We start from the raw sequence: 144,179 nt of genomic DNA, 5'->3' as shown, positions 1-144,179 counted from the left end.
GTTCTTTATTTTCTGTAATGCAATTAAAAAAACAAAAATGTCATACATTCTGGATTCATTACAAATCAACTGAAATATTGCAAGCCTTTTATTATTTTAATATTGCTGATTATGGCTTAAAGTTTAAGATTAAGATTCCCAGAATATTCTAATTTTTGAGATAGGATATTTATAATAAAGGGCTTGCAATATTTCAGTTGATTTGTAACGAATCCAGAATGTATGACATTTTTGTTTTTGTAATTGCATTACAGAAAATCACAATATTCTAATTTTCTCAGACAGTCCTGTATACAGGACTGTCTCAGAAAATTAGAATATTGTGATAAAGTCCTTTATTTTCTGTAATGCAAAAATGTCATACATTCTGGATTCATTACAAATCAACTGAAATATTGCAAGCCTTTTATTATTTTAATATTGCTGATCATGGTTTACAGCTTAAGAAAACTCAAATATCCTATCTCAAAAAATTAGAATATTCTGGGAATCTTAATCTTAAACTGTAAGCCATAATCAGCAATATTAAAATAATAAAAGGCTTGCAATATTTCAGTGGATTTGTAATGAATCCAGAATGTATGACATTTTTGTTTTTTTAATTGCATTACAGAAAATAAAGAACTTTATCACAATATTCTAATTTTCTGAGACAGTCCTGTATATTTACATGTCCTTACGATCAGGGTTGTCGTTATTTTACTCCCGTACAAAAAGTGATGGGGACTTGTTTTATGTCGTTATATCGTACCAGTGACGCTGAAGTCATGACCTCAGTTTCTTTTTGGTAATCTAAATTCATTCATGTGTTTTTTTAAGACTCAAAGTCTTTGTATTGTTTACATGAAATGCAATTATCTTCAGTAGGTAATGGAAACGTCTGTCCTAAATAAGAACAATGACTCTTGAATGTGCCACGTTTTTGTTCTAAGTGTGAAAGTGTCGTCTGCAGACCACCGGCTTTCCAGACTCTCTCTCTCCGAGGAGCTGCCCCTGGTCAGCCTGACGGTGGACAACGTCCACCTGGAGCACGGCGTGGTGTACGAGTACGTCAACACGGCCGGCATCAAGAGCCACGTCCTGGAGAAGATCGTGGAGCCCAAAGGCTGCTTCAGCCTCACTGCCAAGGTAAAAAAATGTAAACAAAGCTTTGGGTTGGCTAGAACACTAACTAGAAAATTTCAGGAAATTTAGATATGGGCAGGCCCTACCGCCCATTCGTTCATTTCTGGCATTTATCCCGATAACGATAAAAATGACGATAAAAGAAAATACCAATTCAACTCCACCTTTGTAACTATAAATCTATCACCACATTCAGTCTTTGGAGCCAAAACACTGCTCTAAAAGAATACTAAGTGATACTAAACGTCATGAATGGGAATTTATTGTTCTTTCTTTCTTTCTTTCTTTCTTTCTTTCTCATTTCTTTATTTCTGGCTCATTTCTTTCTTTCTTTCTTTCTTTCTTTCTTTCTTTCTTTCTTTCTTTCTTTCTTTCTTTCTTTCTTTCTTTCTTTCTTTCTTTCTTTCTTTCTTTCTTTCTTTCTTTCTGGCTCATTTCTTTCTTTCTTTCTGGCTCATTTCTTTCTTTCTTTCTTTCTTTCTTTCTTTCTTTCTTTCTTTCTTTCTGGCTCATTTCTTTCTTTCTTTCTGGCTCATTTCTTTCTTTCTTTCTGGCTCATTTCTTTCTTTCTTTCTGGCTCATTTCTTTCTTTCTTTCTTTCTTTCTCTTTCAGGCTCATTTCTTTCTTTCTGGCTCATTTCCTTCCTTCCTTCCTTCCTTCCTTCCTTCCTTCCTTCCTTCCTTCCTTCCTTCCTTCCTTCCTTCCTTCCTTCCTTCCTTCCTTCCTTCCTTCCTTCCTTCATTCCTTCCTTCCTTCACTCCTTCACTCCTTCCTTCCTTCACGCACAGCGTCACAAAAACATAATCAACGGGAATTTATCATTTTTACCGCGAGATGACAAATTCTTACCGTGGGGAATTTTTTTGACGGTTTATTGTGAACGGTAAAATATCACCCATTCCTACTCCCCACAGGGGGTGTGGTTTAGGATTGTTAATAAACCACACCCCCTGCTTCGGGGTTGTGTGGTTTAGGGTGATTAATAATGGCCAAGAAGTAGTTTAGGGTTGTTAGTAAACCGTTAAAGATTGTTGATAAACCTTTGGGGATGGGGCCATTAGGCAGACATTTTGACTTAAAATATATGTAAATCACAGCTTCATGAAATTTGAATATGTTGTAGCCCACAGCGAGGCGAGTTTTGAAACATTTGAATCAAGTCCCTACGATAACCTGTTGCCTAGCAACAAGCGTCCAAAGTCAAACGGAAATAATAAAAAAAATGAAAGGTCAATGTCGCAAAAACTGTAATAATTGGAAGAATGAGGTTGTACGGTCCGTTAGTGCCAATCGGGCCGAGTGATTGAAAGTTTGAACGATGTCTCTACGACAAAGTTCGGCCGAGCAATAAGCGTCCGAATTTTCGCCTTTTTTTTGCTTTTTGGCAACTAGCGTTGCCACGGTAACCCCTATTACGGAGAAAAGTAATGCCCATCGAGGCACGATGGAGACGCATCCAACGATGTATGGCATGCATGGGAGCACGTTGCGGTTCGGGCCGTATTAACGGACGAAAAAAAGTGCGGAATAATAATAAGAAAAGGGAAACCTTTTTTAGATACTAATATATCGCCTTCATTTTCATGTTTTTCCTCGTTTTTCCGGCCGTGTTTTATTTTTTCGGGATTTTTTTTTTCCCCACATCAGAGCGGGGTCATGCTGTACACCCGCTGGTGTGACGTGGGACTTTTGCGACTTTAGCTTGTTAGCAAAATGCTAGCAACATTGCCCTTTGGGCCATTCTGGACGATTGCAATATGGTCATGCCACCACTTGGCATGCCCATAATTATGGCACACAGTCTGCGTATCTGGCATATCATGGAAGATCTGAGCGGAGGACGGGGAGTTTGCTCCACTGCCGGTCAGCCATTCACACAAGAAACCTCAACGCTTATCGAGGCAGACAACACGGTTGCTTTCTGTTTAAATGTCATTTCTCGAGTGGATCGAATCACCAGAATCAGATTTCTAAACTCCTATTGTCGGTAAGAATCCATCCTTATCGGAGGTTCTTGTCTCTACAGATCCTGGAGGCGTTTTCCGCTGACGACAGCCTCTTCGTACGCAACTGCAGCCAGCTCATCTCCCAGAGCGACCGGGTCGTTACCATGCCACAGTACGAGTTCAGACAAATCTGTGACACCAAGCTGGAGAGTATCAGACGGCGCATCAGCAGCTATCAGCAGGTACCCAGACACACTCCTGTTTTTGTCCTGATAGAAGACAGAAATGCCCGCCGTGCAGCTGAGCGATTTAAAATCATCCGTCATATCACTGCACCCTCATCTCGTTTGGTAAAATCCTTGTCTGGAATGTGAAAGTTTTGTTTCTCACAAAGTTTTTAGACAGAATAAGAACTGATTCTTACGTACGTAAGTACGATGTGAAAAAAATGACGATTGTCTTAACGCCGAAGAATGAAAACCTCATGAATTTTTGACAGTGATCATTTTATATTCTACCAAACTAAGGCCCTGTCCCAATACTCCCCCTAGCCCTTGTTTTCATCACTACCCCTCCATTTTGCGCGTTCCCGTGAGGGTAGTGGTGTCCCAATTCCTCTTTTCACCTAGGGGGAGTGGAGAAAACGAGGGGTAGTGGCTATGAATTGTCCCTACGGAACATTTCTTATTTTTTAGTGAATAAAATCAATATTTTGAGTTAGTTTCTGCATAAAAATTAGTTTTGATTACATTTCTAGCGAGAAATATATATTTTACTTTCATAATATTCACTCAGTGAATTTACATAATCGCTTTTTTGTCCGTTGTTCGCGAAGATCGCGCCGGAATAAAGGCTGTTAGGTTACGCCGTAGACTACGTAACCTACACCGTAGACTACGTAACCTACGCCGTAGACTACGTAGCCTACGCCGTAGGCTCTGCGTCGGTTTGACTCGCCGACGAGGGCAAACATCATTTGCAGACTCGTCTCAGATTGTGACCGAGGGAGCAAGCATTTTTTTTGTGAGAAATAGAGAGAAATAATCCTGTGACTCGTCAGATTTGTTTTGGATGTTTCTGATATAATAGTTTTCAGAAACCACAAAGTAATCCAGCTGTTATCTGGGTAATTTACACACTTTCTGATAAAGCTGAAGTGAAGATAGCGGAGCTGTTTTACGGTTCCGCGTTAAATCGACGCAGAGCCTACGGCGCAGGTTACGCGGCGCCGTACCCTACGCCGTACCCTACGCCGTAGGCTCTGCGTCGATTTAACGCGGAACCATAAATCAGCTCCCGAGCCGGCAGGCTGTTCTCATCTCGAAAACTTCGGATCAAATTTCTTAACAGGCGTTATTTGGATAAACTGAGCCCAGGTTGGGGATCTTAACGGTTACTTTTACGCCCGAAAAAATATTAAAACTTAATAAAGTGCCATATTATCAGCGCTACAGCAGAAATTAAAACAGCTTTTGGCTCTCAGCTTCCTGATCAGGGTAGGGATGAAAACGAGGGGTAGGGGGAGAATTGGGACAGGCACCTGGGAAGATTTCAAGTGCCCTAAAATCTGTCCCTTCTTTTTTAGGGGTAGTGAAGAAAAGAAGGGTGAGTGAAAGAAAGTAGGGGTAGTGAAGAAAAGTAGGGGGTGTATTGGGATTGGGCTTATTAATTGGGCTTATTCTTGTCCTGCAGTTGCAGCAACACAAAGTGGTTTGTAGTTCACTCAGCCTTCACCTCCATCCCTTTTTCTCCCATTGTTTCCCACAGTTTGCCCAGGAGCTGAGGACCAAGGTGTTTCCCTCCTTCAGGCAGGCGGGGGTTCGGCCTCACTCTCTGGGCTGCATGGACTTCGTTCCCACAAACTGTCACGTCAACTTGATGCAGGTCTCCTTCCCCAAGAGCACCACGTCTGCCGGCAGGACCTTCAGCATCCGCTTCGGACGCAAGAACTCCATCTTTGGTCTGGACCCGGACCAAGGTAGGACGATAAACACACATCTGAACCAAAGTGCTGTTCTACAGTCAGAAGTTCTACACATAAACAAAGCTTTGTTGAGGTCATTTCCTTTTAACGATAACGCTGATTAATGCGCCAGCCCAACACCCAGCTCAATTTTACAGCTTTACCATCAGTCCCTTTAGTTCCAGCAGCAGAGGTGTCAAGTAACAAAGTACAAATACTTCGTTACCTTACTTAAGTAGAAATTTTGGTTATCTATACTTCACTGGAGTAATTATTTTTCAGACGACTTTTTACTTTTTACTCCTTACGTTTTAAAAACAGCCTTGTTACTCTATTTAATTTCGGCCTTTAATAAAAACTATCCAGTTAAATTGCTCCATCCGGATAGAGTGAATTTGGTTGTGGTTGTTTCAGATGTTCTTGTCCAGTTTTGTTCTTACATCCGTTCCCTCAGATTCCTGCAACTAAACTTGGATGTACATTCCAATAAAGGTTAGGATAAATGATAACATGAACATGAAGTTTGACTTTTTGCACCATTACAATACTTATAGGCAACTAGTCATCATATCTCCTGCTCTCTGAAACACTTGTTAATGCTCAATAGTACACATATATGGTTCTTTAATATATTTGCATTATACTAAGATGCATTCATTTTCAATGGCTTTTGTCCTTAATGGCTTTTTTCCCCCTTACATTACTTTTACTTTTATACTTTAAGTAGTTTTGAAACCACTACTTTTATACTTTTACTTGAGTAAAAAACTTGAGTTGATACTTCAACTTCTACAGGAGTATTTTTAAACTCTAGTATCTATACTACAGCTATAAGCTCTCCAGCAGAATTCTTATTGTACATGGGAAGCATGTCATGTATTCAGTGCTACGAGAAAGCAACCAAATCTGTCTCCATGGTTCCGTGTCGTCCATCTCTGTTATGACACGGCTCGCTATTGAGTACGGATCTTGAGCTTGAACCGCTGAACTTGGTTTGCTCTCAGAGAAGATGAAAATGGAACACAGCTGTCTAGACTGCAGACGGCGCTTGCATCACTCTCGTCTTTATCTCCCCCGTGAGCGAGCTGCCAGTCACACATCTGCTCGGCAGTTGTTTCTACGAGATGTGAAGCGTCGGTGCCACAAAGAGGGCCGTTTTACAGTCGGAGCAGAGCCCTGAAAATCAAATTCTCTCTGTTTTTGGGTTTAAAACACGTGTGTGGAATATCCATGAAAAAGCACGGTTCACTGCTAAAACAGCACCTCCAGAAATAAGCCTTATCGTCCTAAATCTAGTCAAAATCTCCTATATTAAGCAAAAATATGACTAGAATTCATAAAACCAGCGAAATAGTCTTGCATTAGACCAAAAATAAGGCTTCTTTTTTTATTTACTCTTGTGTAATTCATATTGATTTATCTGTGCAGTTTCAGGATGTGTCAGCTTTTTGCAGCTCTCGTAAACAGTGGGACGTCCTGCTGCAGCGCCGCGTATCAGCTGCTCGCAACGCGCCCTTTAAGAAGTTGTTTTTCTTCCAGAGCAAATGCAGAACAGACAACAGCGTGACTTCAGAGCTTTTTACCATCTGGGTTAGATATGATTGTCAGAGAGTGAAGTATTTATTCACTCACTATTTGAACATGTTGTAAGGCCCCGTCCCAATTCTCCCCCTCGCCCTCGTTTTCTTCACTTCCCCTAAATTTTGCGCGTTCCCGTGAAGGTAGTGGTGTCCCAATTCCTCTTTTCACCAAGGGGGAGGGGGCATAACGAGGGCGAGGGGCTGAGAATAGCCCCTTCACAGCGAGGGATTCCACATGCTGACTTCGCGAGCGAGGGGGTATAAAAATTTCCCAGAATGCTTTTCGTCGTCATTTGCGGACTGAATAAAAAAAAAAAACATGGCGGACATTTTTTTATTTTTTTAGTGAATAAAATCAATATTTTGAGTAAAAATGCGTTTTGATAACATTTCTAGCGAGAAATATATATTTTACTTTCATAATATTCACTCAGTGAATGTATATAATCACTTTTTTGTCCGTTGTTCGCGAAGATCGCGCTGGAATAAAGGCTGTTAGGTTACGCCGTAGGCTACGTAAGCTACGCCGTAGGCTACGTAACCTACGCCGTAGGCTACGTAAGCTACGCCGTAGGCTACGTAACCTACGCCGTAGGCGTTGATTTGACTCGCCGACCGAAGGCAAACATCATTTGCAGACTCGTCTCAGACTGTGACCGAGGGAGCAAGCATTTTTTTGTGGAAAATAGAGAGAAATAATCCTGTGACTCGTCAGATTTGTTTTGGATGTTTCTGATATAATAGTTTTCAGAAACCACAAAGCTGTTATCTGGGTAATTTACACACTTTCAGATAAAGCTGAAGTGAAGATAGCGGAGCTGTTTTACGGTTCCGCGTTAAATCGACGCAGAGCCTACGGCGTAGGTTACGCGGCGCCGTACGCCGTACGCCGTACCCTACGCCGTAACCTACGCCGTAGGCTCTGCGTCGATTTAACGCGGAACCATAAATCAGCTCCGGAGCCGGCAGGCAGAAATCCCGAAATCTTCGGAGCAAATTTCCGTTATTTGGATAAACTGAGCCCAGGTTGGGGATCTTAACGGTTACTTTTACGCCTGAAAAAATATTAAAACTTAATAAAGTGCCATATTAACAGCACTACAGCTGAAATTAAAACAGCTTTTGGCTCTCAGCTTCCTGATCAGGGTGGGGATGAAAACGAGGGGTAGGAGAATTGGGACAGGCACCTGGGCCAAGTGCCCTAGATCTCAAGTGCCCTAAAATATCCCCCTTCTTTTTTAGGGGGTAGGGAAGAAAAGAAGGGTGAGTGAAGAAAAGTAGGGGGAGTATTGAGATTGGGCCTAAGTCTCTGCTTTCCTCTCTGTCCCCCCCCCAAACCCCCCTCTCCCTCCGTAGCTCAACTGAACCCCATGTCCCACACCCAGCACTGCATGACCAGCATGGGCGCTCCGTCCTGGAGCTGCACCGGCCTGGAGGGCGACGAGCCCGACGCCGCCGACGAGGTGACTCTGGACGGAGGCGAGCCGGACGCTCGGCGGGGGATTCACGGCGAAGGCGGTCTCAGTTTCTTGCTCAAACAGGAAGACACAGAAACACAGGATGCCTACATCCTCCTGTACAGCCGCTTGGACGTCGCCGTGAGGGAAATGAGGCAATACGTTGCTCAAATAGACGTGTAAGTATCCCAGCTCATATCTAGGGTTGGGGATGGATTCAAATATCAAGAATCGATTCGATTCCGATTCTTAAGATTCAGAATCGATTATCACGCTTTGATCCGATCCGATTCAATCCGATATTGATTTGGGTTAGTGTTATTAAAACTGTTTTTTGAGTTCTGCAACATATTACTACTAGTATTATATTGAGATTCAACAGCAAGTATTGCAGCTAATGATGCTGTAAGGACCAATCAGCTCCCAGAATGCTGATAGAACTGCCTTCAGAAACGTCATGTGGGGCAGAATTACCAAACAGATCCAGGGAGGAAACGGAGACGGATGAAATTGCTTTTATTTTTTCCGCATTTATGAGAATTTGGTTTTTAACATTTATGCAAATGTAACCCCAAGACAGTATATAAAGCAAAGAAATATAGACAATTTATGCAATTATAACTGAAAACTTTAATGTTTTCATACCTTTAAACATATTTAAAGGCAAAAACATGGCACCAGTTATTCTCCTGTCCAACAAAATATTCCTTTTTTGGGCATAAACAAAAAAGTATCAACAGTTGTAATGTAATGATGAAAAAAAAAAAACGAAAAAAAAAAAACTTTTTTTTTTTTTTTTTTAATCGATCTTTAGACATATGAATCGATTTTTAGGAATTAATATGAGAATCGATTTAGAATCAGATAATCGATCTTATTCTTATTCTTATCTTATTCTCGTGTCCAACAAAATGTTCCTTTTTTGGGCATAAACAAAAAAGTATCAAAAGTTGTAATGTAATGATGAAAAAAAAAAACGAAAAAAAAAACAGAAAAAAAAAATCTTTTTTTTTTTTTTTTAATCGATCTTTAGACATATGAATCGATTTTTAGGAATTAATATGAGAATCGATTTAAAATCGGAGAATCGATCTTTTCAACACAGGCCTACTCATATCGCTCCTCCGCGCCTCCACCGCAGGTCTAATCACTCAGAAAATCGTCCCGGCTCTAACCTCCAAGTCCTTTTTATCAAATATTGTCATTCCGCAGGTGTTTATATACCAGCGGTGTATTTTCGTAGCCTTCACAGGGACGTTTGGAAATAAAAAGCCGGGAGCTGTGATCCCACGCACCCCCTTCCTTCCCAAGGCTGCTCGTCAGCCTCTCTTTGTCTGCCTGCCCTTTTGCCTTGTTTTAAAGCTGAAGATTTACAAAAGGAACATTCTTTGGGCCCAAAATATTTCTGGGCCAGGCCCCGAGCAGGAACAGGAAGGAGGGCCAGGAGAGCATGAAGGGAGAGATGCATACCGCGTGGCGGGTGTGACCAGTACTCGAGTTGTAAAAAAAAATCAGGGGAGATGGTGGATTTTATCATATGGGGACAGATAATTTGTGCTGATTACAAATAATATAATATATTACAAATAATAGCAGTGACCAAAACACCTGCAGAAATACTGCAGGAATGACATAGCAGCAGTTAAATGCAGCCTTCTGTAAGCTTTAAATATCCACTGGGCTTACATCAAATACATCAAAACACAACAATAAAAAACACTTTTCTGAACTTATCAATATGACTCTGTCCTTCACAGGATAAGGAAAATGGATCACTGCAAAAACTCAAAATCTTAACAAGAATGTTTGTCTTATTTCTAGTTAAAATGTCTCATTTAAGTAAAAAAAAATCCATTACACTTAAAACAAGACTCATCACTGGAAAAAACAACAATTTTCACCTGTTTCAAGTAGATTTTCACTTAAAATAAGTAGAAAAATGGCAAAAACTCAAAATTATAACAAGAATATTTGTCTTATTTCTAGTTAAAATCTCATTTTAGTAAAAAATCTCATCACTGGCAAAAAAACAAACAATTTTCACCTGTTTCAAGTAGATTTTCACTTGAAATAAGTAGAAAAATCTGCCAGTGGAACAAGATTTTTTTTGCTTGTAATAAGAAGATAAATCTTTTCCCACTGGCAGATTTTTCTACTTATTTCAAGTGAAAATTTACTTGAAACAGGTGAAAATTGTCAAATAAGTTATTTTTCTGGTGATGACTCTAAATGTTGAAATAGCAGTAAAACCACATTCATTGATGAAATGACATAAGGGATGGAAAGGGGGGATGATTTGGACCGTTTTTATTTCAGGGGGGATGCCATCCCCCCTCAACTCCAGTACTGGGTGTGACAGCGTGAACAAATGTGGACACTTTAATAGTGTTTTGGCCTTAATGTGCATAATATAATTGCCTCTAAGCCTGTATGAAATACAAGATGAAATGAATGATTTTAAAAGAGGAAAACTCCTTATTTCCCTCCAGACTGCTGTCGTCCATCACGGAGCCCACGCAGCTCCAGGGAGAAGGTGGAGAGCCTTTGGCCTACGAACCCAGCCAGCCCATCTCCATGGCTCCCTGCGAGGACGGCGGTGAGCAGGACAAGACGGAGCCGGGAGGAATCAAGAGAGTCTGCTTCAAGGTGAACGAGGAGGACCAGGAGGACTCGGGCCACGACACCATGAGCTACAGGGACTCCTACAGGTGACTTCTTATACACGACACCATGAGCTACAGGGACTCCTACAGGTGACTCTTTAACACGACACCATGAGCTACAGGGACTCCTACAGGTGACTTCTTATACACGACACCATGAGCTACAGGGACTCCTACAGGTGACTTCTTATACACGACACCATGAGCTACAGGGACTCCTACAGGTGACTCTTAACACGACACCATGAGCTACAGGGACTTCTACAGGTGACTTTTTAACACGACAGCATGAGCTACAGGGACTTCTACAGGTGACTCTTAACACGGCACCATGAGCTACAGGGACTCCTACAGGTGACTTCTTAACACCATGAGCTACAGGGACTCCTACAGGTGACTCTTAACACGACACCATGAGCTACAGGGACTCCTACAGGTGACTCTTAACACGGCACCATGAGCTACAGGGACTCCTACAGGTGACTTCTTAACACCATGAGCTACAGGGACTCCTACAGGTGACTCTTAACACGACACCATGAGCTACAGGGACTCCTACAGGTGACTTCTTAACACCATGAGCTACAGGGACTCCTACAGGTGACTCTTAACACGACACCATGAGCTACAGGGACTCCTACAGGTGACTTGTTAACACGACACCATGAGCTACAGGGACTCCTACAGGTGACTCTTAACACCTCACGGCTTTGGTTTTTTTTTGCTTTGCACCTTGATTAGGTATTGCTTTGATTGATTTGATTTGATTGAAATTCTTTATTCAGTCACTTCACTCAACAAACGTTGAACACAAACAATATCAAAAAATAGTGAGTGAAAAGGCACAGGCAGAAGCAAATTGCTTATATTAATACAAACAAACAAACAATAGCAAAACTAATCCAGAAAAAAACAGAAAAGGACCAATAAGGGTTACATATATAATAGTAAAGACTTTTTTTCTTTTCAAGATGGTTTCTGACGAACAAGCTTTCCTTGAATATAAATAAATCAAATTATATTATTTTTAGAAACAAAAACAAATTTTTCCCTGAGCAGGATTTAAAGCTCCAAATTAATAATATTGAAATCCAACAAGTTTCATGTGTAAAATTTCTTGGTGTACTAGTGGATGAAAGATTGACCTGGGGAAAACATATTGAGTATGTATGCAAAAAAAATATGAAATCCTATGGTATTATTAGAAGAGTTTCTTTCTTAGTTAATCAGTCCTGTCTCATGATATTATATTATAGTCTAATTTATCCATACTTGACGTATTGCAACATTGTTTGGGGCGCTTCTTATTCTTCGTACCTTAACCAATTATTTTTAATTCAGAAAAGATTCTTGAGAATGATTTCATATTCTACTCATCAAGTATGGAGGATTTTTTGTGCCAAAATTAAATAAATAAATACATCATTAATTAATTAAATTGAGAATGAAATATATCATTAATTAATTAAATGTGTCATTAATTAATTAAAATTAGAATGAAATATGTCATTAATTAATTAAAATACAATTCATTTTAAGTAAAAATATATATTTATTGTTTCAGCATTTAATTAATTAATGACACATTTAATTAATGATTGCGTGTTGCGTGTGAATCATGAAATGTAAAACTGCATTTAATTAATTAATGACACATTTAATTAATGATTTCGTGTTGCTGAATCATGAAATGTAAATGTAAAACTGTCAGTTTCACTCGTCAAACTCAGTGGGCGGAGCTAACGCAAATCTAGTGGAATCCACTGCTTTGGTCTGTACGGAGCCCTGGAGGAGACATGGAAATTATTATTGTTATCTCGTGCGCACGACTTTTTATCTCATGCCATTCACTTCAACATATACAGCTATTGATGCCAAGCATTTATCTAGTCGTCGAAGTCCGATCTTGGGAAACTGGCTTCACAAACGACGTTTTAAAAGTGGAACTATTTCCAGAGGCGGAGTTGACACAAAGTGCTTCGACATTGTCACGTGAGCGTGCTGGACCAATCAGAGTGGCCGCTGGTCCAAGATCGCTGCCTACAGTGCTGATTTTATTTGTAGAAATAAGCTTTAAATTGCACTAAAATGACTACAAACAATGTTATATGTAAACGAAAATTAATCTGAATTATAAAACTAAGAGACCTGCTGAAACAGTGATAATTCTGTCATTAGATAGAACATTAGACAGTGATGATTCTGTCATAGGGGTTCTCCCTAATGATGGAAATATAATACCCATATGCTCAAAACCTATGTTAAACCTGCAATAATAACATGTTTTCTATTTTCTATTTTAATAGAGTTGTATTATAGTTATTATATATATATATATATATATATATATATATATATATATATATATATATATATATATATATATATATATATATATATTATATAGTTATTATATATTATTATAGTTGTAATATTTCTGGTTCGTTTTGTTAACTCTGAGCTTTGTTGGTTGGTTTGTTAGTTTGCTGGTGGTTTTGTTCTGAACACTTTTCTCTGTTTCTCATTTTGCTGGGACGCCGGGTCCCTCCGCCGAGACACAACTTTTGCGGTATGCGTTCATTTTTATGTCTAAAAATGATGCGCAGTGCCGACCCAATCAGAAACGGTACAGATATTTTGGGATTTTTTTATATATATATAAAAGAAATACATGACTTCACACAATACACGCGCTGGGTGACGCCTCCGCTCCGACGTCGTTGCTACGGCAACCCGTCAGATCAGTCAATGATGTGGCCCAGTCTGAACAGAGCCAGATCCGATTTGGACAATTGCTAAAAACAGTGTGGACAGTCAGCCCTGAAAATCGGATATGAGAAGGAATCAGATATGAATCAGATTTGCCTGCAGTCTGAACGTGGCCCTAGTTTATCGGAATGTGTCCCGAAGCCCTGCAACAATCCATTATGTGGATTCGATTAGCCTTGACTTGATGTGCAGGGGAACCAATCAGGTGTTTGGAATCCGCCCACTGAGTTTGACGAGTGAAACTGACAGTTTTACATTTACATTTCATGATTCAGCAACACGAAATCATTAATTAAATGTGTCATTAATTAATTAAATGCAGTTTTACATTTCATGATTCACACGCAACACGAAATCATTAATTAAATGTGTCATTAATTAATTAAATGCTGAAACAATAAATATATATTTTTACTTAAAATGAATTGTATTTTAATTAATTAATGACATATTTCATTCTAATTTTAATTAATTAATGACACATTTAATTAATTAATGATATATTTCATTCCCAATTTAATTAATTAATGATGTATTTATTTATTTAATTTTGGCACAAAAAATCCTCCATAATCAAGCACCTTCTGCACCCTTATTTAGCTAATTTAAATTATTATCAATTTTTTCTATTAATATGTTTCAAACATGACTGTTTATGTTTAAGTTCATTCAGTTCAAACAAGACATTCCAGGCACTTTTCATAATTTTTTTTCTGTTATCATCAGATATTCATTCTTATTCAGTAAGAGGTGGAAGAACTTTCATTTACCTCTTTGTCGTACCTGCAGTCACCAATCCTTTATCAAATTTCATGGCCCTCAACTCTGGAACTCTTTAGATAGGTCTCTTAAGTTTGCATCATCCTTAAAAATGTTTAGGACCAGCTTGGTGGGGAATCTCTTATCTAGGCAAAATTAACAGGCTATTCTTACGGAAATGAAATTGCCATTTCATGGATATTTTTATTTGTGTGTTTATTGTGTTTTTCTTTGTTTCTTTTACCTTTTCTTTTTTCCTTTCTATTCTTTTTCTATTGATTGATTTGTTTTGGTGATTTTGTATTGAGGGGGAGGATTTTTTTATAAGCCCTTCGGGCTTCTTTTCCTCTCCTGCACAATTTATTTGTCCTTGTATGTTAAAATAATTACTGTTATCATTTTGCATATATATAAATAAATAAATAAATAAATAAATAAATAAATAAATAAATAAATAAATAAATAAATAAATAAAAATAAATAAATATATACACATATACATACATACATACACATATATGTATACATATAAACATCAAAGAACAGCAGCAAATGAAAACAAATATTAACCTTTGTATCTTTGAAAGATTGCTCTACAAATCTTTTTTTTGTAAACTGAAAATGAGCTGCACATTTGTAAATCTATATTAGCGTCATTCCATAATTGAACTCCCACAACAGATATATCTCCTTTTAGTCTCTTTTCTAGCTTTTTGTATTACAAATTTACAAACAAAACAAAAGCAAATTATATTTTGACTCATATACTGAGAAAAAACGTTGTACACAGACAGACGCTTTCTTTCAGTGTCCCTATAAAAAGCAATAAATGAGGTAAAACAGGTAATAAAAACATCCTGGATTTTCTAACTGTGAACTCTATAAACAGAAAAACAAAGTTTAAAGTCTCTGGTGGAAATGAAAGCCGTCACGCTTCTCCTCCTCCTCCTCCTCCTCCTGCTTTGGAGTCTACAACTCATTCCAGATGTTGTCACTCTGACTGAGCTCTGGTGCTAAATATGACTTCAAAATGTTTGGGTTCGGAACCGGTTATGTCATTTTCTCGTTGTGAATGAAATCAGATGTTTGTGGAAGTGTGTGCGTCCCGGGTTCACTGGGTCGGGCTCCAGCGGGCCCCACCTTCCACCACCCACCAAGACCTAGTTATTGGTCGTCGCTGTGGTCGGGCTGCCGTGTCATTGAGCCAAGCGTTTCGGGGCGGGGCCTCCCCACACTCTGTCATTAGGGCCGAGGCCACGCCACGTGTAACGCTGCAACCTCATCGTGATGAAATGTAGAAGAAAATGTTTAGCGCTTCGCACGAGCACAGTGTGTTTACCCCGGGATCGGAAAACCAGTTTAAAGCAAAGCTCCGTTTTTTGATGTAGCTAAAGCTACGCCAGGGCCTGGATGAGTTATGACCACTTGTAAAAGTTTGGACTTTTGTAGTGATTACAGTATTTTAGAAGTGGGCAGTGAATCAGACATGAAAGCGCAGAGCTCGGCATCTGGAGGTCACCGGACCGTCAGGGCCGTCACAGGGAACACATGAGCTTTTTACTGGCAGGGAGAAGCTCAAGTGTTTGATACGAGCGTGGCTCATGAAAGGAGAGCAGTGTTTCTCCCGACACGGCCAGCTTTGTCGTGTTTGTGCGGCTATCGTTAGGCCTTTTTGTTTTGTTTAGAGAGGGATTACATTTCACCCCGTCAGTGTCTCTCAAGTGATTGATTGTCTTTAAACACTTAAAATGTCTGAACATCCTCATGTCTGTTTCCGGGACTGATTCCAGTCCCAGTTTGTCCAGTAATCAGAAAGATCTGATAAAATATAACAACTGCCGTTTAACAATAAGCTCAAATATATTATATCGCAGGCAGTGGGTTGCCTCCCTCATACTTCTCCCCTCACATAGACATATACACACTCACGTACACGTATACATATTCATACATTCATGCATGCACACATGCACACACACACAATCATTAATATGTGTGCAGACAAGGTAAAAAAAAAAATGAAAATAAAAATAACAACAAGCTAAGAAAAGCATGGATTGCAGCAGGGGTTGGAGCGACGAGGCTGCAGGAACCGCGTTGAGGACTTTTCTGCCCTGAAAGTGTCTGGGAAGAGCAAAGAAAAAAAACTGATGCATCTTACAGATTCCTCACCTTTTAATCGATGCGCTAAGATATTTTATTTTCCCCAAATTTACAAAACCATATGGTCTACAGGACGTTTTTCCCCCCTCCTTATTCATTGAAACCACCTGAGTTAACCATTTAAAGTATTTGAAAAGATCCAGTCTGGTTGGACAGCAGATGCAAACGCAGGTATCCAGGTCACGTTTGATTTATTTCTGCACGCGGTATAAATTACACAGATCACACTGGTCATAACGGATCCGTGCCACACGAGAGGGTTTACAAAAGCTCGGCTGCTTGAACCCTCTTTGATCTCACTCCTTTCACAACAAAGTGCAGCTGATGCATCAACAATGCACGAACCAAGAGTTGGCCATGTTTCCGTAGGGTGCGAGTAGCTGCAAGCTTCTAGTCCATGTAGATGTTGCAAAGCAACGACGCAGAGCATCTGCAGAACCTTGTTTGAGATGTTTGTCTCGCTGTCCGCATGTCCATATGCCTATTTGTGGAAAAAATATGTAGTATTATAGTTACATAAAAGCTTGTTATTTGTTTTCTTCCTAATTGTCCTTGTGGTCAAGAACCCCCAACACAAAAATGGTTTGGCCGCTGATCAAAATTTGATGTTATCATTTAATTCGACAATTAGAATGGTCAAAATGTCCGGTCAGCACAAGTCTGGTGCTCAGAAAAGAAGAGAAAAGAGAAGAAGAGAAGAAGAAAATAGAGGCCTCATAGATTCTCTACACAAATACTTTTAAAAGGTGGTGACGGTGAAGCTGGAATTAATAAAGTCAGCGTAGAGCAAGGTAAGAAACAGCAGCCAACGTTTACCAACCTTGTAACTTAACCTAACTGGCTAGCTCTAATGTTAACGTCCATTAGCTTGTATAAAAACCTGAAGAGCAGAGGGAGAGCAGAGGGAGAGGGAGAAGGAGAGATCCGGGCGCAGGGGGGCCCATCTTAGATTATTTTGTCCGGGGCCCAGGCAAGACTGTCAGCTGGCCTGCTACAGGCTACAAGAAGCCACATCGGAGGGCGATGTAAATGAGTTGTTAGAAGGCCAAATGTGTTCTCGGCGTGCATGAATGTGTTGCGTTTTGTCCCGTATTTCGAGCTGTGAAAATTCACTCTGCATATGATTTAATAAAACTGCGAGCTCAACCTCTGCGGCTTTTGTCTTTTGGTTTAGCTCGCTGCCAAATCGTTGTTGTAGGGAGTGTAATTATCTCTCACCATGCTGTGGTGCTCACACTTCTGGCAGCGGAGGTGTGAAGCTAAACTTGGAACTCACCGCACGCGCGTGTGTGTCCGTGTGTGAGTGTGCGTGTGTGTGTGTGCAAGTGAGTCACATGCATGTGTGCGTCACTGATTTCACCCCAAAAATACTGCCAGTGCAGAAGCACGTGCCCAGATGCGGAGCAGCACATAAAGGATAGTTCCCAAGAACGTGTGTAAAAGGGATAAAGCTGTTACTGCCGTGCTGAGAGCACAAGTAAACATTCACACATAAATAGAAACATGTTAGACACCACAGATTAACGGCGCGGGTGATGTGTAACGCCTGTTTTATAGTACAAGAAGACGAAGCCACTGTTGTTGCTTGGCAGCTCGTAGTCCAACGTCGCACATTTGTGATGGTAATTCAACATTTGAATAATCCAGATTCCTCAAAGGGGATTGCAAACCTGCAGACTTGAAGCCAAGTATAATTTGAGCCACATAAATCCTCCCCTTGCACCTGATCATCATGTTGAATCCTGTAGTTTTATGGCTATAAACGCCTGCGTAAGTCATCCTCCAAACATTTCTCTGGAAGCGGTTTATCTGTGCGTATCGGTATGAAGGGAATACGTAAGAGTGATCCCTCTGGCAGCTCCACAGAAGATGTGTTTGTCAAAGTATCTGTAAATCAAGAGCTCTCCTTTTCTCTTTAAGTGTAATGCACAAACATATTATTAGTTTAGGGGCTTTACAACAGCCACATTTACTGAATGCTCCTCTGTCTAAAACCAACCGCCGTCATCATCCCAATAATCATTTAATTGCTTTGGGTATATTGTAAATCAGAAAAAGGCATTTCAAATTGAAAGGATTATTTGGCAGCTTAATTACAAGATGCTGCGTTCCAGTCTGTGTGGTTTGAAGGGCTGAATGAAACCCTCTGCTTTACGCAGCGCCCTAAACTCTGTGCATTTGTGTTTTATGTGCATATTTGCAGCGAATGCAACAGCAACAGAGATTCGGTCCTGTCCTACACCAGCGTGCGAAGTAACAGCTCCTACCTGGGCAGTGACGAGATGGGATCAGGTAATGGCTGACTCTTTTTCTTTTCTTGTCCCAAGTCTGTAAGAAAGTGGTGTTTTGAGGGGAAGGCTTGAAAGGCCCGGAGAGAAACGGGAAAGGAACGGGAGCAGGGTTGTCAAGAAAAAGGGTGATGTCCACAGCCACAACTGTTGATGATGATGTTTGCAGACGATGTTGTGATCTGTAGTGAGAGTAGAGTGGAGGTAGGGAGTTTAAATGCTCAGGGTCAACTATTCAATTCAATTCAATTTTATTTATATAGCGTCTGATACAACAAAAGTTGTCTCTAGACGCTTTCCAGAGACCCAGAACATAAACCCCCCGAGCAATTATTACATAAAAAATGGCAGGTAAAAATTCCCCTAGTGGGAGAAAAACCTTAAGCCAAACAGTGGCAAGAAAAACTCCCCTTTAGGAGGGAAGAAACCTTGAGCAGGACCAGGCTCGTAAGGGGGGGGACCCTCCTGCCGAAGGCCAGACTGGGGGTCAGGGACGGCAACAGCACAGCAGGCAGGTGGAAGCAGCAACGGGATGACCAGGGGTGGGGACCGCAGGCCAGCACGCAGCTCCCGAAGGGCGAGGGAGAGGAGTCTTGACGGACAAACCTCTCCCCCGCCTGACCGGGCCGTTACCCTGCCCCTCTCACTCTCACGCTGCAGGTTCCGGTGTTTTGCATTCAGAGATGCTCTTCGCCACCAGCAGAGGATGCTGCACCATGTACAAAAGAGAAAAAAGGGAGGAGAAGGGGGGGCCAGCACAAGAAACTACAGGAGCGACTCTAACACACTAGAGTTTACACTACCTAGAGATTTACCAACACTAGCTAGAAGATTACTAAACACTAACTATTGGCTTTACTAAACAGAAAGGTTTTAAGTTTAGTTTTAAAGGTGGAGGTGGTGTCAGCCTCCTTAACCCAGATTGGAAGTTGGTTCCAAAGTAATGGTGCCTGATAGCAGAACGCCCGCCCTCCAAATCTACATTTGGATACTCTAGGAACTACGAGTAAACCTGCACTCTGAGAACGGAGAGCTCTGCCAAGAACATAAGGCACTATCAGGTCTTGCAAATAATGCGGAGCTAAGCCGTTTTGGGCTTTATACGCAAGTAATAACATTTTTAATTGGATTCTGAATTTTAAGGGTAACCAATGGATTGAATGGACCAATTCAGAGCAAAGCAGAGTGTGGCAAAGAGGTGAAGAGGAGGGTGGAGTGGGTGTGAAATGATCTGTGATGGGAGAGTAGCTGGAGGAGTTTTTAAAGATTAGACCTCCTTTCCTTACCTGGATGAAGAGCTTCTGTTTAACCCCCCCCCAGGCCGTGTAAATGCCGAGGGCGTCAATGTGAGAAAGTGACCAGTAGTAACCGGCTGCATGTCACGGCTTCCATAACGTGATGATTTATGGGGTCCTCATCCCCGCGGACCCCTTGTCTTTTTATCAATACATCCCTCCCACGTCCCGCCATCCGTCATTGTGTTTCCATCAGGCCCGACGTGTGTACCCTTGGATGGGGGTTATTGAGGGGACGGGCTTGACACTCGACACTGTGTCGGTTAATGTAAACAGGACAGGCGACACACTGAATTGGGGTAATAAACCTGGGGTGTCCGGTGTGTGAGAGGGACGAGTTCAGGGGGAGACTGCTTGTTCTCTCAGGCTTGGAGACGGGAAGCAGAGCTGGAGGTGGCAGAAATGTAAACGTCAGGAACTGGAAGGAATAGATCCGTATTTGTTAAGTCGGGAAAGTTCTACAGGACTGTCTCAGAAAATCAGAATATTGTGATTTTCTGTAATGCTGTAATGCAAAAACAAAAATGTCATACATTCTGGATTCATTACAAATCAACTGAAATATTGCAAGCCTTTTATTATTTTAATACTGCTGATCATGGCTTAAAGCTTAAGAAAACTCAAATATCCTATCTCAAAAAATTAGAATATTCTGGGAATCTTAATCTTAAACTGTAAACCATAATCAGCAATATTAAAATAATAACAGGCTTGCAATATTTCAGTTGATTTGTAATGAATCCAGAATGTATGACATTTTTGTTTTTTTTAAATTGCATTACAGAAAATAAAGAACTTTTTCACAATATTCTAATTTTCTGAGACAGTCCTGTATAGGCTATGTTGTAATAAAATATTTTGTAATCCGTGCTTCTCAAAAGTAGAGAAATACTGTGGATTTTTTTACGAGGTGACTGTGGCCAGATGTTTTAGAAACATTTCATAACCCGACTTCGACATGTTTGTGTGTTGAGTTAAGTGTTATCTGTTCACAGCCTTTCATTTCCTTGTGTTTTAAATTAACATTAACATATTGTCTTGATTGAAATTTGCACAAAATGTCACAAAATTATGATCATCAAAGAGGGAAAACATCAAAAACACAACTGTTGGGATGGTTTTTGGTTGCTAGGCGACGAGCTGCCGTGTGACATGAGGATTCCCTCGGACAAGCAGGACAAGCTGCACGGCTGCCTGGAGCACCTGTTCAATCAGGTGAGCCCTCCTCTTCATTTTTGCACTTAAAGCAGCACAATGTAACTTTCAGCTTTTGTTGAGTTTGGCGGCTCCTTTGGACAAAAGCGGTAGTGCTTTACCAGAAACAACACTACGTTTCCCATGAGCACCAGCGCGTACTGCCGGAAAACTCCTGTCCCGTCGCTGCATTTGTTTTGATAGCGAATGAAGACGGGACGCTTTTCTGTTTCACCAAGTGAATAGACGGAACGCAAAAAAAAAAGATGTTAAACTGCTGGAAAGGAACTGGAATTTACTGGGATACCTTAAACAAGGAAGCCAGGGAGCGGTATATGGAGAAAATAATGATTATTAACGGTCTGGATCCATATGAAATCCCTATCAAAGAGTGAAACTCCGATGAGGATTTACTGCCGCAGTTCTGCACATAGCACGTCTTACTACCTTGTTTAGGAGTGTTTGGCAGCTGCTTTGGTAAATCTTTGACTCGCCATGTGTTTCAATAAATTTGTATAACAGTACAACATAGAGTACATGTTTTGTATCCCTCTTACTTCTCTTTTCTTTTTTTTTACTGCTATATTATGCTGAAGAGGCTCCGAGGCGTGAGCAATATTTTTGTTTTCCTCGTGAGATTATTTTTTTCCTCTGCAGCTACAAATAGAGTTCATATTTTTTCCTCAACAAACTAGTTTTATCTGAAGATTGGGGTTAATCTCACCGCAGAGAGCTGGCCAGCAACTGCGTTTAGCTGGAGAAGAATCGGAAATAAAACCCGATCCGACCCCGGTCTGTGAGTGTTTGTTTGTGATCATGTGTGGAAGGTTATGTTTGGTCGTTACAGCCGCGATCCAAGCGAGCCGACGACTCTTTTACTCTTTTAATTTGTTATCTCAGATACTTGGCCTCCGTGGTTCTGCCTCCGAGCAGGAAAGCGGTGAAAAGTGAAACCGTTAGCGATCTTTTCCCCACGTCTGGGTTCCTACCATGCTCCTCAAAGTTACATAGTGCCAGTGAAGGCGATACAGACCCCTCAGACCAGGAAGTTGATGTACCATCACAATGACTCTGGAAATATTAGATTAAGGTGGAAAAGTTACATTGTGCTGCTTTAAGTGTGTTTCTCTGTCTTCCTGGTTATGTTTACTGCTGTAAAACACGCCGTTGACTTTCCCCCGAGTGGCTTCTCCAAGTCCCGGTCCAGTCTTAAAAGAGTCGTCCAAGAGATGTGGAGCTGCAATACGGAGAAACAAGAAGCACACGTGTCACGTCATTCAGCGTTTGGGACGGATCACGGGAGAACAGCTGGCCGACATCTGGGCTGAGTTAAATCATGTGACTCGGTGTCTTTTAGGCCGGATCTCTTACACAAACCCGCAACAGAAAGACAAAAGAAACAAAACACAGAGGCCAACTTTTACTGATTCACGTCCTAATTCCAAAACATCCATCCGTCTTTTCCTCTGCTCTCGCCGGCGTCGGTTTTGCAGCTGCCGCTCCTTCAGCGTGTACAGTAAACAGCAGCTTAGTCACTGTCACAGTGACCATGCTGAAAGAGAGACCCATGCCAGGAGTTATTTCAGAGTTGTTGGCAGGAATGGGTGATATTTTAACGTTCACGATATACCGTCAAAAAAATTCCCCACGGTAAGAATTTGTCATCTCGCGGTAAAAACGATAAATTCCCGTTGGTGACGTTTTTGTGTAAAACTGATTTATGGTTCAGAAATGAGCCAGAAAAGAAAGAAGGATAAATTCCCGTTGATACGTGTTTGTGTAACAAACATGGCGGATCTGAGTCATTCCAGTTTTGCAGTACAGGTGTAACTCATTTAATTGGTTTTTATCAATTCAATTGAATTGGTGTAGTTTAGTAGTATTTATTATTCTTTTACATCAGTGTTTTGGCTCCAAAGACTGAATGTGGTGATAGATTTCTAGTTAAAAAGATGGAGTTGAATTGGTATTTTTTTTCTCGTCATTTTTCTCGTTATCGGGATAAATGCCAGAAATGATGGTGATACATATTTTAGTCCATACCGCCCATCCCTAGTTTTTGGACTGTGTGCACGTGAATCCTGCAGAAATAAAGCCTGGCAGAGGATTATTGCTCAAGCTTGTGCTTTTCTCAGGTGGACTCGATCAACAGCCTCCTGAAAGGAATCATCATGACCAAGGCCTGTGAGGAAACCAGGCACTTCTACTCGGACCACAGCCAGCCAGGTACACGTGTGTGTCTGTGTCTGCCGCCTGCAAGGTGGGGGAAGGGGCTCATGCTTCTCTCAGACAGTAGGCAGACAAACTGAAACTATTTTTCTATTTCCATGTGAACAGAGTTTCGCCAAACTGAAGACTGGACTTCCCGCTGCCGTTACATCATCCATAAAAATATCCAGGAGGACCCTTGGAACCTGCCCAGCTCCATCAAGACGCTGGTGGAGAGCCTGCAGAGGTTTGTGGACGGTGAGTGGAACGCTCGTGCACGTGCACGCACTCCTGTCACATAATCATATACGGTTAAAATCAGTCGCTCCATCTTGTTTCTGTTCTGCCTCTACAGACGGAAGGAACCAGCTTCTCCTGGCTCTGCTCAAGTGCACAGGTCAGTGTTCAAACCAACGTAATCCAGGTTTCAGATGCAGCTGCAGATGATCAAACTAGCAGTTTCGCTGAGCAGTCCCAGACGACATATACAGTATAGCTGAACTGTATAAGGGGGTGCAAAGATTTAAGGCTTTTTGTTTTTGTTCATTCATGTATATGAACTCATTCAGCACAGACTCTTTTGTAATGAATACAGTATGTGGTTTAGTACCATCTCACCACAAGATGCAACTAATACATACACACAGTACTGGAGTTGAGGGGGATGAGGGGGGATGGCATCCCCCCCTGAAATAAAAACGGTCCAAATCATCCCCCCTGTAAAACTGCCATCCCCCCTTTCCATCCCTTATGTCATTTCATCAAAGAATGTGGTTTTACTGCTATTTCAACATTTAGAGTCATCACCAGAAAAATAACACCAGAAAAATAACTTATTTGACAATTTTCACCTATTTCAAGTCAATTTTCATTTGAAATAAGTAGGAAAATCTGCCAGTGGGACAAGATTGTTCCACTGGCAGATTTTTCTACTTGAAACAGGTGAAAATTGTTGTTTTTTCCAGTGATGAGTCTTGTTTTAATGGTAATGGGATTTTTTTACTAAAATGAGACATTTTAACTAGAAATAAGACAAATATTCTTGTTAAGATTTTGAGTTTTTGCAGTGATCCATTTTACTTATCCTGTGAAGGACAGAGTCATATTGATACGTTCAGAAAAGTGTTTTTTATTGTTGTGTTTTGATGTATTTGATGTAAGCCCAGTGGATATTTAAAACTTACAGAAGGCTGCATTTAACCATCCCCACTGATTTTTTTTTTTTACAACTCGAGTACTGCATACACACATATAAATTATAGATATATATACACATATATATACATATATATATATATATATATATATATATATATATATATATATATATATATATGTATATGTATATGTGTGTGTATGCATCTTCTGGTGAGATGGTTCTAAACCACATTCTGTATTCGTTACAAAAGAGTTTGTGCTGAACGAGTTCAAACCTTGAAAAGCTGAAACATCGAGTACAAAAAAAATACAAAAGCAAAAAGTCAAGGATTGATGAGCCGCTCAAATCCCAGAGCAGTTTACATGTTGCATGCGCCGTTCCTCAGTTTACATATTTGATGGTGAACTGTGAATAAAATATTGGATTATGATATTTGGAAACGATTGCATTCTCTCTTTAGTTAGTTTGCACTCTGTGTCCCAAACTGGGCTGTAAAAATGCTGTTTGATAGTTGATATCCTCTCAATCTGAGGGGATTGTTAACTGAGTATATTCCAGATCCTGACACCCTGGTGTTTGTCTTCTTCTCCTCTCCTTTCCTCCACACCTTCTGTTCCTCCTTCCATCGCCCCCTGACCCCATCATGTTCCTGCCCCCCGACCATCAGACACGTCTCTGCAGCTGCGCCGGGACGTGATCTTCTCCCAGGCGGTGACGGGTGCCCTGGTCACGCTGGCCGAGCAGCTGCTGACGGCCTTACGGCTACGCTTCAACAACTCGGGCGAGTACCAGGAGGACAGCAAGGAGACGAGCCGCAAGTGGCTGGAGCAGATCTCCGCCATCGGCGTGCTGCTGCACTTTCAGTCCACGCTCGGGCCACACCTGGTGAGGACAGATCTGCTGTTTTCATTTCCTTCAGCCTGGCTTAAAGCATCTTGTTTTTTCCCAAATGAGTGTAATTTCATCATGAGACCACTAGATGGCGCAGTCGGGGGTCCCGGATGAGGACGATGGGTCAATGTTCGTACAAATGAAGTATCATGGCGCAGAACAGCAGAAATGTAATGTCCTCATTAGGGATGGGCGGTATGGACTAAAAAATGTATCACGATAATTTCTGGCATTTATCCAGATAACGATAAAAATGATGATAAAAAAATACCAATTCAACTCCACCTTTTTAACTATAAATCTATCTCGCTCTCAGATCCGCCATGTTTGTTACACAAAAACCTCATCAACGGGAATTTATCTTTCTTTCTTTCTTTCTTTCTTTCTTTCTTTCTTTCTTTCTTTCTTTCTTTCTTTCTTTCTTTCTTTCTTTCTTTCTTTCTTTCTTTCTTTCTTTCTTTCTTTCTTTCTTTCTTTCTGGCTCATTTCATTCTTTTTTTCTGGCTCATTTCTTTCTTTCTTTCTTTCTTTCTTTCTTTCTTTCTTTCTTTCTTTCTTTCTTTCTTTCTGGCTCATTTCATTCTTTTTTTCTGGCTCATTTCTTTCTTTCTTTCTTTCTTTCTGGCTCATTTCATTCTTTTTTTCTGGCTCATTTCTTTCTTTCTTTCTTTCTTTCTTTCTTTCTTTCTTTCTTTCTTTCTTTCTTTCTTTCTTTCTTTCTTTCTTTCTTTCTTTCTTTCTTTCTTTCTTTCTTTCTTTCTTTCTTTCTTTCTTTCTTTCTTTCTTCCTTCCTTCCTTCCTTCCTTCCTTCCTTCCTTCCTTCCTTCCTTAAATCAGTTTTACACAAAAACCTCACCAACAGGAATTTATCATTTTTATCGTGAGATACAAATTCTTACCGTGGGGAATTTTTTTGACGGTTTATCGTCATATGAGGACGCATAAATAATAATTCATCCTTACGATTCTGATAAACAGATCAGTGTAAAGTCAGAGCCAATCTTTTAGGAACAAATTGCAAACAACTGTCTTGTTGACATAGTCTCTTTCCAGACAAAAGTGAAAACTTCAAGCAGAAAATCCCTTATGCAACCCAAATCATGACGTTTGGTTCTCAAATCATGCCCCTCACTCTGGGTCTCTGGAAAGCGCTTAGAGACAACTTGTGTTGTAATAGACCAGGGGTCGGCAACCCAAAATGTTGAAAGAGCCATATTGGACCAAAAACACAAAAAACAAATATGTTTGTAGCCGCAAAAAATGAAAAGTCTTGTATAAGCCTTAGAATGAAGTTAACACATGCTGCATGTAGCTATATTAGTTATAACTGGGGTAAGATTTTTTTTTTCATTATGCACTTAGAGAAAAAAGTCGAAATGTCGAGAAAAAAGTCGAAATTTCGAGATTAATGTTGAAGTACAATCTTGAGAAAAAAGTCGAAATGTTGAGAAAAAAGTCGAAATGTCGAGATTAAAAAGGAAAGGAAAAGGGAAGAAAACAAGGAAAAAAGAATAAAAAAAGAAAAAGAGAAAAAAGGAAAAAAAGAAGAAAAAAGAAAAAAGGATGAGAAAAAAGTCAAAATTTAGAGAAAAAAGTCAAAATGTCGAGATTAAAAAGGAAAGGAAAAAGGAAGAAAAAAAGGAAAAAAGAATAAAAAAAGAAAAAGAGAAAAAAAGGAAAAAAAGAAGAAAAAAGAAAATAAAGCATGAGAAAAAAGTCGAAATGTCAAGAAAAAAGTCAAAATTTAGAGAAAAAAGTTGAAATGTCGAGATTAAAAAGGAAAGGAAAAAGGAAAAAAAAATGAAAAAAGAATTAAAAAAAAGAGAAAAAAAGGAAAAAAAGAGGAAAAAAAAGGAAAAAAAAGGTCAAACATTTTTGAAAAAGCTCCAGGAGCCACCAGGGCGGCGCTAAAGAGCCGCATGTAGCTCTAGAGCCGCGGGTTGCCGACCCCTGTAATAGACGCTATACATAAAATTTAATTGAAAATTGTGAAAGGCACATTTATGTTTTGAGCAACTGCGTTTCTGCAACTGCCTCGTGTTGATTCAAGTAACCAAACTGCCAAAACTGTCCATGCATCTGTCTGCAGAACTATCCACACTGTCTTTCTGGGGCCTTTTCTGAGCTTTCTTTCTTTCTCTGCTCCTGGCAGAAGGAGGAGCGGACCACGCTGGAGGACACCAAGGCCGCCCTGTTGGACCTGGACAAAGTCACTGTGTTCTTCAGGCAACTGGAGGACGAGTATCTCGTTGCAAGTAAGACCCTCCGTCAACAAAGGCCGGCTTTACTCCCCCAAACCACGCAGATACTAATTAGCAGCTGTGGTTTGATCAGCTCTGAATCAGCTTTCTGTGATGAGGACGTCTGTAAGCTGCTGCCATTCAAAACGCACTTTTACTGGCCCATATTTTATCCTCAGCGGCGTCACTGAGTGGAGTGCTTAAACAATATTATACAAGCTTCATAAACCATCTTTAACGAGAGAAAACCGTGTCATTAAATCTTATTGTCTTCAAAGGCTAACTACTGATCTGGGGCCTCATCTTTAAAGGTTTCTTGCGCACAAAAAGGGCTTGAAAGATGCGGAAGCCACCTTCTACGCAAAGGCTGGGATCTAAAAAGAAAAAAGTAACCGAAAAATCTGCTTATCTTTACGGCAACCCGGACCCTCCCGTAAGAATTTACTTAAGACACGGGGAACTGGCGACACAGGCGGTGAGGTGGTGAAATGAAGCCAGATTCATGTCATACTCTTAATAATGTCATCACATATCACAACATATGTCAGACTTATAAAAAAATAGCGCTGATCGTGTCTCTCTGTGTTTGAAACACAGCGTCAGTCAGGACTCTGCTGCTGCTGCAGCCGCGGTGACACGCCGGGAACCTCCTTCACCCACCGCTTTAGGACAGAACAAATGAGGGGCTTCGTAGAGCGTTTAGGGGCTCCACGGAGCCCCTCATTTCTTCCCTAAAGGGACACAGATTTTTTTATATATATAATTAGTTTTACGCGCGCGTGAAACCTTTACGTGCGGGTGTAAGCCTAAATTATGGTACCACGTTAAAACGACGCCGAGCCTACGGCGTACAGTAGGGTACGCGGTGACCCGCACCTACGCCGTAGGCTCTGCGTTGGTGTGACGCGGAACCATAAATCAGCCCTGAGCAGCTCTAAGGGGAGATGGGAGGGGGGAAGGGGGAGCAGGGGGTGAAGCGGGGCTGCTGGGCCGTTCTCGTATCATCTTCGCACAGGGCGTGTTGATTATTTGTATTGATTAATGGCTGATCCTACCGTTAGTTTTTAAACTGTAAAAAGTGGGGGGGACAAAAACATGATTTTTTGCATGTACCCCCTGTTGCGCCCGGGGAACTCACGGCGTTCCGCGCAGCAACGGCGTGCTGCCACTCACTCGCTGTATTTTATACTATTTATTTTTCTACTTTTACTGTGACCACAAAATAATGTGGTTTTCCTGTCCTCCACCTCATCAACAACATCTCGATCTCAGATCTCAGTGAAATTCAGTGGCACGGTGGCTGGACACCCTCATTCATTCTGAAGCCAAACAGGCTGCAGGAAGCCACTGCGCATGCTCAGCAGGCTCATTCATATGCAAAAACATAAAATTTTTCTGTATGAAGTGGGCGTGTAGAGGGCGGGATATGAGGCGGATTCAGCTGAGCAACCTTCCAGCTGGACTGTGATTTATAAAGCGAACATTGCGTGTAAGTGTGCTGCACATGGTTTTATTGATCCGGATTTTTTTTTGCGCCCGGCATTTTCGGCTTTTGGGTGTACGTGCACTTTTAGTATGAATCCTACGCACTCTTTTATAAATGAGGCCCCTGAGCTGTAGAGTGTAGAAAAAAGTGTAGAAAAAAAAGCCCATTCAACTACTTAAAACACGTGCAGTATTCTACTACGGGCAGTTTGTGCAACAGTAAACAAAGGCTTTCTGCAGCACGACGGCATTAAATGGATTATGCACTTTACATTGTTGTTGTGTTGCCGAGCAGCTCAAGGTCAGAGCGTTTGTTTGAGTGTTTGTATCAGACGATCAACTCAAGCCCTGAAAGCACCAAGGTGGTTTAAATTAGCCTCCATGTGCATCTTCACAGGACTGCGTTAGTAAGATTTAAGACCTGGCTGTGTGTGTGTGTGTGTGGCTTTTAGAAACTTCAGCATCTGCATTCATTAAAAGGTACCTGGGTCACTGGAAATGTGAGAACCAGCAGACAAAAGACCGGAGCGGTCTCTCTGTTCAGCAGACTCAATGTGGCCGGCAGCGATCGCTGCTCAAAGGAAAAGCTCTACAAGCACTTTCAGCCCAACAGGAAAGCTGTGGATGAGGCAGAAATGGTCTGTTCTTGATTCATGCTCAGCTGCAGACTGAACAAAAGTAGAACAGAAAAAAAACTGTATACTGACACGTATTGCTGTACCGCACCTATATTATATTGATCAGTAATGACAGGCATGCATGGATTTACATTTCAGTACAGGCCTGTTGTCACATGCTTAAAAAGGAAAGGTTTTGCCGGAGCTTCCTCGCCGCAGCTGCACGTCTGTGCAGACTGCTGCAGTGCAGGTCGGAGGTTTGTGGCGTCAGAGATCGGTGGACTGTATTGATTTGCTAATAGCATCTACGGCAGGGGTCGGCAACCCAAAATGTTTAAGAGCCATATTGGACCAAAAACACAAAAAACAAATATGTCTGGAGCTGTGAAAAGTCTTGTATCAGCCTTAGATGAAGACAACATATGCTGCATGTATCTATATTAGTTATAACTGGGGGAAGATTTTTTTTTTTCATTATGCACTTTGAGAAAAAATTCGAAATGTCGAGAAAAAAGTCGAAATGTCGAGAGAAAAAAGTCGAAATGTCGAGGAAAAAGTCGAAATGTCGAGAAAAAAGTCGAAATGTCGAGATTAATGTTGAAGTACAATCTCGAGAAAAAAGTCGAAATATTGAGAAAAAAGTCGAAATGCTGAGAAAAAAGTCGAAATATTGAGAAAAAAGTCGAAATGTTGAGAAAAAAGTCGAAATGTCGAGGAAAAAGTCGAAATGTTGAGAAAAAAGTTGAAATGTCGAGAAAAAAGTCAAGAAAAAAGTTGAAATGTCAAGACTAATGATGAAGTACAATCTCGAGAAAAAAGTCGAAATGTTAAGAAAAAAGTCGAAATATCGAGATTAAAAAGGAAAGGAAAAAGGAAGAAAAAAAGTTAAAAAAAAGGTCAAAAAATTTTCAAAAAGCTCCTGGAGCCACTAAGGCGGCGCTAAAGAGCCACATGCGGCTCTAGAGCCGCGGGTTGCCGACCCCTGATCTACGGTGAGCTGGCGGCTAAGCACTACCCATCATGCATCTGCGGAGGTCCGGCCTCGATGGGTTTCCTAGCAAACGGCGCTGACCCCAGAGGGGCCGCAGGAAAGGTCGTGTTTCTCCGCTGCTTGAAAACGTTTGCACATACAAATCCCCCTCGATCCATAAATTATCACGAGGTACATATTGTTTTACCAGTTAGAGAAACATAATACTGCTTATAAGTTGTGTAACACAACTACTTTTCATCTACAGTTATTAAAATCCATTGAAAACAACATACATGGCCACATATGGTGATATGAAGCAGTGGCTAAATGATGCGGACAGGATATACAATCACGACTTATAAAAGCACTAATCCTCATTTTAAAACAGTGTTTGCATAGATCTGGAAAACAGAACTTAACCACATCCATGTTAGTGTTTCATATCCTCAAGTCAGGAGACATCTTCACCCATCTTTCACCGTACGACCATAAAACGCATCGGATCTTCCTTCTTCTTTTCATAATTCTTTTTGTGTTAATTCCGATATTCTTTCTTATGCCACGAGGCACAAAGATGATTTTAATTTACCGTTTTGTAGAACATGTAAACATCAATCCTTCATCACTTTCAGACGCCCCCACTTGTGGAATTCACTCAATAAATCTCTTAAATCATCACCATCCTTGCCAATATTCAAAACACATTTAAAGAACTTTCTTATTGTTTCATCTTTCGTAGTGTTTATTATTTAATCTGAGTTACATTTTCTTTTGCGTTTTTTTACTCCCCCTTGTGTAGCTTTTGTTTTGTTTTTTATTCATATAAGGAAAGGATTCTATATAACCCACCAGGCTTCTTCCTTTCCTTGCATGTTATTTCAATGTTTTTACATTTATTGTTCAATTTGTCTTATATTGCTAAATAAACTAAACTAAACTCTGCCGTCCATGCACGCTGAGCATTCACGCACAAGTGGAAACAGGTTGAAAACTCCCCTGGAAATAACTTTAGTTCCTGGTTTCCTCCTGCACATGTTGGTCGTGGTTTTATTAAACACAGACTCTGATACAGAGGAGTAAAGTCAGCCGGGCTCAGCGTCTCCACGCTGTCGTTTACGCCATCGTGTGTGCGTGTGTGTGTTATCTTCAGTACTTGAGTTGTAAAAAAACAATCAGGGGGGATGGTGGATTTTATCATATGGGGACAGATAATTTGTGCTGATTACAAATAATATAATATATTACAAATAATAGCAGTGACCAAAACACCTGCAGAAATACTGCAGGAATGACATAGCAGCAGTTAAATGCAGCCTTCTGTAAGCTTTAAATATCCACTGGGCTTACATCAAATACATCAAAACACAACAATAAAAAACACTTTTCTGAACTTATCAATATGACTCTGTCCTTCACAGGATAAGTAAAATGGATCACTGCAAAAACTCAAAATCTTAACAAGAATATTTGTCTTATTTCTAGTTAAAATGTCTCATTTTAGTAAAAAAAATCTCATTACACTTAAAACAAGACTCATCACTGGAAAAAACAACAATTTTCACCATTGGAACAAAATTTTATTGCTTGTAATAAGAAGATAAATCTTTTCCCACTGGCAGATTTTTCTACTTATTTCAAGTGAAAATTTACTTGAAACAGGTGAAAATTGTCAAATAAGTTATTTTTCTGGTGATGACTCTAAATGTTGAAATAGCAGTAAAACCACATTCATTGATGAAATGACATAAGGGATGAAAGGGGGGATGATTTTGACTGTTTTTATTTCAGGGGGGATGCCGTCCCCCCTCATCCCCCCTCAACTCCAGTACTGGTTATCTTCCACCGATGACCATATAATATGAGCTCGGTGAGTCAGGGGAAGATATGTAGTGACCCAGAGGAACAAACCTTGAAGTGAATCTGTGCTTTACCAAGTTGTTTTCAAATGCTTTCGCTTCTCGTTCATCCACATTGGACCGCAGCGGTGGTGCTTAGAAACCGACAGGCTCTGCAGAGTAGGGCTGGGGATCCATTCAAATGTCAAGAATCGATTCGATTCTTAAGATTCAGAATCGATTATCAAGATTTGATTTGATTCCGATATTGATTTGGGTTAGTGTTATTAAAACTGTTTTTTGAGCTGTTGCATGAATTATATGACTGTAGTTATGCAACATATTAATACTAGTATTATATTGAGATTCAACAGCAAGTATTGCAGCTAATGATGCTGTAAGGACCAATCAGCTCCCAGAATGCTGATAGAACTGCTTTCAGAAACATCGTGGGTCAGAATTACCAAACAGATCCAGGGAGAAAACAGAGACGGATGAAATCGGTTTTATTTTTTCCCACATTCTGTTTTTATTTGTTCCATTTTCGGTCTATTTTGGTTTTTAATTTTTAAGCATTTGGTTTTTAGCATTTTTTGCAAATGTAACCCCAAGACGGTATATAAAGTAATGAAATATAGACAATTTATGCAATAATAACCTAACACTTTAATGTTTTCATACCTTTAAACATATTTAAAGGCAAAAACATGGGACCAGTTATTCTCGTGTCCAACAAAATATTCCTTTTTGGGGATAAACAAAAAAATAACCAAAAATCGTAATGTAATGATGAAAAAAAAGACATACAGTAAATAAATAAAAGAAAAAAAAAAAGAAAAAAAAGTCGATCTTTAGACATATGAATCGATTTTTAGGAATGAATATGAGAATCGATTTAGAATTGGGAAATCGATTTTTTTCAACACAGGCCTAGTGCAGAGTGGTGTCGGTGCCGAGCACATTCATGTTTTAAAAAGACAACATTAATATCAACCGAGGATTGCTCTCACAAAATAGATTGTCTTGAACTGGCTTTTAGTATAACTGGACACTTTCTTCCTCATTTCTTTGAATGGGGCCTATTCATGCTTTAATCTGGCCCCGCCCACCGATCTCTGCCACGAGCCGCTGACACCGACCTGACCTCTCCCCTCACGTACGGCTTCTCCCCGGCTCCAAACATGTGCAGGTGCTGGGACGCTGCAGCAGCTACTTTAAGAAACGCTTTTCTTTTCCATAAACACGGAGCCACGTCATTAAGTCATTATGTCTCCGAGTGCCGCCTGAACCCTCTCTAGCTTCTCTGAACTTCCCTGGACGACCACGGTTCACTGACACACAGACCGGTGTTTGGTTTTGAGGGAAAACATAATAAGGTCTTAATATTTCCAATGTCTTTCTCTTGTAAACAACAGTTGGTGTTTGATCCTGCGCTTCGCTGTGCTGGCGTTTAGAGTCGTAGGTGCAGTTTTGAGGGATAGATGAACACCGGGAGGTGTTACTGAAATATCTAGTGCAAGGGTCGGCAACTCAAAATGTAGAAAGAGCCATATTGGACCAAAAACACACTCTGCCAGTGGGAGATAAATCTTCTCCCACTGGCAGATTTTCCTACTTATTTCAAGTGAAAATTTACTTGAAACAGGTGAAAATGGTCAAATAACAAGTTATTTTTCTGGTAATGACTCTTGTTTTAAGTGTAATGAGATTTTTTTGACTAAAAATGAGACATTTTAACTAGAAATAAGACAAATATTCTTTTTGAAATTTTGCAGTGTACCCACTGTGCCACCGAGCGGCTCCATAAAGCTTTTTCACAGCTGTTTTCACCGAGTGCTTGTGACAGCCGGATTTGTCCCCGTCACTGATGTGTCTGTTGTGTTTGTGCCGCAGACACGCCGGTGTGCTACCAGGTGGAGGGCAGCAGACACGCCCTGAGGGTCACCATGTACCTGGACAGCTGCCACTTCAGCGAGCTGCCCAGCCGGCTGCAGAACGGCGGCAGCCTGAAGCTGCACACCGTCCTCTTCACCCGGGGTAAGACCTGACTCTCAGGGAGGGAGGGGAGGGAGCTTTGGGAGGGTGTCAAAACAGAGGTGTCTTCAGTATTCACGTTCATTACTCAGGTAGAAGTATAGATACTAGAGTTTAAAAATACTCCTGTAGAAGTTGAAGTATCAACTCAAGTTTTTTACTCAAGTAAAAGTATAAAAGTACTAGTTTCAAAACGACTTAAAGTATAAAAGTAAAAGTAATGTAAGGGGGAAAAAAGCCATTAAGGACAAAAGCCATTGAAAATGAATGAATCTTAGTATAATGCAAATATATTAAAGAAGCATATATGTGTACTATTGAGCATTAACATGTGTTTCAGAGAGCAGGAGATATGATGACTAGTTGCCTATAAGTATTGTAATGGTGCAAAAAGTCAAACTTCATGTTCATGTTATCATTTATCCTAACCTTTATTGGAATGAACATCCAAGTTTAGTTGCAGGAATCTGAGGGAACGGATGTAAGAACAAAACTGGACAAGAACATCTGAAACAACCACAACCAAATTCACTCTATCCTGATGGAGCAATTTAACTGGATAGTTTTTATTTAAAGGCCTAAATGAAATAGAGTAACGAGGCTGTTTTTAAAATGTAAGGAGTAAAAAGTACAGATAATTGCATGAAAATGTAAGGAGTAAAAGTAAAAAGTCGTCTGAAAAATAATTACTCCAGTGAAGTATAGATAACCAAGATTTCTACTTACCGTAAGTAAGGTAACAAAGTATTTGTGCTTCGTTACTTGACACCTCTGTATATATATATACATACATCTCAATTATAAAATCGTCCCTGGCAGAAGCAGTTGCACTACGGAAGAGTATTAGGGCCAAGCAGGAGAAAAAATATTTGTGAGGGGAAGATTTTTTTTTATTATGCACTTTGAGAAAAAAGTCGAAATGTCGAGAATAATGTTAAAATACAATTTCAAGAAAAAAGTTTTAAAAAAAAGACATTAATGTTGAAATACAATTTCGAAAAAAAAGTCAAAATGTCGAGATTAATGTTGAAATACAATTTCAAGAATAAAGTCGAAATTTCGCCTTTTTTTTCAACATTTCAACTTTATTCACGAAATTTAAACTTTTTTCTCGACATTTCGACTTTTTTCTCGAAATTGTATTTCAACATTAATCTCAACATTTCAACTTTTTTCTTGACATTTCGACTTTTTTCTCGACATTTCGACTTTTTTCTCGAATAATAAAAAAAAAATCTTCCTCCTCTAAAATATTATTTTAATTTTTCTCCTGCCTGGCCCTAATACTCTTCCGTAGTTGCACCAAACATCATTTCAAAGAAACCCAATCCCTCATATGCATCACACATAGACTGGAATCACTTGAAAACACCCTGCACCCCCCCATCCTCCCTGTTTCACACATCCACATCTGCTGATAGCTTTAGTGCTCTTATTAAGTTAGGCTGGAGCCTTTTATTGGCCATTTGCACCTTTGCACTCTCATCGTCTCCTCTTAGTTGTCCATCAGTCTCCTCTGGTTTGGTGTGAAGGGAAGGTATCAGGCCAGCCGGCCAAGCAACCACTCATTCTCCAGCCCTAAGTGCTAGTTGAAGCATTAATGCCAATGAGAGAGCTGGCAGTGTTTACAGCTCTTAGAGCCTTGGAGCGGCTCTGTGGGGGGACATCGCCCTCTTTTGGAGAAGTGGGGAAGTGCAGGGCCTCCTGTGATGATGCAGGTTTAGAAGTTTGTTTCTGCCCTCATCTGTGAAAACCACACAGACTCATCCGAGAGTGAGAGCATTCACATTAAATCACATTACCTTGCATTTAGCAGGCACAGTGCAGTTTCAAAAGGAAAAAAGGCAATTACAAAGTTCAAACCATCATAAAAAGAGTAGCAGAAAGTAGGCTGAAGTAGATTTAAACAGGGAAGGCTTTACATTTCTATAAAAGTGCTCCTTCTTGTGTCGTTTAAACCCCCTGGTCTTTGTTTTGCAGCGCTGGAGCGTCCCGAGGGAGCGTCCCCGCAGGACTACATGCACATGGAGGAGTTCCAGCAGCGCATCAATGCCGTCTCCTTCGAGAAGGTCAAGGCGCATTACCGCAGACTCAGGTACGCGGCTCCGCGGGGCTTCACAGCGTCTCAGTACCAGCACCAGTCGGGGTTTAGTTCCCCACATTAAAGCTGCAGAGATTCTTGGGTATTTACGCCAACCAGAACATTTCCTGAAGGAATTTTGAAGGGAGTTTCTGTCCTTTCGCTCTGATGTCGTAGCTCCAAACCCAACCAGCTCTGGAGGGAAGAGCAGGCTTTGACTTGTCTGTCACACCGTGCACGTTCACGTTCTCCCTCCACCATCATGAATGTGGCCTTTAAAAACAGGAACTCCTCGCCTCATATCACCTAAAAAGCAGAAAATGCATATTTGCTTGTTTTGTTTTACATTTTAAAATGGTGTATAAAGTTCTCCAAGATCAGATTAAAGGAGTTTGGTGAATTGTTTAGCAAAGCTAGATTCACGTTTCAGTCCAGGAGCGGTTGAGGATTTCAGTGGAGAGCAGGACAAATAAATGATTTAAGCCGATATCTGATCAGTAAAACCGATTCACACATTTGATTTGTATCTGACTTAAACCTTTGTTTGGGAGCCTTTTCAAAGGTGGGGTAAGAGATTTCTGGAGTAAGTCACATATTTTGTCATTTTTAGGGCCCGAGCACTTACAGTGCGAAGGCCCTATTGTATCTGTAGGAATTTTTTTTTTCTTTCTTTCTTCTGACAAAAGAAGGGCCTTTTTTCCCCCTAAACGTGCCCCAAAAGTCACCAAATTTTGCATGCAAGCCAGGCTTGGCGAAAAATTTGATATTTAATGGTTTGCATTAATGGGCGTGGCAAAATGGCTCAACAGCGCCCCCTAGAAAATTTTGTGCCTCAAGCCCCACAATACGGTTTGACGTACATGCACGAAAATCGGTACACACCTGTATCAGTACACAACTTAAAGAAAAGTCTCTTGGCGCCATGGCCGAGACCGAACAGGAAGTCGGCCATTTTGAACATTTTGAATTAATCGTGTAATTTTGGCGCAATTTATGCCATTCCTTCGGCCGTTAATACGGCCCGAACCGTAACGTGCACCCAGGTGTGTTATACATCAAAATATGCGTCTCCATCCTGCGACCACACGCATTACTTTTCTCTTTCAAAAGCTTTACCGTGGCGACGCTAGACGCCAAAAAGCGCGCCCTCCCTTCATCTGATTGGTCCATATATGATAGTTCTCCAAAAGTCACCAAATTTTGCATGCAAGCCAGGCCTGACGATAAATTTAAGATTTAATGGTTTGCATTAATGGGCGTGGCCTAACGGCTCAACAGCGCCCCCTAGAAAACTTTTCTCTGCCATAACTTTTGAATGGTTTGACATAGAGAGTTGTGGGTCCTTGACCTTCGTTGGCCTGAATTAGCCCCGCCCCTTCTTCTGATTAGTTGTGCCTATTTTCTGCTATAACTTTTGAATGGTTTGACATAAAGAGTCGTGGGTGGTGTCATCGGACTTAGTTTTGAGTCCTTGACCTTAATTAGTGCAAATTGCGCGAGGGCCCGTTCATCGCTGCTTGCAGCTTTAATTCTTTTTTACTTTTTGTCATTTGAAACAAATCGCGACACACTAGCCCTTCCCTCCAGTGTTCCAAGATAAACTATGTCCAGTCATGCTTGTATATGTTTATTTATTTAGTTGCTTACCCTACTTCTAAGTGTAGTTTGATAAACGAGCCCTGCGATATCGGCCGACCCCCCGTGACATGAAGATCTGAGCTTGAAGTGCAAAACCTTCTAGCGTTCTTTAATGTCTGAGTGTGTTCCAGCCTCTCTGGACTAACCTTGGTTTCTGATACAGTTTAAGTTTATTCATTCCCAGAACATGACTCATCAATGCAGCACCAGCCAAAGATGATCTATGTTCTGCTACAGCCGCCGTTTATATATCAGTTCTGCTGGAAGCTGCACAGCAAAGTGCCGGTCGGGGATAATAAAGTCGTCCTTGGATCTTTGATTCTCCTCCTGCCGTCTGACTCGGCTCACGAACAAACGCGTTACAGAACACAAAGTTAAAAATGTTCAAACGCAGCAAATAACCAGTACAGGTCATGAAATTCATCTGCTTTTTCTCTGCACAGAGCTTTCTATTTGGAGAAGTCCAATCTGCCCACGGACTCCAACTCTGCAGCCATGAAGATAGACCAGGTAAATATACACGGATGCACCGGCTGCTCGTGCTGCAATCTCTGAGCTTTATCACGTTACCTGTGTCTTGTTCTTGTAACAAAAGTCATTTTTGATATATAATGTTGTGACTGGATATAAATGCAAGCACAGATACTGGGCCTTGAAGTTAGAGACCTTCAACCAAGCATTTCCAAAGTAAGATGAACTGGTTTCCCCTGGAAACCCCCGTGTCTTTGCAGAGACCTCCCCATTAACTCCAACTAACCCCAACACGTCCACGTCGTACAACCCCCAGTCAGAAACCGCCGGGACAGCTGGGAAAATGCAGCACAAAAAAGAAAAGTGCAGTGATCCTGAAATTTGCTTCACTTCTGCTTCTTTTGAATCTCAAATTTGTAATATACGACGGAGTATTAGGGCCAAACTAAGACAAAAAAAAAGGAAATTACGAGAATAAAGTCGTAAAATTATGAGAATAAAGTCGTAAAATTACGAGAATAAAGTCGTAATATTTTGAGAATAAAGTCGTAAAATTATATATATTATAAATATATAAATATAACTTCAGAAGATGCTCAATATTCCTCATTTTTACACACGGAAAAGAGTTGTCATAAATTATATTCTCATAATATTACGACTTTATTCTCGTAATATTACAACTTTGTTCTCGTAAATTACGACTTAATTCTCGTAATATTACGAATTTATTCTCGTAATGTTACGACTTAATTCTCGTAATATTACGAATTTATTCTCGTAATGTTACGACCTTATTCTCGTAATATTACGACTTTAATCTCATAATATAACGACTTTATTCTCGTAATGTTACAACTTTATGCTCGTAATATTACGACTTTATTCTCGTAATATTACAACTTTATTCTCGTAAATTACGACTTAATTCTCGTAATATTACGAATTTATTCTCGTAATGTTACGACTTTATTCTCGTAATGTTACGACCTTATTCTCGTAATATTACGACTTTAATCTCATAATATTACGACTTTATTCTCGTAATGTTACGACTTTATTCTATTACGACTTTATTCTCGTAATGTTACGACTTTGTTCTCGTAATATTACGACTTTAATCTCATAATATAACAACTTTATTCTCGTAATGTTACGACTTTATGCTCGTAAATTACGAATTTATTCTCGTAATATTACAACTTTATTCTCGTAATGTTACGACTTTATTCTCGTAATGTTACGACTTTATTCTCGTAATGTTACGACTTTATTCTCGTAATGTTACGACTTTATTCTCGTAATGTTACGACTTTATTCTCGTAATGTTACGACTTTATTCTCGTAATGTTACGACTTTATTCTCATAATACGACTTTATTCTATTACAACTTTATTCTCGCAACATTATAACTTTATTTTCGTAATTTTACGACTTTATTCTCATTATATTATGACTTTATTCTCGTAATTTCCAATTTTTTTTTTTCGTCTTAGTTTGGCCCTAATACTCCGTCGTAGTAATAGACCCCCCCCTAAAAAAAAAGGGTGAAAAAGAAGGTTAAAGAAAAAGAAATGGAAACATTTCAAACAGATGACTGTAGGGAACAAAAGCAGCATTTGTTAAGCAGCACAATAAAACAAGCAAATGAATCAGAGGTCATTTCAGGGCAGGAAGGACGAGGTTGGGATTTCCCTCAGTGGGCAGCGATGCATGCCCACTGAGGGAAGTGTCTGGGCTCAGATTAATCAGTATTCCAGCTCTGTTTTCAGTAGAAGTAGGAACCACGTTACGCTGCCTATAACTTTCCCAAGGACAGTCCTGTTTTCTTTCCAGTTATGTAATCCACAACCATTCTGCAGGAAAAGAGTTTACATGGGCTGGACTGACCTGAATGGTCCCCATCAGAGATTATTGGACAATTTTGAATTGAATAAATGTAATAAAGGAGATCTTCCTGGAAATGGAAAGAATTTGCAGGAAGAAGGGGGACAGATATGGAGGATTTTTTGTGCCAAAATTAAATAAATAAATACATCATTAATTAATTAAAATGGGAATGAAATATATCATGAATTAATCAAATGTGTTATTAATTAATTAATTAAAATTAGAATTAAATATGTCATTAATTAATTAAAATACAATTAATTTTAAATAAAAAATATATTTATTATTTCAGCATTTAATTCACACGCAGTAACACGAAATCATTAATTAAATGTGTCATTAATTAATTTAATGCAGTTTTACATTTCATGATTCACACACAACACGAAATCATAAATTAAATTTGTCATTAATTAATTAAATGCTGAAATAATAAATATATTTTTTTACTTAAAATGAATTGTATTTTAATTAATGAATGATATATTTAATTCTAATTTTAATTAATTAATGACACATTTAATTCATTCATGATATATTTAATTCCCATTTTAATTGATTAATGATGTATTTATTTATTTAATTTTGGCACAAAAAATCCTCCATAGACAGAAGAACTCACGTTGTTGCAGGTCTGAAATGCAAAAATGGATGACTGCTAACAAAAGAGATGAAGTTACGACAAAGCATGAAATATCTGGGGTTCATATAGTTTGCATAGAAATAAACATCAGAGCAAATTTCAGAATTGCTGTTTTTTTAAATATATATTTTTTTTAATATTTATTTTCCAAGTTGTCCCAACTTTTTCTGATTTGGGGTTGTAAACTGCTCTCATATGAACTTGAGTTCTAGTTCCCCGAACTGACCGTAGCCACGATAGATTCCCAGTAATTAAAACTGACTAGAACATAGTGCAGACGTAGATGTTGTCATTTTCAGGTTTTCATCATCTTTCTAAGGACAAACATTTGTGTGTCTGCTGGTCCCCCATCTTACAAGTCAGTTAGACTCCTTCCCCAAGTAGTTTAACAAACTTTCTTCGTGTTTTTTTTTCCAATTTCATTTCAGTTTCATTTCTATACTGTACTTGTCTTGATATATTTGTAAAAAGTGAAGAATCTATATAAGTAAAAAATTACCTGCACTGCAAAAACTCAAAATCTTACCAGGAATATTTGTCTTATTTCTAGTTAAAATGTCTAATTTTTAGTCAAAAAATCTCATTACACTTAAAACAAGAGTCATTACCAGAAAAATAACTTATTTGAAAATTTTCACCTGTTTCAAGTAAATGTTCACTTGAAATAAGTAGAAAAATCTGCCAGGACAAGATTTATCTTCTTACTACAAGCAAAAAAATCTTTTCTACTTATTTTAAGTGAAAATCTACTTGAAACAGGTGAAAATTGTTGTTTTTTCCAGTGATGAGTCTTGTTTTAAGTGTAATGAGATTTTTTTGGACTAAAAATTTGACATTTTAACTAGAATTAGGACAAATATTCTTGTTAAGATTTTGAGTTTTTGCAGTGTGATGAGTCCACTTCAGGAACTCTTAGTAGTTTACATGACTTGCCAAGACGGCCTGTTATGGGATGTGATTATGTTGTGAGCAGTGGTCTTGCCCGCTCTTCACCCTCTGCCTCTCCATCCTCGCAGCTGCTGCGACCCCTCAACACCCTGGACGACCTCTGTCGGCTGATGCAGTCGTACCTGAACGCGCGGCCGAGCGCCCAGGGCCACCCGTCGGGCGTCAGCGTGCTCTGCGTGTCGTCGGAGCTGTGTAACCGCCTGGGGGCCTGCCACATCACCATGTGTGGAACCGGCATGCAGAGGTCAGCCCGGCACCACCACGTCATTATCAAACTGCTAGTGTGGACTGTTAGTCCAGGGGCCAGAGCCCAAAATTTCACTTGTCAGTACCACTCAAGGTGACCAAACTTACTTATAATTTTTGAAAAGATCCATGTCTGTAGATTATTTTGGTATAATAACCTTCCTGAGTGGCAGTTGTATCATAGTTATCAGCTCATGAAGTTAAAACCCCCTTCAGAAAATTACATTTTAGATGCTGCTGCATATCCTGGTTTAGACTCATGTACAGGATATCTGTCAATGTGTCACAATATTGTCTTTGGTATCATTTTAAAGGGGACCTTTAAAGTGGAAATGAAGCAGTCAGTCAAGTATACATTATTTGCTAAATGGATATCCACTCTATTCACCAATTATGTAATAAACATGAAAAACGTAATACAATAAAAAATAAAAAGAACTCCCGTTATAGCTTTCATAGCACGGACGCCGCCATCTTGGCCGTGACGTCACGGGGTTGGTTAGCTTCACGGGAGTCCACAGACAGAGGTAGAGGTAGAGGTAGTGAGAGACAGAGACAGAGACAGAGGAAGATAGAGACAGAAAAAGATCCAGATAGAGAAAGATAGACATTTATAGATAGAGATAGTGACATATAAAGACCGTTATACAGTGGCGTAGGGATAGTCAGTGCAGCACGTGCAACCGCACTGGGGCCCGGGACGCACAGGGGCCCGTGCGACCTGCCGTATTACTCCTATAGATATCATGAAACCAACCGTTGGTAAAGTCCCAAGTGGTGGTTTTTCACAAACGACGAGCTCTGTCAGGAATGTGCCAAACACTAATTGCCAACACAGCCTATCAAAACTGCAGCGCCGAAAGCAGAAAGTTGGGAGTAATTTGAGAAATACGTCCTCGTTGAAACGATTTAAAGGCTGATTTATGGTTCCGCATTACACCAACGCAGAGCCTACGGCGTAGGGTACACGGCGATGCGCAACGTACCGTGTAGCCTACGGCGTAGGCTACGCGTCGATTTAACGCAGAACCATAATTCAGGCTTTAAAGCCAAACGAGGACGCACGACGTCGTTTCGTCGCTTTAACAAACCCCGACTTCTGCAGAACAACAAGCGGGCGCCGCAGTGGACTTGTGCAGCAGCCTGCAACCTGCAGCAGCACACCGTCCGCTTCAACTGGTGTCTGTTTGGCACTCAAGGACGGGACTGAATGTACTTTTTGCATATGGGCGGCAGTCACCACCGTAAATACGCGTTCTGGTTGCAAAGGAGGCGCGCAAAAAAAAGCCCCCCGATCTGCGCTCCTCTTGTTTTTAACATTGCCGGTGACAGTGGCGTCAGCTGAGAGATCATTCTCAAAGTTAAAAATGATTTAGGCCTACCTGAGGAGCTCCATGGGGCAGGAGCGGCTGAGTGGCTTAGCTATCCTCTCCATTGAAAATTTAAGAGCCAGGGAGTTGGACATTTGGGGATGTAATCCAGGATTTTGCCCAGCGCAAGGCTCGCAAGATGCCGTTTCACTGAACTTATAAATTAATCTTTTGTTTAGTAGGCTACACCCTGTGTTAAACCTCAGGTTCATATTCTAAGAACCTTTTCTTAGATTTTTTTTCTTTTCAAGGAATTAGTCTAATATAGCCTACAGCAGAGGTCTGTTTTTCACGTTACGCACTGTTGCGGTTTGGTCGGAAGATCTTAAAATAAAGTGTAAAAAAACAAAAACAATAATCTCTCTTCTGTCTTGTCATGCTATTGTTGACTTAATGTTTATTATCTCCTCTTGCCTTAAGCTTTATCATGTAGCGATGCACTCTTGACTTTGTAAGAAAAATGATTTTGTGGTCATTTCAGCACCGCATGTATTAGACAGCTCCTCCCGTGCTGTCTGATGCGATGGTCAGGTTTGTTCACCTGCAGACTGTTGGCAGGTGAGTCAAAGCTGGGCTGTTACATTTAGAATCTTGACCTCTTAAAAAGTTTATAATAGGCTACAATAACCCAAGTCATTTATTTGATTGTAAAATTTAACAAACTGTTGGTAAAATCTATATAGACCTCATAGTGGGGGTGAGCGCATGCATGCAGGTGCGTGATTGCGCGGGTACGGCTAATTAGTAACATGCACTTAGGGCCCGTCAATATATCTTGCACTGGGGCCCGTGCTGAGGTTGCTGCTGCGGTTATATATAAAGACAGTGATCTATATTAGTGATCAATAGAGTAAAAGAGGTAGCCTAGATAATTTGACAGACAGTCAAAGACGGAGACAGTTTTCACAGACAGACAAGATGGAGACTGAGGAAGAGCCACGACAGGACAGAAGAAGACAAGTCGGAGGTCATTATTGCATTGCTCCTGGGTGTAATAATGAATTTTACCGGGTTAAGGGCAGGGACAAAGCAGTCCATTTCCATAAACTGCCACTACCAATAAGTATTTCAAAAATCTTTTTTCCTCAAACAAAACTTTGCAGTGACAAATTGGATAACGTGCGCACGGCGCACTCCAGATATGGTGACATTATTATGCGCACCTCCACACAGATGCAAACATAAACATTAAGGTGTCAACGCATCAGAAACAGATGAAAACACAGCTAAACAGGTGGCGGCGCAACAGAAACCCAGATGAAAATGCAGCTAAAAACATTAAGGTGACGGCGCACCTACAAAAAAGTTAAAAAAAAAAAAAAAAAAAAAAGATCAAAGTCGTGCGCATATTACCAGTGCATTAAACTGTATAATGCAGCGGCGCAGCCAGCCGGAATCCCGTACGCACTGTGCATTCCCTTTTTTTGAAGGATTTATTTTTACGTGCTGGGTTTGATGACAGACCAGAGGCTGAGGGGACTGGCCCGGGACTTTGACGAAACGGGAGGCGCAGACTCAAATAGGCAAGAACATCTTTATTTAATTTAATGACGCCAGATCTGGCTGGGGTTTATATTGTAGCATCGGCTATCTGCTAGTTGAAACGTGTGGTCGGTGAGTCTATCTGAGTTTTATGGTGTTTTTATAGTTCATGCTTTATGGTGCTGTACTTTTTTTTTTTTTTTTTTTTTACTTTTTTGTAGGTGCGCCGTCACCTTAATGTTTTTAGCTGCACTTTCATCTGGGTTTCTGTTGCGTCGCCAACTGTTTAGCTGTGTTTTCATCTGTTTCTGGGTGCGCCGTCAGCTTTAATATTTAGTTGTGTTTTCATCTGTTTCTGATGCGTTGACATCATTGACAGCAGATACACTCCGGCACGGTGGGCATCACCGTGCATAAACCACACCTACACCAGGTAGTGTTGCTCACCCAAAACACCCGGCTCCTCCACGACTTCTTCCTCCCTAACCATCACCACTCGGTTCCCTCGTCTTATAGGCTCAAAAGCATAAGCCATAGGGTTGCTGACCTCCACAGTCCTCTCAATCTCGTCCTCATCCATGATCTTTCGCAAAAACCACTTGCTGTCCTGTCTTGCCAATAGAGCGTTCAAAGCACCAACCAACCCCGTGACGTAAGCACCGACGTCACTTCAAGATGGCGGCTCGCTAGCCAGAGAACTAGGTAGAAACTACGAAAATAAATGTGTTATTTCTATGGGTTTCACAATTTAAAAAAAATCAGATTTTAGACAAAGTCGTTTTTTAAATATATTTGACCACTACCAGTGCCAAAACATGCACGTTTCATTTCCACTTTAAAGCTGTGATTCCCAACCTGTGGGCTGTGGCCCCCTGGTGGGCCGTGAAGGTATTGCAAGTGGGCCGCCAAATCATTTCCAAAAAAGTATGATTTTTGCGGGGGGGGGGGTATAATTATATAAAAATATACATTTAAATTTAAATGTTAAAACTCAGTTATGTTTAAAATGATATTGAAAATGTTTAAATATTATTTTCATTATTTTGTTTTGTTTTCCTTCAAGTGTTAGACATGTGACAAGCAAATGAGCAATAGGAACTTTTGTTGTTATCGGTCGGACCTCTTTGCAGCGGGACTGCATTGCACTTGACTTATTTACGTTTGATGCTGATACCTGAAACTGGAGTATAAAGATGGATAGCTGGCTAGCAACAGGGGGAATTAAAAAGTTCGGAGATGGGCCGCGAACATTTTTGAGACATAAAAGTGGAGCCCTGAGTTGGAAAAGGTTGGGAACCACTGCTTTAAAGGTATTGTGACATGAAAAACAAATTTTTCTAGATTTTTTGTGTTTAGTTGGGTGTCTTGACATCAATTACACCCAAAAAAAACGAACTTTTAACATTCAGTGTATTGTGTGCTTTCTGGGAATTTCCGCATAACTATGCAAAAACGGCGCATCTGGTTGGGTGGCGGACCGTTACGTATAGACCCGCTAAATCACCGCCCCCCTCCACCCAGCTCCCTGCCCATCAGCACTGAGCCGCGGGCTGGAGGGAGAGAGACGTCTCTCCTCTCCACCCGCGCTCTGCTTTTTTTTCTCCTTCTGATCGAGGCTCAGCCCGTGGACGGTGTGCAAGACAAAATCACATACCATTGATCCACTGTTTGCTGTTAGCGGGGCGTTTGGGGGAGAGGAGGAGTGGAGGATGGGGGGGGGCTGGGCAATGATTGACAGGAAAGGGGGAAAAGGAAGCGTTTTTCACAGGCAAAAAAAACCGTCATAAAAAAAGCCAGGCATGGAGTACTGGAGTGAAGTTTTTCTTGTTACACCTTTTTAGACACATTTGAGGGATGTTGGCCAAGACTTTTAATAGTGTTAAAAGCATGTTAAAAATTATGTCACAATACCTTTAAAGCATTCATTCAAGCTAAGATGTGATACATTTCCTGAATCCTTATGGTCCTGTGAGTATTCCAGTTTTTGTATTTTGTGTCTCTGTTGTTCCTAGATGACACAGGGATAAAAGATAGTATATCATTTATGTGAAAATTGTGTATATTTGTTGTTTATAGTTTAAAGAGCTGCAGTGACCTCTATGTTGGTCAGAAAGATTCACATCTTAGCTTGAATGAATGCTTCAATGGCCCCCTTTAAAATGATACCAAAGACAATATTGTGAAACATTGACAGATTTCCTGTACATGAGTCTAAACCAGGATATGCAGCAGCATCTAAAATGTAATTTTCTGAACTTCATGAGCTGATAACTATGATCCAGCTGCCACTCAGGAAGTTTATCATACCAGAATATCATCTACAGACATGGATATTTTCAAAAATCATAAGTAAGTTTTGTCACCTTGAGTGGTGCTGATATCTGGCCTGGAACATGGACTATGTCGGGGGGCGTCACCGTTAACGAGTCCACGGCCTACATCGAGCGCCGGTCGGGCGGCGTTTATTCCACGGTGCTCAAACTGGTCCCGTCTTGTCGTTTTCAGGTGCACTCTCGGCGTTACGCTGGAACAAACGATGATCCTCGCCAGGAACCACGGGCTCATGCCGCGCTGCATCATGCAGACCATGGACATCATGAGGAAACAGGTACAACTCCCATGCAGTGGATTCAAAGAGGAGGGATTGTGGGGAAATAACACTTTTTTTTCTGTGCTTCAAACCATTTATTTGGGTATAAGAAGTCACTTCCAACCAAAAGCACCTGCTCTGACCAGAGCATCACAAACATGGCTGATGGGAAAGACTGTACTCAGACTACCTCAGAAAAAAGTCTAAATGTAATAAATAAATAAATAAATAAATAAATGTCTCCTTCAAGTCTAAGAACAGCAAATACGAGACAATGAGATTTGACCCAAAATGGAAGATGCGATTTTTAGAAAAATGTACTTTCATGGTTTTTATTACAAATATTTGGTAGATTATTTCCACCAAACATCTTCATCCCAAATCCTAAGTGACATTTACGTTCTCTCCAAAGCCATGTGGCAGAGCTCTTCTGTCAACATGGGGGCAGCGTGTCACAAGATAGTTCAAGTGTCAGGGGTGTAAGAAACGTGAAAAAATTCACCCCCAGAGGTACAGAGTGGTATTACAAGACATAGAGAGGATAGTTTCAACAGAGCAGATCTACATGTTCCCATGTGGTTAGAAATGTTATTGCCTCCATAGAAAGGGTTTAAAATTGACATTTTATGAAAAAAACAGTACATTTCTGTACTTTAGAGCACATATTTGCTCAGAAGTTGGTAGTGTAAAGCTTCAACACTGATTTCAAAAGAGGCATCGAGTGTCGGACGCCACCTCCTAAAACTGTAAATAGAGCTGTGAAAACGTGGCTGAAGACGCTACTTTATCAAGTTCCTACCAATATTAAATCACCAGGGGCCTCATTTATAAAAGAGTGTGTAGGATTCATACTAAAAGTGCACGTAAACGCCGGAAATGGCGGGCGCAAAAAAAAATCCGGATTTATAAAACCGTGTGAACGCACACTTGCACGTAATGTTCTCTTTATAAATCACAGTCCAGCTGGAAGGTTGCGCAGGTGAATTCCCCTCTTATCCCGCCCTCTACACGCCCACTTTATACCATAAATGGGCAATACAAAGTAGTCCATGACTTTATTTGCATATGAATGAGCCTGCTGAGCATGTGCAGCGCCACCTGCAGTCTGTTTCTGCTGCATCAGGATGAATGAGAAGTATCGAGCCACCGTGCCACTAAATTTCACGGAGACTGAGATGGAGATGTTGTGGATGAGGTGGAGGCAGGAAAACCACATTATTTGGTGGTCACAGTAAAAGTATAAATAGTATATAAATGGTAGGCTATAAAATAAAGCGAGTGAGTGGCAGCACACCGTTGCTGCGCTAAACGCCGTGAGTGCCACGGCGCAATTTCCACTGGGGACAGGGGGGACATGTCCCCCCCACTTTTCAAAATCATGTTTTTGTCCCCCCCACTTTTTACAGTTTAAAAACTAACGGTAGGCTCAGCCTGTAATTGCAAATCATCAAGACGCTCAGTGCGAAGGCGGGACGGCATCCAGATAAATGTACCTGTATTTCAATAATGTCATATCAACATATAGCAAATATTTAGGACATATTGTAATGTATGTATAAGAGTCATTCTATAATTAGGGGTACATTTCATATCAACCAAAAGTGACAAAATCAGTTTTCTTTTTTGATAAAAAATCTAGTTGTTTCCATAATATACACCCTAAATGTGCTAAATTCGATAATTGCCAAGCTTAAACTCTAATTACAGTTACAGTGTTACAGTGTTACAGTTGGTGGGTAACACAGTTGACATTTCGGCCATTTTAGTGCATTTTGTGCTAACTGCAGACCTTGGACCTGTCACTACATGGCCTTGATCAACTCATGTTTTTATACAGTTTCTCTGTATTTTTGTAAAAATAACATGTAAAGCAAGTTCACAAGAACATGTTGATAACACAGTTGACGATCAATTAACCCACTCTATGTACACACAATAATATTGATGAAATATTGAAGAGGAGGAGTAGAAATTTACCACACTGTCTTCAAATCTCCCTCCCTGAAGGAAGGGACATCATATCATTTTGGACATGTGGCTTTGGAGCAAACCATTGCTGATTTATAGGGGTTTTTTCAATGCGTAACACAGTTGACAGAGATTTCTCGGACACACACAAAGTGGATGATTTAATGTACATGCATGAACCAAATAGTTTTTAAAACACCTTTCTAATATTTTAATGATTATTTTGAACAAATAATTATGGAAATTAAATACAAAAAAATGTATTTTAGTGTTAATCTGAAGAGCACACCTGACACTTAGCAAATCGGACAGCACAAAAACAACAAAATCCAGTATAGAATAAGCATTTTTTGAAAAATAAATGATGGAATCTGTTGACTTTTTTGTATTAAATGAAAGAGAAATGTGCCCTGATATAAAGTTGATCATTGCTTTAAGTAAATATTTAGTAAAATTGATAAATACAGCCCATGGACATGACATGTACCCCTAATTATAGAATGACTCATAAATTTATGTAGGAGGAGCTACTACTACTACTACTATTACTACTACTATTATTACTACTACTACTATTACTATTACTACTACTACTACTACTACTACTGCTGTCATTTAGCAGATGCTTTTATCCAAAGCGACTTACATCTGAGAGAACAACACAAGCACAAAATCACATAGCTGGATAAGTGCTGGTCGGGCTGCTGAGAGTCCATATATTTTATTATTTTTTAAATAAGAAAGCTATGTCTAAGAAAACACCATCTTGTCATAAGTGCATGCATCTTACTAGATCCTACACACACCGTTCAACTTCGTACCGCTACGTTAGGTCGTAACAGTCCATTAAGTCTTTAGCTCATGATCTATGATGGTAGGGTCGTCTAATCAATATCTGTGTGTATCGTGATTGTTCCACCAGTGCTATTTTGCCGTTTTGAGTTTGTGCCATTTCTGAAATCGTCACAGTGGGATTTATCGGATATATTTTCTGTTCTGCCAGGGGGCAAGGGTTGAGCTCTCTGCTAAAAATCTCAAGGTAATGGACCAGATGCCTCCGTCAGCTCCGAGGTACGACACCATTACCAGACACTTCTGCCCACACCACTCACGCTCCATTGTTCCATTTATAGACGTAAAATCAAGGAGCATTCCTCTCATTTGACGGTTTTTCCCCTTCTCTTCCAACAGGCTCTTCAAGCTGTGTTTGCCGCCTTCGGACGGAGATCTCTAAAAGCACTTCAGACGATTCACGACGGACGGAGAGAATGCAGAAGTGGAGGATATAAAGACTTGAGGAGAGCTTTGACGCCTCCGAGTGAAACAGGGATCATTCCAGACTGAAAACCACCAGAGTCTCAAGATGTTCAGATAACCAATGAGAGTAACCGACGGGTCAACCACAAGGACAACTTATGCAACCGGAGGACCGAAACTAGTCTAACACTGGTGAAATATACCAGAGGAAATTACAGAGCCGTCCTACGAAAAGCGGACACGAATGACTCGACAACTTGGCACAGGATTTTCCACAAACAAACCGGACGAGGCCTCGGAAGAACGATGTCAAGAGTGATTTAAGCTCACAAACCGAGCTTGTATTATTAACTTTATTAACCAAACTACCTGTAGCTGACTGTCGTCTTCAAATGTCGATGTTGTCTACTTTTCCCTTGACTGCAAACTCTGGAGAGCTGGCGCTTTTTCTCCGCGTGGGCCGGCGTTCCCCAGGGCTCGGTGTTTGGACCACAATTGAAGTAGAATACTTGATCACTCTGTCATTCGTGTGCTATAGCGGAGCGTGTACAGTCGATGCCGAAAGTCAAAGAGTAGGCGGAGAGATGGAGGTAGGGATTGAGGGACAAACGGGTGGTTTTAAAAGCGGGGGAAGGGCTGTTTTTTTCTTCAGCTCGTTGCATGTGGTTACTGTGCAATTACTGTAGGTTTAGTGTGAGAACTGTATTGCTGCATTATATGAAGGATAGCTATTTATTGTGTCCAGAAGAAGCGTTTTTATGGCTTACATAGTCTTTATCAGGTATTAAAGAATTTAAAAGCATTCCAGCCTACATATTGAACAGTATTTAAAGGACCAACGGCATGCCATTTTTTAAGAAAAAGATTTCTGCGTGTGTATTTCGTTTTATTTAAGTGTAAGGAATCTGATTTCTTCAGGAATTGTTGCATTAATCATCAGGGAAAATGCAAAGGGATGAAAGGACTGAAGTTAGAATCAGGACAAAGGTAAAATAAACACGGTGCTCCGTCACCAAACAGCAAAGTATTGATATTTAATCACTTTTTAAATTATTAATATATTAATCAAAACGTGCTAGTTGAAGGATTGTCTCCTGTTAACTGAGACATCATCTGAATTAAAATTGGCTTTTATGTTGTCTTGCTACGACGGAGTATTAGGGCCAAACTAAGACAAAAAAAAAATGGAAATTACGAAAATAAAGTCATAATAATATGAGAATAAAGTCGTAAAATTACCAGAATAAAGTCATAATGTTGGGAGAATAAAGTCGTAATATTACGAGAATAAAGTCGTAATATTAAATATATTATATATAATAAAACTTCACAAGATGCTCAATATTCCTCATTTTAACACAGGAAGAAGAAGCTGTTCCTTTTAGTTCTCATAAATTACCACTTTATTTTCATAATATTACGACTTTATTCTCGTAATATTACGACTTTATTCTCGTTATTTTACGACTTTATTCTGGTAATATTACGACTTTATTCTGGTAATATTACGACTTTATTCTGGTAATATTACGACTTTATTCTCGTAATGTTACGAATTTATTCTCGTAATATTACGACTTTATTCTATTACGACTTTATTCTCGCAACATTCTGACTTTATTCTCATAATATTACGACTTTATTCTCGTAATATTACGACTTTATTCTCGTAATATTACGACTTTATTCTCGTAATATTACGACTTTATTCTCGTAATATTACGACTTTATTCTCGTAATATTACGACTTTATTCTCGTAATTTCTAATATTTTTTTTGTCTTAGTTTGGCCCTAATACTCTTCCGTATCTTGCAGCTGTTGTTTACTGTAGGTATTTAAAAACGAAAAGAAAAGCACAGTGATTGATCCAATCAGTGTTAGCGAAAAGTACTGTAGTCGGTTTTAAGAAATGACGTAAAACAAAGGGATTGTTTGATGACTGAACACGGTAACATTAGTTTACTGAAGATTTTATTTTTCTTGTACATAAAAGAGTTGCAGGTGGGACACGTGTTACAGCAGCAAAGCAATGCTATAAATTATATTGGATTATTTTTATGCAATTAATATAGTATGTAAAACATTTTGTGTTTTGAGAAGGTGCATTTAGAGAGAAGCTGCCTCTCTTTCTGGAGCATAACCTCACTGACAACTTGTTTTTGACTGTTGAGAAATATCCGCTGTACATTTCAAGAACTTCTCTGGACATGCTGCATTCATTAGGCGGATCACTTAGTCCTTTTTATTTATTAAAAAGCAGCCCGGTTTCCAAATGAGCATGCTGGCATTGTCTCCGCACGCCCTGCAGCAGTAGCATGACCACTGCACAATTCCCCCCGTCGGCTGACACATAAGACTTCTCCGTCATCCACACGATCATTTCCGGCATCAGCTCGGCTCTGAACCTTCGCAGTGTAAATATAAACCACCGTTGCAGCTTTTGTTACCGGGAAGACGGTCACCAGTTCATATCAGCCGATGACTGCAGCATGTCGGTGTAGCCGCACGGCCGCGCCACCGAGCACACATTTACTTGCATTATTCTAATGTTTCATTATTGTACATACTTTATCTGCAATTTTACGTTGCTTGAAAATAACTGTATAAAGGATTTTTGTTGAATCTTTCTAAAAATTATCATTGTAAATGGAATCTTAACAAGTTAGTGAATAAAAATGTTCTCAATATGACGCTGCCTCTCAGTGAAGCCGCATGTTTCACACTAAAAGTGAAGGTTTTCATGTTTTCAAGTTATCTTTTACTCGTTTTTCTTCACATTGTGTCCTTCCCGTGTTTGTTTTGTTTCTGACCCCCACCCCCCTCGTTGCTGTGGTTTCACTTGAGTGACTCAAAGGGAATGAAAACCAGTTTACGGCATCTCTTTCACTGAGAAATGTCATATCATCAAACTCTGACTAAGTCCTGCTGGAGGATAATAATAGGATATCTGACGTGAAGGAGTTTCTCATTTTACCCTGCTTACTCATGTTTATTTTTCTTTCCTTGCGATCGTTTTATCATCTTTTTTTTTTTTTTTTTTCCCTCTCCCTTGTCTGCACACATATTAATGATTGATACCATGATGGTAGAAACCAAAAGTATATATATGTGCATTATTACTATATTTAATATATATACATATATATACGCATACATATGCGTACACATACATAAATATACACATACAAACCCGGTGATTTTTTTTTTTTTTTTTCTCCCTTGTCTGCACACATATTAATGATTGATACCATGATGGTAGAAACCAAAAGTATATATATGTGCATTATTACTATATTTAATATATATATACATATATATACGCATACATATGCGTACACATACATAAATATACACATACAAACCCAGTGATTTTAAAAAAAAAAAAATTTTTGGGGGGGGGGGGGGGGGTGACGACATCCACTGCCAATCCAGGAAGCAGGAACACACGGAAACACACGTCAAGCACTGGAAATCTGCAACAAAAAACCACAAACAAAGCACGAAACCGGCACGGAGCCAACCAAAACAATAACAGCAATCGACCTAAATCTTGAGATCTGATTGCAGTCTGAGCTAAGCTAGCGCTACCGCTACCTAAACCCAAAAACTAGAGAGCCAGCATGCAGGTGAACAAGCCAGTGTGTATGTCTATGTGTGTGTGTGTGTGTGTATATATATGATCGTGTGTGTGTGTGTGTGTGTGTGTGTGTGTATATGCGTGTGACTAAGTGACTGTGTGTGTGTGTGTGTGTGTGTGTGTGTGTGTGTGTGTGTGTGTGTGTGTGTGTGCGTGTGTAATAAACCAAACAAAGTTCCACCTGAAGTGTATCTATAGTGGGGGAGGAGGGGGAGCAACCCCGCCACCCGTGAGACCAGAGGCCGACACGGAAGAGCCCGGAACCCAGGCCACCGGCAACTCCACAGAGGGGAGAAGTAGGAGGGAGGCAACCCACCGCCTGCGAGGCCCTCCCCCCGGAGACCGGAGACGGGCCCGGAGAGAGGGAACCCCCCAACAAGGCGACACCCGCGCAGGCCCGACAACGGAGGGCCCCAGACCCAGGCATCCCATTCATTCATCCACTCACCTATCCGATATCTATACTAATAATAATATGATATACTATACATAATAATAATACAAATAATAATAATAATAATAACCATCTTTGTATAATATAATAATGATAAATTATTCAGTTTTGATGTCCTGCCAATGGAGGCCCGAATCCTCCATGGCAGGACCCTTCCATACCGCATTCTCACCGACACAGACACACAATCACGCACCGTTTCCCCGTCCCCGGGGGGGTCCAGCACCGCCAGGAGGCGCCCCAGGCTGCACGGCGAGCCCCGCCAGGCCCGGGTATCCCGACCCACCTATCCCAGGCCGGTGAGGGAACGCGGGTGATGTGGGACCCCCTCCCGCCCCTGGTGTTGAGTGCATGTGATTAAGTGCAAGCGATCGTTTTATCATCTAATGCAGGGGTCGGCAACCCGCGGCTCTAGAGCCGCATGCGGCTCTTTAGCGCCGCCCTAGTGGCTCCTGGAGCTTTTTCAAAAATGTTTGACCTTTTTTTTTCTCTTTTTTTCTCTTTTTTTCCTTTTTTTCTCTTTTATGTCTTTCTTTTCTGTTTTCTTCTTCCTTTTTCCTTTTTTAATCACGACATTTTGACTTTTTTCTCGACATTGTGACTTTTTTCTCAAATTTTTTTAACTTTTTTCTCGACATTTCGACTTTTTTCTCAACATTTCGCCTTTCACCATTTGCCTTCATTCTAAGGCTTATACAAGACTTCATTTTTTTGTGGCTCCAGACATATTTGTTTTTTGTGTATTTGGTCCAATATGGCTCTTTCTACATTTTGGGTTGCTGACCCCTGTTCTAATGCATTTGCCTCCAGTCACATTTGAAAGTAAGTACCGCCTCTTTTAACCCCGTGTTTTTCTTTTAAGAATATAGTCAATGAATATTTGCCTGGGTCAGTATTAGGCGACTGCAACCTCAGCTGAACAATAACGTTTAACTATTTTCCCCAATGCTATTAGTTAACAAAAAAAAAGGTGTGGGTAATACTAAGTATCCCCATGAATCAGTAACTTCTACAACCAGCTCTAGCTTCAATAACATGAATTAGTTGTTTTCAGTGTGACTTTATCTCCTAATGCAGTGGTTCTCAAACTTTTTTACTCATTCCCCACTTTGAACAAGTGGGGATTTTCAAGCCCCACTTGCCCCCGTCGCCCCAACAAAAATCTTGACGAATTACTTCAAGTTATTTGAAATGTATTGAAATTACTAGCACCAAGTATATCAGTCATATTTGATACTGAAACAACAAATAAACAACAAATAACACAAAGTTCAAAAAGAGAATATAAAAGTGCAGCTGTGTCATCATAACTTTATTTGCAAAAACATAAACAAGAGAACTTTCCCTGCATTGGTGGCTGCAGTGTTGCCTGGTTGGCACTGCACATCCTTTCAAAACGGGGTTGCAGGCTGGAAACTGCCACTCTCAAATCCTGCTCAATGTTGAGCTGGGATCTGTACTTGGTTTTTAGAGAAGCAGCAGCTGAAAAGCTTCTCGCAGAGATATGGAGTGGCAAAGGGAAGAAGGATGTTTAAAGCTTTCTGTCCGATGAGGGGATATACTGTATATGGGCTCAAATTAATGCCAAGTATTTTGTATCTGTAAATAAACTTTGTACTTGTATAAATATTTTGTGCGTGTGCAAAAAATATTTGTACTTGCAAAAAATATTTTGAGCGTGTGAAAAAAATATTTGTACTTGTAGAAATATTTTGTGCGTGTGCAAAAAATATTTGTACTTGCAAAACATATTTGTGCTTCTAGATACAAAGCTACAAACCTTTTTTACAAAGCTACAAACTTTTTTTTTTACAAAAGCTACAAACTTTTTTTCAAAAGCTACAAACTTTTTTTTACAACTACGAGTTATGGCACTGTTTTGACGTGCCAAAACTAAGAGCCAATCAGCGATCTAGAAGTACAAATATGTTTTGCAAGTGCAAATATTTTTTTCACACGCACAAAATATTTCTACAAGTACAAATATTTTTTTCACACGCACAAAATATTTCTACAAGTACAAAGTTTATTTACAGATACAAAATACTTATGGCATTAATTTGAGCCCATAGATATACTGCTGCAAATATCGGCCTGCTGCAATTAACAGTCGGACGTCAATCATTGTTTTTGCACTTTAGTTCCAGGGTACATTTTTCTCCGGTCTCCTAATGCTTTTTAATAATTTTAGCTATCAATTATTACTATGTTGTGTGTGTTTTGTTTAGAGTGAATTATCTTTATTGTCAATAGCATTTATAGTAAGATAGGCATGAAATTGAAAATGTCCTCCCGTTTGTCGCACCCCACCTGTCATGTCTTCCTTCCCCACCAGAGAAGCACTGTCCTAATGTGATGGAGGAATATTTGCCCCACTCCATTTTATTTGTGCATTCTGGATATTTTGACATTTGGGTGGTTTTATCAGCCATTCTGTTGTTGTTTTGCTGATGTTCTTCGGATCATCGTCCTGTTTAATGACCTGGTTCAGACCAAGCTGTAGCTGCAGATTATTTGCCTCTTGAAGGCTGGTTATACAGAGTGCTGAAGTAGCTGCGGGTTTATTCATGTCCTGCGTGTGACTGCAAAATAATCTCCAGATCATCACCCCTCCACCGATGTCCTTGACACTAGGTACGCGTTGCTTCTGCTGCATTTATTTAAGTGTGCATACATCATTCACACATTTGGATTCTGACTAATGTATGCGGCGGTCCGCCCAGGTGCTGCGACTGCACATCACCCTCCCATCATCACCCTCCCATCACCACCACCCCACCGCTGGGCTTAACAGTGGGAATGGGACCTTTCTGCTGAAACGCTGTTTTATGCTGGATCATAATATTGGCATGAAGCCCAAACAGCTCCACTTTAGTCTCATCTTCCAGAAGTTTGGGTTTGTTTGTTTGGATGCAGTACTGGAGTTGAGGGGGGATGAGGGGGGATGGCATCTCCCCTGAAATAAAAACGGTCCAAATCATCCCCCCTGTAAAACTGCCATCCCTCCTTTCCATCCCTTATGTCATTTCATCAATGAATGTGGTTTTACTGCTATTTCAACATTTAGAGTCATCACCAGAAAAATAACACCAGAAAAATAACTTATTTGACAATTTTCACCTGTTTCAAGTAGATTTTCACTTGAAATAAGTAGAAAATCTGCCAGTGGGACAAGATTTATCTTCCTATTACAAGCATAAAAATGTTGTTCCACTGGCAGATTTTTCTACTTATTTCAAGTGAAAATCTACTTGAAACAGGTGAAAATTGTTGTTTTTTCCAGTGAGAGTCTTGTTTTAAGTGTAATGAGATTTTTTACTAAAATTAGATATTTTAACTAGAAATAAGACAAATATTCTTGTTAAGATTTAGAGTTTTTGCAGTGATCCATGTTACTTATCCTGTGAAGGACAGAGTCATATTGATAAGTTCAGAAAAGTGTTTTTTATTGTTGTGTTTTGATGTATTTGATGTAAGCCCAGTGGATATTTAAAGCTTACAGAAGGCTGCATTTAACTGCTGCTATGTCATTCCTGCAGTATTTCTGCAGGTGTTTTGGTCAGTGCTATTATTTGTAATATATTATATTATTTGTAATCAGCACAAATTATCTGTCCCCATATGATAAAATCCACCATCCCCCCTGATTTCTTTTTACAACTCGAGTACTGTTGTATGTATATTTGAGAAACTCAGTCCTGTTTCCATGTCGTTCTTAGATAAGAGCTTTTCCTCCTGGCAACCCTTCAAAATAATGTTACATCTTTTACTTGTATGGTCATGGATTTTAACATTTAACATTGGAACCAGCAGGAAATCTGCATTATCCTCTCTGATTGATGTACAGCAACAACTGCTTATCTAAGAATATTGCTTATATATTTTTCTTTTGGCATTGCATGAATGCTCCAGACCAGGAGTCGGGAACCCAAAATGTTGAAAGAGCCATATTGGACAAAAAACACGAAAAACAAATATGTCTGGAGCCGCAAAAAATGAAAAGTCTTGTCTAAGCCTTAGAATGAAGGCAAATGGCGAAAGGCGAAATGTCGAGTAAAAAGTCGAAATGTCGAGAAAAAAGTCGAAATGTCGAGAGAAAAAAGTCGAAATGTCGAGAAAAAAGTTGAAATGTCGAGATTAATGTTGAAGTACAATCTCGAGAAAAAAGTCGAAATGTCGAGAAAAAAGTCGAAATGTTGAGAAAAAAGTCGAAATATCGAGAAAAAAGTCGAAATGTCAAGATTAATGTTGAAGTACAATCTCGAGAAAAAAGTCGAAATGTCGACAAAAAACACGAAATGTCGAGAAAACAGTCGAAATGTTGAGAAAAAAGTCAAAATATCGAGAAAAAAGTCGAAATGTTGAGGAAAAAGTCAAAATATCGAGAGAAAAAAGTCGAAATGTCGAGAAAAAAGTCGAAATGTCGAGAAAAAAGTCGAAATGTCAAGATTAAAAAAGGAAAAAGGAAGAAAAAAAAGAAGAAAAAAAGATCAAACATTTTTGAAAAAGCTCCAGGAGCCACTAGGGCGGCGCTAAAGAGCCGCGGGTTGCCGACCCCTGCTCCAGACCAACAAACTGCAAAAACAATTGCTTTTATAGAGGTCTTGAAACCTGCTGAGGACCAATTTACGAAGAGCTGGTGATTATCAGCATCTGGCTGCAACTTAACCCCCTAAATCCTATTGAAGCATCAATGGGGTACTTAGTACTGCCCAAGTGGTTTGTATTCTTTTTTGTTGAATACATAATGGCATGGTTTATCTGATGGACTAAAGCTGCACATGCAGTATAAATATTACATAAATGTGCACTATTCAGTGAAAGCCCTGCGTGCAGCTTCTCTTTTGGGATGGAGTTGAGTGGAAAGTGATGGAGGGTTTCAGGTTAGATTTGCACAACTCACACCTTCGTTTCCCAGCAGCAGCCCTGTAAAAGATCCTCTCTATTCTGCCATTTGGTACCAGCAGCCAGACCAGACCAGGGATGCTGCAGTACTTGCAGACTAGAGAGGGCTGATTCACTGTTGGGTTTTTGAATGACTTCCTGATGCATTATTTCGGAACCATTAAATGATTGCAATGCAGCCTGCTCCAATCTGCAAATGAGCAACGTAAATCCCGCCCCGCTGCTGAAGCTGTCGGAGGGCTGCAGGCTGATAAGTGCACGGATGCAGCCGTGCAGCTTCCACTGGGGATTCTGATAGGGTTTGAAGAGGAGACTGACGGATGATTTATGGTTCCGCGTTAAACCGACGGCGTAGGGTACGCGGCGACGCACGTCATCAACTGGAATGTATCCTTTCTTTCTTTCTCTCTCTTTAGGCTCATTTCTTTCTTTCTTTCTTTCTTTCTTTCTTTCTTTCTTTCTTTCTTTCTTTCTTTCTTTCTTTCTTTCTTTCTTTCTTTCTTTCTTTCTTTCTTTCTTTCTTTCTTTCTTTCTTTCTTTCTTTCTTTCTTTCTTTCTTTCTTTCTTTCTGGCTCATTTCTTTCTGGCTAATTTCTTTCTTTCTTTCTCTCTCTCTCTTTAGGTTCATTTCTTTCTTTCTTCCTTCCTTTTAGGCTCATTTCTTTCTTTCTTTCTTTCTTTCTTTCTTTTAGGATCATTTCCTTCCTTCCTTCCTTCCTTCCTTCCTTCCTTCCTTCCTTCCTTCCTTCCTTCCTTCCTTCCTTCCTTCCTTCCTTCCTTCCTTCCTTCCTTCCTTCCTTCCTTCCTTCCTTCCTTCCTTCCTTCCTTCCTTCCTTCCTTCCTTCACGTACGTTGTGCGTGGATTTAACACCGTGAGATGACACCGTACGGTGTGCGTCGCCGCGTAACCCTACGCCGTCGACTTAACGCGGAACCGCCGCCTGCGTTCCCCAGCAGCGCACACACTCACACACACTCTCTCCCTCACACACACACTCTCACACACACTCAGCCCTCAGCACCGGTGATGCATCCCCGCGGCAAGGACACGGACAGCTCCTCCTCGGAGTCGGCTGGACTTTAGGATGGTGCAGAAACCTCTCAACGGCGGGGTCTTCCCAACTCAGGCCGGGGAGAAGAAGCACCGGGTGGGCTTCGTGGGCTTGGACCCCGGGGCCCCCGATGGGGCCCCCGACGGGCCGGGGGCCCCCGACTCCAGCAGGGACGGGGCGCTGCTCATCGCGGCTCCAGAGAGCAGTAAGCGGGGCAGCATCCTCAGCAGACCCCGCTCCAGCATCTCCGGCAGACCCGGCAGACCCAGACCCAACAAGAAAAACGCCAGCTATCGGAAACTGCAGAATTTCCTGTACAACGCGCTGGAGAGACCGCGGGGATGGGCGTTCATCTACCACGCTTATGTGTAAGTGCTTTCCAGGACCAGGGGGCTTAAATGCATGTTGAATCTTATCATTAACGCCTTTTTTTTTTCCTTTACCTGATGATTTTCCACGACGTGCGCTTGATTGTATTGATTTTTTTTTTTTTTTTTTTTTTTTTTTTTATGTTTTGAGGTTTTTTTGTCCATTTTGTGTTTTTTTTCTTTATTAAAGGAAAAGAATAATTACTACAAATTACAAATAACAATAATAGCGAATCACATCAGCTTACAAAGCAAGATATTATGAATATTAAATGTTATAATACAAGATCTCATTCAAGTATTTTACATTTTTTCCATTTTATATATGTTTTGTTCCTTTTTTTTTTCCTCATTTTCTTTTTTTTTTTGCTCAACTTGCTTGTATTGATGTTGAAATGGCGCATTAGAGCTGCTGATCATAAAGGATAAAGGAGGGGTATCGCAGCTTCAGAACTCCGCCAGAACTCATATGCATGCAGTCTGGATCTTTGTGCATGGCATTTTCATGCACAGCTGTTTCATTTCCGACACGTGCTTGAATTTGAATCCACACATTTTTTTTTTCTTTTTTCGGAGCGGACCGTGTTGCAGGGGTTGCAGGGGGTTTCAGCACCGGCGTGTGGACAGCTCAGGGCCGGGTCGGTACTCGCACTGATCGACCTGACGGTGCAGTCTCTCTCCATCTGCGCACTCCTGCACACTCCTCCTGCACACTCACTCCAGCACACAAGCTGCACGCAGTCTGGGAAAGGCTGGACATGCAAGATGGGAGAATATCCGACATCCTGCAGAAAACCGGCCGCTCTAATGCTCTGTTGTAGCTGGGGAAGGATGGATCTTTGTGAGTTTGGTCGTGGAGGTTTGGGATTTTTCAACAGTTAATTTTAAGGCATGATGCCGGTAATATTTTGGAGAAAAGAATAACTTTTATTAAAGCCACTGTATGTAGACATATCTTTTTTCTGACCACCAGAGGGCAAATATCTCAGTCGTAACGGCTTTAGCCGTACATTTTGAAAAAAAAGATAAGATTCTTTATGTGTCATGGAGCCAGAATCTCAACAAAACGATATTTGATTCCAGTACAGCCCAAAACAAATGACAACATGGGACATGGTAGGCTCTCCAGGTCTGTTAGCCATCCCATTCAGTCATTTCCAAACCCATGAGGCAACAGGGAAAACAAGAGTCACTGATGATTGCAGAATTGCTATAACACCTTGTAAGCCTTTCCAATTGTGTCCAGAGGCAGTTTCTTTTGCATATTTTCATACTGTCCCCTAAAAAAATCAATCAAAGTTGAATCCAACAGATCCAGATTAAGTCTTTGTATCAAAGAGGAAAATAATTAAGAGTCTGGTATAGGCTGGGCATGCAAGATGGGAGAATCTCCAACATCCTGCAGAAAACCGGCCGCTCTAATGCTCTGTTGTAGCTGGGGAAGGATGGATCTTTGTGAGTTTGGTCGTGGAGGTTTGGGATTTTTCAACAGTTAATTCTAAAGCATGATGCCGGTAATCTTTTGGAGAAAAGAATAACTTTTATTAAAGCCACTGTATGTAGACATATCTTTTTTCTGACCACAAGGGGGCATATAACTCAGTCCTAACGGCTTTAGCCGTACATTTTGAAAAAAGAGATACGATTCTTTATTTGTCATGGAGCCAGCATTCCAACAAAACGATATATGATTCCAGTACAGCCCAAAACAAATGACAACATGGGACATGGGTAGACGGGTGCATTGGGTTGCGTCATGGTAGGCGCTCCAGGGGCCTCATTTATAAAGCTCCCTTGTGCACAAAACAGGGCTTGAAAGATGCGCAAGCCACCTTCTACGCAAAGGTTGGGATTTAAAAAGAAAAAACTAACCGAAAAATCTGCGTATCCCTACGGCAACCCTGACCCTCCCGTAGGAACTTACTTGAGATATGGGGAACTGGCGACGCAGGCGGTGAGGTGGTGAAATGAAGCCAGATTCATGTCATACTCTTATTAAGGTCAAAGCATGAGCATGAGTTTGAAAAGTGGGGGGGGCATGTCCCCCCTGTTCCCAGTGGAAATTGTGCCCTTGTGCCTCACAGCGTTTTATTTTCACTCGCTTTATTTTATACTATTTATATAGTATTTATACTTTTACTGTGACCACCAAATAATGTCGTTTTCCTGTCCTCCACCTCATCCACAACATCTCTATCTCAGTCTCTGTGAAATTCAGTGGCACGGTGGCTCGACACGTCTCATTCATCCTGACGCCCAAACAGGCTGCAGGAAGCCGCTGCGCATGTTCAGCAGGGTCATTCATATGCAAATACTACTTTGCATTGCCCATTTATGGTAAAAAGTGGGCGTGTAGAGGGCGGGATATGACCCGAATTCAGCTGCGCAACCTTCCAGCTGGACTGTGATTTATAAAGCGAACATTGCATGCAGGTGTGCGTGCACGCGGTTTTATGAATCCGGATTTTTTTTTGCGCCCGCCATTTTCGGCTTTTGGGTTTACGTGCACTTTTAGTATGAATCCTACACACTCTTTTATAAATGAGGCCCCAGGTCTGTTAGCCCTCCCATTCAAAGTTATTTCCAAACCCATGAGGCAACAGGGCAAACCAGAGCCCCTGATGGCTCTTGTTTCTTCTGCATATTTTCATACTATCCCCTTAAAAATCAAAGTTGAATCCAATAGATCCAGATTAAGTCTTCATATCAAAGAGGAAAATAATTAAGATTGGCGGCCATGCTGTGTTAACGCGACGTGTTGTTGATGCATAGAGTAGCTCTGAAGCCGACATGACCTTTTTTCCAGAAGTTGAAACAGTTTCCTGAGGTCTTAATTAACTCACTGCTGCACAGTTTGATGACAGTTCCACAGAGATGGTACACAAGCTCTTTTTTAAACCATGCCTTCACTGCTCTGGTCATAGCAGCTAACTTTTTAAGGCGGCGGAGTCTGCCTTTCAACTCCACCCCCTCTTTTGAAATTTGCTTTAAACCTTTGTGCTCCACTTTCCGATGTACGTAGAGCAAATGCAGTCCAGTATGAAGTGGAAGCTGAGTAATTCTACTCTGATCTCGGTCTGTGATGTCACAGCATGTGGCAAATCGGATTGGCTACCTGACTACGTGTTTTTCAGACTTAAAGGGGACCTATTATGGCATCTAATGCCTATTTTAAACAGGCCTTGAATGTCTTAAAAACAAGCTTTTGATAGTTTTTGCTAAATAAATTAGAAATTCAGCCTCTAAACCATGTCTTTATCTTCCCATTCTCTAACCTCATTATCTATGCGGGATCCTGAGTGGGCGGGGCTATGATAATGAGGCTCTGTGCTGATTGGCTGCTGAATGACGCGATACACCGCTACGAAAAAATGGCGGAAGCTCCGGCCGGCGGAGTTAGTTGTGGGCGTGGTTTCACGCATCGGAGGCCAAACTATGTAAATCACTCTGTCGTTACGTAACGACAGGAGCAGAATCTTATTGGCTCGTAGATCCACATCACACTGGACGGCTCATCCGGGCGGCTGAACAGACACTGCAGAATCTGGTTTCTTTCCTCCTTCTCTGAGTTGGCAGGCTGAGGGGAGACCACTTTATATATGTTAAAGACAGAGAAAACCTGGTTTTCATAATAGGTCCCCTTTAAGACCCCTCAAATAAAATGATAGGGTTTTTGAGTTGGCAGTGACTTTAAATCTTCAAGTAAAGACTCTCAAGTAGGCCTGGGCGATAAACTGAAAATTTACCTTTACCAACATTCACTGCGACTACGTCAATTTGTAATCACGTGACTCCACCCATCCAGTCTGAACAATGGATGTATTATAGAACTGGATGGTACATCGAAAATGGCCGCCCATTCATTTCAATGCATTTTGCTCACTCAGCGCATACGCTGAAAAAGTTCCTGACTTCCGGGTTTACTTCCGCGTTATTGGGCCCATAGAGCATGCGCAGTTGAGTCACCTCCCATGATGCTCTGGGGCCTCCCATCATGCCCCGGGGCAATGACGCGAATATTAATATAATATGTATTAATATAATATATGAATTAATATATATTATTACATGTATAGTATTACATATATTATTAATGTATTAATATAATATAATTACATAATATATATTAATATAAACATCCATGGAATGCACGGACACGGCTGTGACGTCAGCCGTGACGTCACGCCCAGAAAGAGACTTTTCTTTGACTTTTCTGGCCGTTATACAACATTTTTGACGGATATAAAGTCCATGACTTAAAAATATAGAATACAAAGATTAGTAATTGTCGGTGATTACAGCTGGAGGTTTTAGAGGCTTCTCTTTTACTATTGCGGTCTATGGGAAAAAAGCTTTCTGGGCCCCATGGGATTTTTTGTTGCAGTACCGCGGCTGGCCACTGGAAAAAATCTGCGTGCCTTCTGAGTGCGAGATTCGGGGAAATGGCTTAAAATGGCTGATGGTTCAAACGAAGAAGCGGCTGACGTAACAGGGCTGTCTAGTGTGAGACTCTCTCACGCCACACATGGCATTTCTTATGCTGAGAAATTAACTTCAGCATAAGAAAATTAACTTCAGTGCACAGTAACTCCAACAACCCATCTTACAAACGAGTCACTGCACGCTACTGGGCGCTGAGCTCTCAACTCAGGGCAGATGTCTGGAGTCACCGAACAATCAGCCAATCTGAAAATAGATTTTTTTTGTTGCTGGCTAAGGGTTATCGTACATTTACCATTATCGAAGTAAAACTGCCCAATTTATCGTGATATTGATTTGAGCCCACCCCTACTCTCAAGCATAGAAAAGTCGTGTGATGCAGAAATTTAGACATGCGTTTTTTGAAATATGGGCGGTAAAAAATAAGCCTACTTTGATGGTCAGGACATGGATAAGAGAAGCTAAGATTCCTTTGTAGATCTTCCCTGCCTCATATTTGCCCGAAGCGGATGTTAGTAATGCAGAAATCATTGCAAAGTTTGCATAAGCTGCCTCAAACTTGCATGCAAAGTCATGCAAGTTTTCATGTCAGTTTTCAGTCCTGAGATGTAAACTGTTGTAGTTTTGTGTTAAATATTAGCTCTACGCTCAGCTGACAAATGGATGCCATAAACTGTGTTTTAAAGCATCCTGCAGTCATGCAAGGCCCCTTCCAGTTCAGCGATGCTGCATGTTTGGTAGTGAGGAGGTGAAATGGCCATAGTGTTAAGAAATTCACGGTGTGCAGCAAACCGACCCCCCCTGAGACGGCTGAAGTAAGCTCATGCTTTAATGTGAAGCATACACACACACACACACACACACACACACACACACACACACACACACACACACACACACACACACACACACACACACACACACACACGCTCTTACATAGGCCCTCTGGCTGCTTCTGAAATATTAACTGAATACCATAGTAGCCGGCGAGGACCCCTTTACCATTTGTTTAGCTTCTTGCGAGGTTTCCGCTGAGCAGCTTTCCGTGATGTGTTTTGACAGCTTTTTGAGCCCATTTAAGAAACTCAGCTGAGAAACAGTGATGGGAAATGTGCGTGCATTCAAAACCATCCCTTCATCTGAAAGAAAACAGTTTAAGATGTACAAAAAGTGTCATCTGTCCTTTAAGATCCTGATACAGTTTTGGTGCAACTCTGCCCTTATTCCATTTGTGTGTTCGATACATTATTCAGTAACACAGTTCATTTAATCTCCTTACTCTCCACTTTCAGTCTGGAGATTTATAAAACTATCATGGGCTGACGTCAGTCATATCACTCCTTATCTCTCGTGACAAAAGGAGAAGCGTTTGGCTCCTCGCTGCTGCCTTGAACTAAGGTGAAGCTTTGCAAATGTTTCCAATGCTACAACCAGTACTCGAGTTGTAAAAAAGAATCAGGGGGGGATGGTGGATTTTATCATATGGGGACAGATAATTTGTGCTGATTACAAATAATATAATATATTACAAATAATAGCAGTGACCAAAACACCTGCAGAAATACTGCAGGAATGACATAGCAGCAGTTAAATGCAGCCTTCTGTAAGCTTTAAATATCCACTGGGCTTACATCAAATACATCAAAACACAACAATAAAAACACTTTTCTGAACTTATCAATATGACTCTGTCCTTCACAGGATAAGTAAAATGGATCACTGCAAAAAACTCAAAATCCTACCAAGAATATTTGTCTTATTTCTAGTTAAAATGTCTCATTTTAGTAAAAAAAAATCTCATTACACTTAAAACAAGATTCATCACTGGAAAAAACAACAATTTTCACCTGTTTCAAGTAGATTTTCACTTAAAATAAGTAGAAAAATCTGCCAGTGGAACAAGATTTTTTTGCTTGTAATGAGAAGATAAATCTTGTCCCACTGGCAGATTTTTCTACTTATTTCAAGTGAAAATTTACTTGAAACAGGCGAAAATTGTCAAATAAGTTATTTTTCTGGTGTTATTTTTCTGGTGATGACTCTAAATGTTGAAATATCAGTAAAACCACATTCATTGATGAAATGACATAAGGGATGGAAAGGAGGGATGACAGTTTTACAGGGGGGATGATTTGGACCGTTTTTATTTCAGGGGGGGATGATTTTGACTGTTTTTATTTCAGGGGGGATGATTTTGACTGTTTTTATTTCAGGGGGGATGCCATCCTCCCTCATCCCCCCTCATCCCCCCTCATCCCCCCTCAACTCCAGTACTGGCTACAACATCCTTCTCCTCTTTGATGGACTTTCTATGGAAAAGCAGGTGTTATGTTGCATGGCCTCATTTGTAATGTGTGTGAAGGATCGATATGTGGAACACAAGAACAAACTGTAAATTCCCGTTGCTCTCCCTTGTTGCTTTTGGCTTCTCTATCTTTCTGCCTCTTTCTTTATCTGGCTGTCTGAGACCAAGGCTACGCTTCGCCTCCAGTCCTGCTGCTGGTCCAAACACGGTTAGAACGAAGAGACACGGCGGTCCACGGTCAAGGACGCTGCTGCGAATCCAAAGCTTAAGCTTCTTGTGAAATACAGGTTGACTCAGTTCTTTATTGGATGAATTCCTTAAGGGAAAGACTTAATCTAGTGAAATAATCAAATATAGCTGCGTCTCTGCATCCAAAGTGATGCTGTGTTTTCCTGCTGTGCAGCAGAACTCAGGCTTTTAACATCCCTGATCTTGGTCTTATTACGAGCTTGAGTGAGAGAGAAAAGCATTTTCTAGCTCTGTGACATCAAATGTTTCAGCTGTGCACCGTTGTTCCAGCACAGAGATGTTATGAAAAGGGAAGAACTGCAGCAGGAGGAGGGCGAACAAAGACAGCGGATGATGATCCGTCAGTTGAAAGCACAGAAAATGTTTTGTTAAGTGATTCTAGGAGACAGATCGAGGATGTGATCCAGTTCTGTACTATTGTGCTGAGCTGTGCAGCTGTATACGAACGGGGGGATGGGGATGTACAAGGACAATATCGCAGACAGATGTGGGCTGCCAAGCTGCAGAGACGTTATGGAGTGTTGTGTTTCAGGTGATGAAGATGCTTCACTCTGAGGCCGTTTAGAGATGAAATGTACAGCTAGACCATTATAGTAAAAACCTTAAAAAGCTGTTATCTTGCTTACACACATCAATATCATGCAGGGGGCTATTAAATCAAGGGCTACTCTATTCAAAACAAAGGGATTAAGCTTTAATTAGTTTGTTTATGGTCAACAAACTTTTCATTTTGTATAATGCAGTCACACTATGATTCAGCACATTATCTTCCTCTTTACAGAACCACACTTCAAAATAAAACTGCTATTTGATAAATATGTCAATAATCCATCACTGCACCTGAATATGCAAGTTGAAAGTTAACATTGCACAGAAAAGAACAGAAAAGTTGATTTTTGTCATAAATTGTCCCATTTAAACACCAAATATGAGTTGCAGAAACGATAAATGTGTAAAGAAGAAGTATATTTTAATGGTCAAGATTTGGAGATGAGAAACCAATATACTGAGTATAATTCAATTAAATTAAATTTTATTTATATAGCGTCTAATACAACAGATGTTGTCTCTAGACGCTTTCCAGAGATCCAGAACATGAACATAAACATAAATATAATTATAAATATAAATATAATCCCCCGAGCAGTTATTACATAAACAATGGCAGGTAAAAACTCCCCTAGTGGGAGAAAAGCCTTAAGCCAAACAGTGGCAAGGAAAAACTCCCCTTTAGGAGGGAAGAAACCTGGACCAGGACCAGGATCATAAGGGGGGACCCTCCTGCCGAAGGCCAGACTGGGGGAGTCAGGGACGTCAGCAGCACACAGCAGGCATGTGGAAGCAGCAACGGGATGACCAAAGGGAGGTGGGGGACGTCAGCAGCACACAGCAGACATCCACGTAGGCAGGTGGAAGCAGCAACGGGAGGACTGGGGATGGGTGGGGGGGACCGGGACTGCAGGCCAGAACACAGCTCCCGAGGCTCCGGCCTGCAAACATGCACAAAAAAGAGAAAAGGGGGGCCGGCACAAGAAAACACAGGAGCGATGGACAAAAACGATAGCTATGAGACATTTATAATAAATAAAAATGGAAATGGAGAAGAGAGGAAGGGAAAGGGAGAGGAGAAGAAGGGTGAGAGGCACCGCCCAGCGGATCATGTCGGTGCCCCCCTGCAGCATAAGCCTATAGCAGCATATCTACCGCGAAGCTATATTTGAGACTAACTATTATAGTTTTGTTCTATAGCTGCAACTATGACTACTGACTCTAACACACTAGAGTTTACACTACCTAGAGATTTAGCAACACCAGCTAGAGGTTTACTAAACACTAACTATAGGCTTTACTAAACAGAAAGGTTTTAAGTTTAGTTTTAAAGGTGGAGGTGGTGTCAGCCTCCTTAACCCAGATTGGAAGTTGGTTCCATAGTAATGGTGCCTGATAGCAGAACGCCCGCCCTCCAAATCTACATTTGGATACTCTAGGAACTACGAGTAAACCTGCACTCTGGGAGCGGAGAGCTCTGCCAGGAACATAAGGCACTATCAGGTCTTGTAAATACTGCGGAGCTAAGCCGTTTTGGGCTTTATATGCAAGTAATAAAATTTTAAATTGGATTCTGAATTTTACAGGTAACCAATGGCGCGGCGCTAACACTGGAGAGACGTGGTCTCTCCTGCTGATTCCTGTCAGTACTCGTGCTGCTGCATTTTGGATCAGCTGGAGCCTATTCAGCAAATTACTTGGACATCCTGCTAATAACACATTACAGTAATCTAGTCTAGAAGATACAAACGCATGAATGTATATGTAAATTTTAATCTTAACTTGATACTTCAGACCATGTGTTTTTCAGCCAGGTGTCTTTATGTCCAAATGATGTTAAGAGTGGATCACTTTGCTTCTTTTTTCCCCTTTATTCATATATTTGCAGACTTTATTTATCTTTTAGTATGTCATTTGAATTAAGTGGTCATATCACATTCAGATTGGACAACAAGGTGGTGAACCAATCACAGTTAAAGCCAGAGAGGACGTCCACAATCATGTTCCATCTGTAGCTACATCCATCTATCGATAATAATCACAACCTAATCAAAGGTAGCGCTGCGCGTGTCAGGGCCTTGCTAGTGGATAATTTATCACTGATGGGGTTCTATCTGGGATTGTCTGCTGGTCCCATGTTGGGTCCATTACAATCTGTCTAATTGTGCAGCGACATCAAATAGAGACTGAACACACAAATCAAAAAGGGAAACGTTGCTAAAAACCAACATCTTAAAGGGGACCTATCATGAAAACCAGGTTTTCTCTTGCTTTAACATATATAAAGTGGTCTCCCCTCAACCTGCCAACTCAGAGAAGGAGGAAAGCAACCAAATTCTGCAGTGTCTGTACAGCCGCCCGGATGAGCCGTCCAGTGTTTTGTGGCTTTTACGAGCCGTTCAGATTCTGCTCCCGTCGTTACGGAACCAAAATGCAAACCACGCCCACAACTATAAAACCATGTAACTGCATGAGAGCGTCCGACTATCGCGTCGCACTGCGTGACATCGGACGCGCTCTGTCCACACTGAAACCATTAATATGCAGGTCTGTTATTAATTGTTCTTCAACTCTAACAGGCCATATTATTGTGCTGAACTTGCTAACTCCCCTCCCTCAACGGTTTAACAGTAGCTAGAGTACATTAACAGAAGATAACGGTAAATTAACGTCTGCTCAGCATCCTGAAAAAACACACAAAAATAACGGTCAGAAACTTCCAGCTCTCTGTCCATCTCCCTCCAGCAGCTGCCACTTTATTGAGGTTTTTGTAGTGAAATGAGGAGGAATCATAGAGATAACTTCTCATTTCAACTAACTGGATCAGCCGTTCCTCATCATGACTGTTTCCTACAGCGCTTTCAACCGGCTTTCAACGCGAGTGACAGGAAGAAAATAGAAGCAGGGCGTTCGACAAATGTTCAGCTCAAAACGCCAAGCCGCGTTGCGCGGCGTCGTGCTGTGCGTCGCTGCGTCGCTGCGGCCAGTTAGGACAGTCCAATAGAAAATAAAGCAATGGAATTGATTTTGTTGCTGACGCTCGCTCGCATCGCATACAGTTATGACACGGTGTAACTCCGCCGGCCGGAGCTTCCACCATTTTTCCGTAGCGGTGTATCACGTCATTCAGGTAGCCAATCAGCACAGAGCCTCATTATCATAGCCCACTCAGAATCCTGCATAGATAATGAGGTTAGAGAATGGGAAGATAAAGACATGGCTCAGAGGCTGAATTTCTAATTTATTTAGCAAAAACAATCAAAAGCTTGTTTTTAAGACATTCAAGGCCTGTTTAAAATAGGTATTAGATGCCATAATAGGTCCCCTTTAAAGAAACCAAAAACCACCTGACAAGCAGCAAGAATGCAGAGTCTACTGTGAGTCACGACAGGAGAGTTCTGTTTCGTTCCCCCCAGACTGCCAGTGGCAGTAAATTAAGTGGATATGTCTTCTACTTGCAGGTCGAGATTTTGTGTAAACGGAGTCACATGTGACCTGTCGGCTACTGTTGCGCTTCCGCTATAAATACCGCGTGGTAGAAAACATCCAGTCTCACAAGATCCTCTTGCTGCAAGGAGGAACCGAGTGACCTGGTGACTGGCAGTCATCCAGGAACTCACAGAATCATAGTTACTGTACCTACGTAACTTCTGTCACGAGGAACATGTAAAAACAGAAGTGGCTACGCGGCTCTACCTGACGGGTGGAGCCAATGAAGCAATCAGAAGCATGTGCCGACTCCTGCACTGCTGTTGCCAAACTAGCAGGGATGTATCGCCACTTGGACCGCCAACTTGGGTTTGCTTAAAGCAGCACAATGTAACTTTCAGCTTTTGTTGAGTTTGGCGGCTCCTTTGGACAAAAGTCGTCCAACATACTTACTGAAAAAATAAAAAAATACTTTATAACCTGTGAATAACTTAATGCCCATTCCTTATATTTTGCAGATCAGCCCTGCACAATTTTACAGTTCTCAGGAAAAATACTAGAACCCAAGACGAATCCCCTGTATGTGAAAACATTCTAATTTTGATTCTTATTGAACATAGAACTCTACATTTACATTTGTATCATAACAATTCTGTCTCTCTTGTCGGACATCCCTCCTCGTCTTTCAGCTCACGCCAGCGAGTGAACGCCGGGCCAATTCAATTTCAATTTCAATTTTCAATTTTATTTATATAGCGTCTAATACAACAGAGTTGTCTCTAGACGCTTTCCAGAGACCCATACCCAGAACATGACCCCCGAGCAGTTATTACATAAACAATGGCAGGTAAAAACTCCCCTAGTGGGAGAAAAACCTTAAGCCAAACAGTGGCAAGGAAAAACTCCCCTTTAGAAGGGAAGAAACCTTGAGCAGGACCAGGCTCATAAGGGGGGACCCTCCTGCCGAGGGCCAGACTGGTGGGTCAGGGACGGCAACAGCACAGCAGGCAGGTGGAAGCAGCAACGGGATGACCAGGGGTGGGGACCGCAGGCCAGCACGCAGCTCCCGAAGCTCCGGCCCAATCAGCAAGTCCCAGGTTGGGGTGAAGGGTCAGGGAAAGACTTGTTCTCCGTAATGCAAGCTACAAGCCACCCACGACCACCTGCAGAGAGAGAAAAGGGAGGAGAAGGGGGGCCAGCAACGGGATGACCAGGGGTGGGGACCGCAGGCCAGCACGCAGCTCCCGAAGCTCCGGCAGCTCCGGCCCAATCAGCAAGTCCCAGGTTGGGGTGCAGGGTCAGGGAAAGACTTGTGCTCCGTAATGCAAGCTACAAGCCACCCACGACCACCTGCAGAGAGAGAAAAGGGAGGAGAAGGGGGGCCAGCAACGGGATGACCAGGGGTGGGGACCGCAGGCCAGCACGCAGCTCCCGAAGCTCCGGCCCAATCAGCAAGTCCCAAGTTGGGGTGCAGGGTCAGGGAAAGACTTGTGCTCCGTAATGCAAGCTACAAGCCACCCACGACCACCTGCAGGTTCCGGTGTCCGTCAAAGGATGCTGCAACATGGACAAAAGAGAGAAAAGGGAGGAGAAGGGGGGGCCAGCACAAGAAACTACAGGAGCGACTCTGACACACTAAAGTTTACACTACCTAGAGATTTACCAACACCAGCTAGAGGTTTACTAAACACTAACTATAGGCTTTACTAAACAGAAATGTTTTAAGTTTAGTTTTAACGGTGGAGGTGGTGTCAGCCTCCTTAACCCAGATTGGAAGTTGGTTCCATAGTTAGGGATGGGTACCGAAACCCGGTTCCAATTTTGGAACCGGAACCGAAATCCAAAAATTCGATATTCGTTTAAAAATGCGCATTTCGAATCTTCATTTCGAATCCTGGGAGTTTTTTTTTTTTTTCTCTCTCTCTCTCTCCCCCCGCCCCCCGCGCGCGCTCTGAGTATTACGTGACATCCGCGGCTGCGCTGTAAGTGGCGGGGCCTTCGTCCTGCGGCGTCCCCGCGTCGTCGGGCGGGGTTTTCGCGGGGCGGTGTCCGGCACCGCGCGGAAGGCGGACCGGTGGGGGGGGGGTCGGATATGGCGGTCGGCGGCCGGCGGCCGGCGGCGGCAACTCTGGGCCCTTCTCGCGGATCTCCCCAGCTGCGACGCCCGTCGGGGACCCGCGGGCCCCCGGCAGGTCGCCTCTAGGGTTACCACCTTTCAGAAATATAAATAATGAACGCCTGATTTCAGTAGTGCAGGCGCCAAAAAGGGACATCCCCAAAACTTCTAAACTGCATAGAAATGTATTTATTTTATATAAAAAAAACTAGATGCTTTGATTTAAAGTGCTTTAATAGCATTTAACTTGCACGACTGTACAGACAGACAGCCATATAGCAACTGAAATATCCTCTGCTGCTATCTGTACGTCCACATCAGCCCAGATGTAGAATATAGCTACAGGCAGTACTCGAGTAGAGGGGGGATGAGGGGGGATGGCATCCCCCCTGAAATAAAAACGGTCCAAATCATCCCCCCTGTAAAACTTCCATCCCCCTTTTCCATCCATTAGTAATTTCATCAATGAATGTGGTTTTACTGCTATTTCAACATTTAGAGTCATCAACAGAAAAATAACTTGACAATTTTCACTTGTTTCAAGTAAATTTTCACTTGAAATAAGTAGGAAAATCTGCCGGTGGGACAAGATTTATCTTCTTATTACAAGCAAAAAAATCTTGTTTTTTCTACTTATTTCAAGTGAAAATCTACTTGAAACAGGTGAAAATTGTTGTTTTTTCCAGTGATGAGTCTTGTTTTAAGTGTAATGGGATTTTTTTTTACTAAAATGAGACATTTTAACTAGAAATAAGACAAATATTCTTGTTAAGATTTTGAGTTTTTGCAGTGATCCATGTTACTTATCCTGTGAAGGACAGAGTCATATTGATAAGTTCAGAAAAGTGTTTTTTATTGTTGTGTTTTGATGTATTTGATGTAAGCCCAGTGGATATTTAAAGCTTACAGAAGGCTGCATTTAACTGCTGCTATGTCATTCCTGCAGTATTTCTGCAGGTGTTTTGGTCACTCCTATTATTTGTAATATATTATATTATTTGTAATCAGCACAGGCAGGCTGAGGGGAGACCACTTTATATATGTTAAAGCAAGAAAAAACCTGGTTTTCACAATAAGTGCAGTGCATAGATGACGGGGGAATATGAACTGGCCTGAAAAAACATTTTCAGTCAAAAATATTTTTTTTGCTTTAATCCCTGGTATCGGAATCGGTATTCGAAAAGAATCGGAATCGAAATGAGGATTCGAAATAGGAATCGGATTCGATGAAAATGCAAACGATACCCATCCCTATCCATAGTAGTGGTGCCTGATAGCAGAACGCCGCCCTCCAAATCTACATTTAGATACTCTAGGAACTACGAGTAAACCTGCACTCTGAGAACGGAGAGCTCTGACAGGAACATAAGGCACTATCAGGTCTTGCAAATAATGCGGAGCTAAGCCGTTTTGGGCTTTATACGCAAGTAATAAAATTTTAAATTGGATTCTGAATTTTACGGGTAACCAATGGAGCGACGCTAACACTGGAGAGACGTGGTCTCTCCTGCTAATTCCTGTCAGTACTCGTGCTGCTGCATTTTGGATCAGCTGAGCATAGACCCGAGCATAGACATTGTGAATGGGGCCAACTCCTGGATAATCCCACATGGGGCAGAAAAGCACATATATATTTTATATGGGGCACACAAACAATTGTTGTCCGGGTAGCTGCTGCAGTCTCTCATCACTACTGTCACGTCAAGGCAAGGCAAGTTTATTTGTACAGCACATTTCATGTACAAGACAATTCATAGTGCTTCTCATAAAAAAGATTTTTTTTTAATGCATTAAAAAGCAAAAGAGTTTAAAAGCAGAAATTAATGACAGACAGACCTACGTTAAAAAGAATAAAACTAATGAGATGCAAGACATAAAGGTTATAGTGCATTGTGGGAGATAACTGAAATGCAGTTGTAAATAAAAAGGTTTTCAACCTTGAGAGTTTCAGCAACCCTGATGCAGGGAGATGGGAAATTGTTCCACATGTGAGGAGCATAAAAGCTGAACGCTGCCTCATTGTGTTTGGTTCTAACTTTGGCTACAGAAAGTAGGCGTGACCTTGACGACCTGAGGGTTCTGGTTGGTTCATGATGGACCAGGAGATCAGAGATGTGTTTAGGCCGAAACCATTCAGAGATTTATAAACCAACCGCTGGAATTTACGTCTGTTCTGTGACAGAAAGGAAGTCGGTGTTAAGATCTAAGACCTGGAGTTATACGGCCCACTCTCTTGGTCTTAAAGGGGACTCTGGTCTCCTGGTCTTAAGGCCCTGACACACCAAGCCAATTTTCGGCCGTCGGTGAGCGTCGGTGCGTCTGTCGGCCTAGTTGCCCCGGTGTGTCCCGCACGTCGCCACAGGTCGGTCGCCCGTCGGCAGCTTTTCAGCCGATTCGACATGTTGAATCGGCATCGGGACATCGGTCAACAGCTCACTCTGTGATTGGCTGTTCCCAGAATTTCCCAGAATGCTTTTCGTCGTCATTTGCGGACTGAATAAAAAAAAAAACATGGCGAACATTTCTTATTTTTTAGTGACTAAAATCAATATTTGAATGCGTTTTGATTACATTTCTAGGTTACGTGGCGACACGCGCCGCACGCCGTACCTTACGCCGTAGGCTCTGCATCGATTTAACGCAGAACCATAAATCAGCTCCCGAGCCGGGAGGCAGGCAGAAAATCCCGAAATTTTCGGGCAAATTTCTTAACAGGCGTAGCTACAACTGTTAGATTTCATCTATTAAACCAACATTTATCTTCCTAAATGATTTATTTCAGCCAGTGGTAATTCTCCACAGAGCTGCAGGTGGTTGTGCTGTCTTCTCGCTGCTGTTTTGTATTGCACTTGTGTTTTCTCAATAAAGCTTTGAAAAAAAAGCGCTGTCCTCTTTCTTGAGCCTCTGAATACAGACTACCGCTGCCTGCTGGTATGGAGGGAAATTACCTCTCACGCATGCGCAGAACGTATGTGCTAGTTCGCCGTTGGGTGTCGTATTTGCGGTGTGTGAGCCCGACCCAGCCCGACACAGGCGACGCGAGGCCGAAAGCGGGCGACGTCGGGTTGGTGTGTCCTGGTCTTAGTGAGGACTCGTCCAGCATTCTGGACTAACTGCAGCTGTTTGATGGATGTTTTAGAGAAACCCATGAGAACAGCATTACAGTAGTCCAGTCTACTGAAGATAAAAGCTAAATCCCGCTGAGACATCAGTCCTTTAATCCTCCAGATGTTCTTGAGGTGATGATAGGCTGACTTCCCTACTGTATTAATCTGGCTGTTAAATTTCAGGTCTGAGTCCAAAATCACCCCCAGATTTCTGGCCTGGCTGTTGGTTTTTAGCTTCATTACTTGAAGCTGTTGCTGACGTTTAATCTTTCTTCCTTGGCTCCAAACACTATTATTTCTGTTTAGTCTTCATTTACCCAAAGAAAGTTCTGGCACTTCCACTTTTTAATTTGATCAATGCATTTGATCAATGTTTGAATTGGATTATAGTCTCCTGGCGAGAGGGTTATATAGATTTGTGTGTCATCTGCATAGTTTTGGTAACACATTTTGTTCTTTTTCATAGTTTGAGCGATTGGGAGCATAGAGATGTTAAACAACAGAGGCCCCAGAATTGAACTTTGAGGAACTCCACATTATTTTTGTTAGCTCCAATTTGTAGTTGCCCAAAGACACAAAATAGTCCCTGTCTTTTAGATAGGACTCCAATCAGGCAAGTGCTCCTCCAGAAAGTCTCACCCAATCCTGCAACTGGTCTATCAAGATATTATGGTCAATTGTGTCGAACGCAGGACTGAGATCCAGTAGGACCAGGACTGAAATTTTTCCACAATCTGTATTGGAGGAGATGTCATCGAGGACCTTTAGTAGCGGTGTGTCAGTGCTGTGCTGTGGCCAGAAACCTGACCAGAAGAACGTCACATATCAGCAACAGTGGACAATAAGGCAAAGCCGACTAAGGCTACGTTCACGCTGCAGAGCTTTTTTTTTTTGCCTAGAGACTTTTTTTTCTGTGGTTGTTTGTTTTGGGAGAATCTCACTTAGGGTTCGAGAGTGGTCGGCTGCGCAAAAATGAATCACACACACACACACTCGCTTTTGCTATAATGAATACATTTATTAGCAAGCAGTGCACACAAAAAGACTCACACACAATTGCTCTTTGCTAGGATAACCCTGTATCAAGTTATCCCCTGCAAAAGGCAAATCAACAAATAATTACACAGGGGCTAGGCCTTGTACCTCTTACCTCAACACAGAAGGACTGGAGAGCCGGACAGTCCTGGCAGAGTAGCCGAAAACCCGCTGGGTGTCGTGCACTAGACCCGCAGCTGACTCTGACCCGACTTCCGGCTGTCCCGTCTTTATAACTTTCCTAGCTGGTGGGGGCGGGAAAAGGCCCCTTCACCCCTACGCGCGCTCCCACACCAAGTCGCTTCCCACGGGAACCCAGCCCCGTCTGAACAAGCCACACATCACAGCTACATTTGTTAACAAACAGCAGGTGCAGACTGTGTTTTGGGAATTCAGGGCATTTCAGGACACAAAAACATATTTTTTCTCCCTTCATTGTTCAAATTAGTAGCCAATATGTCTTACGTTGTGAACTGGGCGTCACTTTTGAAGGGACCCACATTCGTAGGGAGACAAGGTGACGTAAAAGCAGTGTGTCAGGTGTACGGTTGTAAACAACGATGCAGAAGCAGCGAGCCTGTAGGATTTCTTTTTGTGGACCAATTCATATATTAATTACAATGAGAAGAAACCTGAGGAAAAGGAGAGCAACATTTTTAATTTTGGCCATGTGTGGAGCGATGGCTTTGATACAGAGACGTATGTGGATGAGGCATCGGAGACAGGAGTGGGAAGTGACCGGCTTCACTGAAGCAAATATCACTCAAAAAAAGTCCTGCCAGTGCAGAAATGTGACACGTGTCATGTAACAGTGACGTCAAAGACTGATGAGATGCAACCTGACAGTTCAGACTGAAGTTGCATCTGAAAACATATCTGATTCAGCACCACATATGAAAGTGACCCAAGTCTGATGTGAGAAATTCAGATATCTTGTCATTTGAGCTGTGGAGAAAAAAACACAACAATCAGGTGTGGGCAGGAAAAAAGGGTTTTGAGTCACTTTTGCTTGCAAACCTGGACAGTGATGAAGAGTCAACTCAAACTCCAGTAGCTCCGTTAACTAAAGGGAGACCCTGTGAACTAAACATTTGCAAATGTTCCTTGATGTTACTTTATAATTTAAAGTAACTGGACTTCATGTTGCTGCTCTGTTTTGAGATTTGCATTTACTATCCCATCAAGAGAAACATCCTGGTGTTTTAACCACTAGGCCTGTGTTGAAAAAAAACTATTTTCTGATTCTAAATCGATTCTCATATTAATTCCTAAAAATCGATTTGTATGTCTAAAGATCGATTTAAAAAAAAAATTTTTGATGACATTTTTTTCCTTTTTTTTTTTTTTTTCATCATTACATTTTTGCATGGTGAACTCTAGTCCCAGTAGTCCCAGTAGCTTCGGAAACTCCTGAACTAAATTAACTTTTCTTTAGAGAAAATGCTGGACATTTCAGCTTAAATTTCTAAATGTTATATTAGTTCAATGAAGTTCATATTATCTATATTTACTATAGCTTGTTTGGTTTCTCTGTTATCGGACACGGTTTGTCATGAAATACCTGAAAAATGCCGGTGCTTCATGTCCAGCTGTGTGTCTGGTGACTGAATAAATCAGACAAGCTAAAATAATTTGTTTACTGCTTGAGCTGTTGCAATTTCTTTCTTTTTTTGCACTTTAAATGGATATTGAAATGCCTATTTGAGTTATTTATTTCTTAGTTATTTCACAATAATTATTGTGACATTATTATTATTTCAATAGTTATTTTACAGTCATATAATCCAGGCAACCCTATCCCAAATCAATATCGAATCAGATCAGATCGAATCAAAAGGTGATAATCGATTCTGAATCTTAAGAATCGGAATCGAATCGATTCTTGACATTTGAATCGATACCCAGCTCTATTAACCACACCAAAACTGTAAAGTCATTTAAATCTGGTTTTAATGCGACTGGCTTTATATATCAGTTTTTACAGTGATATAGTTACACTGCAGTCCATTTCTTTTAATACTTCTCATATTTCATTTTTATATGAATATTTCTTTTACATTACCAGGCGAGACTCACCACGGTTTCCCTGAACGGCTGCAGGTACGGTTACTCCCACATGTGGCTGCTAAGAACAACACAAACACAGCAGGTACAGTAGCTGCACGGGTCACTGGTGAATTTAGCTGTTTCTTTACACACGAATAATGCCCCAGAAAGTCGAGTAAGCGTTGGAATTCCCCCGTGGACGGAGCAGTGCTGGCACGCGGCCTTCGCAGACACAGTTTGCTTCGCGGAAAGCTTCGTCTTCTGTTTTTGCTCCACTTGAGTTTGTCGCAGTTTAAATTTAGCGTGATGAGTACGTCTGGGTGAGCAACGTTGTGCTGAGCAGAGCAGATCAATGTTTCTTTATCTGCAGCTCAGGAGGAGGTGCAAGCTTTTCTGCTTCCAACAAATGCCCCCTTAACGTGATTGATCTACAGTCACACTGCTACTGATGTCGTCTGGACCTGTGTGGCAACAAGTGTGTGTGTCTGTGTGTGTGTGTGTGTGTGTGTGTGAGAGAGTATGTGTGTGTGTGCGTGTGTATGTGTGTGTGTGTGTGTGTGTGTGTGTGTGTGTGTGTGTGTGTGTGTGTGTGTGTGTGTGTGAGAGAGAGAGTGTATGTGTGTGTGTTGCTGCCTTGGGCCGTTTGCCAACTGAAATGTTCTTTTCACTCTACGTGCGTTTTCTTCGGGGACTGATGTCAAAAATGACATAATGTTATAATGTCATGTGTTTGACTGCTGTGTTTACAGTTTGTAAAGCTACTTTATCAGAAGTTAAATTCATCCACGTTAATGGCATCGAATGATAAAAAAAAGAGAAAAAAGCGGTCCTTCTTACAGGTTAGAAGACTGTAAATGAATGTGCCGTTACATACCTTTTTTTGTATTTAAAAAAAAAATGTTTTTCCTTTTTCTTTTTTCTTCTTTTTTTTCTCTTTTTTTTTCCTTTTTCCTTTCCTTTTTAATCTCGATATTTCGACTTTTCTCTCGAAATTTTGACTTTTTTCTCGAAATTCCGACTTTTTTCTTGAAATTCCGACTTTTTTCTCGACATTCCGACTTTTTTCTCGAAATTTAGACTTTTTTCTCGACATTCCGACTTTTTTCTCGAAATTTCGACTTTTTTCTCGACATTTCGACTTTTGTCTCAAGATTGTATTTCAACATTAATCTTGAAACTTCGACTTTTTTCTCAAAATTTCAACTTTTTCCTTGACATTTCGACTTTTTTCTCGAAGTGCATAATGAAAAAAAAAATCTTCCCCCAGTTATAACTAATATAGAAACATGCAGCATTTGTTGTTTTCATTCTAAGGCTTATACAAGACTCTATTTTTTGCGGCTCCAGACATATTTGTTTTTTGTGTTTTTGGTCCCCTATGGCTCTTTCAACATTTTGGGTTGCAGACCCCTGGTTTAGAGAATGTGCTGAAATAAGCAAGACTTTACCTGAAAAAAATTAAAAACCAAAATCGTGTGTCATCAATGTAGATCCAATATCCTGTATATGCAGCATTTAAGCTGCTGCTGGAGTTTAAACTGGTAAGAAGCTGCTGGTGTAAACGTTTTACAGTTTTACAGCCCAAGGGGGCGGAGAGGATTTGGCTGGAATAAGTTGATCCTTCCTATCTCTTAAATATATTGATGATGAAATCTCTATATTCTTCTCAGTTTACTATTTCTTACTATTTTTTATTTATTACTATTTTTTTACTATTTTACTTGTATTTATTTGCCAGCAGAGTCAATGTATTATGGAGGGAAGAGTCAACCCCATGTTTTTATCAAAAACATTCAGCATCTACAATATGTTTTTCTTTATTTTGTTTTTATCCCTAAATAATTTCCCCGACCAGTTGATATGTGGTCTAATTGAAATATGCTGCTGTCATTATATCCAAAATGAATACATCTCTTAAAACAACTATTTTTTCAAACCCCTTTTTTTAAGGCAGATGTTTGATAAATTGACTTTTTGGCAATTATTTCAAAATAAAAGCCCTGTTTTGGTTGAAACTTTTTACAGACCAACCACAGTTTTTATCAGAGGTTGTAAAACAGCTCAGTACAGTTAAACAATACTGATACTTTACTGCACCAATAAAACAAATACATTGATTTTTTGAGATGTGAGTATAAAGAGCCTTACTGGTTACGAATCTGGTTGCAGAATGAAAGAAATATGTTCAGGAAACAGAAATACAGTTACCCTGGCTCTTTTAGGAACACATGCTAATGCCTGCTAATGATAAAAAATATGTTATATATCTTTTCTTTTATAATTTCATTTCATTTATCCTTTTTCATTCAAAAAAAAATAAAACAATTCAATACAAATATAAATGTTCTTAAATAGTGAATGAAAAGGGAGCAAAAAGAAGAAGAATCTTATCTGATCTGCCCCTTTTTCCAAGAAATAACTTCACAAATAACATAAATTAAAAATTAAAAAAAAAACAACTACAATAAAAAATAAAACTAAAGAGAAACTAGAATAATAGAATAGAATAATAGAATAAACTAGAATAAAAAACTAAAATAAAATAAAATAACCGCCGTCTATGGGTATGTCAATCAAACTTAACTAATATATTTCATCATATTTACTTAACTTACAGGCTTTAATTGTTCTTTTGAATGTAATTGTGTGGATTTTACTTAATATGGATTTAAAAATGGGGGAGTCCAACTTGCCTCTGATTTTCAGGCTGTGACAGTCAAGATTAATTTTTTCACTTTTTGCAAGAAGAGGGAAATAAAAGTTTACCGAAACGCAAATAATTAGTAGCATCACTCTGAATTCATGGATCGCTGAGTATCTATTTATTTGAACGCTTGAGTTCTCTCCCTCTCTGTCCTCATTAGTAGGTGCTGAAGAACTTGGCAAGTTAGGAAACTTCCCCAATTAGATCAGTAGCTGGAAACCTCCGACTTTTCTTTCTGTGATGATAGCACACATGTTTGGTGTCTGATTTAGAGCATTTCTAGTTAGATGACATGGATGTTTTGAAGTTTCTGGCATCATTACAGGGATCTACATGAAAAGGCCACGCCCACAACTTGTTAAAGAATATCAGATAATTGCAGAGTTTGAACAGACGTGGAACCACAGACGAGTCAAAGTGATTCAGGTTCAAGTAATGTGAAGGATATGATGTGACATCTGTCCGCTAACCGACCAACCCCAACACGCCTCATGGATGTAGTACAGAAAAGTCAGCAGTACAAGACATCTCCAGGGAAAAGTGAACTAAAGTCACAAATTCAAGTCAACAACAGAAGATGTGCCTTGTTTTGTTATTATGGCCTAGCAGCAGCATCCAAATAGATCAGGTATTGATTAAATATGCACTTTTGATGCCTTAGTCATGTAGAGAGCAAACAGATAACCATGAAGCAATCATAATGATCTTCTTTCACCTTTATACGTTGTTTTATAGTCTGAGCTCCATGTTGCTCAGGGAACACTTTGATTTTTAAGACCAATGATTCATGAAGGCAACAGTTGCGATCATTAGAGCTTCAAAAACTGAAGCCACTCTATGTTGCAGTCCCGTCTGTGGCCACACGGGGCCACATAGCTCTGCTCTGTTGACAAACAAGCCTCTGAGAGTACTGAGTTAATGAGCGGGAATGGTCCGATGCATCCTGTAGCAGCACTTTGTTGCATTAGAGTTGCACTTTGTTGTGTCTTATGCCAGGGCCTCAATATACAGGACTGTCTCAGAAAATTAGAATATTGTGATAAAGTCTTTATTTTCTGTAATGCAATTAAAAAAACAAAAATGTCATACATTCTGGATTCATTACAAATCAACTGAAATATTGCAAGCCTTTTATTATTTTAATATTACTGATTATGGTTTACAGTTTAAGATTAAGATTCCCAGAATATTCAAATTTTTTGATAGGATATTTGAGTTTTCTTAAGCTGTAAGCCACGATCAGCAATATTAAAATAATAAAAGACTTGCAATATTTCAGTTGATTTGTAATGAATCCAGAATGTATGACATTTTTGCATCACAGAAAATGGTTAACGTTAGCTCAGCAGGCTATGCCTGCTGTCAATCAAAACACCCTTTCCCTAATTACACATTAATCTGTTGCTTTAAATAATGTTACCTGATGGGCAGAGGTGGTAGTAACGAGTTACGTTTACTACGTTACATTTACTTGAGTAAGTTTTGGGAAATGTTGTACTTTTAGGAGTAGTTTTGAATCACTATACTTTTTACTTTTACTTGAGTAGATTTGTGAAGAAGAAACTGTTCCTCTTACTCCGCTACATTAGACTACGTTGAGCTGTTACTTTTCTTTTATCCCTTTTATCCACGTACGCGTCAATCTCATGACATCACTGGTGATTCTTTGGGGAAAATGTTTGTTTTTGCATGTTTTATCACATTTACACAGACTCAAACACACACAGAGTTTCTATGAGTTCATGTTTGTTCTAGTTCTGCCTGGTTAAAAAAGAAAAGTACAAAGGCTTGAAATTTTGTGCTACTTGTTCTTAATTTATTTTTTTATTCTGTTATTTTATTAATTTTATTATTTATTAAAGTACTTGAATTTACTTTAAGCTTATTTTAATTCAAGCTATGTTGTATTAATTTTAATTTATTTTATTATTTTATTGATTTAATTTGCCTGAAGATGATTATTTTGTACTTTTATCTGTTTGAATGGTTGTGTTAAAAAAATTAATCAGACGTTACTCAACAGTTACTCAGTACTTGAGTAGTTTTTTCACCAAGTACTTTTTTACTTTTACTCAAGTAATTATTTGGATGACTACTTTTTACTTCTACTTTAATCATATTATTCTGAAGTAACAGTACTTTTACTTGAGTACAATTTTTGGCTACTCTACCCAGCTCTGCTGATGGGTTACAACCAGGTTGTAATATGCTTTTGTCTTGGTTTGAATGTTGCCTCTTGGGACTAAAACCAGGCTGTGGGAGTTTCCTGCCGCCCATGTGGTCAAACGTGGTATTGCGGTGTAAAGTCTGTTTCTCCCATAAATACATGGTAAAGACCACTAGTATAAAAAAAAGACTTAGGTTGAAAAAAACAACAATGTACAACAGAAGAAAATAAAGAATCAGATTTGTGAAAAAAACTGACAAAATGAGATGGATGGATGTTGGAGATGAAGACCTCTGTTTCACTTAAAAGGAGAAGCTAGACAAGAACTGTGCTAAGGGTTTTAGATGGCCTTCTATTGCTATATCTATATGCCTCTGTTTGTTTTAGTGAATAGATGAGCAAGTGAAAGAAGCCTGTGCTTTGACGTTTACCTTTTGCTCACCAGCGATTTCAGCTACTTCATCTTGACTGGCTGATTTCCAGCAGCAGCTGCCAAGACACTGATACGACAAAAAAGACAAAAAAAAGGTCATCAACTGCAGATGAAAACATTAAGAAATGGTTTTATATATGTGTTTCTTTGCTTTCTTGTTTCTTTTATTGTGTCTCTGACTGAAAGTAGAGGCTTCGATTAACTTGCCTGTCAGGAAATACTGTACGTCAGATGTTTAGGACCACTTAATTGCTCATTTGCAGATAACAGCTCACAGTGAAAACCCTGTTGTGGAGGTCAGTAATTAGACGTAGGGTCAGACATGGAGTTTTAAAACCTGCCGTGCAAACGCAACCTCGTAACATATTGGGGGAAAAAGGGCATTTTCTCAGAAGTGCATTGCACTGTTTTGGAGGAAAAAAATCAATTTTCTACAGCGTCAAGGGGGTCTGCTGGTCTACCCCCCCACCCCATCGATCCAAAATCACATCAAGACTTCCAGGGAAATCAATATTGTTATCATAAGACACTAATATTAAAACACATGGAAAAGGAGTCTCAGTATAAATGGTAACATGTTGAAAGATGCTCAGTTACATAAAACCTACCTCTGGCTTGTGGATTACTGCACTGATTTTGTATTGGGATCAGATGATGCGAGTACTAGGGATGGGCGGTATGGACTAAAACATTCATCATGATCATTTCTGGCATTTATCCCGATAACGATAAAAATGACAATAAAAAAATACCAATTCAACTCCATCTTTTCAACTATAAATCTATCTCGCTCTCAGATCCGCCATGTTTGTTACACAAAAACGTCATCAACGGGGATTTATCTTTCTTTCTTTCTTTCTTTCTTTCTTTCTTTCTTTCTTTCTTTCTTTCTTTCTTTCTTTCTTTCTTTCTTTCTTTCTTTCTTTCTTTCTTTCTTCAGGCTCATTTCTTTCTTTCTTTCTTTCTTTCTTTCTTTCTTTCTGGCTCATTTCTTTCTTTCTTTCAGGCTCATTTCTTTCTTTCTTTCAGGCTCATTTCCTTCCTTCCTTCCTTCCTTCCTTCCTTCCTTCCTTCCTTCCTTCCTTCCTTCCTTCCTTCCTTCCTTCCTTCCTTCCTTCCTTCCTTCCTTCCTTCCTTCCTTCCTTCCTTCCTTCCTTCACGTACGTTGTGCGTGGATTTAACGCAGAACCATAAATCAGCTTTACACAAAAACGTCACCAACGGGAATTTATCGCCCATTCCTTGCGAGTACTTTGCTCTCGTTTTACTGGGAGATAGTTAGCAGAACCTTAAAGGCAGTTAAAGCTGCACAAATACATCTTTAGACTGAGGCAAGGCAGCTTTGTATTTATATGGTGCAAGCCATTTAGTGTTTTACAACTTAGAAACTAATTGAGAATATGTTGATTAAGAGACTACAAGTACATAAAGAGGGAAAAGAAACATTTTAAAGACATATTTTTTTCAAAAATCCCTTCTTCCAGGACCTTTGTGTTCCTACCAACCGACTTCAAACTCGATTTTGAAAGAGTTGTGACGGATAACTTGACTCTTCTCCTCTTCTGGTCTACTGTAGCAATAGTCCGATATTTTTCTTGGGGCCGTCCAAAGTAAACATTTACTTTTGTTTCCTGGATACATGGTCCATTACTAAGCATTAGCCGCTAACTACCCGCTGTCTTCAACAAGGAGGACGTGATTGCTCGGCTTGCTCGCTCGGCTCTTGAGTGCTTGTTTGTATCTGATAACGTAATGCAGCGTTTTGAATGTAAGATATTTTTGCCCTCTCTCTGGTAACTCTCTCTCTGGTCTTTGTGGGGAAAACAAAGTACCATACTTTGATAAACAGCCTTGAAGTGTTTGTCGCTGAAGATTTGCTTACTTCTCCTTTGGAACACTCCTACGGAGCCCCTCTGGTGACATTTGAAAAAAATAAAATAATGCGTGGCCACGCATTAATATCTCGTGGCCACGTTTTAATAACTATTATTTTTTTCAAATGTCACATGTTATTACTACACTCGCCATGACAATACTCTTGCTCTTTAATATAAATAGACTATAATTACCGTTATTAATGATGAAAAACCATCTCACCAAGGAAGTTGCATCCACGAAGTCCAGACAGTAGGTTATAATGCCATCCACGAGTAAAATAATGCGTGGGCACGAGATACATAATGCGTGGCCACGCATTGATTATCTCGTGGCCACGAGTTATTAATGCGTGGCCACGCATTGATTATCTCGTGGCCACGAGTTATTAATGTGTGGCCACGCATTGATTATCTCGTGGCCACGAGTTATTAATGTGTGGCCACGCATTGATTATCTCGTGGCCACGAGTTATTAATGCGTGGCCACGCATTGATTATCTCGTGGCCACGAGTTATTAATGTGTGGCCACGCATTGATTATCTCGTGGCCACGAGTTATTAATGTGTGGCCACGCATTGATTATCTCGTGGCCACGAGTTATTAATGCGTGGCCACGCATTATTTTATTTTTTTCAAATGTCACCAGAGGGGCTCCGTACACTCCCTTAAACCTCATGCTGGTTCTGCATCTTTTAAAATCCCGTGTTCTGCAGGTACCAGGTCCATTAGCTCTGCTTTGGGCCCCGTTTCCACATAGCAAAAACGGTGGTGTTTTCATGCGTTTTGGCCATTCGTTTACACGAAAACGGAGCTCAAAGTCACCAAAAACCATCATTTCTGAAAACTCCGGCCAAAGTGGAGATTTTCAAAAACTCAGTTTTCACGTTTGCGTCTAAACAGAGAGAAACGGACATTTAGGATTCAGAACGTCACATTATGAGACAGAAACGTCACCAGCGTCATGAGTGACACCTGTGTTTACAATTTGTTTGGCCACCGTCAATATTTTCTTGTATTTTACCTGTTTTATATTCTAAAGTCACACTTAAGTAACTCCACTTCTCTGTCAATCCAAACGAAAGACTCTTGTTCCGTCTTGGAAGTAACTGGTAGTCAAAGCTGATTTATGGTTCTGTGTTACACCAACGCAGAGCTACGGCGTAGGGTACGCGGCGGGGTACGTAGGCTACGCCGTCGATTTAACGCTGAACCATATTATTCAGGCTTTACACGTGTCATTTGTTGATGTTTTTTTCCAGGATTCTGATTGTCTAGCATGACTTTATCTTCTCGTTACACTGCCCCCTGCAGGTTTAGCTGCTCATAGCACCTTAACAGCGTATTTATCCGGGTTTGTGTAAACGAGGATATTTTTCAAAACGTAGAGGGGGAAATATCCGTTTTTGTAAATACCCGGCTATGTGTAAACGTGGCCTTGGTTTTCTTCCAGTAGACCTTTTCTGAAGAAAGTCCAATATGTCGGTCCCTGCTGTTCCCCTTCTTACTCTTCCTCATCTAAATGCTCTCCATCCTTCATCAAGCTCTTTAGTGGCAGTCACTGCCATTTTTCTGGGTGTCTACTGATTCCTTTCCAAACCTCTTCAATGTCACCTCTGTTTGCCTGGACTTATAAGGTGTAAAATAACTGTTTCCGTCTTAACGATTGTCATAGATAAAACGAACATTATTGCTAATGACTTCCACAGGAAGTATTTACATTGCTCAGAGGGTTGGCAGCAGATGGGAGAGTTATTGTCTTGTCAATGAAGAGCTGCCGGCCGACATGGCCAGTAGAAACCACGATCGCTCTGCCTAATGAAGTTTTCGCACACGGAAGCAGGTCGAGGCCAGAGTCAGCTGCTGTTGCTCCCCGTTGTGCACTCGCAGCTTATTGGATTTCCTGTTCACTTGTGTGCAAACATGTTCAACACAGTTTCAAGGACGGTATCATTAAAGTGCAGGTTTATACTTTTCAGTGGTTTATATTCACAGCACGTAGAAGTTTCATGCAGGGGTTGTTTTTGTTATCCAGTGCCATCGTTTCAAAGCATTCCTCGTGTTGTGGACCAGGTGGATTTTAACCAGAACACACAAGCCACCTGCTTGCATGACTAACGAGTAGGAAACCCCCTGAAATGTCCCGTCTGTACCAGTGACGTAACTGTGAGAGAAAACTATAATAATTAAAGCTGCAAGCAGCAATGAACGGGCCCTCGTGCGTGCAATTTGTACCAATTAAGGTCAAGTACTCAAAACCGAATTTGATGACACCACCCACAACTCTCTATGTCAAACCATTCAAAAGTTATAGCAGAGAAAAGTTTTCTAGGGGGCGCTGTTGAGCCATTAGGCCACGCCCATTAATACAAACCATGAAATATCAAATTTATCACCAGGCCTGGCTTGGTTTGGTGACTTTTGGGGAACTATCAAATATGGACCAATCATGAAGGGGGGACGCGACGGTAACACTTTTGAAAGAGAAGAGTAATGTGCATCGTCGCAGGATGGAGACAAATATTTTGATGTATAACACACCTGGGTGCACGTTACGGTTCGGGCCGTATTAACTGCCGAAGGAATGGCATAAATTGCGCCAAAATTACGCGATTAATTCAAAATGTTCATAATGGCCGACTTCCTGTTCGGTTTCGGCCATGGCGCCAAGAGACTTTTCTTTAAGTTGTGACATTATACAGGTGTGTACCGATTTCCGTGCATATACGTCAAACCGTATTGTGGGGCTTGAGGCACAAAGTTTTCTAGGGGGCGCTGTTGAGCCATTAGGCCACGCCCATTAATGCAAACCATTAAATATCACATTTTTCGCCAGGCCTGGCTTGGTGCAAAATTTGGTGACTTTTGGGGCACGTTTAGGGGGAAAAAAAGGCCTTCCTTTCGTCAGAAGAAAATTAATAAAAATTCCTACAGATACGATGGGGCCTTCGCACTGTAAGTGCTCGGGCCCTAATAATAATTGTGAACCGTCTCTTCTCTCCCCCAGCTTCCTGTTGGTCTTCTCCTGCCTCATCCTCTCAGTCTTCGCCACCATCAGAGAGTTTAAGGACAGCTCAGAGAATGCTTTGTACATCTTGGTGAGTTTCGGCGTTAATATCTTCAGTTTCAGACCAAGACTGTGGGCCTCCCCTTAAACGAAACTCTCCCTTTCCCCTGTTTCTTTACCTGTTCTCGGATGCCTATGAGAGGATGATTATGTCACATAATCCCGTAGACACTCAGCAAGTGAGCCACGATGTCATCACCCTGCTATTTGAATTACAGTGTCAAGAAAACGGACATCTTGAAATTGCATGAATGTATCATAAAGTGTGATGTCATCTTCATCTGAGTCACTTGATACACAAAAGGTTTTGAAGCTGATAACACTGACACAATTATCATTGATCACGTCTTTATCGAACACATCCATCAAACATTAGCAACGCTGGAGGAAACAGTAGGCGATTAAGTGCTAAGTTTACACACAATGGAATTCAAATGATTAGATGAAAAAGATGCTCCGTGCTCTAAATAAGTTATAACCTAATCTTATATAATAGTTTCTCTCTAAAATTAAATCTCAGGCAATCAAAAGTGTTTTTTTTTGTGTGTGTACTGATAAAAGAAAACAGTGTAATCATTTTGAAAGAATACTCATCACAGAAATTGGACTCACCGGCATCAGAACACCATCCCAATGGTGAAGCATGGGGGAGGAAGCATCGTGATTTGGGCTAACCTTGCGGTCCGAGAACCTTGACCACCTGCCATCATCGAAAATTAATTTCCAAGTTTACCACGATATCCTGCAGGATAATGTGGAGGTGGATGTCCATCAGACGAACCTTAGTAGAAGTCGGGTGACGCAGCAGGACAAAGACCCCAAACACTGAAGTAAACGACCCCAGAACGGCTTCAGAAAAAAGAACCTCCTCCTTTTGGGGTGGTCGTGTCAGGGCCCAGACCGTAGCCCCACAGAGAGACCAGACCAGACCAGACCAGACCAGACCACACCAGACCACACCAGACCAGACCAGACCGTAACCACCCAGAGAGACCAGACCAGACCAGACCAGACCAGACCAGGGGAGGAATCATCTCATCCAGAGCTACTCAAAACACTTCCCTGAAGCCAACGCCACCAAAGGAGGTTCTCCAACAATGATTTCGATAGAGACAAGAAACTATCACTTCTTCTGCTTCATCAGCCTTAGACCATTGTATTTGTATGTTCTTGTGACTTAGGTTAAGACAGGGGTCGGCCGCATGCGGCTCTTTAGCACCACCCTAGTGGCGCCCTGGAGCTTTTTCAAAAATGTTTTTTTCCTTTTTTTCCTTTTTTTCTCTTTTTTGTCTTCTTCCTTCTTTTTCTCCCTTTTCTCAACATTTCGACTTTTTTCTCGACATTTTGACTTTTTTTCTCAACATTTCAACTTTTTTCTTGAAATTTTGACTTTTTTCTCGACATTTCGACTTTTTTCTCGACATTTTGACTTTTTTTCTCAACATTTCAACTTTTTTCTTGAAATTTTGACTTTTTTCTCGACATTTCGACTTTTTTCTCAACATTTCAACTTTTTTCTCGACATTTCGACTTTTTTCCTCAACATTTCGACTTTTTTCTCGAAGTGCATAATGAAAAAAATAAATCTTCCCCCAGTTCTAACTAATATAGAAACATGCAGCATGTGTTGCCTTCATTCTAAGGCTGATACAAGACTTTTCATTTTTTGCGGCTCCAGACATATTTGTTTTTTGTGTTTTTGGTCCAATATGGCTCTTTCAACATTTTGGGTTGCCGACCCCTGGGTTAAGATCATATACTATTTTTTTATGGCAAATTAATATATAAAAGGGTTAACGTACCTTTCCTGTCCTCTGTAAATGTGGAACACAAAGAAATTCGAGTGCAAAGACTTTCACTATGTTCTGACTCTTGCAAAGTGGACAAAAACTGACCCCTGAAGCTAAAGAATCTCTGCACATCCCTTTTTACCGAGTCACAAACATTTAGATTATTTAATCTAATAAACTTTGGTTAAGTATCCCACTAGCTAACGCAGTATTTCCTCTGTAGCTTTCACTGAGCCTCGCCTGAGGACGTTTGACGACGCTCTCTTGGGACGCCTTTCTCTCACATTGAAAGCCATAGATTCATTTGGCGGACTTAAATCTCCTGCCTTCGTTTGCTCTGCAGGAAATTGTGACGATTGTGGTGTTTGGAGTGGAGTACATTGTGAGGATATGGGCTGCTGGCTGCTGCTGTCGATACAGAGGATGGAGAGGGAGGCTGAAGTTCGCCAGAAAGCCCTTCTGTGTCATAGGTGAGACAACAGCGTTGGCTTGTGTTTTACCCAGTACTGGAGTTGAGGGGAGTTGAGGGGAGTTGAGGGGGGGTGAGGGGGGATGAGGGGGGGATGGCATCCCCCCCTGAAATAAAAACGGTCCAAATCACCCCCCCTGTAAAACTGCCATCCCCCCTTTCCATCCCTTATGTCATTTCATCAATGAATGTGGTTTTACTGCTATTTCAACCTTTAGAGTCACCACCAGAAAAATAACTTTGACAATTTTCACCTGTTTCAAGTAAATTTTCACTTGAAATAAGTAGACAAATCTGCCAGTGGGACAAGATTTATCTTCTTATTACAAGCAAAAAAATGTTGTTCCACTGGCAGATTTTTCTACTTATTTTAAGTGAAAATCTACTTGAAACAGGTGAAAATTGTTGTTTTTTCCATTGATGAGTCTTGTTTTAAGTGTAATGAGATTTTTTTTTACTAAAATGAGACAGAGAAACTGTTTTTTATTGTTGTGTTTTGATGTATTTGATGTAAGCCCAGTGGATATTTAAAGCTTACAGAAGGCTGCATTTAACTGCTGCTATGTCATTCCTGCAGTATTTCTGCAGGTGTTTTGGTCACTGCTATTATTTGTAATATATTATATTATTTGTAATCGGCACAAATTATCTGTCCTCATATGATAAAATCCACCATTCCCCCTGATTTTCTTTTACAACTCGAGTACTGGTTTTACCCGTCGGGATTTCTTCTCCCACTGGAGCGTGAACACCAGAAACATTGCTGTGCTTTTCCAGTCCTTGAAAATAAACATTTTTGAAAACTATTTTAATTAAGTGTACCTCCCGAACTTAAACGGCATGAATGAGCATCGTTGTAGAGAAAGAGGCTGTTCATTCAGTGATTTGATCAGACATATTCTCTCCAGGTACATTGTGCTTTAGTGTATCTGTTCCTTTATAAAAGTTGTGTTTTATCCATCTATCCAGACATTATGGTGCTGATTGCGTCAGTATCGGTGCTGGCAGCAGGGTCTCAGGGGAATGTTTTCGCCACCTCAGCAATCAGAAGTCTGAGGTTCCTGCAGATCCTGCGGATGCTGCGCATGGACCGGCGTGGAGGAACCTGGAAGCTGCTTGGATCTGTAGTTTATGCCCACAGCAAGGTGATCTACACACTTAGTTTGGTCTGTATTCTTCCACGGAGCTGGATCCTTCCTCTTTAATAATAATAATAATACATTTTATTTATAATGCATTTTAAATTACTGAGAATCTCAAAGTGCTAAAAAATTGGTAGCTTTCTGTGGAGGAGCTGCAGCCACTCGGGTTGATTGGGTCACAGGTGTGTCCCATCAACCCCTCCACCCTGCCTGCCTTCAAAAGGCATGGCTCTGCTGGGAGAAGAAGCTGCTGTGGGAGAAGGTGCTTGGGCCGACCAGCGGGAACGGTCGGGGGGTCGTCCTCGGCGACGGGCGGACCGCCGAGACAGCCGCTCTCGGGACCGGGCCCACGGCCGTGGCCGGGGCGCGTCCAGGACCACCCCCTCCTCCTCGACGCAGCCCTGCTCCGGCTGCTGGTCCGCCTCCATCTCCGCAGCCGCCTCCGACTCTGTCTCAGGAGCCGTTGCCTGGCGGCCTGCAGCCACTGCCTCCCGGCCGTTCGGCTGCAGCGCCACCAGCGCTGCCGCGGCGAACCTCAGGCATGGTGCCGGGGTGGGCCGCTCCGGCCGTCGCTTGGCGGCCCGCAGCTTCTGCCTCCCGGCCTCTCAGTTGCGGCGCCGCCAGCCCCCCCCCGTTGCTGCGGCGAACCTCCGGCGTGGCGCAGGGGTGGGTCGCTTCGCGGCCACCAGCGCTTCCAGCCTCACCAGCTGCTGCTCGCCCTGGTCACGGAGCAGGGCGGCCAGGTCTGCCATTGCTCGGGCCAGCGCCTCCAGGGCCCGCTCCGTGCTTCTCCGCGTTTCTCCATCCCGTCGGGCCCCACGTTGGGCGCCAGTGTAACAGGGCGAGTGCTACGGGGGCCCGACCGACAGGATAGAGAGGACACGGGGTTTTCGTGCAGAACTCTTTTATTCCCAAAACACACTCTCACACGTGCCCAAGCACCTTCTCCCACAGCAGCAGCTTCTCAGTCTCCCCACGACCCCTTGCTGCTGTCCAGCCCCGCCTTATCAAGGCTGGCGGGGTGGAGAGGTTGATGGGCCCCACCTGTGACCCATCACCTGAGTGGCTGCCGCTCCTCCACCCTGCCACACTTTCATTTCTATACAACATATGTACACTTACAAAGATACATTCCCTTGTTTGTCTGTGGGGAGCTGATTCACACCATCACTTAATTGGAAAGACATTTTTAAGTTTTGGCAGAGACTTAAAAATAGCAATTTATTGCTCCGAAGACTAATCATTAATTGATCAAAGCTGCTTTGATTCAAATTGTTTCAGTTCCTCAAGAAAGTTTACTCAGCTATCCATCAAATAATACATATTTGGTTATTTAAGCTCTAGAATAATCCTGTGACGACTGACCGGCTGTAAAACCAGTTAATGACGTCTTCATTGGTGGTTTGAACTACCAGAATTTAAGCTAAAACCACTGCAGTGCTTTATCCGTGTTACATTAACTGATAAACATGAGGGTTTTCCGTGCGCCAGCTTCCTGTGATGGCGAGGAAACCGGCTTCACTCCACTTCATCCTAATGGGTTTTGAAACAGAATAGTATGACAGCATTAATAATCAGTGGAGAACATGATACCGTAAGGGTGTTTATATGCGACGTGAAAGGAAACGACAGCAAGTCTGCAGAATACGAGGAGTCGAGGGAAATAAACGCTTATGAAATGGCGCCGGTGCCACACAGGGCAGAGGACTCTCATAATGACATCTGATTTTATTACGGATTGGCCGTGTTTTACCGCTCAACAGAGGTTGCATTGCCACTTTTGCAAAGCTTCCTAGATGACATGTCTATTACTTTGGGCTCCTTGACGGTCAGTGTGCCGGTTTCCCCCGCAGGAGCTGATCACAGCCTGGTACATCGGCTTCCTGTGCCTCATCCTTGCTTCGTTCCTGGTCTACTCCGTGGAAAAGGAGTCAAATGAAGAGTTTGAGACGTACGCCGATGCTCTTTGGTGGGGACTGGTAAGACAAAAGGAGAGAGGGGGGGGGGGGGGTAACATTGATCTGTTGTATCTCATTCTCTTTCTTTTTTTTGGTTTCTTGTGTAAAAGAGGGGATACATCAGGGGTGTCAAATGTGCGGCCTGAGAGAGGTTTTCATGTGGCCCGCGAGAAGTTTCCAACGCAAAAAAACGAAATGTTAATTTACCTAAAAAGCAAGGCATAAATAATTGCCATGAATCGCAGCATATCCGATAATATATTTCTTCTACAAATCCATTGTTATTCCACAAAGAGAGCAGTTTTCGACATTTTTGTAGTTTTCTAGAATGCATTTGCCGATTTTATTTCTTTGTAGACGGTCGTTTATTTTTATTGACTGACTACTATTATATATTTTTGCAGGAAAAATATCACTGCTAAAAAAGATGATAGAAGATATTTATTCAGAGAATTTCAGTTTTGAATACGAGGATAGTGACAAAGCAAAACGGCACACTGGCGTAAATATCCGCGCCAATTTTTAAAAATAAATACACTTAATTGTACTGGAAAAATCTCTAAATTACAAAGAAACACTCTTGGATGTAATAAGAAAGATTTTGCTTTTAATTAAATTTCCTATAAAAAAGCGAAATATAAAAAAAACATACTTGTTTCTGTTTATCTTTGTGTTGTGCAACTCAGGTAGCTAAGCTGATCAGTTATCGAAGGCTTATTAATAATTTTATTCAAGAATTATTAATAATTAATAAAGTCGACTATTTATCAAATTGAATGACCAATATGATAAATAAAATCCTCGGGGCGCCACCCTGGGGCCTTAGTCCAGGGAAAATGATAACTTAACAGCAGAATATCAGTCTCAAAGTAATTACTATACCCAGTTATTAATTGAAGGAGTGGGATCCGAACACTGGCTCTGCTCAAACAATCAGATATGACCAAAATCTGTATGAAATAACAACAACCCATTAAATATCAGAATTTATTTACATATAGGTGTCAAAAGATGGTAACGTAACACCCCACATAAATCCTGAAGGCACACTACATTATTATAAAACCATTAATTAACTAGAAAAACCACAATCAATAGAAATGAAATGAAAGTTAAATGCATGGAATGGAAAAAAGAATCAAAGCAATAACAAAGATGATAAAGAACATCTGCGGTTTAAAACATTGTGGCTGCACAAAGATGGCTGCGGTGTTTAAAGACGGCAGGACTCTGGTATTTAAAGATGGACGCGCCCTTTGGGCCACGTGCGATCAGACCGGATGGCAAACGCAGCATTTAAAACGTGACTACGGGAGAAAACAACGACTACCAAATAATCAAACACGATAATGATAACAATGATGATGATGTATGCAGTAATCTCAGTTTCGGAACACAGATTTAGCTCTGAAACACTCCCAGTTAAACTAATGCACCCCTCGGGTCTCCGGGTGCCGATCAGGGGTTCCTGCCGGGTCTTTGGTCGGAGTCCCCAATCCAAGAGGTCTCCTGCCTCTACCGCTCCTCCTCCTGACTCTGGAATCAAAAGAGGACGGTGGTGCAGCGTGAAGCAGCCGGCGCTCCCCCCCCGGTCCGGAGGCTATCACGTCGTCTCGGGTGCGCGCGGGGCCGGTCCACTTCTGGGACGTGCGGGTGCCCGTCGGGCTGATGAGCGCGTGGCCCCGGACAGGGCGGCGGGATGCGTCTCGGTTCTGCGCGGGGCAAGCTGACCACAGGTCCTTCCAGGAGAAACTCGAGAGCAGAGAGAGAGGTTAGGAAAGAGGAACGGGTCTCACCCTGGGCCAGGGCCCGAGCTCCGAAGCGGCTCTCCCCCCCTTTCCAGCTCCCAGGGACCGGGGACACGTGAAGTGGGAGTCGGAGCTCCGGATGAAAAGTTGAGACCAAGAGTCAATGGGAGCCGGAGCCCCGCGGATCGCGGCTCCGCGGTCCGCGGCTGCAACGGGCGGGCCCCGCAGGCCTGGTCCGTTGCGGGCCTTACACCTCCCCCCAGCCGGGGGGAGAAAAGGAGATGGGATCTTGGCCCGGAACCAAAAGATCCAGCTCGGATGAGATGAAGTGGAGAAGAGCCAGAAAAAAGGAGCAACCGAGGGATTTGAGTCCTCCGCGCGCTGCGGTGACGTCATCGGTGCCTCGTTTGCGATTGGATGCACGCCGCTTGTAGGCGCCGCCCCCCCCCCACGCAAGGCATGCTGGGGGATTGTAGTCCATGGCACGGCGGCCTGTTCAAAGAGGCAGTACCCCCCTTTGAGGCCTGGCTTTTTGGGCTCCGCTGCGTCCGGCCCCCCCAGGTGTCGTAAACCCCCAGGGAGTCTGTTCCCTGGCAGAAACCCTGCTGATTCACTGTTTTGATCTCGGGCCATGCAGCGGGGGTCATAAACTCGAGCCAGGAGGTTAGCAGCAGGGGTTATAAACTCTGACTTCAGGAAGAAGGGCCAAAGTCTGGCTTCACTGGTCTTCATAATCCTGAAATTGTTCATATACATTTATAACAGTCCACATGATCACTGGGTGTGGTCCAACATTTGTAAAATGATATTAAAAGTATCTTGCATAATTTGAAAAAAAACGAGAAATTTCAAGAAAAGATCCTGAAGAAATATATTTAACATAATTAGAGTCTAAACTAAGTGCATATTTCCTTTAAAATCAACTAATCTGATATTGGATTAGATAACAATAGTAAAAAAAATAGAAAAAAATATTTTTGCACCGTTTTTGTTATTTTGAGCGTGCGGCCCGCGAGAAAAATATTGGTCAAATCCGGCCCGCCAAGCAAAATGAGTTTGACACCCCTGGGCTACATCCACTGCACTGTAAAGAGTGATTTATTTATGTTTTTCTCCAACTAGATTACTCTCACCACAATCGGTTACGGTGATAAAGTTCCTAAAACCTGGAACGGGCGCCTGCTGGCTGCGACATTCAGCATGATAGGTGTGGCATTCTTCGCTCTTCCCGCTGTGAGTATGTTTCCCAGAGGAGAGTGGACTGAACTCGTACTTGAGTTGCTAATGAAGACGATGGTTGATTTTTCCCTGATGTGATGCTGCTACTCAGGATTTTCCCCACGTCCAGTTCTTTCACAAGCACTTCCTTCGATGTTCTTTGAAATTCTGCCTGAAGCTTCATTTACATATTTATATTTAGCATGGTTGTGTATTTCTTTCAAGTGCTTCTAATGAATGTTGCTACATTACTTAGAAAGGTCACAGCTCAACTCCATGGCTTCTTTTCAAGGAGCATTTTAGTGTTTATTTACTCACTGTTGTTGTTTTTTTACTATGATGCACTGTTATGTAAACCTTCACTGGTTTTGGCCAAATCAGGCTCCCGTTTTCACCACTCTGAACTGGTCCAGCCCCAAACAGCTGACATACTAATGTATTAACTAAATAATAAGCAGGTAGGTTTTTTTGTTTTAAAAGGAGGATGATGAGAACTGGACTTATGCAGATCACCAGAAACATCAGCTATATTAGCAAAGGAATGATCGATAGATAGAAACTTTATTCATCCCAAGGGAAATTCATGTACTCAGCAGCTACATAAAAGAAAAGGCCAATGTAGCATCAAATAAACAGACAAAAGCAGGTTAGTAAAGGATTCAGGAATTACAGCTTAAAAAAGAAATGTGATATTAGCGGGGTAGTGCAGTGGCATGAATGTGATGATCCAACCTGTCCACAATTTCAAGAGCTGCACAGTATTATGGTCAGGGGGACAAAATAGTTCTTCCGTCTGTTTGTGGAGCAGGTCAGAGACCACAGCCTGTTGCTGGACATGCTCCTCAGTCCGGTGGACTGGGTGCCGTGTGTTGTCCAGGGTGGACAGTTTTTTCTAGGGTCCATCCGAGTCCTCGATGTAAACAGGCTGGAAATGGGGTCTCTTCCTTCTGAAGTCCACCCCCATCTCCTTAGTCTTGGTTAGACCTGCACCATCCATCCACAGTAGACTTTATTTAAACGAGCATCAGCAAACAGTGGCAAGAAAAACTCCCCTTTCGGAGTGAAGAAACCTGGACCAGGACCAGGATCTTAAGGGGGACCCTCCCCTCCTGCTGAAGACCAGCCGGTAGATCAGGAAAAGAGAGATGAGAGAGAAAGAATGAAGAACAGAGAGGAGAGAGACACAATGGTTAGTTGGTGCACTACAGGGATGTTTATATAAAACAGATTTAGACAGCAGATACTGAGGTAGAGGGGGGGACTGCAGGTCAGGGTGCAGCTCCTGAGGCTCTGGCCTGCAAACATGCACAGAAGAGAAAAGGAGGGGGCAGACCAGCACAACAAACTACAAAAACAATGCACCACAATTATGGTGATGAGATACTTCTAATTAATAACTGAGGATTAAGCTGAAAGAGAAGAAAAGCACAGTAGAGGGATGATGTGCACCACTCAGTGGATCATGTTGGTGCCCCCTCTGAAGCGTAGCTCTATAGCAGCATATCTGCCTGCTCGAACAATAAGCGATGACAACACTTTGAATTCTGGGCTCGACTGAGTTTTTCATGGCAACAAATCCATATAAGATTCCTATACCAAGTAAGGGTTCAGCAAAATCATCAAAAAACTGTATTTGCTTCAGTATATACCATCTACATCCAAAAAGACCTGCTGTTGGTGCACATAATCAGCTGTACAGCAGCGCGATGCCACCAAAAATAGCACGGACAGGCCTCTGTCTCGTCCAACATGCCGGCATGAATCAGTCAAGCCAGTGGTTTGTCTGACAAGCATCCTCTCGCCCCACAAATACACAAATACACCCCCATGTAGCTGCATATCTGCTGATTCCTGAACCTCATCCAACCAGGAGCACCAGCAGGTTGATCAGAAGGTTTTAACTTTTATCTTAATAAGAGTGAGATTCTCTTTGCAGCCATTGATGCCCTGGACTGCTAATATCAGTAAAAATATCAGTTTCAATTTCCTTTGAAGGAATACTTGGTTGATTACTTTTAGGAGGCGTCATCTTGGGGGACCTGCTGACTTAAAAGTTGTAAAATCTTCTTATTGCTGCTTTAGGATATTTTTCCATACAGTTTTATACAGTTATTTCAAACTTATCTTTTTATGATTTTAATGAAACATTAATCCAGCCTGGTTCTTTTTTTCCTTTTTTTTCTCTTCACACTGAATTAATGAAAGTGTTTTAACGTTGTATATGGTTTAATACAGTTTTATACGGGTTTATGCAGTTTTATACAGTTTAATACGGTTTTATACAGTTTTTACACGATTTTTACATGTTTATACAGTTTTATACGGTTTTATACAGTATTTATACGGTTCATACAGTTTTATAAGGTTTATACAGTTTTATACGTTTTTATACAGTATTGATATGGTTTATGCAGTTTAATACAGTTTTATACGGGTTTATGTAGTTTTATACAGTTTAATACAGTTTTATACAGTTGTGTACGGTTTATACGGTTTTATACAGTTTTTATACGATTTTTACATGTTTATACAGTTTTATAAGGTTTATACAGTTTTATACGTTTTTATACAGTATTTATATGGTTTATGCAGTTTTATACGGGTTTATAAAGTTTTATACGGCTTTTATACAGTTGTGTAGGGTTTATACAGTTTTTATAGGGTGTTTACATGTAGTTTTATACGGGCGTATAACATTTTTTTACGGTTTAATAAAGTTTATACGGTTTTATACAGTTGTATACGGTTTATACAGTTTTTATAGGGTTTTTACATGTTTATACGGTTTTATACTGTTTTATACAGTTTTATACAGTTTTATACAGTTGTGTACGGTTTATACAGGGTTTTTACATGTTTATACAGTTTTATACAGTTTATACAGGTTTATACGGGTTTATACGGTTTATCCTGTATTTAATTTACAGTTGATAGCATACGTATGAGGGACCTCATAGTTCCTGTTAAAGGAGATCTTTTCCTTTCTCTAACAGAGTAAACATGGACTTTATGTCCTCTCTTTGTCGTTTTAGGGTATCCTAGGTTCAGGCTTTGCCCTCAAAGTTCAAGAGCAGCACAGACAGAAGCATTTTGAAAAGAGACGTAACCCTGCAGCCGGCCTCATCCAGGTATTGGTTCAGAAAATAAAAAAAGGATGTGTATTAAATAAATTCAGCTTTGTAGTTTTGGTGAATGGCTAACAGATTCGTGTTGTCCTCCCACAGTCTACTTGGAGGTTTTATGCTACCAACCTTTCCCGCACAGACCTGCAGTGCACTTGGGATTTTTACGAGCAGACTGTGGCTATCCCAATGTACAGGCAAGTGATCTAATTGGCTAAATGGTGTTGATTATTTATTCAGGATTTTCAGGAAATACAACTGTTTGTGCGTATCACATTTTGCCATCTTTCATAAAAGTGTAAGCGCAGTAGAAACCTAAACCTTGAGAGGATCAATGTCTTTGGTATTTGAATATCTTTGGCCAGATGAGACGCAGCCATCTGCCAGGAGGAATTTCACCTTCTATTTTAATAACACTGTCTTATCTTGGCAGTTCAGAGGACAAATGTTCCCCTCTGGCCACTTTATGGAATGAACCTCTTATTTAGCTGTCCAGCTCTATGAATCAGCAGATTTTCAATGATGCTTGATTTAACCAAGCAGATTTCTGCAGCTTAAGCTCCTGGAAGTATCGCTGGTGCTGCTGGTCGTCTGTGCTGCTTGAGATCGCTCATGTTCTGTTTCAACCCTGTTGTAATTCGAGGTGACAAGGTGACTCACAGCAGAACAGATAACTGCCAAACTAGATGCAATCATTGTTAAAGCGCTTAACCTTTTCAGGGTTTTAACCTTTTTAAGCTAGTGAAATCATCCCGACAGATCGAAAGAAATGTTCTTTTCTTCTTTACCAGAATTATTCCACCCTTGAACCAGCTGGATCTGCTGAGGAACCTGAAGGGCAAGTCATTCAGGTACACACTGTTTTTGGAGGAGTTGATCATCGTCAGCCACTTAGAGGCCGCAACATAATAATAATAATAATAATAATACATTTAATTTATAATGCACTTTCCATTCGGAGAATCTCAAAGTGCTACAAAAAAAAGAAAAAAAAAATCATTGATCATAGCTAGCGTATGATTTGCTAAAAAGGTGGGTTTTAAGCCCTCTCTTGAAAGAGTCAATTGACTGTGGTTCTCTCAGGTGGGCAGGGAGGGCGTTCCACAGTTTAGGGGCAACAGAGCAGAAGGCCCGGTCTCCCATTGTGACTAGTTTAGTCTTGGTGGGTTTGAGGAGATTGTTCTTGTTTGCTGAACGGGTGCGGGTGGAGGGCTGGGTATGGATCATCTCCTTGAGGTAAGGGGGTGCCATGGATGCATGCATTGGTTGGTTAACAGGGAGATTTTGTATTCTGTCTGGGAGGAGATGGGGAGCCAGTGCAGTGAATGGAGGATGGGAGTGATGTGGTCGTATTTACACTCTCATCAGGATCCTAGCAGCTGTTCTGAATGTATTGGAGCTTTTTAAGGCTCTTGCTTGGGATCCCGATGAGAAGTGCATTGCAGTAGTCGAGCCTGGAGGAGACGAAGGCGTGGACCAATTGTTCAGCATCTTTCAGGGACAGGATGGGGCGGAGTTTGGCTATGTTTTTGAGATGGAAGAAGGATGTTTGACAGAGGTGTTTGATGAGGGCCTCATAGTTGAGGTGGGGGTCCATTCTAACACCCAGGTTGGTGATGACGGATGACAGTGGGATATCCTGGCCAGAAAAGGTGATGCAGGTGATGGGGGATGACTTAATCTGGTGTGGAAGCCGATGAGCATGGCTTCTGTTTTGCCGCTGTTGAGTTGTAGAAAGTGTTGTTTCATCCACGCCTTGATCTCCTCCAGGCAGATGGTGAGTGTGGATGAGGATAACTCTGCAGAAGATGGGTCCAGTTTTATGTATAGCTGTGTGTCAGCAGCATAGCAGTGTGTAACAGGGGTGATAAATCCCTCATTCACGGGTTATCTATTTCTCAACTCTTGCGGTATTACGTCCAAATCTCGCGGGATGGCCACCTGGTTCACCTGGGCCAATCACCGTTGTAGTTGGCAGTGACGTCACGGGGTCACGTAGGTCGGCGCGACCAACCGAGGTTTAGTATTGAGCCGCTGCAGTTCAGTCTCAGAGAGAGAGCAGTGGGGAAGCTGCATGAGAGACGAGCTACAGGAGCCCCTTACCGTGTCGCAACTGCCGTGCCGAGACCGCGACGCCCGAACGTATGAGTAGTATGCAGCGACGACCGGGTCTTATAGATGGTGAGCTAAAGGAGCCACGGACTGACAAGATTGTCGAATGAGTCGCATCCCTCCTGCCAGGCTGGTAGGGGGCTCTCTGTAGCCCAGTAAAAGACTCTCACCCCACTTGCTCAGCCCCTGCCCACCACACGCACACACATCCTCCCCTATACACTTTACCACCCATTTCCCCTGGACTCAGTTCCCCAACCCAGACGTGGGTTTACATTAAACTGTGGGGGGGCAGCTGGGATCATCTTTTTGGTGTTCATAATGAACCAAGTGTATGGGTTTTTTTTTCTTATTGCTGACTCTGACTTTAATATCTGTTTATAAATCTTGATTACTTGAATGTGCATATGCAAATGATTGAAAGGAAGTTAACTTACCGTAATTCATTAATTGTCTGCCTTTAGCAGATTTGTCGGTTCACTGTATATAATATCACTTTTATTGTTGTGGGTTTTCATTGCACTTTTTGCTATAAAAATACATGGTATCAATAACCAGCAAACTCAGTCTCTCTCTGCTCCCTCCTTTGGTCGTACCTTAGCCTTCTGATCACTAGCCTATTGTTGTATTTTATTGTTACACATTAGCTTTAGCATTAAGTTTGTGTGACATAGATGCTACAAGTGGAAAGCCAAACCGTGTCTGCTGATGACACTGCTGAGGGGAAGCATGTACAGGGTGAAGAGGGTGGGGCCGAGTACAGAGGGTGGGGCCGACATAAACTGAAATTACTGGAATAACTACAAATACAACCAATAAATGATACGGGCTTGTCTGAGCTCCTGTTGAACTCATTTAATAAGAGAAAATATAAACATCAGTGTATGAAAGCACAGGTTATATGAATGTATGTGAGTTCCAGCAATATTTGTACATGATTTTGACTTTACACATTAGTGGAAAAAAAGTTATTCAAATATAGACTTTCAGCTTTAATTTTGGGGTTTTTAAGGACTCAAAAGTAGTAGGACATTTAATTGAAAGGAATTTAAACGGGTAGGTGTGATCCATCACCTCATTATTTCAAGATCAAGGTAAAAGGTTACAGATAAAAAGGTGGTAGCTGTTTCAGCAGAGTTATCAATATGAAGTCCAAGAAGATCTCTAGTAAGTGAAGAAAGCTATTGTTAGTCCAGAAAAGCAATATAAAGATGTCTTCATGAACGTAAATAGAGATGATCTACAGCAAGGTGCAAACCACTAGTAGCAGTCAAGAAGAGGAAAATCACATTAGACTCTCCTAGAAGGGTCTAATGATGTTCTGGTATCAGATTCTTTAGAGAGATGAAACTTCGATTAACTTTTATCAGAATGATGGAATGAGTTTGTGTGTCTGACAGAAGGGTCAGAAGCGCAGGAGCACCTCAGGGGACCGTACTCTCACCACTTGTCTTTTCTCCACACACTTATAGACTTACATTACAACTCCTCAGAGTCCTGCTGTCTCTAAAAATAGTCAGGTTACCCTGCAGGTTGTGGCTTGTGTCAGTGGAGGTAAGGAGGCTCAGAGGACAGGTGGAGCACTTTGCAGCCTGGCGTGGGGAGGTATTACCTCATCTTGGCTCAAATGACTGCAGATTAGGTGCACCAGGAATAAGCTAAATTAAAGCTGCAAGCAGCGATGAACGGGCCCTCTCACCCTTGTGCAGGTTCAGGCTGCAGTGGAAGCTTGTATGAGTTGATGTAGATTCTTCAGGCCTGGACATTTAGCGGATGACACCACCCACGACTCTCTATATCAAACCATTCAAAAGTTATGGCAGAAAGTAGAAACTATCAGATATCGACCAATCAGAAGAAGGGGCAGGGCTAATCAGCACCAATTAAGGTGAAGGAGTCAAAACAGAGTCCGATGACACCACCCACATGTATTTATCACAACCTGTTCAAAAGTTATGGCAGAAAGTAGAAACTATCAAATATCGACAGATCAGAAGAAGGGGCGGGGCTAATTTGCACCAATTATGGTCAAAGACTCAAACCCAAGTCCGATGACACCACCCATGACTCTTTATGTCAAACCATTCAAAGTATATGGCAGAAAGTAGGGACTATCAATCGCACTTTTTGGCGTCTATCGTCGCCACAGTAACGCTTTTGACTGAGAAAAGTAATGCACATATTCGCAGGATCGATACGCATATTTTGATGTTTAACACACCTGGGTGCACGTTACGGTTTGGGCGATGAAGCGGCTGAAGAAATGGCATATATTGTGCCAAAATTACACGATTAATTCAAAATGGCCGACTTCCTGTTCGACTTCGGCCATGGCGCCAAGAGACTTTTCTTTAAGTTGCGACATGATACAGGTGTGTACCGATTTTCGTGCATGTACGTCAAACCGTATTGTGGGGCTTGAGGCACAAAGTTTTCTAGGGGGCGCTGTTGAGCCATTAGGCCACGCCCATTAATACAAACCATTAAATCTAACATTTTTCGCCAGGCCTGGCTTGCATGCAAAATTTGGTGACTTTTGGGGCACGTTTAGGGGGCAAAAAGGCCCTCATTTCGTCAGAAAAATTAAAACGAGGAAAAAAAAATTTCCTACAAATACAATAGGGCCTTCGCACTGTAAGTGCTCGGGGCCTCGGGCCCTTATTATAGTTCCATCCTGGGTGAAGAGGTGGAGATGGTAGAGAACTGATGCCTAGGTGCTCACCTTGGTAGCAGACCAGCCCGGAAATCCACCACCATCTGTAAGACTCGATAGACCAGACGGTACTACTTCAGGGGGTTAAGGTGTCAGTGTTTGCAGCATGATGTTATATATTCCAAAGGTCTTTGGTGGAGAATGCAGACTCCATGTCGGTTAAAAGTGGACTATTTAGGCATGTGTGCTTGACATTGAAATGAATAGCACGGGTCCTATATCGTGTCAATATTATAGACCCGTAAAGAGGAAGCCTATGTGAGCTGAAAATATCCGGCCCATAAAAGATCAATGTAGTCTAAATGGGCAGGCTAAGAACAGGAAGTAAATGTTTAAGTCTCATTGATTTAGCAGGTTCCCACTGACGCATTTAACCAGTTGTACCCCTCCTTAATATTCAGGTAGATCCCACATAGGCAACACAGATAGGACCGTCTGAGAAACTGCAGACAAACTCACCGTGGCCCCATATTTGCTACCTGCTTTTTTTTTGTTTTCTTTAAGATTTTTTGCAGCTGGCCTTTATTCAAGGGGTAGACAGGAAGGAGGTAGAGAGAATGGGTACGGCATGCGGCAAAGGGCCGCAGGGCGGGACTCGAACCTGCGACCGCTGCAGGAGGACTGTAGCTTCAATACATGGGCCGCTTGCTTTAACGACTGTGCCACCCAGCGGCCCTTGCTACCCACTTTTAACCTGTATAGAGCCTAACTATGGGCTGGGTATTAACCCTTTAAAGCAGCACTATGTAACTTTTCCACCTTAATATCATATTTCCAGAGTCATTGTGATGGTACATCAACTTCCAACAGGTTTAATGAACCTCTGTCATGGTCTGAGGGGTCTGTATCGCCTTCACTGGCACTATGTAACTTTGAGGAGCATGGTAGGAACCCTGCCACACTAAAAAACTACACATTTTTACGGCTTTGACCGGCATACGTCACTTCCCCCTCCTTCCCAATTCGTAGTCGAGACGAAAATGGGCGGGGCGTGGAGCGCAGAGCTCAGCAGAAGCTGGTGTCATGGCAGAAGCAGCGAAAAAACCGAAGAAAATAAAAGTTTTATTGGCGGAGGCGAATAATACAAAACATGTACTGTATGTTGTACTATTATACTAATTTATTGAAACACATGGCGAGTCAAACATTTACCAAAGCAGCTGCCAAACACTCCTAAACAAGGTAGCCTAAGACGTGGGTTCTGCAGAACTGTAGCAGTAAATCCTTACTAAAGAGTGGAGCTCCGACGAGGAGCTCCACTCTTTAGTAGGGATTTCATATGGATCAAAACCGTTAATAATCATTATTTTCTCCATATACCGCTCCCTGGCTTCCTTGTTTAAGGTATCCCGGTAAATTCCAGTTCCTTTCCAGCAGTTTAACATCTTTTTTTTTGCGTTCCGTCTGTTCACTTGGTGAAACAGAAAAGTAGTTTTGAAAGTCCGTCCCGTCTTCTCTCAAAACAAATGCACGCAACGGGACAGGATCTTTCCGGCAGTACGCGCTGGTGCTCATGGGAAATGTAGATTTCTTTCTAGTAAAGCACTACCGCTTTTGTCCAAAGGAGCCGCCAAACTCAACAAAAGCTGAAAGTTACATTGTGCTGCAAATTATTATTATCTTTTTTATTTTAAGTGTTTATTACTGGCCTATATTACATTTTTTTTCTTTAAGTTTTCTTATTAATAATTTTGTATCTCTGAATACATTATACTCACCAGAGTTTTCCTGATGTCTCCTACCACATGTTTGCTGATGATATTCAGCTTTACTGCTCTTTCAAGCCTACTGAGCTCCACAGGCTAAATTCCCTAGTTCATTGCTTGGTGGAGATAAAACAATGGCTAAGTGTGAACACCTTGCAGCTAAACGTAGACAAAACAGAAACCCTGGTTATTGCCCCTGATGCCTCCATTCCTGGGATTAACCAGTATTTGGGTGACTTGGGCCAGTCTGTTAAACCGAGCCTAAGAAACCTGGGTGTTGTGTTTGACAAAGACATGTCATTAGTGCAACACTGCAAACAGCTGACAAGGAATTGCTTTTTTCATCTGAGGAATATTTCGAAACTCAGGAAAATGTTGTCGCAAAAGGATTTGGAGCTGGTCATTCACGCATTTGTGTCCTCGCGTTTGGACTACTGTAACAGTTTGTTCTCTTGTCTAAACAAGAAGGAGCTGTCTCGCCTGCAGCTAGTGCAGAATTCCGCAGCAAGAATTCTGGCCCGCGCTAATAGGAGGTCACACATAACCCCTATTCTCAAAGATCTTCATTGGCTGCCAGTTTCCTCTAGGGTAAATTTTAAAATTCTGGTTTTAACTTTCAGAGCTTTGCATGGTCAGGCTCCACCTTACATCAGCGATCTGATCCAGCCCTACACCCCAGCTCGGGCTCTGAGGTCTGTGGATCAGAATCTGCTGATGGTTCCTCGTACTCGCTTCCGGACCAGAGGAGACCGATCCTTCCAGGCCGTTGCTCCCAGGCTTTGGAACGATCTTCCAGTCTCTCTGCATTCCATGGAGTCTGTTGACTCCTTCAAAAGGCAACTAAAGACCTTTTTATTTGTGCAGGCTTTTGCCTAATTATCTTGGGGCTGTTATGATTGTAAATGTGTTGTCTTGGCCTTTTTAATCTTAAATTTGTATGTATCCCTTAACTGTGTTTTTATTTTAACTGTGAAGCGCTCTGTGACCATGGTCTGTGAAGGGCGCTGTACAAATAAAGTTTACTTACTTACTTACTTACTTACATTGGGCAATTTAATTAGCAAAGAAATCTCTTAATTATATCAATTTTGTTTTTGTAGTATTATTTTGATTATGGGGCTGGTGCAGGGCAAATGGGCCACAGTCTCTTCCACAAACTGATAGAGATGACTGGCTAATGGGCCCTGGTCTACCGTGGACCCAGAAACCCACAGAAATAACCAAATACAATCACTATTTACTAGGGGTGTAACAATATATCGTGCCACGAAATTTCGCGATACAAAAACGTCACAATACGTGTCGTGGAGGTGACAAAGTGTATCACGATATTGGGTTATATTGTGTTGACTAGAAACGCGCATCCGACCGCGACCGCGGCCGCATCTCGACCCGCGGACCAAAATCTTCCTCCGCTCAGAAGAAACTAGTCCCATTTTGTGGTCCCGTTTTGAGCTCTGAACTTTTACTAATGTAAGGCTGGTGTAGAGTTAAGCCTTACCTTATTAAATTAAACCTTTTTCGGGTCGTGAGTAGGATAAACACGGGGACATCTTCTGCTGAGTTCCAGTGTACTTTAATGTCCGCTCAACAGCGTAGGATTTTAGAACATCAACACAGCACCAAGTGCCGTACTGTGGCGTATCACTCCGCCCAATCTAAAACATATTAACAACTACAGATAAACTGACTAGTGTCATTATAGTCCCTGATTTACATCAGAATATAAAGAATATATTATAAAATAATGAACCCTGAATTACCAAAATAAACTTCTTAACAAAAATAAATCTCCTCTTACACTTATAAGGTGAGCATGAATCAATCTTTTGTATGATGTAAAATTGTATGTATTTATTTACTTTTATTTATTTATTTAATTTTAGTTGTTAAATTAGAAAGAAAAAAGTCAAATCATACATGAGAGAAACTATTCAGTTTGTGGCAAAATATTTGTACTTGTATGAAACTGAAGATGCATAATGCAAACCTGACATTTACTTTTAGTTCAGTTTGTGGAAAATGGTTGTCCTGGCTTTCTCTTTAAAACTTAAACAGTTATAAAACATTACAAACTGTAACAATAGGGCAAACGCACAGTATTGTTTTGTATTTTGTGTCTTTCAAATAAAAGACAATTTTTTCCAGTCATATGTTCCTCATTCAAGGTTGTTAAAAGAAATACTGCTATAATATCGTATCATATCGTTATCGTGACCTCAATATCGTATATCGTACCGTATCGTGAGATTAGTATATCGTTACACCCGTACTATTTACAAGGGAAGTTTGTCCCAAGAGCTAGTTTCAGATACCAAGAGTCAGAACGGCAGGGTCCATGCATTTGGCCGCCGCATCACAACCAACTCACATGGCCCTCCCACGGTTTGAGGGACCATGAGTGAGTGAAGTCTCGTTGGAGTAAACCCAACCAGGTTCCATGGGTGGAAGCCGAGCTCAATCGTGAAAAGGTCCCTCCCCAAAGCCTTCTTCGTGGTTGCAATGGGTTTCCTCCACAGCGTGCCTGCCTGGACTCCTCCTTAGAGAGAGAGAGTGAGGTAAGAACTAATGTCAGGTGGGATGAACTACGCTGCTCCTCTACACTGAAAGGAACCAGCTGAGGTGGTTCAGATATCAGAATCAAAATCAGAATCAAGTTTATTAGGTCAGCTTATAAAAACTGTTTTTGACTTCAGATACACCGGCGGCGACACAATGATATTGTACGCCTGTTCTCCCCCCCTCTTATCCCACTGGGATAGGAGGGGGGGAGGAGAAAAAAATACATCTTAACACTGAGTATATACACAGTATTAAGGTGCAAAAAAAACCACCTCAGCAGCACACAGATCAACAGACATCAAAAACATACACAAACAAAACATCATAGCTTATGGGTATGCAAACCCGACGTCCGTGTGAGGGGGGCTGATAAGAGGGGAGCCGGCCAAGGCGTTGAAGATGTGTGGTTATCAGTGAGTGTGTGTGTGCGGTAAGTCCGGAAACCTTCGCCCAGAGCTGCTTAGCCAATGTCCTTGATGTTATCAGGCGGCTCGTACAGTTCTGAAAACAGGGTCCGCAGGTGTTCGTGGGAGAGGGGAGGGCTAGTGGGAGCAGAGTCATCTTGTTTACATATCAGGTTACGATGCCTCCTGGACGGCTCCACGGTGAAGTGTTTCGGTCATGTCCGACCAGGAAGAGGCCTGGGGTAGAACCAGGACGAGCTGGAGAGATAATACCAGTCTGCTGGATTGGGAATTCCTTGGTATCCCCCCCTGAAGGGCTAGAGGACGTATAGATGGAGTGATTGTGCTTATTAAGTACTTTCCTTTCGTTTTACACTACGTGGGTGATTTGGATGATTTCAGTGGCACATTTTTTTCCCCCCTTCATCCCTTTTCCATCCTCAGTTTGAAATGACCTTTTTGCCTTTTGTTTTCTTCACAGAAAGGAGTCTCAGACAGAAACCTCCCCCAGGTCTGTGAGCCGATCATACATTTTTATTTCTTCTCATCTTCCTTTGGCCTCTTCAATTATTCTGCTCTTAGCTGCTGCTGGAATACTCTTCTTGGGGGAGTGTGTCTTACTGTTTGTGTGTGTGTTACTGTGTTCGTGTGTGTGTGTGTGTGTGTGTGTGTGTGTGTGTGTGTGTGTGTGTGTGTGTGTGTGTGTGTGTGTGTGTGTGTGTGTGTGTGTGTGTGTGTGTGTGTGTGTGTGTGTGTGTGTGTGTGTGTGTGTGTGTGTGTGTTAGGAATGGGTGATATTTTACCGTTCACGATAAACCGTCAAAAAAATTCCCCACGGTAAGAATTTGTCATCTCATGGTAAAAACGATAAATTCCCATTGATGATGTTTTTGTGTAAAGATGATTTATGGTTCTGCGTTAAATCAACGCACAACGTACGTGAAGGAAGGAAGAAAGGAAGGAAGGAAGGAAGGAAGGAAGGAAGGAAGGAAGGAAGGAAGGAAGGAAGGAAGGAAGGAAGGAAGGAAGGAAGGAAGGAAGGAAGGAAGGAAGGAAGGAAGGAAGGAAGGAAGGAAGGAAGGAAGGAAAATTCCCGTTGATACGTGTTTGTGTAACAAACATGGAGGATCTGAGTCATTCCAGTTTTGCAGGTGTAACTCATTTAATTGTTTTTTATTAATTCAATTTAATTGGTGTAGTTTAGTAGTATTTAGTATCTTTTAGAGCAGTGATTTGGCTCCAAAGACTGAATGTGGTGATAGATTTATAGTTACAAAGATGGAGTTGAATTGATATTTTTTTATCGTCATTTTTATCGTTATTGGGATAAATTCCAGAAATTATCGTGATACATTTTTTAGTCCATACCGCCCATCCCTAGTGTGTGTTACTGTGTTCGTGTGTGTCCGTGTGTGTGTGTTCGTGTGTGTCCGTGTGTGTGTGTGTGTGTGTGTGTGTGTGTGTGTGTGTGTGTGTGTGTGTGTGTGTGTGTGTGTGTGTGTGTGTGTGTGTGTGTGTGTGTGTGTGTGTGTGTGCGGGACATGGACGTGGCTGTGTGATAAGCGCCTCCTTCAAGAACGGTCACGATGCATTCGCTCACACGCTCAAAGATCAGCTCCGTTTGGCCTCAATCCCAACCGGTAGTTTTATTACATTTTTCACCAATAAGCTGTTCTTTGATTCTGGCTTTAAGCATCACCTCAAGAAACTTTCATTTGGGAAACTTCCAAAGCCTTGCTTGATTCTTACCACACTGTTTCTGACAAAGAAAACATGTGTAATTATTGACAATGTAGTAACACTTTATTCAGCTTACACTATGATCAGTTATATAACTATTTATATTAAACTTTTATGTGAATATAGCTCATAAAGCAACCATTAAATGGCAAAATAACACAAATCTGAAGATAGGTATTGATGACAAATCAGTAAAACAGAATAACTATCAACTATAGTTACAATAAAGTGTTACTGACATCACAATATGGCACATAATCCTGGTATTATGATTGTATCCACTGCTATTTTATCTTTTTGTGTCTCCTCTACTGCCCACCACTCCAGTAATGAAAATGCACACAAAGACAGACTTTGTGGGTGCTGTCCGAGAAATCTTAGGTATCGTTGCTGCACAGATACTAACAACTGCACTGCAAGTTTGTGTGTTTCTGTTTTTCTATTTTTCTTTAAACGGAAGTAAAGCCAGAGGAATCGGAGACTAAGATTCTTCTCATCAAGGTCTAGTTCAGGGGTCGGCAACCCGCGGCTCCAGAGCCGCATGCAGGTCTTTAGCGCCGCCCTAGTGGCTCCCTGGAGCTTTTTCAAAAATGTTTTTTTCCTTTTTTTCTTTTTTTTTCCTTTTTTTCTTCTTTTTTTTCCTCTTTTTTACTTTTTTTCTCTTTTTTTTCTTCTTTCTTCTTTTTTCTTTTCTCAACATTTCGACTTTTTTCTCGAAATGTTGACTTTTTTCTCAACATTTCGACTTTTTTCTGTAGATTTGGACTTTTTTCTCGAAATTTTGACTTTTTTCTCAACATTTCGACTTTTTTCTTGAAATTTTGACTTTTTTCTCGACATTTCAACTTTTTTCTCAACATTTGACTTTTTTCTCGACATTTCCACTTTTTTCTCGACATTTCCACTTTTTTTCTCGAGTGCATAATGAAAAAAAAAAAATCTTCCCCCAGTGATAACTAATATAGAAACATGCAGCATGTGTTGTCTTCATTTTAAGGCTGATACGAGACTTTTCATTTTTTGCGGCTCCAGACATATTTGTTTTTTGTGTTTTTTGTTCAATATGGCTCTTTCTACATTTTGGGTTGCCGACCCCTGGTCTAGTTGATAAAGCTGAGCTCTGCCAATGATGTGAACCAGAGAGTTTGTACGACTGAAATAAAGACAGGAGCTACTCTGCTGACCACCTTTAGAGAAGATTCAGATAATTGCCTTCGTTTAGAGTCCTGTCACTGTTGATTTATGGTTTCTGTCAAGTAAATGTCTTTATGCAGTTAATTTGCTTGCTGCCTTTTTAATTTATTTTCTTCTATTTTTTGCCAAATCAGCCGTTATAAAATGTTGTCCAGCAGGCAGAGAGCATTCTGCTGAGCACCTTACAATCCTTAAGTGTCTGGCGGAGCGTACAATATGAGGGGTGAATTCTTTTTGCATGATTTTTGTTCATTTTTCTGCGATAGTGAGATCACTGCTCTTCCTTTCGAGACGCACAGTGCCACTTTGCTTCACGTGCATGTGTGCTTGTAGTTTCCTGCTGCTTGCCTGACCCACTGAATGCTCTACTATGCTCGTATGTGGACATGGCTCCTTCTGCTGTAGGACATTGCTCTTTTTGCGTTTCTACTGAGGTAAGATTGATATCACATCATGTTTTTGCAAAAATTAGGGTAAACTGTTCTTAAAGGTATTATCCATGATTTTAGAGAGCTAGCAAGATTTGAAAGTGGCACCTCCTGTAAGCCACGCCCCCTCCTCCCCCTCCCGTCAGCGCTCCGTCCAAAGCCACGCCCCCACAAACTTTGGGGAACGCGCATTTGCAGGAGTCCAGTTTTCCAGGACATTTTGGACAACACATTTTCAACAAAACTACCCCATGTCTCATTCACCTGTAAGCGAGGCCGGTTTTAGGGGGGGCAGGGGTGGGCTGTGCCCACCCAAACGTGCATCCTGCCCACCGGCGTCTCCATCCCGGCGAGAGTGGAGAGCAGAGAGTGGAGAGCAGCTGGCGGTGCGCTGCAGGGTCTAGAGCCACGGCTACGTATGCTACGCTACGGCGTAGCCCTACGGCGTAGCCCTACGGCGTAGCCCTACGGCGTAGCCCTACGGTGTAGCCCTACGGCGTAGCCCTACGGCGTAGCCCTACGGCGTAGCCCTACGGCGTAGCCCTACGGCGTAGCCCTACGGTGTAGCCCTACGGCGTAGCTGTGGCAACAGAGCCTGCACGGCACTGCAGCGCTCCGCCAGCCGCACCAGCGCTCTCCGCTCTCGCCGGGATGGAGACGCCTACATCCTCACGGACCTCCATAATGCTTCCGAGCCGGAGCTGCTGCGGAGCTTCATTGTGGCTGCTCGTATCCCCGCGGGCTGCTGCTGCTGGGCGGAGAGTCCTGCAGCAGCAGCCCAGACCGACGGCTCTGCTCCCCGCTCTCACACACAGCGGGACCGAGCCGCTCTGGAAATAACTACATAATAACTACATACTGGGGGTCCGTGGCAGATGGGAGGGAGGGGGGTTACACTGGAACACTGTGAGCCGTGGAGGACCCGTGGGAAGTGGACACGTCGGGCTGGAAGCGAGTGTGCGCATGGGACAGGGGGGGGTGGTGAAGGCATCTGATTGGTTCTTTCCCCCCCTGCCAAGCCTCTGGTCCTGGACCAATCCGTTTCATTCGGACCGAATGAAACGGATTGGTTAGAGTTTTTACATGATTTAAGCTGGGAGAGGGAGGAGGGGGCATGGCTTAGAGAAGGTGCCACTTTCAAATCTTGCTAGCTCTCCAAAATCATGGATAATACCTTTAATAGTGACTTACTTCATTCTGATTATGTAAGGAAATAATGAAAAGAGTTTACAGTGGTTACATTTCCCTTTTTGTTTCTTGCTATCTGTAGTCGGAAGGCCAGTCTGAAGGACAAGGTGTTCCCCAGTCCTTCCAAGGCTCCTGTGGCCAAGGTGAAGGTCCACTCCCCGGGGCCGGAGGACGGGGCCGAGGCAAGTCCCAGCAAGGTCGCCAAGAGCTGGAGCTTCACGGAGAAGAACCGGGGGCCCAAGCACGCCTTCAGGGTCCTGGGCAAACAAAACTCAGAGGGTGAGAAAAGTGTGTACGGTACAGAAATCAAGTAAATGGCACAAGGACAGATCAGATGGATGCAAAATCAAACCTTTTGACTGCTTTTGAGTTAAAACTCTAGCTCAGACAGTTAAGCATAGTAAATTCAGTTATCGAGTTGCTATCCTTGTAACTAATATTTCTGTCGGAAGGCCTCAGAGATATTTTTCAAACCGTAAAAACTCCCCGTTTGGTAAGTATGGTACGGCTCAGAAACAATTAGCTTAGCTAAGGACAGAACCTGGAAGTGGGGGCCTGCGGCTCATCATGTCCCTTTAGCAGATTAAACAGACTAAAAGTAGGGAACGCGATTCAACATATCTTCTAAACTAGAAAATGTTTTTGTCACATTCAGTGAATATCTTCTAACCATTTGCTGGCTGCACATCCAGCAAAGAGAGATCTGTAGCTATTACACACATGAGTAAACTGTAAAACAAAAGATTAAAATGGTCTTTAAAAAAAAAACCTCTGTTGCAAGATCAAAATGCATATATATGTGGCTTTCAGATTTAGCCAAATTTGGTATTAAACATTAATATATTTTCAGACAACTGAAAAGAAAGAAAGAAAGAAAGAAAGAAAGAAAGAAAGAAAGAAAGAAAGAAAGAAAGAAAGAAAGAAAGAAAGAAAGAAAGAAAGAAAGAAAGAAAGAAAGAAAGAAAGAAAGAAAGAGTCTTCATACAATTCCTGCCTATAGTAGAACCCGAAACCAAGATAAACCTTGCTGTAGCCCAGGGTTCGGCAACCCGCGGCTCTAGAGCCGCATGCGGCTCTTTAGCGCCGCCCTAGTGGCTCCTGGAGCTTTTAAAAAAATGTTTGACCTTTTTTATCCTTTTTTTCTTCTTTTTTTCTCTTTTTTTCTTTTTTTTCTTCTTTTTTTCTTCTTTTTTACTTTTTCTTCTTTTTTCCTTTTTTCTCTTTTTTTCTTCCTTTTTCCTTTCCTTTTTAATCGCGACATTTCAACTTTTTTCTCAAAATTTTGACTTTTTTCTCAACATTTCGACTTTTTTCTCGATATTTCGACTTTTTTCTTGAGATTGTACTTCAACATTAATCTCGACATTTTGACTTTTTTCTCAACATTTCGACTTTTTTCTCGTCATTTCAGCTTTTTTCTCGAGATTGTTCTTCAACATTAATCTCGACATTTTGACTTTTTTCTCAACATTTCAACTTTTTTCTCAACATTTCAACTTTTTTCTCGAAGTGCATAATGAAAAAAAATCTTCCCCCAGTTATAACTAATATAGCTACATGCAGCATGTGTTGCCTTCATTCTAAGGTTTATACAAGACTTTTCATATTTTACGGCTCCAGACATATTTGTTTTTTGTGTTTTTGGTCTAATACGGCTCTTTCAACATTTTGGGTTGCCGACCCCTGGTTTAGCCAGTCAGTAACAGGAAGGGCGTAGTGCACTGTTCAGGGAGAAGCTTAGGAGAGTTAAAAGGTGCAGTTACTCAAGTGGAGGTCCCAGGTAGATTTTTCAGGGCCGGATCGTTGGCCCGTGTCTCCATGACCAGGAGCGGCCTTGCAAAAGCGCTTTCAGGAACCTTTACGGGGCGAAAAAAACGTCCCTGTAGTAGGAGAGGTACTGACGTTGGCCAACAGGCCGACAACGTTCTGCACTCTCAAGGGGAACATAAATCATGTAACCAACACTAATTTCTTTTAATCTTAAAAAGCTACTGTTGAAAAAACAAAAACACAAGTAGCATCCATTGTTTATGTGCTTCTGTGCTTCTTTTACTGCATTCTTCTTTTTTGTCTCGTTTTATGTGTCTGGCCGTTGAGCTAGCTCCTCTTCTAGGAGACCCCTACCCCACCTTCAACTTTCAAAAAGACCGCAAGTTAGCCGTCATGTCCAAGTACTTCTGTAAGTCATGCTCATCTGAAGTGTTTTAAACTAAAATTAATGGGTTGAAATACCACAAAGATAAAACAAAACAACAAAGAAATAGCTCCCTTTCCGACCATGTATTTACAACTTTGTTCATAGCCACTGGTTTCTCTGGGTGAAGTCAGACACTCGACTCCATCCCCCTCTCTTCAGCATCGTGTGCCTCTTTTGAAAAACGTTTCCAAATAAATTTTAAATCATAGCCACTATCCACGTCTGAGATGCACAATGTCAAGATTTAGGTGAACATTAAAGGGAATCTGGCTAAGTAGCTCTAACTGCTCTTTACACAATATCTGCAGATCTAAACAGCTCACTGAAGGATATATTTTCAGACTTAATGGGACACCAAACTGTCTTAAAGGCGTTTTCAAGATTACTTTGAACCTAATACTATGTTCAGCTTGTTTAATATTAATTTGTTGGCAGTGAATTTTTCCATAGTTATGAAGTTTTGCAGCAATTCATGCAAATGTAATCATTTGTATACAAAGGGAAGCAGTTGTAATGCAGGTAATGTTACTGTGCAGGTTCTCTTGCATGCATATAAAATATGTGAGGACAGCAAGATTTTGTCAACAAATAGAAGGCAACATTTGGACGCTCATCTGTTGCTGTGTCCTGTCACCGTGTAAGGCTCGATGGTATACATGCATCCATATGTCATGCAGGTCACTGTTTCACACTCTAAAAACACCTGGGTTAAAAGTTTTGGGTTATATTCCTACCCTGGACTCAGTCGTGGGTTGTTTCGACACAGCAGGGTTGGGTTATGGATTTGACCCGGCCAATTGGGTTGGGTCTTTTACACAAACAATGGGTTAAAAGGAAGGAACTGTAGAGTTAGGCCTATAAAAAAGTAGCTTAAAAAGAATCTGTTCAAAACATGGTTAATTAGAAATCTTATCCTTAGACACTGTTGTGGTTGTGGTTGTCTGGATTTTGAGTTTCATTTGTTGTATTTTGATTGGTTCTTTAGTTTTAAGCGTGTTTTTTTTACCTGTTTTATATTGTAAGTCTGCGTCCTTATGTTTTGTTATAGTTTGACGGTTCTTGTTCCCGTTTGTCTTAATTTGCACCTGTGTCTCGTCAACCCCAGTGAGTGTATGTCTTGTCTTGTCTTTCCCTTCCTCCCAACTGGATCTGCCAGGAAATGCAGGAGATGAAGCGGCAGGAGTTTCAAACCCAAGAAAGAACTTTATTTAACAAAAAGCACTGCGCATGCAGGAATCCAAACAAAATGTAAAATTAAAGCTGCAAGCAGCGATGAACGGGCCCTTGCACTCATGGCCACCGCCCCCCCATAAGCATATCTTAAATGACACCACCCACGACTCTCTATGTCAAACCATTCAAAAGTTATACCAGAAAATAGCGACTATCAAATATTGACCAACCAGACGAAGGGGCGGGGCTAATTCAGGCCAATGAAGGTCAAGTACTCAATACCGAGTCCGATGACACCACCCACATGTCTTTATCACAACCCGTTCAAAAGTTATGGCAGAGAAAAGTTTTCTAGGGGGAGCAGTTGAGCCATTAGGCCACGCCCATTAATGCAAACCATGAAATATCACATTTATCACCAGGCCTGGTTTGCGTATAAAATTTGGTGACTTTTGGGGAACTATCAAATATGGACCAATCAGATGAAGGGGGGGCGCTCTTTTTGGCGTCTAGCGTCGCCACAGTAACTCTTTTGAAAGAGAAAAGTAATGCGCGTCGTTGCAGGATGGAGACGAACATTTTGATGTATAACACACCTGGGTGCACGTTACGGTTCGGGCCGTATTAACTGCCGAAGGAATGGCATAAATTGCGCCAAAATTACGCGATTAATTCAAAATTTTCAAAATGGCCGACTTCCTGTTCGGTTTTGGCCATGGCGCCAAGAGACATTTCTTTAAGTTGCGACATTATACAGGTGTGTACCGATTTTCGTGCATGTACGTCAAACCGTATTGTGGGGCTTGAGGCACAAAGTTTTCTAGGGGGGGCTGTTGAGCCATTTTGCCACGCCCATTAATGCAAACCATTAAATATATATATAATAATAATATCATTTTTCGCCAGGCCTGGCTTGCGTGCAAATTTTGGTGACTTTTGGGGCACGTTTAGGGGGGCAAAAAGGCCCTCCTTTCGTCAGAAGAAAGAATAACGACGACGAAGAATAAAAATTCCTACAGATACAATAGGGCCTTCGCACTGTAAGTGCTCGGGCCCTAAATAGAGACAACTAAAAAAAAACAAAACAGTAGAACGTTAGACAGATGGGAAGGAAAATGAGATCAGAAAGAAATACAGACTGTTTTTCAACCAGTCTGATTTTGTTTTGAAACTCCTGCTGCCTCATCTCATGCATTCACTGACCTGTGACAGATATTAATTGTTAATGGAGGCCATGCGAATCTTGAGGCTGCTGGGTTCGAAAAAGCTTCTCCTGACTGAGAAGCAGCATATGTGATGCAAGGTTGCCCTGTTTCTATGTACAGATAAAACCTTTCTAAAGTATTGCAGATGCAAAGCAAAGACATTTTTTAACGTATTTGATATCTACAGGGCAGCTCTTAGACATTTTTTAGACATCTATTTCCAAATTTTTCAATATTTTCCATGAAAATAGTTGAAGCTCACAACATCAGTGTCAACACTACTGTTAAAACCCTTTAATCCCTGCCTAATCACAGGCCTATGTTGTTGTATGGCATTTGCCCCCTGTACTGGGGACTCCAGGGTTTAAAGGGTAAATAACTAGCTGATTAGCAACTATGTAACTCATCGAACGAAGGAAATATAGAGAATGAATGAATTGACGGATGAAACAACATGCCTGATGTACATTATATAACAATAATCAACATATCCCTATTCACGTTATAGTACATGCACATTTCTTGTGTATTCAATACATCAGAAGATGCCACAAACAGTTGCTGTATGGTACAACTGTTGCTTTTGGACAGGAACTGGTGTAGTCAAACGGTGCCCAACCTTCATTTTTGTTTTTCTGCCTTTGTTACCACCTCTCTTATTTCTTGCTAGGCTGGTTCTCTATTGTTCCCTTCTCTGGAGAGGAACGCAATGGTGCTGAACTTTGGGTGGCTGCACAGGTCTGGCATTGTACATATCATCATGGGCCTCCCATGAGGAGTTCTACCACTTTTACCTAAGCAGTGGTCAGTGTGACCAATCTAACTTCCTCCAGCAAGGCTCTGCTGAAGCCAAAGGGATTGTTGGGATTTCTTGATTACATTCTCAGTCATCTGCGTCTGTGATTGCTATTCCTTCCTTAGCCAGTGAGTCAGTCTTGCAGAACAGAGGTCAGGTCTTTATTTTCCCCCCATACCCCTCTTCTCTGGCATTCTTGAACTGCCTGCTGAGGGACCCGGTCTCTTTCCTCAGGTTCCTTATCTCCTTTTCCCTCTGAGCGGGCTTACTATCTTACTATTCTTATTTAACAAATTGTTCGCTCACAAACTTGAAGGTAATAGCTGGCACCATGTTGACCTTCTGCTCCTCCTGGCAGAGCAACCTTTGAGATCTTGTTCAGGTCCTCATCCAACTGTTGCCTCTCCTTGTTGTTGTTCATCCTAGTCCACTTCACCCTCTCAGACTGTAGTTGTGGTGAGTCAACAGAAGGTTTCTTTCAGGGAAACAAACATCGGTGAGAGGTCCTCAGTACTTAGAGGTGGTACCTGCCTAGGGATCTTCTGCGTCTCATTGTGTGTTGCCACCCTGCTCTGCAACAAAGTTGCCTTTACTCCACAGTTGGTGCTAGGTAGCTAACAATCAGTGTGTATACATGCACATCTAAATCAAGCTATTGACAACAATCAAGCTAAGGACTAAACTGGAGTTTCAGAGAAATCCAAGTTTACATGCGCAAGAAGACAATCGATTATTGAGTGAGGTGCGTTCGACTCCGCGATGCTTGCCACACGCACTTTTGCGTTGGCATTTTTCTGGTTAATTCTTTGTTGTTCGTCTTCTTCTTCTTCTACTGTGTTGATATTCTGGCTTCTGCGGTGTCGTCACTTCTGGAAGGGGGAGTCCCGGGGTAGTCAGTAGCTCGGCTAAGTGTGGGTTGCGTATACATACTGGAATAATTTGGATTAGGACGTATTATCTGACATTAAAAACTCGATCTCAAGAGCTTCAGTTCGGCCCGGCTAAGGTACAGTATATTGTTGAGGAATTTATCAAAACCAGTTCAGAAGTCCGCTTGTGAGTAGTGAGTTTTTATTCAGCCGGCGGTGAGCACACCTACACAGACGCAGTGTCTTGGTCGGTGTGCTGACCCCGAGAGATTTTACAACAGGGTTTTTATACAAGAAGCCTGTGATCTTCCAGTTTGGGACTACCCCCTGAGGAGTCAGGAAGTCCATATATGGTATCAAGTCCTCGTCTCTGCAGGAGCTGGAAGTCAAAGCCACTTCCACGGTGCCACCTCGGCAGGGATTCAAGACGCCGGAACTTGCGTGACAATGTGTCTCGATCATTGAATGAGACTGGAGCCGCCTGCAAATCCTCGTCCCTGCAGGACATCATCAGGAAGCTGGAACTTGCGTGACAATGGGTCAAGCGGGGTATGAGGCTGGGGAAACCTGCAAGGCGTCGTTGTCCCTGCAGGGGGCCACGTGCTGTCACAATGCTTCATCAATATACATGGCTTTTAAAAATTCAATATCGGTCGGATTAAGGCAACAATTGGACTTTCTGTTAGTGCACGTAAACGTACTGAGTGACGGTTAACAAGTTAAAGTCACCTAAGCAGAATAAGCCTGTTATCTGTGAATTTAAGTTTGAACAAAGTCAACTTTTCTCAGATTTTTCTCAGATTCTTATCTTGTCAAAAAGGGCAGCACATAAGGAAGGTGGAGCTGCCTTTAAGTCTCATCCCTAACCCAATGAGCTGGGTCAAACTAGCCCAACCTATGACCCAACAGCGGAATCCCAGCATTTGGCTTGTCAAAATAACCCAGTATATTTTTAGTGTGCACGAACAACAAATATATTTCTCTCTTTCACCATTGCCATTTTGTTGAACAATCTGAACCGATTCTCATTAGCTGTCTTTCTTTCTTTCGCCTCATGACATGTTAGTGCTGATTGAAATGAGGGATGAAGACTTTGGACACAGGAAATCTCCAGGTTAGACAAGTCATCATGACATGTCTTCAGTTTAAACTTTAATATAGTCTTTCATTTCTAGATATACAGATAACTATGTTATATAAAGCCATATGGTATGCATGAAATGAGAAACCAGGCCTTTAAAAACACAAAGCAGAAACTTTTCAGTGGATTCCACGTTTCCATGTTTCAAATTGATTTGTCTGCCACGATCATCCAGCCAAAACTCATAACAAATCTCTTTCCATGTCTCCCCTTTCTCTCTTTCTGCAGGAATTGAAGGTTTAATAAGTAAGACATTGGGATATTTGGTTGGTTGGCTTCTGTGAGGGAAATTGTGAAAAAAACAAGTTGGCTTTAACTGCATGCTGAAATTTGTTGAGATATGTTCACTTGACATGAACCCCTCTTTTATCTCTCCCCCGGGGTGACTGAAGGCTTTGAAAGCATGAGCTTGGAACATGAACAAGCATGAAATTATTTGATCACAGTTTTTTTCGTTAAGATTATTTAAACATCACGCAAATACAGGATCAGTAGGATAAGATGACAGCGGGTTCAAGTCAAGTGCTGCAAAGATAACCCAAAACTCACCAGAGTACATAATGCTCAAAATCCCTGCTTTACTTTGCATGAAAAGACCTCACTTTCCCTACCAAACTGAATTTAATATTTGTAATTAGGCCATGAACACCCTTGATCGGCTTTTTGGCTAATCCAAACATGTTAGTTACAATACTAATCTGTAATTGGTGGTGGGAAGAGAGTACTTATCATTCAAGGTTTCAGTAAAGCTTTATCACATCAGCACTATCCTTCAATTCTGCACCACACAAGTCTTTTTTCTGTCTGGCTTGAAATTAACTGAATTTTGCACCTCTAAATTAAAGCTATCACTCAACTCTGCTTCTGCTCGTCATGTGGAAGCAGATTTTTAGTTTTTTAAGTCTTTTTGTCTTTGCTTTCCAGAGGCGAGCATCCCAGGAGAGGAAATTGATGATAAAAGCTGCCACTGTGACTTCCTCAATCAAGAATTACCACCAGGGTTGAAGGTTACGATTAGAGCCATCTGGTAAGGATTCACTTTAGGGAACATTTTCTCTTTTTTGTGGCAGTGATGACAAAACAGGTGTGTGCAACCTGCCCTTGTGACTTTCTTCTACTTCATGAACATTTATCTTACAGCCCACAGTATCTTTGTTCCTGAATGCAGTTGTTTTTGGTGACCATTCCTGTCAGCGTGCTCCCAGTCTTTAGTTTACAGACCAACTCCCTGGTTCAGCTTTAAAGCCCCGTTATGGTGCGATACCACTTATGACCACAAGAGGGCATTCAGATCTACTGTGTTTACAAAAGAGGCAGTTATGTGTGGCAACAGTCTTATATGTCCTGCAACTAGGGATGGGCGGTATGGACTAAAAAATGTATCACGATAATTTCTGGCATTTATCCCGATAACGATAAAAATGACGATTAAAAAAATACCAATTCAACTCCACCTTTGTAACTATAAATCTATCACCACATTCAGTCTTTGGAGCCAAATCACTGCTCTAAAAGAATACTAAATGCTACTAAACTACACCCATTAAATTGAATTAATAAAAAACAATTAAATGAGTTACACCTGTACTGAAAAACTGTAATGACTCCTCGCTCTCAGATCCGCCATGTTTGTTACAAAAAAACGTCATCAACGGGATTTCTTTCTTTCTTTCTTTCTTTCTTTCTTTCTTTCTTTCTTTCTTTCTTTCTTTCTTTCTTTCTTTCTTTCTTTCTTTCTTTCTTTCTTTCTTTCTTTCTTTCTTTCTTTCTTTCTTTCTTTCGCTCTCTTTCTTTCGCTCTTTCTTTCTTTCTTTGCTCTTTCTTTCTTTCTTTCGCTCTCTTTCTTTCTGCGTCGATTTAACGCAGAACCATAATTCAGCTTTACACAAAAACGTCATCAACGGGAATTTATCGTTTTTACCACGAGATGACAAATTCTTACCGTGGGGAATTCTTTTGACGGTTTATCGTGAACGGTAAAATATCACCCATCCCTACCTGCAACACATAGGTGCGCTTTGTCGTGTCCTCTATCAGAAGCTGACACATGAACTTTCCTGTGATATGCTGCCCCCATGTGGTCACACTGACATTCATACATAATGTGGCTTTAAACCTGCGGATTTTCGTGTAATGTTGAGGGATTTTTTCTTGAATTATGAATCATAAGCGAGAACATGCTTCCCTGGATGTTTGTGTGCAACGTAATGGTCGTAACTGTCCGGCTTGTCTTCAGCTGCTATATTGATATTATTCTCACATTTCAAGAAGTACTTTGGTGACTTCAGTGCTATCATGATCTATAGTAATGTTCAAAACTATGAAAATTAAATTAAATTTGTATTTGATCAGATATTAAAAACAATTAAATCTAATGGAAAGTGGCAGTAGAGGCAGTTAGATGGACTGTACTTATGGTTATTACCGTCTCATATTACAACTTTATAATAAAGTTATAAAACAATAATTATAATAAAAGTATTCCCCATAATCTACTGTATCAAATTGTTATAGTAGGCCTAAAGAAAATATTTGACATGCTACTGGAGGAGAAGTTTAAAAGCCTAAGCGTCTCAGTGATATGCATGCTGCACATGCTGGCTCACTCGTAGAGAGCTGTTCAACATCTGTACTTTTCTGGCGTCAAAACGTTTGCTGTAAAATTTGCCGGACTGTCGCTGCGTGTGAAAATGATGTTTCCTCCCGTCCAGTGTCATGAAATTCCTGGTGTCAAAGAGGCGGTTCAAAGAGAGCTTACGGCCTTATGACGTGATGGACGTGATCGAACAGTACTCTGCAGGTCACCTGGACATGCTGGCTCGCATTAAAAACCTGCAGTCCAGGCAAGTGAAGTTCACTATTTGAGCTAGTTTAATGTTTTTTTATTTTTTTTCATTTTTTAAAGTAGCAGTATGACAATATTTAACAATGACTCAGCAATTAGATTAGTTTTACTGTATTAACAGTCATTCACCACAGATATACTATACACATAGATGCTGCATTGATTTCTGATGGTCATTGGGGCAACTTGTGAGTTTGATCTTCTAATTGTACAGAAGCCATGCTGAGGTAGGAATGCCTATGAGGACAGCTGCTTTATCACAGTTAAAATAATAATAATGATAATTACAATTCTTGGAATTTTACATCAGTTTTTGAAATTGTTATGTTGATTACAAATGCTTACAACTTAGTGGCATACGACTGTAAGTTCAATGAGAAATAAGAGTTATTATATTAAAATACGTTAACTTTTATTAGGCTGACCAACCTAATTGTTTTCCTCCTCAATACAGAGAATAAGTGGTTCTTTTAGATCAGGGGTCGGCAACCCGCGGCTCCAGAGCCTCTTTAGCGCCGCCCTAGTGACTTCCTGGAGCTTCTTCAAAAATATTTTTTTCCTTTTTTTCTTTTTTTTTCCTTTTTTTCTTCTTTTTTCTTTTTTTTTCCTTTTTTTCTCTTTTTTTCTTCTTTCTTCTTTTTTTCCTTTTCTCAACATTTTGACTTTTTTCTCAACATTTTGACTTTTTTCTCGACATTTTGACTTTTTTCTCAACATTTGACTTTTTTTTTTAACATTTCAACTTTTTTCTTGAAATTTTGACTTTTCCTCGACATTTCGACTTTTTTCTCAACATTTCGACTTTTTTCTCGAAGTGCATAATGAAAAAAAAAATCTTCCCCCAGTTATAACTAATATAGAAACATGCAGCATGTGTTGTCTTCATTCTAAGGCTGATACAAGACTTTTCATTTTCTGCGGCTCTAGACATATTTGTTTTTTGTGTTTTTTTGGTCCAATATGGCTCTTTCAACATTTTGGGTTGCCGACCCCTGTTTTAGATGAATCTTAGATTTTTATGGGACAGTACCAAGAGACGCAAAAGAAACTGCCTGTGGACACACTGTCGGACAGCCAAACAGAAATGAAATATCTGACGAAGGCAGTGCGTACAAAACACATCCAAAATGGCCCGCAGTGGAGTAGGAACACCGATGAATGACTGTTGTTGCTTTTTCTAGTAAAAGTGTGTTAATCCAAGGTGTTGTTAGCGCTTCAGAAGCCATCTTGGTTGTTTTTGATAGTGGCTCTTGGATGCTCCTGTATGAATCGTTGCATAACAGCAGCTCCTGCCCTGCTGCGATTGGTCCAGTACGTTCTATACTGGTGGAAACGGCTCTGAATTAGAGGGGGACCAGAAATATTTCACTGGATAAAATTTGGGTGAAGTGAATAACTGGGTACCTGTCGAGGGAGGGGGTTCCCCAGTCTTTCATCTATAGTGAGTTGTCATAGGCTCCAGCAGATGGCCGCTAACTTAAACAAGATAAAGCAGGTGAAGAAAATGGAAGGATAGACAGACAGACGCCAGACAGACCGATGAATGAATGAATGCCTGGGTGTATCTTATGGAGGATTTTTTGTGCCAAAATTAAATAAATAAAAACATCATTAATTAATTAAAATGGGAATGAAATATATAATTAATTAATTAAATGTGTCATTAATTAATTAAAATTAGAATTAAATATGTCATTAATTAATTAAAATACAATTCATTTTAAGTAAAAAAAATATATTTATTATTTCAGCATTTAATTAATTAATGACACATTTAATTAATGATTTCGACGAGTGAAACTGACAGTTTTACATTTCATGATTCACACGCAGCAACACGAAATCATTAATTAAATGTGTCATTAATTAATTAAATGCAGTTTGACATTTCATGATTCACACGCTACACGAAATCATTAATTAAATGTGTCATTAATTAATTAAATGCTGAAATAATAAATATATTTTTTTACTTAAAATGAATTGTATTTTATTTAATTAATGACATATTTAATTCTAATTTTAATTAATTAATGACACATTTAATTAATTAATGATATATTTCATTCTCATTTTAATTAATTAATTATGTATTTATTTATTTAATTTTGGCACAAAAAATCCTCCATAGTATCTGGCCAGCCTTGCTTGATAAATACAGGATGGTGTAATGACGGCCCTCTACCACTAGATGGAAACCAAGAACTTCATTATGGTGGATTCCTGTAAACTAGGTAGATTAATAGTGGGGTTTATTCAAATGAGCTTTTACTAAAATTAATTTTGAAGAAGAGTAGTGCAATTGGCAAACTACAAATGATATAAATATTTGACATCTAAACTTAATGCCTAAACTATCCTACTGTTATAGATACACAGTTATCTGCAGTTATTAGTGTCCCGTCTCAGACATGTGGCCCTCTATCTATGAGGGAAGTTATTTTTCTCCTTTGCACAAATAAAAAACTATTACTTTTTATAAAATACTAAACCAGGGCAATCACTACATTTATTATATATATCCTTTATTTAACCAGGTAAAAAACTAATTCAGATTAAAACCTGTTTTTCAAGAGTGACCTGGCCAAAATGGCAGCATAAAAAGAATACAACAATACATACATACGAACACAGACAGTCAGTCACACGGGGAAACAATGGTAAAACAATAGTAAAATTTACACAACGGGGTGGTCACAAGAACCGAGAGAGCTAATTTCTCTGTTTTTTAAAATGGATTTGAATTTACCCAAGGATACTAGATCAACCAATTTCAAGTCCTTCTGCGCATCATTCCAAGTTGAGGGGGCAGAAAACTTGAACGCCTTTTTACCCAGTTCAGTTCTGGCTCTTAGCTAAAAACAATCACTTTATTAGAACACGTGAATGCAGGACAAAGTCCAAACCTCTGAGGGGCTACAGTAAAGCCTTCACACGACCAGACGCTGTATCTGTGCATATATATCTGTGATTATTTACTAACATAGTGGATACACACATGCTGTGGCACACAATCATTGATTCGCCTGTTTCATTCGTCCAACTACATGTGTTGTATCCAGATCTGTTTTATATCAGTAGGGTTGATCTAATATAGAGCTATTCACTCCTTCATAAGTTAATTTGATGTAACATTGATGTGTTTTTCTATATCAGTTTTCCCTCCCGTAAATGGGCTCCTCACATCTCGGTGCCCCGAAAGGTCTAACATGTAGAAGAAATATATTCCAACAGTGAAATACATGCACTTTTCATCCATGAAGCAAGTCAGACCCACCCTGTGTCGCGTTTGTGTGGAATATATTGAAACCTTTTCTCCATAGCTGATGTGATTCCCATGTTGCTTCATTTTGCATTGCACTCATATCGTCTCTGTGTGCCCTGCCAGGATAGATATGATTGTGGGGCCCCCTCCCCCAACAACACCTCGCCATAAGAAGTCTACTGAAGGTCCTAGGTTAGGTTAATAGACTGCACCTTTAGAATGACCATTTTTATCAGCTTTATTCTCTTTATATCATAGTTCAAATACTGGAGCAGTAACATGATGCCTTATCATTTTTGACTGACGGACCCCTTTTGAGTTCAGGCCATTCGGTCCGTCTCATTAAGCTAATGGATCCTGATACATTAAAGCAGAGTTAGAGACGAGCTATAGCGCCAAGGGAACATTTTTGATTTTGTTTTGTTAAACCCACTTAGGTTACATGTCTACGACGGAGTATTAGGGCCAAACTAAGACACAAAAAAAATTGGAAATTACGAGAATAAAGTCGTAAAATTACGAGAATAAAGTCGTAAAATTACGAGAATAAAGTCATAGCCTAATGTTGCGAGAATAAAGTCGTAATATTATGAGAATAAAGTCGTAATATTACGAGAAGAAAGTCGTAATATTACGAGAATAAAGTCGTAAAATTACGAGAATAAAGTCATATCCTAAATTTGCGAGAATAAAGTCGTAATATTATGAGAATAAAGTCGTAATATTACGAGAATAAAGTCGTAATATTACGAGAATAAAGTCGTAATATTATGAGAATAAAGTCGTAATATTACGAGAATAAAGTCGTAAAATTACGAGAATAAAGTCGTAAAATTACGAGAATAAAGTCGTAAAATTACGAGAATAGAGTCATAGTCTAATATTATGAGAATAAAGTCGTAATATTACGAGAATAAAGTCGTAAAATTACGAGAATAAAGTCATAGCCTAATGTTGCGAGAATAAAGTCGTAATATTATGAGAATAAAGTCGTAATATTACGAGAATAAAGTCGTAATATTACGAGAATAAAGTCGTAATATTACGAGAATAAAGTCGTAAAATTACGAGAATAAAGTCGTAAAATTACAAGATTAAAGTCATATTGTTGCGAGAATAAAGTGTAACATTAGGCTATGACTTTATTCTCGTAATTTTACGACTTTATTCTCGTAATTTCCAATTTTTTTTGTCTTAGTTTGGCCCTAATACTCCGTCGTACATGTCAGATCATATAAGCTAATGTTAAGTGAAGGCACATATAATTTAAAAACAACCAGCTGTCCTGTGGTTAATGAGCCACATCATATGGCCTGACTCAACAGGGGTTTGAAATGCTAGTTGCTTGTTCTCATAGTGGAGAGACAGAGGGGTAGCTCCCCCGGTAGGATGCAATGGAAATGAAGCATGAAGCACCACAAAAGCATGCCAAGTGATGCATTTTGCCCCCAGACAGTATATCCCTCAATTCAGGCTTTGTTTCTGCTGAATCTCATGACGCATGACTCCACACCATTCACCAATAATCAGTAGTTCACAGGAGACGTCCACCGATTTGTCCGTAAGTGTTAGGCCATCGTTCATTCCTTCCGACACATTTATTTGGAGCTTGACACCAAACCAAAACATTCTCATTTCTTTTATTTTCCATGTGAGACTAATCCACCTTATGGCATTTTTGAAGTCTTTATTGTTCTGCCTTTGACTACTAATATTTCCCTTTTTCGTTTCCTAGAGTTGACCAGATAGTTGGTAAAGGTCCTAAAGCCGAGGGAGAGGCAGCAGACGACCAGAGCATGATGGGACGACTTGGTAAAGTGGAAAAACAGGTGCGAGTCTTTCACCTGTTTGTCCTTTGGGTCAAAATCAGTCAGAGGTTGGAGAACAGTGCAAAAGACCAATTCAGCACCGCAACTCTTCAACTGTGAAGCCTATTTTGCAATGGTTTTTGCATTGTCTTGCTGAAAGATGCAAGGTCTGCCTGAAGAAGACCTCATCTATATGGGAACATATGTTGCTCTAAAACTGTTATATACCATTCAGCACTGATGTTTCCTCTCCAGATATGCAAGCTGCCCATTTCAAACTTTGACTTTTCCACTTTTTCAGTTCATTTTGAAAGATTTGTAGCCCAGAGAAGTTGGCAATCTTTCTGGGTCGTGTTCACTTATATATAAGTGAACACGACCCAGTGTTTCAGTGCAGTGCTGACTGAGGCACTGAAGTTCACAAGCATCCAATACTGATTTTCAACATGGTCCCACACAAACAGTTTTATTCACATTCATTCATTAAATCTTTTGATGATGTTTTGTTCTGTAGATGATGAATTACTCAGTCTTTCCAATTTTACACGGAGTAATATTGGTCATAGATATCATCACAATTTTTAGAGAATATTTTGACTGGTGAAGCTCAAGCGTCCACATTTTTTAGAGACACACCAAGATGCCCAAGGTGTCCTCCAGGTGTTTGTTTTTAGTATAGCTTACTTTTCCAGCCATTTGTTGCCCATTTCCTGACAATTTTAAAATGTGTTGCTGCCATTCAGTTCAAACTGAGGTGACATTTTTCATTAGAGGGTAAAATCTCTCACTTCCAACATTTGACGTTTTCTAAGTCGTATGCTATGTTGTGAAGTTTATGAGTTTTGTAAATGATTGTGTTGGGTCCAAAATCAACATAACATAAACAAGGAAAGACACAATCAATCAATCAATCAATCTTTTTATTTAGACTCAGGTCCATTAAAAAAGACAAACAAACATACAACAATATTTAAAAAAGACAGTCATACCAGTGTTTCCACATAGCAGACTGGTATCTTACAGCACTGAGGCTGTTGATGATTTTTAAGGCCTTCTGCAGAAGGGAAGCAAAGTCGGAGCTGGCAGAGCAACATCACCCTTTCGGATGCTCTCGACAAATGCTTGCTGGCTCCTCCTTTGCATCAGCTTTTATTGAGAAACTTTGACAGGAACATTACCATATTAGGAACAGCGAATGGACAATGGGACGAAAACAGGAAACAGACGGAGGTAACAGACATCGAGGTTAGAAGGTCAAACATGTGACTTTTCAGTTAAAGAGGCTTGGTATAAAGAAACAAACAGACATCTTTAGCTTAAAGTCTTTAAAAGAACACAAAGGTCAAAGGGTCAAATGCCTTCCTGGACAAAAACAGGAACTTCATGGGGGTCTTTAACAGATGGTCCAGGCTAACAATGAGACAGTTGTGGGACAGTCGACCCCCCTGACAGAACTCAGGAAGGGCTGCCCTGTCATCTGTTAACATGTGATAGTTTCATGAGGACTAACTAGTTCAGAAGTTTGATTAACTTCACAATTGCATTCTGTTTTTATGTATTTTTTTACTTTGTTGGCATTGGGATTGTAATGTCAGCTAAGCCGTATTTCTTCATTGTATCTTTTTTTTTTTTTTACCCTGCAGGTGGTCTGTATGGACAGGAAACTTGATTTCCTGGTCAACGTATACGTGCAGCGCATGGGCATTCCTTATTCTGAAACAGAGGCCTTTTTTAACTCCAAAGAGCCGTACCCAGCCCCGCCTTACCACAGCCCAGAGGAGATCAAGGAGGAGAAAATAGAAAAAGAGGAGGTGAAAGTGGAAGAGCAGGTAAAGACATGCTCAGCAGTAGGTGTGCTGTGCTCCGATGGGTCTTTGGGAAGGAAAGATCCTCTACTCGGTCAGTTTGCGGCAACAGCAGTGAGTACTCCGTCTGGCACCAACAGCCACCCGTCTACCTCCTGGAAGCACCAGATGCAGCATCCCCTCAGCCAGCCCGCCTGGGGCAGCAGCATGGTCCACACCCCTTCACCGGTCGGCTTCGGCGACCAGTCCCCAACCCTGTTCCGCCTCCCACCTCCACCTGCTCCGGTCCATGACCGAGCCTCCTCTGGACAGGGCGGGGGTGGAAGCGGCGGCCACGGCAGCGGCAGAGAGAGCAGCTCCCAGAGCAGGAGACGCCACCGGAGGCAGCGGTGCCAGCAGGACACCACCGCTGTGGAGAGCGACACCTCCCTCTCCATCCCGTCCGTCGACCACGAGGAGCTCGAGCGCTCCTTCAGCGGCTTCAGCATCTCTCAGGCCAAGGAAGACTTCTTTGGGCCGCCTTTCTTTACAGGCTCGGGAGGAGGAGGAAGTGGAGCAGGGACCGAACCGGGAGGCGGTGGACCTTCACTCTGTGCCAGGGTCAGACCTTTCATAGCCGAAGGAGAATCAGACACAGACTCTGACCTGTACGCTCCTTCCCCTCTGTCCTTCACTGGAGAGGTGACGTACGGGGAGAAAGGATGGCCTGGGCTGAAGTAGGTCGGAGAACTACTCGGCTTCAGCACAAGAAGCGTGCGAGAGTCACATAGCCAAATGACAACTATGTAGGGGATTTTCAGTTAGATGGCTTCATGTGAAAGGTTTTTCATTACTGACCTCAAACAAACTAAGAGATCATCCTTTAAACCTTTTATGTTTGTAAGCAAACATTTCATAAGCAATGCCTACTTACAGTTGCTTTGTATACTTTTGAATTATTTAAAAAACAAAAAAATAGCTATTTAGGATTTTTTTAAACTTAGTTTAGGGCATTTTTTGGTTGACTATTTTAGTGATGGAGTGTTACAGATAATACTAACACTCTCAATTAATACTTGACATTTATTTAGATTTCCATTTGCTTTTTTTATTAATGAATTTCAACACTTCGTATGTTACACATTTATCACTTAAATGCAGGGGTGAAAGTAGACCCAGACGGTCCGGAGCTACAATCCAGTTGAAGATTATTTAGTCACTTTTTACGCATCACCCTATAATAGTCCTCATTCCACCTCAACTCTGCAGCTGTGCATTTACAGTGATACCACAAAAGTGTAATATTCGCTCCCCGGGGTGTGCTTTCATAAACCATTACAGCGTTTCGTGGTCTGAAGATGGTCCTTTTCCTCCACTTTGGAGTCGACAGTCAGCGACAAGTCTTTAAAGACTCTGCTCAATATTCAGCCGGCGATGGAGAAATGGCAAGAAAAATAAAAAATAAAGAAAGAAACTGTTTTTTCTCATAGCACACACACACAGTAGCGCTGGTTGCTAAGTGTTAAGGCTGCTACTGTAGATGCAGGTGGAAAACCGTGTCCGTTTTCAGCTGTTGGAAGGTCCTCTGGGATGCTTAGTGCAGCAGCAAGGTTTGTCTAGGACAGGGGTCGGCAACCCGCGACTCTAAAATGTTTGACCTTTTTTTTCATTTTTTTCTCTTTTTTTTCTTCCTTTTTCTTTTCTTTTTAATCTCGAAATTTTGACTTTTTTCTCGACATTTTGACTTTTTTCTCGAAATTTAGACTTTTTTCTCGACATTTCGGCTTTTTTCTCAACATTTTGACTTTTCTCAAAATTGTACTTCAACATTAATCTCGACATTTTGACTTTTTTCTCGACTTTTCGATTTTTTTCTCAACATTTTGACTTTTCTCGAAATTGTACTTCAACATTAATCTCGAAACTTTGACTTTTTTCTCGACTTTTCGACTTTTTTCTCAACATTTCAACTTCTTTCTCGACATTTTGACTTTTCTCGAAATTGTACTTCAGCATTAATCTCGAAACTTTGACTTTTTTCTCGACTTTTCGACTTTTTTCTCAACATTTCGACTTTTTTCTCGAGATTGTACTTAATATATTAATCTTGACATTTCAACTTTTTTCTCGACATTTCAACTTTTTTCTCAACATTTCGACTATTTTCTCGACATTTCAACTTTTTTCTCGAAATTTCGCCTTTCGCCATTTGTCTTCATTCTAAGGCTTATACAAGACTTTTAATTTTTTGCGGCTCCAGACATTTTTGGTTTTTGTGTTTTTGGTCCAATATGGCTCTTTCAACATTTTGGGTTGCCGACCGCTGGTCTAGGAGCTAGTAACCAGAGTTGAAGGACAAAGTTTGTAATATGACCAGTCCAGTTGGTCTCTGACTCTCCAACTACTGTGTGTGAAAACCCCATACATGTGTATTTGTTTGTTGTAACTTTAGGTTGCTTGTCAGTTCATGCCACTGTGAGGCCTTTCCTCAACGCCAGTCTCGTTTTACCCCCATCACCCCACTGTGACTACTCTCCAAGGTGGTACAGGGTTGTAACAGCCGTGTAATGAAATGCTACACGTTTCAACCTCCGTGCCACTTCCTGAACTTAGCAGGGCAGAATAAAAGCACTACAATCGCGGAATGAACGAGAAGGCTGTGTGAATGGGTTCTGGTGACAATTCAAAACCAGTCCCTGTAACGCTGTTAACCCCCCACTTCCTCTAACTTGTTTTCCTTTTTTAAATGCTGTAAGTTACCCCTCATGTCTGTGTCATGACCTTCCCTCCTAGCGCTAACTGATGTGCTATTTTGGTGTGCATCGGCTATAACACTAACTCGAAAATAATGTCTCACTCTCTGCAGCGACTAAACTGAGAGACATATTTTAGGATTTTTTACATTCCTGTCACCACACTGTCTTGAATCAGCATCATAAGGACCATACTAACACTACGTGGACTCCTTCATGGTGCCATACAAACTCCACCTTCACCGAAACGCTTAACTGAAGACAAAAACAGTAGTGATTTTTAGTTACAAATTCAAGAGAAGGTAACAGACTATGAACAATCATTTTTAACTCATTCAAACAAATACACAGTCCACAGGACACATGGACTAAAAATGTATATTGGACTAAACATGTTGTCCACCAGGGACAGGTCAACAATGCAAAGGTTTTGAAGGCACAACCGGAACCAAAAATAAATGTTTCAAAGAGAATATTTGTATCAGACTATTGTGATTTTAATTCAATTCAAAGCAGAGAGCTCTGCCAGGAACATAAGGCACTATCAAAGCCGTTTTGTGCTTTATATGCAAGTAATACAATTTTAAATTGGATTCTGAATTTTACAGGTAGCCAATGGAGCGACGGTAACACTAGAGAGACGTGGTCTCTCCTGCTGATTCCTGTCAGTACTCGTGCTGCTGCATTTTGGATCAGCTGGAGCCTATTCAGCAAATTACTTGGACATCCTGCTAATAACACATTACAGTAATCCAGTCTAGAAGATACAAACGCATGAACTAGTTTTTCTGCATCACTCTGCGAGAGGATTTTCCTAATTTTTGCAATATTACGGAGATGGAAAAACGCTATTTTACAAACCTGATTAACATATTGTTTAAACAACAAATCCTGATCGAAAACAACACCAAGGTTTCTCAATTTCTTAATAATCGTTTATCTCGTGTATTGAGTCTATTGCAGAATGAAATAAGCCAAGGGACTGTTATGTTCACTGATGTGCAAAGAGGACCACAAACATTTCTTTCAATTTAATATAAATGCAGTATTTTAACAGGTTAGTGAGGCATCCACAAATTAGCATAAAACCTCTCATACAAACTTGAAAAATACAAAAACAATGTCCACCTGATAGTGAACTTTTGAAAATGGGATAACAGGTGGCCGGTAACTGCCCGTGTTTAAATCAAACTGTCTGATCTGTGGTCCTTGACTGTTTTAACTCTACAAATGTATATCACCCCCCCCCAGGTCCAAACCAGAAAACCACCCAAAACTCCACCCATCCATCTCCATCCCACATGTGAAGCTTAAACCAAACGGTTCCTGTACTTCCGGCAGGAAATTAGGTCTACTTTCACCCCTGTTTTAATGTTAAATAGGAGTTGGAGTTTATAATGCAAGCTTGTTTAAATCTCATCAATTGGCTAGCATAATGTCTTGATCAAATCTATACCTTGGAATGACTTGAGATGTTACAATGCCAGATCAGTAGCTTTGATAATCAGTTAGATTCCTGCAAAGAAGAAGATGTAAAGTGTATATGCTTGCCTTTATTTATTTTTTATTTTTTACATCATAAATTCAGCCTGTTTATTAAGTCCTACAGAAAAGCCCCCTCAAACTAACACAGATAGATACTTACCCGCCGATGACGGGGTCCCCTTGCATGGCATGTTAAATGGTTGATTTTAGAAACGTGTTCAGCGGGCTATCAACCAAAAACTAGCAAAAGGTCAGCTCTAAAACTGTCTTTTATTTTTGGGTTTTCTAACCAGACACACAGACTCGTGATCAAAAAACATGAAAACGTGCATGCATGACTGGTTTCAAGCTACACAGTTTTAATATTTGTAGAAGGCTTTGCTTGAATTCCAATCATGCAAATGCAACTGAATTTGCAGATTGAATGCCTCAAATATGTATACAGTTTTAATGCAATGTTAAATTCTGCATATATAAGATAGCATTGTGGGCTAAATTCGACATTAGCATATAGATTTTGAATCGGCATCACACAACAGGCATTGCAGAAGAAACGTTTAGCCCGCAGCGTGACGTCATTTATTTAGATTCCCTAATGAAGTCAGTTGTGCACAAAGTGAGGCAATGCAATAAAAAGCAAGAACGGCAATCAAGAACCATCTTTACACATCGCCTTATATTCACAACAACGCCCATTTTATAAGTCCACAAATCGATCATTTCATTTTCAGCATTTCATAAAAAGTAAGAAGTTCATTTTTCGAGGTTCTGTGGCCTGACAACATTTTAAGCATGAACACTTCTCATTAAAACTAACCTCCAACATTTTAATGTTCAAAAAAATTGACATGACAGCCAAGGAAATTATCTTTAGCAGAGACTGTTAACATGCATTGCATATTTTTCCGAAAAGAAATAACAAACCTGCGGCATGTTTTGTACAAATAACGAAGAGAGCCTGACAGATTTTCCCTGACACGCAAGATCCGAGTGCGACATCATTCTGTAACTGCACCTTCATCTTCTTCAATAATAAAACTTTGTACGCCACCGAAAATTACATCTTTAGTTTCCTTTGTTGTTGTTTTTTTTCTTAAGTGTATTTTTCATTGAAGAAAACAAAAATGCAGCTATGAGATTAATGCAATGTGGTGTAATAGTGGCCTTGTACCGCTAGATGGCAGCCAAGAGCTGAATAATTGGTCGACAGTGTTACTTCTGTGTGTACAAGTAGAAGATGATGTATTTCAGTGGCGTCAATTCAGTGGAAGCTAAGGTATGGCAAGGTTACGAGTCACAGAACTTAACTAGAGTATCAATCAACACGTCCAGCAAATACTCATCACAGAAGTTTATGTAGCTTATCTGTGTGGTCAAGAAAATTGGAACTTTTTCAAATGCAGTCTCGCTCACTGCAAAAACTCAAAATCTTACCAGGAATATTTGTCTTATTTCTAGTTAAAATGTCTAATTTTTAGTCAAAAAATCTCATTACACTTAAAACAAGAGTCATTACCAGAAAAATAACTTGTTATTTGACCATTTTCACCTGTTTCAAGTAAATTTTCACTTGAAATAAGTAGAAAAATCTGCCAGTGGGACAAGATTTATCTTCTCATTACAAGCAAAAAAATCCTGTTCCACTGGCAGATTTTTCTACTTATTTCAAGTGAAAATCTACTTGAAACAGGAGAAAATGGTTGTTTTTGAGTCTTGTCTTAAATGTAATGAGTTTTTTTTACTAAAAATTAGACATTTTAACTAGAAATAAGACAAATATTCTTGTTTTGAGTTTTTTTGAGTTTTTGCAGTGTATAATAACTAGTGAAATCGATCATGTTGTTCTGATTTGCATTTGTAGTTATTCTATATGTATTAAGTAATAGAATAATCAATACAAATAGACACAGAGTAATTCCATAAATATATTTAAAAAACAAACATTTACATTTAACCCTTGAAGCCGAGGTGTGGCGGCTGCCGTACCTTCATACCCAATTGACGCCCCTGATCTATTTATTAAACTGCATATTATATTTAACAGCAAAGGATCACTTCCACATTCCAAATGCAACCTTAGGCCAGCCAATTTGCTAAGTTGTGAGGCAAAGGATTTATGATACAAATAAGAATTGATTGACTCATTAATAAAAGTCAGATGATGCGACACAGGAGCTAGGGCTTATTTACTCTGAGGATTAACACACAGCTTGACCACCTGAAGCTGCAGACCAACGCTCAAACATCCAGTCGATTTGAGAGCCGCTGCTAATTGTGGGTATTACCAGTACTCGAGTTGAGGGGGGATGAATAAAAACAGTCAAAATCACCCCCCCCCCCCGAAATAAAAACAGTCCAAATCATCCCCCCTGTAAAACTGCCATCCCCCCCTTCCATCCCTAATGTCATTTCATCAATGAATGTGGTTTTACTGCTATTTCAACATTTAGAGTCATCACCAGAAAAATAACACCAGAAAAATAACTTATTTGACAATTTTCACCTGTTTCAAGTACATTTTCACTTGAAATAAGTAGAAAAATCTGCCAGTGGGACAAGATTTATCTTCTTATTACAAGCAAAAAAAATTTGTTCCACTGGCAGATTTTTCTACTTATTTTAAGTGAAAATCTACTTGAAACGGGTGAAAATTGTTGTTTTTTCCAGTGATGAGTCTTGTTTTAAGTGTAATGACATTTTTTTTTTACTAAAATGAGACATTTTAATTAGAAATAAGACAAATATTCTTGTTAAGATTGTGAGTTTTTGCAGTGATCCATGTTACTTATCCTGTGAAGGACAGAGTCATATTGATAAGTTCAGAAAAGTGTTTTTTATTGTTGTGTTTTGATGTATTTGATGTAAGCCCAGTGGATTTTTAAAGCTTACAGAAGGCTGCATTTAACTGCTACTATGTCATTCCTGCAGTATTTCTGCACGTGTTTTGGTCACTGCTATTATTTGTAATATATTATATTATTTGTAATCAGCACAAATTATCTGTCCCCATATGATAAAATCCACCATCCCCCCTGATTTCCTTTTACAACTCGAGTACTGGGTATTACAAATAATTTGACATTTGAGGTGGAAAAAAAATTGGCACAGAAATCCCTTAAGAAGTTACCCAGAGCAGGGAAATATTTCGGTCTTCGATGTTCTTTTTAACGTTGCATCTTTTTTGTACGAGCATGAGTCATGACGCTGTTCAGGCAGCCCATCTGTGCAGGAGACTCTTTCAAAGATGAGACATTTGCGTTTAACGTCTCATTAGATGGAGATGCGACAATGACCCTTTAATGATGGATGTGAAGAGGCAGGAATCGATGGAATCGAAACACCTGACTAAAGAGGGACCGAAACAGATGAGCCATACGCATAATGATTTCTATCATCACATGAAACTAGTGAAAATGTTCCACTGACTGTCAAAAGTATTGGATCAAAAGAGAGGGGTACAACTTTTACTTATTTGTGTAAAGACATAATAAAAAAGTTTTCTGCTTGTAGTGGCTCTCAATATTTGGTAAATACAACTTCTGATGAACAACTTGTACATTTTATTTCACTGTGCTATTATTTGTTTAACAAATAAAAAATGGGTAATACTAAGTACCCCCATAATTAATTATCTTGTCGACCTACCTTTAGCAGCAATAACCTGAAGTAGTTGTTTCCTGAATGACTCAGTCTTTCACATTTTTGTGGGGGTGAATTAAGGTACATTTTTCTCTCCAACATTGCTTCAGTTCATTGAAAGGTTTTGGTGTTCACGTGTGCAGAGCCAGACTGAGGACTAGACTTTGGCCAGGCCGCTCCAAAACCTTAACGTGGTTTTTGTCAGGCTGGTGTGGTGAGGACCCAGATGCAGGAGAGAGAGTGGGAGGCCGGAGGCAGGAGTTCTCAAAAAACAAGGATTTATTAACAAAAGGAAAGGACCAAAAACCAAAAGCGCTGCTTGGCAGGATCAAAAAATAGAAACGGGGATCAAAACCTGGAGCAAAAACAGGAAACACGGAGGGAAGCACAGTACGGAACCACAAGGAGCAAGGGAATGACAACACCAGATATACACAGGGGATAACGAGACACAGGTGCAGACAATCAGGGCAGATGGGACACAGGTGGGGCAAAACAGAAACTCAAACACTGGGGGGGAAGTGTCAAACCCTGACAGTTTTCCCCCAAACATGGCACTTTGGTCTCATTGTTCAAGGAAAATCTTGCTTGTTTGTTTTATTTAGATGCAGTTTTGCATACCTCAGACATGCCTTTAATTAATTGTTTTAAACAAATTAGTCTTCTTCTAATCTGCAAATTAGAATGCAGATGAGCCGATGGCTCCTGAGTATCAGTTGCACAGAAACTGTGGAAAACCATTGTTGTGGCTGGGGTTCCTGTAATACTGATTCCAGCTATTCCAAGAGGATGGATGATGGAGTTTTCCCATTTCCATTTCCTAAATCCAAACAAAACTGAGCTAGAGGTTTGCTTTGGATTTAGCTGCCAACGTAAGATCTCAACGATATAGCACTGACATAACTGAGCACCAGATGCAAAGTTAGAACTTTAAATCAATTGTTATTTAACTACCACTATAATATCTTCACAACATCAGATGTAGTATTGGATAGCTATTACACTGTAAAACCTGATAAGTTAGTTGAACTCAAACTGTTTGAGGAAACCCATTGCCTAAAACCATTTAAGTTTATTAACTCAAACAATTCAAGTGTAAATAAATTGAGGTTAAAGTAACTCAAATATTTATTGTTAAGGTAACTTGTTTAAATAAATTTGATAGTACCATTTCATTCAGTAAACTGAACTTAAAACTAATACGTATTATACACTCATATGTAGTATTTCCTTCAGACTTATTTAAAAAGTGTTGATTGTATTAATTTGCATCAAGCCAGACGAACTTAATTGAATCTTTTTCTTTCTCAGTTTTATTCCTCTAAATTAAATTATCACATTCTAGTGGTCAAAACTTCTAGCTCCTCAATTTATTTTAGGAAACCGATTGCCTTAAACCATTTTAGTTGTCATAACTGAAATAACTCAACTTTAAGTTGCTTTAACACAATACAAGCACAGACATCTTATAACAGCTTCAAACATTTATTTAATTCATTTTTGAGTTATCTTAACAGATGGCAATGAGTGAAGTTATTTCAACTTACTTCTGTTATTAAGATGTACTGTTAGGTTTTACAGTATAGTAGATTAGTTATTTAGTGCTAAAACTCCTGATTTATAGCACTAAAGGTGAAGTTCTGAATAGCAGCAGATCTGAAGTCATGGTTTCCAAACTAAACTAATTAAAAGTAAATTAATCTAATCTTGCCATGTTGTTGATGAACAGTATTGATCCTGGATGAACCCGTCTGTGATCCTGACAACCGTGACGTTTCTCCTGCTCGCGCCGTGATCTGCAAACTCTCGCAGCCTCCAGTTTAACTTTATTACCAACTGCAGCTATTTTAAGATTGTGTAGATATTCCTCAAGTCCCATTTGAAAGCTCTTCAATGAAATGGTATCTAAAACATATTGGGAGGAGGTTTTCACACAGGCAGTCACCATTTTAAAGCTGTAAGTAGCACTGATGGAGTATCTGAGTTAGCAACAGTAAGTAAACTGTTCCAGGCTGAAGTGCAGCCAACAAACACTTCTCTAAGCAGACCGCTCATTAAGTCCCCACTTTGCATTTATCTTAAGATGCATCTGAATGCTCCAGAGCAGCAAACCGCTGAAATCTCTGCTGATATAGAGGTTTGCACACCTGCTGGTGATCAGGTCATCACTGACTGATAATTAGCAGCAACTCTTAAATCTCATGGAAGCAGTAAATTGTACATTCTGAACTCCTTTTAGAATCAGAATCAGCTTTATTGGTTTCCAGGTTCGAACATTTTCCAACAAGGAATTTGACACCGGTAAATTTGCTCTTTGGTAGTAAAATAAACAATAAAACAAATGTGGAATTTCTATGATACAGAATAAACAGAATAAACATTTAAGGTGCAGCAGTTTGAGGTAGAGAAAGAAAAGAAAAGAAAAGAAAAGGGACAGTTCTGTATAAAAATAAGAAATAAAATAAAAATGAAAATAACCTATTTACAATTTTACAAGACAATTATACAAAAAAAATACAAAAAGATTATACAAATTATATAAAGAAATGCAAAGTGA

The 144,179-nt window shown here is 40.9% G+C and overlaps 2 protein-coding genes across 2 annotated transcripts in view; both read left to right on the top strand.

Annotated features, from left to right (window-relative positions):
* Window positions 1-52,249, top strand: part of prex1 (phosphatidylinositol-3,4,5-trisphosphate-dependent Rac exchange factor 1) — a 176,035-nt gene extending 123,786 nt beyond the window's left edge. Inside the window, exons 22-41 of the mRNA XM_061734902.1 lie at window positions 953-1,128; window positions 3,153-3,314; window positions 4,840-5,050; window positions 7,972-8,251; window positions 10,562-10,780; window positions 18,630-18,718; window positions 21,142-21,224; window positions 23,339-23,429; window positions 23,541-23,669; window positions 23,767-23,808; window positions 25,238-25,455; window positions 27,614-27,716; window positions 34,505-34,648; window positions 36,626-36,740; window positions 38,807-38,873; window positions 39,006-39,050; window positions 42,385-42,560; window positions 47,920-48,022; window positions 50,976-51,043; window positions 51,164-52,249. Coding sequence (XP_061590886.1) covers window positions 953-1,128; window positions 3,153-3,314; window positions 4,840-5,050; window positions 7,972-8,251; window positions 10,562-10,780; window positions 18,630-18,718; window positions 21,142-21,224; window positions 23,339-23,429; window positions 23,541-23,669; window positions 23,767-23,808; window positions 25,238-25,455; window positions 27,614-27,716; window positions 34,505-34,648; window positions 36,626-36,740; window positions 38,807-38,873; window positions 39,006-39,050; window positions 42,385-42,560; window positions 47,920-48,022; window positions 50,976-51,043; window positions 51,164-51,206 — 2,564 coding nt within the window. The 3' untranslated portion in view covers window positions 51,207-52,249. The remainder of the gene's footprint in view (window positions 1-952; window positions 1,129-3,152; window positions 3,315-4,839; window positions 5,051-7,971; window positions 8,252-10,561; window positions 10,781-18,629; window positions 18,719-21,141; window positions 21,225-23,338; window positions 23,430-23,540; window positions 23,670-23,766; window positions 23,809-25,237; window positions 25,456-27,613; window positions 27,717-34,504; window positions 34,649-36,625; window positions 36,741-38,806; window positions 38,874-39,005; window positions 39,051-42,384; window positions 42,561-47,919; window positions 48,023-50,975; window positions 51,044-51,163) is intronic.
* A 9,062-nt stretch (window positions 52,250-61,311) lies between these two features.
* Window positions 61,312-134,780, top strand: LOC133456591 (potassium voltage-gated channel subfamily KQT member 2-like). Its single transcript, XM_061735086.1, has 18 exons — window positions 61,312-61,646; window positions 91,109-91,199; window positions 93,302-93,428; window positions 94,397-94,572; window positions 96,423-96,548; window positions 99,398-99,508; window positions 102,526-102,621; window positions 102,718-102,812; window positions 103,407-103,466; window positions 112,594-112,623; window positions 114,180-114,233; window positions 116,745-116,941; window positions 123,969-124,016; window positions 124,272-124,289; window positions 124,968-125,070; window positions 126,755-126,886; window positions 131,889-131,982; window positions 133,605-134,780. Exons 1-18 carry the CDS (start codon window positions 61,312-61,314, stop codon window positions 134,484-134,486), a joined length of 2,775 nt encoding a protein of 924 aa, XP_061591070.1. The 3' UTR covers window positions 134,487-134,780.
* The last annotated feature ends 9,399 nt before the right edge of the window (window positions 134,781-144,179 follow it).

The sequence above is a fragment of the Cololabis saira genome, chromosome 12 (genome assembly GCF_033807715.1).
Source record: "Cololabis saira isolate AMF1-May2022 chromosome 12, fColSai1.1, whole genome shotgun sequence".
Lineage (NCBI taxonomy): Eukaryota > Metazoa > Chordata > Actinopteri > Beloniformes > Belonidae > Cololabis > Cololabis saira.
The sequence above is the reverse complement of the archived record's forward strand: the minus strand, read 5'-3'. Positions and strand labels throughout refer to the sequence as shown.

Bases quoted from the DNA above. Each gene is read 5' to 3' on its own strand.
- LOC133456591 (XM_061735086.1), top strand. From the start codon at position 61,312: ATGGTGCAGAAACCTCTCAACGGCGGGGTCTTCCCAACTCAGGCCGGG. The intron at 94,573-96,422 runs GTGATCTACACA...TTTCCCCCGCAG, and splicing joins TAGTTTATGCCCACAGCAAG to GAGCTGATCACAGCCTGGTA. The intron at 102,622-102,717 runs GTATTGGTTCAG...GTCCTCCCACAG, and splicing joins CTGCAGCCGGCCTCATCCAG to TCTACTTGGAGGTTTTATGC.